At 39.8% G+C, this 139,470-nt stretch overlaps 4 protein-coding genes and 2 pseudogenes across 6 annotated transcripts; 3 read left to right on the top strand and 3 right to left on the bottom strand.

Moving 5' to 3' along the window:
- Positions 1 to 567: 567 nt before the first annotated feature.
- Positions 568 to 20,320, bottom strand: LOC127645723 (DIS3-like exonuclease 2; annotated as a pseudogene).
- Positions 20,321 to 27,881: 7,561 nt separating this feature from the next.
- mier1b (mesoderm induction early response 1b, transcriptional regulator) lies at positions 27,882 to 56,526 on the top strand. 2 transcript variants are annotated; one of them, XM_052128689.1, is made up of 13 exons: positions 27,882 to 27,904; positions 32,881 to 32,905; positions 34,212 to 34,357; positions 35,153 to 35,353; positions 37,046 to 37,172; positions 42,662 to 42,726; positions 42,814 to 42,886; positions 42,974 to 43,125; positions 43,211 to 43,292; positions 43,532 to 43,626; positions 50,721 to 50,848; positions 51,148 to 51,275; positions 54,079 to 56,526. In XM_052128689.1, exons 1-13 carry the CDS (start codon positions 27,896 to 27,898, stop codon positions 54,360 to 54,362), a joined length of 1,515 nt encoding a protein of 504 aa, XP_051984649.1. In that variant the 5' UTR covers positions 27,882 to 27,895; the 3' UTR covers positions 54,363 to 56,526. The 2 variants fall into 2 exon arrangements, with proteins under 2 accessions (XP_051984649.1, XP_051984650.1); XM_052128690.1 differs by lacking the exon at positions 27,882 to 27,904 and adding an exon at positions 32,746 to 32,766.
- A 267-nt stretch (positions 56,527 to 56,793) lies between these two features.
- Positions 56,794 to 67,920, bottom strand: LOC127644512 (UDP-glucuronic acid/UDP-N-acetylgalactosamine transporter-like). 2 transcript variants are annotated; one of them, XM_052127702.1, is made up of 13 exons: positions 67,481 to 67,920; positions 67,096 to 67,129; positions 66,221 to 66,307; positions 64,605 to 64,672; positions 64,410 to 64,481; positions 64,258 to 64,326; positions 63,918 to 64,020; positions 61,662 to 61,754; positions 61,398 to 61,465; positions 59,499 to 59,577; positions 58,712 to 58,794; positions 57,877 to 57,929; positions 56,794 to 57,775 (listed from the first exon to the last, which is right to left on the bottom strand). In XM_052127702.1, the coding sequence occupies exons 1-13, from the start codon at positions 67,630 to 67,632 to the stop codon at positions 57,765 to 57,767; spliced, it is 972 nt and encodes a 323-aa protein (XP_051983662.1). In that variant the 5' UTR covers positions 67,633 to 67,920; the 3' UTR covers positions 56,794 to 57,764. The 2 variants fall into 2 exon arrangements, with proteins under 2 accessions (XP_051983662.1, XP_051983663.1); XM_052127703.1 differs by lacking the exon at positions 67,096 to 67,129 and having other exon boundaries at positions 57,878 to 57,929; positions 67,481 to 67,627.
- Positions 67,921 to 72,320: 4,400 nt separating this feature from the next.
- Positions 72,321 to 89,411, bottom strand: LOC127645188 (plasminogen activator inhibitor 1 RNA-binding protein-like). Its single transcript, XM_052128728.1, has 9 exons — positions 89,029 to 89,411; positions 78,766 to 78,943; positions 77,185 to 77,325; positions 77,024 to 77,095; positions 76,766 to 76,840; positions 76,488 to 76,674; positions 75,857 to 75,913; positions 73,931 to 74,134; positions 72,321 to 73,816 (listed from the first exon to the last, which is right to left on the bottom strand). The coding sequence occupies exons 1-9, from the start codon at positions 89,282 to 89,284 to the stop codon at positions 73,757 to 73,759; spliced, it is 1,230 nt and encodes a 409-aa protein (XP_051984688.1). The 5' UTR covers positions 89,285 to 89,411; the 3' UTR covers positions 72,321 to 73,756.
- Positions 82,404 to 85,069, top strand: LOC127644697 (calpain-1 catalytic subunit-like; annotated as a pseudogene).
- A 37,131-nt stretch (positions 89,412 to 126,542) lies between the features above and the next one.
- On the top strand, positions 126,543 to 133,833 carry pik3r3a (phosphoinositide-3-kinase, regulatory subunit 3a (gamma)). The gene is made up of 8 exons (XM_052128779.1): positions 126,543 to 126,999; positions 128,116 to 128,206; positions 128,669 to 128,767; positions 128,864 to 129,044; positions 129,161 to 129,283; positions 129,985 to 130,106; positions 131,721 to 131,897; positions 132,427 to 133,833. The coding sequence occupies exons 1-8, from the start codon at positions 126,936 to 126,938 to the stop codon at positions 132,626 to 132,628; spliced, it is 1,059 nt and encodes a 352-aa protein (XP_051984739.1). The 5' UTR covers positions 126,543 to 126,935; the 3' UTR covers positions 132,629 to 133,833.
- Positions 133,834 to 139,470: the final 5,637 nt, after the last annotated feature.

Here is a 139,470-nt window from a genome sequence, read left to right as displayed (position 1 = left end):
AGGTGATGAAACCTACCCATCACAAAACAAAAGATCGACAAACTATTTCATATTTTTTGTGAAATAACAGAACATAGTATCAAAAAGTAACTGCCTGGGGTATAATGGTTCCAAAAACATTTTATGTTAATGTTCCCAGTTTTGGAATTTGGTTGTGTAGGAGACCTGACTGGAGTCACTCACCCCCCCAGAAGTATATATTTGTAATACTTCTGGAGTTAAAGGCACTCCAACTTTGTAAAAACAACACACAAAAAACTTGATTTGACATGGAATAACCCTAACTGCTAAACTTTTAAACAGAAAGAAATGAATCATATTTTTGAAAAATATGTTTACAATGATGTACTGTACATTCACATGAGATGAAAAGTAGTCAACACATGTCAAGGACTTTGTGTACAATAGGACTGCACATTTGCAATACATTGGCAAAGAATTTTGTAACTTATTTTTTTAATTAGAACAGCATGGAAAGAAGATTCGAACCCTCAAGTTTGCAACAACCAAAATGCTTTATTTAAACTGCAAATTAACAGGAAAATGATAGAACAGAAAAAGGCACAAGCTCTGGAGTGAAGATGTAGGAGGGAAACCTACACACTCTACACACTCTCACGGCGGAATCAGGATTCGTACAACTTTTCTAAATTTGGCTAATTCGTTTGATATCATACGGCTGCACTCGTCTGAATTCCTACGAATTTCACTGCAGCCAACGACATCGCTGGACATCGTTTCCATCAAATACGTGACAATAACTTGCTTCTTTCGGCCTCTTCTGCAGCATGAATATGATACAGTATGAATGTGATGCTCTTTCAGTGTATTGAAACATTAGTTAATGTTCCTAACTGATATCCCTTTCGTCATATCAGTTCATTCAAAGCGACTTCACTCCGATAAAAAACACTTTCTCCAGCTCAGAAATGAGAGAAACCCTGAGGAAATTGTCCCTCAAACAGCTCCCTAATATATTGCTTACACAGACACCTGAAGACTCTGTATGTACTGTACAAATGGTAAGTCCTTATGTAAGTTCCTTCTCTTACGAGAAGTCGTGATCGCATTGAGATGGGCTTTCCAGTGATATCACTATGAAAATGAACACATTGGGCAATTTCATGCTTATGGAAAAGTTCCCAACTGGGAATTACAACACTGAGTGTGTTTACATACACGCCATAAACGGTTTTCTTTAATCTGGGTATGGCCATAAATGGTTTAAGCATAAACCAATTGACATTTTTGCCCATTACACTGATTTCCCATGCAAGGCAATTTATTTATAAAGCACAAATAAAAAGAACGGACTGTTGTACAATAAAATATGTTAAGTAGAGGAGAGAGAGAAAAAACAATAACAAACATAAGTATAAATACATCAAATAAGCACACTAAACAATGGGAATCTCAGCACATGGTTAATTAAAAGAGTGTTTAATTGTACATTTTAGCTTGCTGTTTATATTTGACATTTCACTTGTTTTGCACTTTCCTCAATTTTACTAAATTCTTCCTGTATAAAATGAATTTAAATGAATGTTTAGTTTAATGACTGTGATGAAAATTTCAGAAAAATGACTACAACTGCAAAGAAGTGTAAATAAAACAGTCTAGAACACACAAAGAAACTGGACAGTGTTAATGCATTGGTGTAATTGATTTGTATTAGTTTTGCAGTCAGTGTATCACAGTTCATTTAGCCTTATTTGTTGTCAAGCTGACAACGACAGCTGCATTTACTTGTTCTGAATGTATTGCTGGTTATATAGTAAGTGACATTTCAAAGCATACTGTAGATGAGACATTTTTTGCTATAGCAGGAAGCACAGAATTAATTAGTCAATGTATCCGACATGATCCAATCATTGGCAATATCACTAATATTGAGTGTAGAATATAGAGTTGGTAATATTATCATTCCATGTGCAAAAAATCATCTAAACAAAATACCATTGAACAAACTGTAAAATACTACAAATTACCTTAAAACATAATGGAAGTTAATTATATATGAAACAGTACGCAAGCGGTTGAATTTGGGGCTATGCCTTTACATTAACTACAATCACTGCTGCCAACGGTTTTCTGACAGTTGAAAAAACTATTAAAATAATTAAAAAGCATCTTCAGTAAACAAAGGATTTACCATGCTTAAAAAAAGAAAAAGAAAAAAGTCTTAAAATAAGAGATCTAGTATGTGCAAACAAAACTAGGCAACCTCTCAGCCAAACTAATGTATTAGTCCAAAATGACTTCTTAAAATATCATCTTGTGCAACTAATCGTCGAGAGGAATAATCACAGGTCATTTCTGTTGGTTAAGAATATTAATAAAAAGAACATTGAAACCAGCGGAAACAATAAAATATTTTTGGGCTAATTCATAAGAGTGTGTGTTCATGAATGCGTGTTGTCCGAGGGTCTCTTGAGCACAGCGCTGTATTTACTAGGAGCTCCGTCAGCCTTCAGCTGAACATTCAACAGGGTAAAAATGGAGATCTCCTGCAGAAGAGGAAAAAACAACATTAGCCACTGCAGGAATAATTCAGAAAGGAGCAAATCTTACCAAACTGACGAGGGAAACAGAAGAAGAAAATAAAAGGGGCTTCGACATATTTCTTGTAAAAGAAATTGGGTTCAAACATATTTCTTAAGATCTGGATTTGGAACCTGTTGTATGAAGTCTTTTCTCGGGACATCTGTTTCACAAACAAGCGTCATCTCTGGTCTGTTCCTCACTTTACGGAAGTGGAATGACTTTAGTCCCTCTAATGCCTTCATGAGAGAGACAGCACATTATGTATTATTCATTATGTCATGCGATGTTCATAAGTAACAGAAAGTCTCTGATGTCATTACCATTTATGGTGCTGATTTCCTGCCTGAGCCCAGTATCATACCATGTTACATTCAGTTAAAGGTGCGCGCTGTAATTTTATCCCAATTAAAAAAGTTGCTGAATTACCATAAACAATTTAGTCTCGAACCTTAGTTTGTAAAATATGTTGACAGCACTTATCAATGGAAATCTATGGCACAAGCATAAAGTTGCCCCTTAGGCTACGTCTACATTAATTCGGATACATTTGAAAATGGCGTTTTCGCTCCGTACACACTAACGTTTTCACGCATTTTTCAAAAGTTGCTCGTCCACACTAAAACGTATGAAACCGCTTAAATCATGTTACTGTGCATGCAGTACGGTCTGAAATGCAATTGTCCTCGTGTTCCGTCGCCGGACACCAATTCAGAGTAAACTTCCTGTCGCCTTTGAAGGAATGCAATGTGAAGGTTTTACAAAGTGACATACATTTTTTAACAATGCTATCGAAGTGAGTATCAGGCACAACAGCACCACTATGAACACAGGCAGTCATCTTGATTGTTTTCTTTGGATAGATCACATGACTAAAGGAGGAGGTCCAGTGGAGGCGTGCGTCCTCTAGACTCGTCACAACAATCTTGCCATTAAAAGACTGTCTATACAGTAATCGCCCACTAGAGAGCGCACTATTGCTTGCACACCACATGTCATGTCTTGTCCGCATCACAGAATAAGAAACACAGATGCGCATCCTTCACTTCCTCTCTTGTAAAGATGAAGTTGGCTCAATTTATCCAATCATGGAGCATTTCTCTATAGATGTATGAACATTGTGTTTAACAATTACGTCAGTGATCGTCGGTATAGCATGGAGGCAATTAACTTGTCATCTCATCTTCAGCAGAGAAGCGGTATGTCATTTAGTGTGTTTGTACGCAGTGTTATTTGAAATCTCAAATAAAAAATACATGTCCAAAGTTCCGAAATATCCCTATATATTACTTCAAATATGTATCTTTGAAGTTATTATTGACCATATTTCATAAACAGTCATTAAACAATTCACAAATTCGTACTAAACATAAGCTTAAACGTATTAAAATACAATGAAGTTGTACTTCATTGACACGTAGAGGACAATACTCATACTTGCATTTCTTAAAAAGTGTATTAATTTAAATTATATTTAAAATGTAGGCTACATGCACATGTTTGAGTCCTCTACGTGGGTTTTGTGGTACTAGCGCCAACGTTTTATTGATTAACTGATCGTGAATCTCCATAACAATCGATTATAATTATGTCTGAAAATTGACATTCCTGCAACATGTTTAGAAAACATACCTTTAAAACTATTTTCACGAGGATACGTTGTACACATACAATGCCATTGTTAAACGGATTTAGCATATTAAAGAATGCAAATGCAGCTTAAACAAATACCTAGAAACAAGTGGTACGTACTTTGCAGTAGATTCGTTTCTGCACTCCATAGCGAAGCACCAGCACATCAAAGGACTGATCCAAGACTCCCATGACCATAGCCTCAGAGTCCAGAGGACCACACTCCTACAAACAACAGCATCCACACTCATCAATACACACTGACTCTGATGTAGACTACGATATGTTTGACCTCTTCAACATCTAGAGTTACCTTCACAAAGACACCAAAGTAAAGCTCAGAGCTCAGCTCTTGAACTCTCTTTGAAGCAGTCTTCCTATCGTTGCAGTTCGACGCCTGTTTGTGAACCTCCTCCCCTGAGAAATCTAAACACGGGCCACAATCTGCAACAACACACAAATGCACAAATGAGGCTTCAGATGAAACTATTACTATGCACTGTCACCAATGAAATACAGCACAAACAACTAGTAAGAGACAAATGTGTTCTCACGGCCGAAGAGTTCGTCGATATTTGGTTATTTTGACATTACTGGGCCATACCCACTCAATAAACAATAGTGGTTGCTCCCGCTAACACTGTGGTCACTCAACACTAGAGTAACTCACTGAGGGAGGCGGCAAGCAGACGGTGCACCATGACATCTGCGTAGCATCGTATAGGGGAGGTGAAGTGTGTGTAGAGAGGCACGTTCAGAGCGTAGTGACGGAAGAGTTTCTCATCCTTTAGCGCTCCAGTGCAGAAATACACTGCCATCTAAACACAACAACAAAAACAACAACTATTGCCTCAGTTCTAATAATGCGACATAAAATGATCTGTACACGCAAGATAAGAGCGCGTAGATTAAATAGGAGGAGAATATTTTTACCTGCATCGGCCTGGAGCACATATGAGTGAGAACTTCCTTCCTGGCTGCTGTGTACTCATCATCACAGAGATTTTGATGCAGAGTCCTCTGTAGAAAATAATGTTTCATGACAATCAAACATGGTTGACTTCAGCCAATCATTAGTTTTTTTAAAAATGACATGTGAATGAATGAAAGAATATCATGAACAGCATATACTTAAAACAAAGATGACAACCAACTCTAAAACAAAACGGAGGACATATTTTAAACAATGTCCTTATAATTTCTTTCCATGTTAAAGTACAAAGAATTGGGACTAGAGCTTTCAAGCTTCAGAAAGGATGCAAAAGCACAATAAAAATATACCCAAGTATAACAAAAATGGTTCATAGGATTCTTAGATAACTCTTGAAGTCATAAGTCTTCAGAAGCCATTCGATAGCTTTGTGCGAGACCGAAATGTACATAATTATTCAAAAAATTTTAACATTCGCCCCAGCTCTCCTTGGCTCATTCATGAGCGTTCAATGGGAGTTCATGAGAGCAGTATTGATGTCAGATGTGTGAACAAATTGTTCGTTTTCAATTAATCGGATGATCTGGTCCTCTACTTCAGCTCACAGACTCAATGATCTAGCTGCTGCAGTTATATATCTCTGGACCGTTCAATTATCCGTAAATAACAACTTTCAACATTTTTGTCTGTTCTAGAGGTCGACCGATAGTGGATTTTGTAGTGAAGTAAGGAGGCAGAGAAGGCCCATACCCAATTAATCACCCAATAGTTTTTAAAATCAATTTATGTAAAAAAATAAATTAAAATCCCAGATGCAGGTTATCATGCAACCAAATTGGATGGTGGATAAAACAGGACTTTTAAATAAAAACAAGCCCAAAATACACCAGGGACTCTTATTTTGAAATGGAGACTTGGCTCAGTTACAATGCTCTATATGTATTTAAGAAATTAAGCTTTTTTAATTCACCAGAAGGGTTTTGTGTATATAAATTGTCTGGTCTTGTCTTATATAGCGCTTTTTTTATGTTAGAGGTTACCAAAGCGCTTTACACTGTGTCCCAATCACTCATACATTCGCACTCACACTCATACACCAATGGCGGCAGAGCTGCCATGCAAGGCGCTAGCCTGCCATTGGGAGCAATTTGGGGTTCAGTGTCTTGCCCAAGGACACTTCGGCATGTGGAGTCAAGTGGGCCGGGAATCGAACCACCAACCCTGCGATTGGCAGCCAACCCGCTCTACCATAGTATATTTCAACAGATGAGGTTTAACGAGGTATGAGGTTTATTATTATAAAAAAAATATGAAGTTGTTGACAAAATGTGTGTGCTGACTTCCACATTTCTGTATATTAAAGAACGTTCGAACACTTGATTATCAAATCAAACTAACAAAACATACATTGAAATGATGATAAACATATGGAAGAATATTGTCGACGATGAATGATTTAGTGCAAATCCCTACGATGTGTCAGTGATTGTTTCATACTGCAGAAGCAAGCCCTTTTAATTGTAGCCATAGAGGAATTTCTTCAATTCTCCTTTTATGTTCTACGAAAGAAAGTCATTTACTGCTTTGCAGCAACATGAGGTTGTGAAAATAAAGACAGAATATTTGGGTGAAGTAGTGTTAGACCCACATGCAGTGCACCAGATGAGGAGAAGTCAATGTCGAGGCCCATCTGATCACAGAATTCTTGCAGATCATCCACCATCTTGCTCTGAGGTTGTGGGTGTCTCCTCAGCAGTGCCAGCTCTGGGTACGAGCGGTAGATCTGATGAGCCACCGCAATGTTTGCCAGCAACATGAACTCCTCCACCAGTCTGTGTGAAACAGAGCATGGGATTCACAGCTCAGAAGCTCAATTTGGAAGTGGTCAGTACCACATGTTATGCAATACTGGCACAGGAGGAGAGAACATACTAAGAGAAAGAGGACAGAGCCGAACAAAGCTGGCTGTAGATGAGAAAGCACGTGTCCCCTCTCATAGCACAAGAAGAGATCACTAAGAAGTGAGTATTTTATGACAAAACCCACAGTAGGAGGCATTGAATTTGGGCTTACTTGTTGCTGTCACGATACTGATAGACATGATAACAATGAATGAAATGAACATTACTATAACCACAGTCAAACCATCTGTAAATCGATTATTCATCACAAAGTACGTGGCAAACATTTAATTAACAAACACATGAAGCTTAAAGTCACTTTGGTTTTCCGTGTACCGCTCTATCTAGGGTCCTTTTCATTTTGTGGTCCGTTCTGCATAACGCGGCGGCTCATTTGTGCATATCGCGGCCCATTCAGCACGTTTCGCGGCTGACTCACCGGCCCGTTCGGTTCTCCCGATGGCCAGTCTGCCACTGATCGGCCCCAAAGTGTGTCGGCCCACCGGGAAAATGCCCGGTATGCCAGATTACCAGTCAAGCCCTGCCCTAGCACTTAAGAACATCTACACTATGTGAGTAAATCTCACAAAGCCTGTGAAGAACATGTCCAGGTTCATAGTTTGACACAAATATAAAAAAAGGAAGTGTTTCCTATTGCAAATGAAAAACTAATAAAATATTATTTAATCTGTGAAGTATTTATTAGGGCTGTCAATTGATTCTTTTTTTAATCACATTTATTAAATAATATGCCATTTAATTAATTGAAATTAATCGCATATCAATATTTCCCCAAATAAAGATACTGTAATTCAGTCTATAATAATCAACATATTCTAAATATAATATATTGATGAAATATGATGAAAAACATTCAGGTTATTAAAATACTTCAGGCAGACGAGTAAAGCACTGATTACACAATACAAAAAGTGGCTTTAGAAGTCAATCAATTTTAGTTTATTTTAAAGATTATTTTAGTTTTATTATAAAGTTTATTTTACATTTCATTGAACATAAGCCCATCAATGGCCTTCAGTCCACTGCAATATATTTTGTAATTTAATTTTTATATCTGTTGACTTACAGGACACATTCTTGCATTCTGTCTGTACAAATGCATCAGACGGACGCTTGTGGAGCGTCTCATTGTGGCTGTGTTGCGTTTCACTGGTTTACTCCGTGTTTTTAGGATGCCGTGTAAATTGACATGTAGTTTGAAACTTTAGAAAGAGCAACTAGAGACCCCTGCACTCTACTCCGTCCAGATGTCTTTTAACAGCTGTCAGTTTAGAGCCTGTAAAGATGGAGTTGTGGTGATTGCCCCCTGCTGACTGCGACTCGTAAAAAACATGAAGGTAGTATTTCAAGCTTGAAGTGCTAAATTGATGGGAAAATTCCTCATTATGGAAATGATGTACAAGTCAGGGGGCATGATAAATTGCGTAAAAAATTTTTTAACACATTTTTATTATAATTTGTTATTTTGTTTTATAAATAGCATTCATTTTAAACAAAAATAATTTATTTTAATTTTTATTTTAATTAATCTTACTAAATTGACACATTCAACAGCCTTAGTATTTATACGCCACAGTAAAATGTATTTTACTACATTTAGCAGCATCATTTATTACTGTATTAAAAAAATTAGGATAAGATTTCCTTTTGCATTATAGTAATGAAAATTTGGGAAAATTGTCATGAATATAATAATAAAGTTCTTGGAACAAAAGTGTAAATGTATAGTCAACTACAGAACAGCAAATTGTGACTACAGGGATGAGACTGAGAACTTGAACAGAGAGGATATTAATATTTCGCTAAAATGAGACACACCTGGTCAAGCCTCAGAGTGTTTTGCGATGTTGTGTAAGTTAAGGACGGCCTCCTGTATCTCAGGGATGGAGTGGTCTGGGGAGCAGGGCGGCAGCTCTTCAGCACTGAAGCTCTTGTCAGGCGCTTCAATCATGTTCTGAGCATGATCATAACTCAACTTAATGCAGGAACAGATGACAGAGCGGCCAAACCACTCACTTAGGATCTACAGGATATACAGAAAATAACACTATAGATAACACTTTGCAATAGAGATTATTATTCTGAGAGCACTTTAAGACATTTGCTCTAAATAAGAGTCAAAGATCCATCTGACAGATACCATTACCTTCCCATCTGGCGAAAGCTTCCAAATGACGGAGAACGTCAAGTCGATCTGTCAGAGGATTCAAGCTGCACAGCTCCTCACACAGGAGACGAGGCAACATGGGGATCACCTGCATCAGAACATACATGTATCAAAATTCCAACCTATAAAAAGATAAACATATCCGTATGCATCCACAACTTTTCTTTCAAACTTTACAAAATTACTTAAAACTGCCCTTTAGAAGAGATCCGTAAAAAACATCCAATGAGCGGCAGTTCTGTGGACAGAAATGCCTTGTTGAGGAAAGAGGTCAACAGAGAATGGCCAGACTGGTTTGAACTGACAAAGTCAGTGTGCTTCTTCAGCAGAACAAAAACGAAGATTTTTAGAACAATATTTCAGCTCTGTTTATGCCTTTTTTACTCTAAATCTCCACTTTCACTTTCATATGCAAAAGTGAAACTAAACAGGCACCACATGTGACTTTCACAGTAAAAGTAAAAGTGGAGATTTAGGGTAAAAAAAGGATTTACATTTTGATGTTTCTCACCCACACCTATATATATATATATAGCTTCTGAAGATATTAATTTAACCACTGGGGTCTTATGGATTACTTTTATGCTGATTTATGTGATTTTTGGAGCTACAAAAAGGTCTGGTCACCATTCACTTGCATTGTAAGGACCTACAGAGCTGAGATATGTGTGATGAGTCCAATCAGTGCTTTCTCATTTCAGATTACAGATCAAACATCTTCCAAATCTGCAGCAATTTAAACTGTATGTCCAAAAAAATGCCACTCTGTCAAACGCCGGTGCCTAAAACAACGTTTAATTCAGTCTAAAATGACCTTTGTTTAGCACTGCAAGATGAGCAATTTAATAGGCTTTAATTAAGAAACTACTGTGAATCGGTTTGGTTTGTCAGTTTAAAATGAGAAGGCTTTGTACCTTTTGAACCAGATACACACTTGTGGCTCTTCGGCTGGCGATTTGATCCAAGGCATTTCCTTCCGCCACAAAATAACTCACATCAGCTATATGAACACCAACCTCAAAATTACCTACATCAGGAGAGAGGAACAATAGGAAGTCACTTTTAAATGAACTGTAATCCAAAACGTAGTGCACACAATAGCAAAACAGCCAACAGTGTCAACAGCAGGAAACATACCATCCGAGAGCTGCTTGCAGGACAGAGCATCATCCAGATCTCTGGCTGTAGCTGGGTCGAGCGTAAAGATGCAGTCTTTTCTTTAAATAAATAAATGCATTTAAACTGGAGCATGTTGTTTTTATTCAAATTGAGTCCCATTTATTGAAAGATTAAATTAACTGAATTAACTCTGTGGCGAGTCACCTATACTTTCAGCCTCCCCCTGGAAAAAAACGCCTAAACCACATCTCTCGGGAGGAGCGCCAGGATTGGATACAGCTGAAACCACTCTGCTCATCACCCCAACAGGGATTTAAGCTGCATGCTCACAGAAGGCAGATGAGCACGTCTCGGAACAGATATTTAATGCTTTCTTCTGTCTCCTCTCAGGCTCAGAGTAACCAGAAGAATGTGGCTTTCCTGTCCCGAACCTGGTGATCATCCCCGAACCCTACAGACACCACCTTTGCACCTCACCCAAGCGGCTACCAGCTCCACACTCTCCAGTTCATCGGAAAGAAGCTCACTTCCGCACACCAGGAAAACCACCACTCACACCCACCTGGGCTCTCCACTACACTCCCCACACTCCTTTATCTAATACAAGCCTCTCTGGGGTAACCACCCCAGTCTGTTGTTCACTGCATTCTGAGTAGAGTTGCAACAGTATGTGATTTTTAAACTTCAGATAATATATTTTAACAGGCAGTCGAGAAGGAAAGGAGTTACGCACACGCAGGAGAGATTCTCCATCCTGTTCCATTTTTTTCTCAATACCGTAGAAAAGCAGATGAAAACCGTCGATTTACATACAGGTGGAAAAATGAAAAGCTCTAATATCAAGCCTAGCAAAATTGGGACAGGGTAGCAGTTACCTGAGATCTCTTCTTCTTGAGAGCTCATGAGCAGGGATGCTCCAGGGCAGATCTCGAGGAAGACATCCAAACACCTCCTCTGCAAACTCGGAGAAGTCCACATCATATTCAGTCAGCATGCCATCTGTTTCTGGCTCTATATCACCTGCTTGCCCTAATGTTTTCGCAAGCCGCCTTAAACCATAGAATAATAATTATGAGTAAGATCTAAAAGATCAAGTTTGTTCAGAAAATGTCCAAGATCAAAAACACTGAAATAAAATATGTTTGCGGAGAACTCACCCTTCAGCAAAGTTGCTGTCTGCGGGCCAGTGTGTTATGTGACAGATGAAGAGAGTGTTTTCATAGTCTCCAGGTCTGGTGATAAAGTCTACAGGACAGTCTACTAGAGGCACGTTGACTCTCGGTACTCGATGGTCCACAGGAGAGAACATGGCAAAATTCTTGTTTGGGAGAAATTTGAGGCAGTCTGATGCTGCTCTGGAATGCTTCTGCTCAACAATGAACACAACCTGAAATACACAACATCCCTGTACAATTATAAACAAAGCAATGAACTCATACATAAAAAGTCACTGTAATGGGATGTTTTCATGTTGTTCGAAAATCACTTTTTTTAGGACGCATCGAAATAACTCAACCCATTTTTAACCTATTACATGTCTCTTTTAATGAAGACTGACCATGATTATTTATTTATGCATATTAAAAAAGTAATGCACAAACTAGAACACAAATAGAGCCCCAGATGATACATAAAATCTTTATAAAAATATGTTCTTGGTCTGAATATTTTTTTATATATATCTAATGACATGAATAAGGCAATGACTAAATTAATGAATATATTAATGAATAATGGTGTATAACTAAAAGTTAAGAATCATGGATATTGTTTCAAACCAGCACTAACCTTTCCAGTCCTTTGCACTGCTTTCTCTGAACTTGTTCCAGAAGTGTTGGACACATTTACATGTTTGGCAGCGGCTACGATAAATGAAAGAAAAATGTCAATCTGATTGGTAAAATACAATTTTCCTTGTATTACCTCAATTGGATTTACTAAGAGAGAACTCTTCTACAAGTGGTAAAAACCCTATGGCTGGTTCATTCGTCCTCATTCTGCTGCCTTCAACACCGTAATTAACAAGATTTGTCCATCTAACCTATGTAATTCACTACATAGCTACAGCTAACCACCGGTGTACTCCAAGGTTCGGTATTCGGCCCTCTCCTTTTTGCAATATTCAGAACATCACTGGGATCATCAATTAGACACAAAGCTTCTCCAACCACCACAAGACTAATGAAACACCGCTCTAACATTAGACAACCCCACAATGTCTTAATGAATCAGTTTGCTTTATGGACATTTCAGCCTGGATGAAAGTGTCTCCTAAATGTATCCATTTATTTATTATTCTGAAAGCCACTGAATGCAACATTGTTATGCAACTATTGTGCCACTCAAACCCTTTCATTTCAACAAAATCTGATTGTTATACAGCAACACAAGGGTCATTTAAGTACATAACAATGAGTCATGACAATCCGGGTGTTGGAAAAAGTGAGGTGAATAGCCCATTCATCCTGTCAAAACAATCATGTCTTTCATTGCCTGCTCACTTCAGTCGCCACACACCCTGCATAACACTTGACACTCTGGAATCTGATGCAGTGTTTTGAGCTATGGATGTTTAAAGATTTAATATGTAGATGTCTTTGGGAGGCATGTGTATACAAAGAAATCTGGGCTCGTTAAAGAGCAAAATGATTTCAGCTCTTGGCACTTTAGTCATCAATGAGTGACTCAACAATTTTGATTCCAGACCTGTAAGATGGCACAGAAGTGACCAAAGCAAATGGGATAATTCATTTATTGACATGCAAACCAGTTAAAACAATAAAATTTGATTATACAGTTGCAAACTTTTATTACATTTAAGTCACCTGAGAATACTTCATACACAATACATTTATTAAATACTTTTAATCAATTAGAAACAGAGACAATTATGCTTGATAGACTTGAGCTTACACCCAGTCTACACCAGGCGTGTCCGTTGACGTGACAAAACGGCTTGGGGCTGTCTACAATGGACATGTCAACACGAACATTCTAAACCATTTATGTGTTGAAGCCAGTAGTGGCGCATGCGCGTGCAGCGCAAAATGGAACGGGACACTCGTTTACTGTCGGCGATGATTTACTATCATTGGGGCGAGTACATAATGAATTTTCCTTTTTGGGTGAACTATTACTTAAAGTAATGGGTCTATTAGAACTACACTTATCACAGAAACTGCAAGAACAGCTCATTACCTTTAACATGAAGACTGACATTCTCCATTTTACTGATCACCTCATCATTAAAATGGTCCTCCACTATGACATCATGAGCCTTTGCTATATTCTGATTGGCTGGACTGCTCTCATTAAGATCTCCATTGATTGCCTGTGGAAGAGAAAGCACTAAAGAAATACATTTCGGATTCAAAAACAACTTTTCATCTTTTGGCACTAGTGTATCCTGTACTAGGTGTGGAAATCACAGTATGATTCCTGCAATATGCTGTAATGATGAAACATGGGTCACGATGATATGACACATTGTGTAGCCGAGCTTTTTAACAATAAAAATTTAAATCGGGCTACTATTTATTATTTGACAGCCATGTGAGTTTGTTTTTTAAATATGTTTGTGATCGATAAGGCCAAATGGCCATGGGTGAAAATACACTCAAAATATTTTAGCCTATATTTTAAGATTTTGTTGCACTCCATCTCTGGTTCTACAATTTCACACTCTTTGCTTTGAAATGAGCTGTGAAAAGCCAGAATGGGGTCAGGTTCAAAAGTTCTTATTTTTTACCAATTCTAATTGGATTTCAGATGATACTAAATCACCTACATGACTCTGCAGATCTAAAAATAAATACATTTGTGCTTGTAGGTTGTAAAGCTACATTTCTCTGTTTAATTGCTTTCCTGTGCTGCAGATTATTTACAATATATCTTCTTGACATAACTAGCCTCATAGCATTTTAAATTTCCTGACGCAAACTGCCCACACATGCGCACACCAAAGAGGTGTACTTAGCATTAAAAGCTTTAGTTTTGTTGCTGATTCTGATGTACAAAACATTTATTATTCAAAAGGTTCAATGATCTTAAGATCTGGTATTTGGAAGTCTATAATTCAGATGAAATTTTTGGCAACTGACATTATTAAAATAAAATGAACTAGTGGCAGAATTGCCTTCAAAAACATGTTGAAACATGATGCTGAAACTTTTCTGGAAATAATCGTTGCCATGTGTCATTTAGCCATAAGCTAGTGCCTTTCTATTTGTTTCAGAAACTGCAAGTCATGAATTGATGATCCACGCTGAACTCACCACACGCCCCACCGAGAACGAACCACATTATAGCGACCACGAGGAGGTTACCCCATGTGACTCTACCCTCCCTAGCAACCGGGCCAATTTGGTTGCTTAGGAGACCTGGCTGGAGTCATCCCTAGGATTCAAACTCGCGACTCCAGGGGTGCTACTCAGCGTCTTTACCACTAAGCTACCCAGGCCCCCAAATTCAAATAATTTAGTCAGAAATCTAGCTCCATAGTAAACTAATGTTAACAAATGGAAACTTATCGTAAAGTGTTACCTTTCATTTTTACAGTTGATATTGATTTGGTAAAGTTTCTCAATGATCACAAAGCAAGCTGGCCTGAGAAGTCAATAAAATATCAGCACATCTTTCCATTAAATTTCATAAATGAGTCAATTTATGTAAAGTACCTTCCACTGTTCAGGGGGGAGAACTTTCACCACAACAATGTCTCCATTCAGCGCCCTGTTACGAGCTGGAATCCCATCCAGAAAGATATCAGCAGATCCATCCTGCAGCACAACATCAAAACAGGATCTCACATTTAAACTCAGAGGAGTTGTGTAGTTATATAAATAGAAAAAGGTTCAACAGCTAACTTTTTACCCCCAAAATATGTTGCGTTGTAGTTACCTTCATTGTTCTAGCACTCATACAAGTGCAAGAATATGTTTAATTGGTTTTAAGATGAAAATATGAAATGCTTACAGAAGAAGGGACAAAAGCTTCCTTATACTTCTTGGGGTTTATTCTCAGTACTCCCTTGAAAAGAATGATATGTAAATGTTTCAGTTAAAATGAATGTTTTGAACATTTTACAATTTGAAGTCTTGTTTAAATAAGTGTACATTTGTATGAAATGTACCTGAATGAGCTGTCCTCTCTTTAGGCCTGCAGACACATCCTCTGTGCACATGTATTGCTCGAACAGTTGCTTCCGTGACACTCTGCCACTTTTACTCTTTTTATTCTTCTCACTTGGGCGTAAACTTTCTTTTGAAACTGTGAAAGCAAGGATGATATTTCGCTCACCAGCTTTAAGTTGAAACACATGTGTCATTTGAAGTGCAAAAGAATGAGAGGCATACATACAGTATATTAGAGTCTGTTTATAGTTTCGAAAATAAACTTTGTTTTTAAGGGGTAATATCTGCCAGCTCAAACTCATGTTCAAGTCAGTGGGGATTTCTTTAAGACTGCAAGGGAAGCTCAGCTTCCCCTATAATGTCAAAAAAATAATGGTCAAATATGTACTATTGTGTGAACAATTTATTGACTAAAAATGCGTTAGAACACGTTCATCTCGAAGACGAGTTCGTTCAGAATCAGCTACATTACATATAGCAGGTCGGCTGACTCGATTTACTTGTCATACATTCCCGTAGCGTCAGTGCATTTCCCTGTTGAAGCTGAGCGTCCATTGACTTCAATGGGGCTGCTCTGAACAGTTTTTTTCAGTGCTCCGAAAATAGACGGTCATTGGATAAATGCTGCGATTATGTCCCGCCCACGGACGCTCAGCGTCTCTGGGGGTGAATGAGGAGTGGGCTGGCCCGGACTCCGGGCTTCCGCGTGATGATTGGAGGATCTGTCGAAAGACTGCATCTCCTTTTGATTGACAGCGAATCTGTACTATAAGAAGTCACTGAAGCTATTTCGCGCTCAGTCCCATCGCGGATTTCTCAAGTGTAGTCGAAAGACAAACTGCTGCAACCTATTTCTTTATATTTGTTTGGCGAAATTGCTAGTCAATTTGCATAATACATTTCACACAATTATACACCACATTCCTTGTTTCAGTTTTACCAAGTTTAATATATTTTGTTTTAGAGCGTTCGTTTGTTCGTTCGTTCATTCATTCATTCATACAGTAGGCTAGGCTAGCGTCGTACGGGTGAAACTGCGCACGATGGCAGATGGTGCTAATATTGTCGACCTGATTTTGGCGAAGCCCTTTGAAAGTCTTCCTTACGAGGAAAAAATTTGAATTAAACAGCAGGGCAGATCAACACCTAAGATTGATTTAGTGCAAAAAATAGGGAAAAATAACAGGTCTTTTCAGCTCTGCTGGTATGACAAAGTTAGCTGGCTGACTGGAAGTGCTGTGACAAATAAAATGTACTGCTGGCCATGCCTCTTGATGAAACCATCTCACGGATGTGTTGTTTGGTCAAAAGTGGGGTTTGGAGATCTGTCTAACTTTGACAGGGCATATAAAAGACATGAAAAGAGCAATGAACATGTGAGTGCATCTGCAAGATTAAGTTGCATGGGCAGGATCAGGGTTGAGCATGCAATCAATGAAGGTGCTCGCATTCAAGTGACTAAACATAATGAAACAGTCAAACAAATAGGGCAGAATTTACTTTTAAATAAGTTTATAATGTAGGCCGAAAATGAGCTTCCCCTCTTTGAGAGACCAGCAGCCGCCACTGGTTCAAGTGCATTTTTCACATTAATGGGTAGTACTCATTTTGCATTACCTCACAATACCTTTATTCATCCCTGATGGAAATTAACCATGGTTTTACAATATTAGTGATCTTTCACCATGATATTCGTAGTATTAATATGAGAAACCCAAAACTATGGTATTAGGAATCAATCATTCTGCCAAAAAAACATGGTTAGCTTTAGTATAGTAACACCATGGTTAATTTGTGATACAAGTATGCTTTTTAAAACCATGGTTTCCACCCCCCCAAAAAAACATGCCCTTACAAAAATGAACCAGGGTTTTACTATAGTAAACCTGCAGTAACTGCATAAAAAAAAATTTGTAGCAAGAACAGTACAGATACTACTGTAACCCTGATAGGTGGAGATATGGGAATGCTCTGCCCAGGAGTGACTATCTCTGGATCCCTTTAGAATCACGCCAATTTCATCAAACCCCAAATGCGCACGTCATCAACAGCATATAAGGAGGAGCATGGCGTTTATATGATCAGGATTTATGACTGAAGAGAGCACATATCTCAAAAACCCTTTACAGCAAGAAATCAGTATAGCAGCCACCGTACACATCATCTTGTTCCCACACTTCAGGGAACCAGGATTGCAGTCGTAACTGTACCGTTCTCTTTCAAGTCATTCACTTCGACACTGTGTCAGTTGCTGACACTATGGGAATCGTATACCACCATGCCGTGCTACTGATGTGCTCACACTAGTCATGCCAACTAGCCAGTAGGGTAGTTGAAGGCTCAGATGGCCCTCTTGAAAAATATGCTTTTAATCAAATGGTTCTTTTATGTGCTTTTGTTCAGTAAAACAACACTATCACAACTAGCATTTCAAACGTGTAGTAATAAAGGAGACAATTTCTGTTGGAGCAAAACAGGGAAGTAGAAAATAATCTACTCGCTGAAGCTGCACAGTATCAACGGCAAAGAGAGGTGCATGGATCCATCTAAACACCAAGAAGGAGTTAATCCTCTCACTGATAATGTGCAGTAACATCGCAGCACAAGAGGGAAGTAGTAAAAAAATCCTCTCGCATTAAAGGTGTGCAGAATTATAAGACAAAATGAAGACTCCGTTCAAAGTACAAGAAATGATATCACGACCCTGAATGAGAAAATTCTGATCAGATAAGTGCCATGCTCCACCTTATAAGCTTGCATTGATGCACACATTGGGAGTGGAGTGTCAAGCGCTGTCTGTCAATTCAATTTCCATGTTTCTTCTTCAGAGATCATCACTCCTGGGTGGAGCATTCCATAGCGTCAGTAACTGACGCAGCGTCGAATTGACCAACTTAAAAATCCATGGCGTTACTAGCATAAAACGAATTATGATTAACAAAATATGATTTTAATACTATTGTTTTGGTTTCTGTCTTATTACTCTAGTTTAACCATGAATAGCATGGTTACAATACAGTTACTATAGTAAAAATAAAATGGCACATTTTGCGGTAATGGCTTTACCATAGATATAGTTCAACTATGGTTACTGTAGTAAAACTATGATTTACATTTGTAAGGGATAGATAAGGATATAACAACGGAACACAAAATAATTGCGAGGGAATGCAGAACTATTTCAGAAAAAACATTGTTTGATCTCCCTGTCCTATAAGAGGCTCTGTATGTAAAGCATGTCATGCTTTTATGTAAATACTTACCGGTAAATTGAACACATTAATTTCAATTAGCAATCTGAACATTTATGGCTGTTACTTACAAAATCTAAATGCCTAGAATAGCAGACAGTCTAATGAGAAACATTCAGACCTTGATCACCCAGTACACCTTATAAGTGAAAATAAGACCAAGACCACTAAAACATCAAGGTTTTGAAACATAAGCTTTTTACTTGAATAAATACCTGGAGCTTGAGCTTTTTTATTTGGTGTATTCCCAGCAGCAATGGCTTCAACTTCAGAAAAACAAGCCTCATTCAGTTTTTGTCCAAATTCCCTTTTGATTTCTTCTTCTTTGATTGTTTCTTTGCTTGTTCATCCCCACATGAACTGCTCAACTGCTGACCGTCACCTTCTTCAGATCCCACCAGAATTGTGCTGCCTTTCATGTCATTTTCACTTCTCTTCTGTTGCTGTTTGGAGGGTAACATTTTGGGCAGAGCAGCCTTATGTAACTCTGTTTTGGTATGCTTCTCCAGCACGGCTGATTTCATCTCCCGGTCCTCAGTGCATGTGACTGGATGGGCCGATTTGTCCACATACAAACAGTTAGAAGAGTCGGCCATCTGCCAACTCTGTGGAGAGGGTAAGCTATCACTGTAGTAAGACGTCTCAGAATTGGCTTTTCTTCTTCAGTTCACATAATTTACAGGCCTGATAACTGATGGTTCTCCTCTGTCTGCACCTGCTGCTTCGCAAACTCTAGCAAGTAAGATGGAAACTTGCTGTTCTGATGCGGATTCAGAAGAAAGGCGTACACATCTTTCTGCAATCTGGGAAGAATTTGTCCACCTTTTCCATCTTTGGGTTTAGTTGTTCTCTTTTCTTTGAGAGAAGACTCCATAATCTCTACTAGGATACATACTGTCTGTAAGCAAAGAACGACCATGTCAGTAGTTTCAAGCAGAAATCGAGCAGCTCTGTCATGTTTAAAGGGTCAATAAATGTATCCATTATGTTCTACAGCTTGTTTACAATATAATAAATGCGTTTTCTTCAAATAAGGGCACTTATCACCTTAATAAAATAATTTCCATTACATCTCTAATCATGTATTTTGTTTGAAGTAACATTCTGTGGTGGCAATGACAGTCTAAAAGATTTTTTAAATAAAAATCAACCCCTGGAACATACAAGTGTCCGAAAACACCCTTTTATTTCTATATTTAACCAGAAAGAGATCTGGTGGCCATGTGGAAAATTCATGTTGTCACTTCCACAGGCTGTATTCATGGAGTGACTTCACAATAATGTCATACTCAAATCATCATTCACTGAGGTAAATTAAGAAACAAGTGAGCTTTAAAGAGTGAAAGAGTTTCGTTTACATTGTAATTTACAAATTATCAAGGCTTTCTACAACAGTCTGTCTCACACTGTTGTTGCTTTACAACGAGCAAAACAGCTAGATATTCTTACTTGCTAGCTTATCTTTCAAAAGAATAGATCTGTATCCTTCAAAGCAAAAATATGTATATGTGTTTACAAACATAAATAGGAGACACACAACAACAATATGATTTTAAAGTAATGTTTTTTTTTTTTCCTCACCGTTGACCCTCGAACTACTGCGCTTCTCTATCGGAACCTTTATATCAAGCGCTACAGTTGCATTGTGGGAGTTGTAGTTTAGTTGCTTCAAAACGTACAGGCTAATTATGTTTAGTATATGTGAAAAGGTACAGAAGGATAAAGAAGAATAGGCTATATAAAATTCGACTTATTCAGGTTATTTATTGCTCACTTGAACACGTGAAAAGGTCTATTTATTTATTTAGGATATGTATTGCTCACTTTAGCACGTGAATAGGTCTTATTCACGTGCTAAAGTGAATAAGACCTATTCACGTGCTAAAGTGAATAGGTCTTATTAATTAATTAATTAATTAATTGATTTATTTATTTAGGCTATAAGTTTCTCACATTCACAAGCGAATAGGTCCTATTTATTTATTTATTTATTTATTTAGGTGCACTAATGGTGCAAAACTGGACTAAATGCCCCATGCAGAGAAAATGGACATATGCGGGACAGATACAGCAAGTGCTGGGACCACCTACACATTTAAAAAGAAAGTTTCCTCAGTGCTTCTTATAACCATTGAATATATTATAACCCTTCTTTGGGGTTCTTGAGCTGACTATTTTTACAGATTATTACACTGTTGGTTTTTCAGATCAATTTATTGGTTTCGCACCATACTGGATTTCTAAAGATTTTATGATGCTATTTATTTTTTAATGCAAACAGCACTGGCATGTTTGTGATCCAAGATGGCGGCGCGGTAGCACGCAGCGGCCACTCCGGATCCACAATGGTGCTATTTTTGTTAAAAAAGCCCGACTTTTGCAACACATGGACATCGGAGCAACCAGTGTTCGTGTCTACCATCGCCAGACACTACTCAAATATAAGACTCATGCAAAAACCAAGCTGCATGATGACCTGCAGGAGGCGCTACGCGTACTCGGCTTGCTGCGGAGACCAGGCCTCCAGCCCTCGGCGTCGCCTGATGCCGGTGGCCGGGGAGAGGACGTCGTAAGCGGTGTGCGAGAAGCGGAAGCGCGGAAAGAGGGCGGGGGTCCATGCTAGGCTAAAACAAACCCTAGCCGGCCGGCTCTCCCATCTATCCTGCTCTCAAATGTTTGCTCCCTGGACAATAAACTGGACTATATCCGACTCCAGCAGGCTACGCAGCGTGAGTTTAGAGACTGCTGCATCTTTGTTTTCACGGAGACGTGGCTCAGCGACAGAGTTCCGGATGCCGCCATTCAGCTAGACGGGCTCGCCTCGTTTCGTGCCGACAGAAATACAGCTCTCTGCGGTAAGACTCGCGGTGGTGGCTTGTGTGTTTACATCAACACGGAATGGTGCAAGAACTCTATGCTAGTCTCTAGTTACTGTTCATCGCTGTTGGAGCTTGTGACTGTTAGATGCAGACCTTTTTATCTACCACGGGAATTCACCACTGTTTGCATAACCGAGTTTACATTCCCCCAGCGCTAACGCTAAGGAAGCGCTCTGTGAACTGTATGGGGCTATGAGCGAACTGCAGAACGCTCACCCCGACGGACTGTTTATTGTCGCCGGAGATTTCAACCATGCAAATCTCAAGACAGTGCTCCCTAAATTCCATCAGTATGTGGACTTTGCAACGAGAGGGGCTGAACACGCTTGATCTTGTTTACACAAACATCCCAGGCGCGCATCGGGCGGAGCCCCACCCCCACCTCGGCTACTCAGACCACATCTCTGTTATGTTAATTCCAGCATACAGACCGCTCGTCAGACGCACAAAACCGCTTCAGAAGCAGGTGAAAACCTGGCCAGCAGGAGCCATCTCTGCTCTTCAGGACTGTTTTGAGTGTACTGACTGGCACATGTTCAGGGAGGCTGCAACATATGGCGATTCTACCAACTTGGAGGAATACACAGCATCAGTGACCAGCTACATCAGCAAGTGCATTGATGATGTCACTTTCTCCAAGACCATCACCACACGCTCCAACCAGAAGCCGTGGATGACTGCGGAGGTGCGCACGCTGCTGAGGTCCCGAGACTCCGCCTTCAGAGCAGGCGATAAGGCAGCCCTAAGAACAGCTAGGGCCAAACTGTCACGGGCAATCAGAGAGGCAAAGCGCGCACACGCCCAGAGAATCCACAGTCACTTCCAGGACAGCGGTGACACGCGGCGCATGTGGCAGGGCATCCAGGCCATCACCAACTACAGGACAACATCAGTTGCCTGTGACAAAGATGCCTCCCTTCCAGATGCGCTGAACGACTTCTACGCTCGGTTTGAAGTGCAGAACGACGTGATGGCGAGGAAGTCCACCCCTCCTCCCAACGACCAGGTGCTCTGTCTTACCACGGCAGATGTGAGGAAAACTCTACGTAGAGTCAACCCACGGAAGGCTGCTGGACCAGACAACATTCCTGGCAGAGTGCTCAGAGGATGTGCAGACCAGCTAGCAGATGTTCTTACCGACATCTTCAACATCTCTCTGAGCAGCGCCGTTGTTCCAACGTGCTTCAAGGCCACCACCATCATCCCCATGCCAAAGAAGTCTTCAGTGTCCTGCCTCAACGACTACCGTCCCGTCGCACTTACACCCATCATCATGAAGTGCTTCGAGAGGCTCGTCATGAGGCAGATTAAGACCCAGCTGCCCCCTCACTAGACCCACTGCAGTTTGCGTATCGTTCAAACCGTTCAACGGACGATGCCATCACCACAACCCTCCATCTGGCCCTCACCCACCTAGACAATAAGGACTCATACGTTCGAATGCTGTTCATAGATTTCAGCTCAGCATTCAACACAATCATTCCCCAGCACCTGATTGGAAAGCTGAACCTGCTGGGCCTGGACACCTCCCTCTGCAACTGGATCCTGGACTTCCTGACTGGGAGACCTCAGTCAGTCCGGATCGGGAACAGCATCTCCACCACCACCACACTGAGCACTGGGGCCCCCCAGGGCTGTGTGCTCAGTCCACTGTTGTTCACTCTGCTGACTCACGACTGTGCAGCAATGCACAGCACGAATCACATCATCAAGTTCGCCGATGACACGACCGTGGTGGGTCTCATCAGCAAGAACAACGAGTCAGCATATAGAGAGAAGGTGCAGCGGCTGACGAACTGGTGTAGAGCCAACAACCTGTCCCTGAATGTCGACAAAACAAAAGAGATGGTTGTTGACTTTAGGAGAGCACAAGGTGAACACACTCCGCTGAACATCGACGGCTCCTCTGTGGAGATCGTCAAGAGCACCAAATTCCTTGGTGTTCACCTGGCGGAGAACCTCACCTGGTCCCTCAACACCAGCTCTATCACCAAGAAAGCCCAGCAGCGTCTCTACTTTCTTCGAAGGCTGAGGAAAGCACATCTCCCAACCCCCATCCTCACTACATTCTATAGAGGGACTATTGAGAGCATCCTGAGCAGCTGCATCACTGCCTGGTTTGGGACTTGCACCGCTTCGGACCGCAAAGCCCTGCAGAGGATAGTGAGGACAGCTGAGAAGATCATTGGGGTCTCTCTTCCCTCCATCAAAGACATTTACAAAAAACACTGTATCCAAGAAAGCAACCAGCATTGTGGACGACCCCACACACCCCTCACACAAACTCTTTACCCTCCTCCCGTCTGGCAAGAGGTACCGAAGCATTCGGGCCCTCACGGCCAGACTGTGTAACAGCTTCTTCCCCAAGCCATCAGACTCCTCAATACTCAGAGACTGGTTTGACACACACGTGTCCTGAGTTGCACTTTAATAACTGTCACTTTATTACTGTCTGCTACCTCAATAACTGCTATGTGCATAGAACATTATCTCATAGTATGTTATGTTTACATTTTTAGAAACTGTCATCTTTTTGCACTACTGAGTACTGGTCGGCGCTGCACAGTCTATTGTCCTGTTCATTGTCAGAAATTTGTTGTACTGTCCTGTACTTTTTGCACATGTTTGCACGTGCACTTTATATAGGTATATATAGGTAGTTTATATAGGTATTTTATTTCGTTGTGTAGTCTCATGTGGTCCTATGTTGGTCCTTTGTTGTTTTTATGTAGCACCATGGTCCTGGAGGAACGTTGTCTCGTTTTGCTGTGTACTGTACTAACTGTATATGGTTGAAACGACAATAAAAACCACTTGACTTGACTTGACTTGAGTTGGATCAGATTTAAACAAAATTGTGAATCTTGACTGCTATAGTCATAACTGAGTTTATGAGTGATTTCTATATGAATATTGACAATTGACTGAAAGGATTGGCAAGTTATCTTGTTACCAAACTGACATGGTACTCAGAATTAGAGAATTGGTACCCTGTCTTAAATATGTCATGATATGAATGTTGTTTTGAAATGTTTGAAAGACTTCTAAATTGATATTTCCTGAAAACAACTTTATTTCCTCTTGGTCAAATGCCAGCTGTAATTCTGTAATAAAATAGCAGGACATTGATTTCATGAGTGAAAAGAACAACAGCAGACAACTTTGAAATATTTTCTAATAATTCTTCCATATAGTCACATTAACCACTTATTAACCGTAAACACATTTTTGTTCATTTTGCTGGGAATCAATGTCCCACACACATACCAAGTCGTGTCACTTTAAAGCATGCACTTTCAACAGACACCAGATTAAATGTTATATATTTGAATTCTGAAATTATTACCCTTTGTTTAAAAGTGAGTTTGCATAAAAGCCAGGTAAAAGAGTGAATAAAGCCCTGCACTGATTCAGTTCATTCTTACATGAAGCATCTTCACTTATTTAATATTTTGGAACATGACATCTGCATTTACTCATCTGATTGTTCAGTGTTCCTTCCAGACTTTTTATCATAGAGTTGAATCACATTACAGTTTTTGGTCTTTCTCAGCAACAGACACCCTCTCCCAGGCGACCCAGCCAGGGTTGATTAGGCTTGCATCCTAGTATCACTCATCCACGGATTTGCCCTCTTCACTCAGAGCCGCCTAGTGGCCTTCTCTGCGGCTCCAGTTATGGATGTAATTTTCCTTCTCTTTGCTGCCACTGTGATGCCCAGTAGTATAAAGCCTCTGGAGAGTGACCGCCATGCAAATCCCCTGCAACTCACCTGTACGGGCTCGTACTGAGTCTTCCAGCCTTTCCTCTGGCACTGCTCCACAAGCTCCTGTTAACTAGCATGCTTCATCTCATTGGCCTCCTCCATATGCTCCCCCAAGGGCACTGTCAGCTCCAGTATGAAAACCTGTTTGGTGGCTTCTGAAAGGATGACCATTTCTGGGCATAGCCTTGTGGATGCAATGTGCTCTGGGAACTTCAGTTGCTTACCCAGGTCAACTTTCAACTGCCAGTCTGAGGCTGTAGAAAAGAGACCTGTCCTTGCTCTTGATTGCGGGTGGCACTTCGCTCCAGTCTTCATAAAGGCAACATACTTCTTTGTGGGGCGGTGGTTCTTGCTGGTGTTGATATATGGGGCTACACTGTCCGCTGTTGCTCTGAGGACATGGTCGTGCCTCCAGTGGTATCATACTTCTCCAAGGCTTTTGGGCAACTGCCAAGGAGATGTTCTAATGATACCCTTCCAGATCAATGAAGACAGTATTGTGCGCCAGATGTGTATGTTAACAGGGCTTGGTAGGGAGTCATTCACTGATTGAATCAGGAATATGACACTGTGAAAATCTGCTTGCCAGATGTTGGATCAGGTGATCTTCCGCTGCAAGTTGCCCTCTGTCCATGCTCCTTCCGGTTTAAGCCTACTGGCTCGCTTAACCTACACACCATTCTTGCACTTCTCCCTAGACTATATGGCATCTCTTTTTGCCTTGGGCCTTACCCACCTGGATCCCTGGTTCAAATCCTAGGCCAGTTTGACTGGCAGCCACAGTTCCCTCTAGAACCATTATCCTAAAGCGAGATTCCGCCACTACCATCTCTTCAATAGCCCTCCACCTCCTACCTCTCTGGACTACGATGCCAGTGGATGCCACCTTGGGGTCCCTGGAGTCTCTGTACTGAAGAGACTCTCTTGTGCGAGACACCACAAACTCCTCAGTGAGACCACTGAGTGGGGGGGCTGCAGGAAAACAAGATCTGTGGTAAACATTACTAAATCAATAACACACTTGCAATCATGTTGTATGGCCCTGCATCAACATGGTTGTGATTCATCCATTGGTAATCACAGCTGTGATGATTAAGGGCCATACAACACGACTGTGAGTGTGATATTGCTTTTATAAAACAGTTCAAAGAACAAATCATTTAAAAAGTTAGAAAATCGAAGGACTGTCACAAAAAATGCACTACTTTCTTACGCAACGGATCAGGATCTGTTGTTGCTAGTTCAAAAGATGAGCACAATCCTCCATTACTAAATAAAAAACATCCCTTTAGGACTAGAAACGATGGCTTGGGCTGTTTGTAATAAGTCATTGGGGAAATAAGGATGTGTGTTTGAGAGAGAGAGAACGATTGAGTGTGTGAAAATACCTGCTTCTGTTGTGACTACCAAGCAGCAATTAACATAAAAGCTGTAGCCATCTTTGATTTTTAATGGTAATGACAATGAGGCTGTGAGGGATAGACGTACCATCTCTTCAATAGGCTGTATTGCAGTTTAAAGTGTTTTTGGATCGTTCCGCAGACAAAACATTGAAAAAATATCTTTCTAAGAACATTCAGTGTACGAAGAAATCCAGACAACATTAGCTGTGGAAAATCCGATGTGATCAAGGAGCTTTTTACAGCTTTATACCATTCGTGCCATTGAGGAGACTGTAAGTCTATCCCTCATAGCCTTGTTGTCGTTCCCATTCAAAATCAAAGATGGTGCTACTGTGAATAAGGTCTTATTTCCCAGCTGTGATGTAATAGAGGTAATCCGAAGGATCATGATAATGCCCATGACTTTAAAGAAACCGCTGGCTGACTGATGTGCGCTGATTCAATGCACGTCAAATTTAAATGGCTCATAACACATAACGATGGTCTTTTGTCGCCACACAGTCATATCTCAAACGTAAATTTTGGAGCTGCCATGTTTAAAATAAAAATCATGTTGCCAACAAGTTTCTAGATAAGGACTACAAACAGCACAAGCATGTGAGTGAACGTGCCTGAAGAAAAAAATATTGTTGTAGTTCTTTTCTTGCAACATGTTAGCAACATAATTTTTTTTAAAACATGGTGGCTTCCAAATTCACATTTGAGGTAAGACTGTGTGTAATTTCTGCTGTAGAACAATACGCTCAAGTATCTTCAAGTGATGTTTACCACAGACCTTATTTTACTTGTAAATCCCAAACTGCCATTATAAGACACCCATAGGAAACTTCAGAGGAAGCCAATGGCTCTAAAATACCTGTTTTCTTCTAGGTTTTGGACTACAACCTGAACAGCTCTATTGACCTCTATGAAACACTTTGGGAAAGAGAAAATTTTCACTTAAGAAATCAATTTGTTTTTGTATTTAGTCTTACTTTTCATATCAATCAGTTTATTTTATATATATATATATATAATATAAATATTATACATACATAGTATAAGCACACTAACTTGTAAAACTCTAAAGAGTTAGAAAAAGAGTCTATTGGAACATCCGGGGATTTCACTGGCTCCGCCCACATTCCGCTGACCCTCATCAGCGCTGTAAATATGGCGGAGGTAAGAAGGAAATTCTCATTATTTTCCCTAAAATAAATAAGAATTATTTTACAATTAAATTAAAATGTACCTTCACGAATGCCTATAATAATTACGTATCGTATATATTTATCATGGATACATTCTGCGGAATTTTATGTCGTAATACGCGTTGTATTATTTAAATTTTATTTTTGCAAAGTTAACAGCAGCTAGCTCGCCTGCAGTTAGCCTGTTCTCATTTATAATCATATCCACATGATGAATAATCTTTAAAATATTTACACAAACTCCGTCGAGTGAACTGGTCATTTATGCAAAATCACGAATTTATGGGCTGTTGTTTTACACGCTGATTTGTCTTTGTAAGAGTGTTTCTAATAAATGCTAGGCAAAGTATTAGCTAGAAATCAACCTCAACTTCTAAAGACACTCACTCACACACACACACACACACACACACACATATACAAAAAAGTACTCAAACATACACAGCATCTCAGATTCCTCTGGTATTATCAAGCGTTCTTCACCATTGGGTTAATTTACAGTATGGAAAAACAGAAGGTGGTTAGTGAATAAATTAAATTAAGATCCAATTTGAAGAATTGGAAGTTCTTCAGGTTACTGATGCAAAGATCTTGTCAATCACATCCACTTTGGATCACTGTGAAACTGGTGTAGAGCTTTTCTTGTTGGGCTGTTTTGCCTGAATGCCTGATTTACACAGATGTGTTTATGATTAAGTGGAGTCTGAGTCTTTAAACAATCCAGTTCATGTCCAAAAGGGGCCGAGTTGGACTCAAAACTGAGTCCATTACAGGCTGAGTCCGAATGAATCTGAATTGAAATTGTAACTATTAACTCAACATCAATACACATACTCTGTCATCGAATAATACATTTATTTTATAGTCTATAATTAAATTATAAACAAAACATTTCACTGCCCACAATATCCCAATATTTTATTGTGCATGGATGAATGATGTGAATGGTGGACAAATGCTGTAAAAGATTGTATTTAAAGCGGCTCGTCAATAATTTGAAACTACTCAATCAATAATAAATAGGTGCTGTTTATCTGTTTAGAGTTGCTGTCCGCTTTAGCAATAACACTTTTATCCCTATTTCTAAAGTTACACAGTTAATTCTTCAAGTTATTATAGACTACAGAAGCCTACATGTGTAGATAATATATGGCTAAAAGACTTTATATTAAATATTAATACTATTTTTATGTATTTTTATTTTGGTATGCTGTTTTTAGTAAACTGTGAGACATGATGTGGTTGACATGACTCAATGAAGTTCTTGATTTTAAGTTTTTAACCGCAATACACAAATGCCACATGCAATTTGACCAGTTGTCAGGTCCTGTGTCATCTGAAACTGCCTTTTTTAGTTTCTATTACACTGGTCACATACCCATCTTTATATTTTAATTGTGCCAGTCATCTCAGTAGTCGATGTTATACAGTAGTCTCTGTAGTAACATTCAAGTGAATTGGTGGGCTGATGAGTGTGACTGTACACGTGCATCCGGAAAGTATTCACAGCGCTTATTCCAAAATGGATTAAATTCATTATTTTCCTCAAAATTCTACAAACAATACCCCATAATGTCAACGTGAAAGAAATTTGTTTGAAATCTTTGCAAATTTATTAAAAATAAAAAACAAAAATATCACATGTTCATAAGTATTCACAGCCTTTGCCATGACACTCAAAATTGAGCTCAGGTGCCTCCTGTTTCCACTGATCATCCTTGAGATGTTTCTACAACTTGATTGGAGTCCACCTGTGGTAAATTCAGATGATTGGACATGATTTGGAAAGGCACACACCTGTCTATATAAGGTCCCACAGTTAACAGTGCATGTCAGAGCACAAACCAAGCCATGAAGTCCAAGGAATTGTCTGTAGACCTCCGAGACAGGATTGTATCGAGGCACAGATCTGGGGAAGGGTACAGACACATTTCTGCAGCATTGAAGGTCCCAATGAGCACAGTGGCCTCCATCATGTGTAAATGGAAGAAGTTTGGAACAACCAGGACTCTTCCTAGAGCTGGCCGCCCGGCCAAACTGAGCAATCGGGGGAGAAGGGCCTTAGTCAGGGAGGTGACCAAGAACCCGATGGTCACTTTGACAGAGCTCCAGCGTTTCTCTGTGGAGAGAGGAGAACCTTCCAGAAGAACAACCATCTCTGCAGCACTCCACCAATCTGGCCTGTATGGTAGAGTGGCCAGACGGAAGCCACTCCTCAGTAAACGGCACATGACAGCCCGCCTTGAGTTTGCCAAAAGGCACCTGTAGGACTCTCTGACCATGAGAAAAAAAATTCTCTGGTCTGATGAAAGAAAGATTGAAATCTTTGGCCTGAATGGCAAGCATCATGTCTGGAGGAAACCAGGCACTGATCATCACCTGGCCAATACCTTCCCTACAGTGAAGCATGGTGGTGGCAGCATCATGCTGTGGGGATGTTTTTCAGCGGCAGGATCTGGGAGACTAGTCAGGATAAAGGGAATGATTAATGCAGCAATGTACAGAGACATCCTTGATGAAAACCTGCTCCAGAGCGCTCTGGACCTCAGACTGGAGTGAAGGTTCATCTTCCAACAGGACAACGACCCTAAGCACACAGCCAAGATAACAAAGGAGTGGCTTCAGGACAATTCTGTGAATGTTCTTGAGTGGCCCAGACTTCAACCCTATTGAACATCTCTGGAGAGATCTGAAAATGGCTGTGCACCGACGCTCCCCATCCAGAAGAATGGGAGAAACTGCCCAAAAATAGGTGTGCCAAGCTTGTAGCATCATACACAAAAAGACTTGAGGCTGTAATTGGTGCCAAAGGTGCTTCAACAAAGTATTGAGCAAAGACTGTGAATACTTATGTACATGTGATTTAAAAAAAAATATATTTTCTTTATGCATTTGCAAAGATTTCAAACAAACTTCTTTCACATTGTCATTATGGGGTATTGTTTGTAGATTTTTGAGGAAAATAATGAATTTAATCCATTTTGGAATAAGCCTGTAACATAACAAAATGTGGAAAAATTGAAGCGCTGTGAATACTTTCCGGACGCACTGTAGGTGTGTGTGCGTGTGTTTGCTTAAATACGGTGAAACAACTTTGGCTACTCTATGACTTCAGGGGCTAATACAGCTGAATGCAGAGAGAGATGCGTTCATTCATTTCTGTTTTGCTATTTATTTATTTTTCATTGCATCACAAATGTCATGACTCGGCTGGACTATAAAAAAATGGTATATTAATCAATTGTAATATTGTTAATGTACAATCTTGACTTTGCCCGATTCATCTTAAAATAAGAACTTTTGTCTTCATAATGTTTTCAGGACTCTCACAGAACCTGTCAAGAAAATATCCTGGTCATATAAAACCACAAATCAATACAAAAATATATATATATATAATGATAATTTGCATAAAGAAAACAAAGCCTGTTTAGGACCATTAAAAGTTTTTTTTATTGTGACTACTTTTAGTATTCACATTATTTTTAATAAGTACTCTCATTACAGTAACACAGTCACTTTTTACTGTATTATAGTAAAAAACGATGCTGTTGTACAAATATTTTCTTTAAATAAAATCATTACAAACTTGAAAGGGAGTACCGAGGGAGTACGGCTGTGAAATATAAATACTTTACAATTTAGTTTTCACATTGCAGTAATGAGAATATCACAATTTTGTGTTGGGGTAATCAGAATTGGGGGGATAAAATGTGCGAAATTGTCATGAAAATAATGTCACAATGTAACATTTCTTAACTTCCCTAAAAGTAGGCTTTGTTTTCTATATGCAACATATACTGTGTCATTTGTTTCTTTTGATTTTGGAGTAAAATAGGACAAGGACATTTTTCCTGACAGGTTCTGCGAGAATCAACCAATCCAATATTATTTTACCCCTCTCCTCCTGTTGTATAGAGAGCACTTTTTCTGATACAATCAATTCCTGACAGGTAAAATCAAGCCCCGCACTAATCCTCGTTTAATGTCCCGTTTCACACGGAAATAATAACTCCAATTATGGAGTTAAAATGGGTTGCAAATTGTTTGCCAAACATTATTACATACTTGGGTCTTTAGTGACCCACCACAAATTTCTATCTATCACAAGTGGATCAACAACATGCTCAAATATAGATATTGATGTTTTATTTTTCATTAATGAAAGAGATGATGCAAAAAATTTAGAACAGGATTCATTATTCCCATACTGAAACTGAATGAGACACAACTGGCTGTTGAACACATATTGAGCTACATATAACACATAAGCTAGGCATACTGTAAGCTTCACATATGTTTGTTCTCATGCAAATTGATGCTCAACTTGCATTATTTCAGTAGTACACCCAAATGGCAATAGCCATATCATACTGTTCATGTGTTACACTTGCTATAGTTTACTTCCATGTTGCTTGTTCATCAAATAGCAATGTCAAATAACTGAATCAACAGCGCCACATTGAGTAACAAATAGCATGTGTAATATGTACTGGTACTGTGTGTGCTCTCGCATATGGGAACTGATAATTCAACATTATTGTGCAGAAAATCAACAGGATATAGTAGTAATTTGTATGAATATAGTACTCATTTATCTTGTAATAAACAAAGAAATAGATATCATGTGATAGTAAACTTATGTAGATATGAAATAATCATAAAAATATGATTTATGGAAGCAAAACATTTTTTTTTTAAATGTTTTTGTTACATTTAGAAGAGAAAGGTTGAGGAATACTAAAGAGTTGGAGGCATAACTCCAAAAAATGGATGAGGTACATGGGGTGGATTGAGGTCCTTCATCACTAAAGTATGCATTAAAGGGTTAAGGTGAAAACTGTTATAATGCAGTATATTGCATCATTGCCATTTTCAGTTTGTTATTTCAGATTTATGATGTATGTTTTCAGTTGAATTGATTTGTTTGTTTGTCTCATTTTATAGCCCTCCTTGGGGAGTTCAAGCCCAGGTAAGACAGTTTCCTGTCATTGTAAAACATATGTTACCAGGTATGGTACCTGTGGTGGGCCGTGCATTTAAAGTCTTGACCTTCAGTGTGATTCATGCCATTAAGAAAACACAGTTTCACAATGAATAAGACACCCTAAGCCTTTGGGCATCATACATTATGTCACAGGTAACTAATAATACCAATAGACATTTTAAAAACACGTCCACGCATGAAAGCCAGAACTTGAAACAACACTTAATGCTCAAAAATCATAATTTTTCATATGAATCTACAAAGGAGGTCTATAATACTTGGAAAAATGTATCTAATAATATTTGCGATTTAAATGTTGCTTGCAATAAATTTAGTTTCATCAGGGTACACGGTTATGCTGCGTTCCATTCAAGTTGGATTTGAGATATTCCTAATTGATTTCTCCGACCATAAATGCATTCCATTCCCCGATATTCGGAACTGCCATGCTCCCGTTAGCTTAGCAGTGGTTTGACTCTCATTAGAGAAGTCTCCTAGCAACACAACATGCTGCAGCGCTAACATTTGTGCTTCAGGTGTTTGATTATCAAAAGAGATTATAATGTTTTATACACCTGTTTCTGCAGGCATTTGTTAAACAAGCTTTAATATCATGTAATGTGGAAACAAACTCATTTATCGATATTAATAAAGTGAATGTTTATCACTTACTTTGTAAATCTCCCTGAGTGTCGACATGTTTTTGTGACATCATGCACCTGCATCTCAGCGAAATTGTTGATAATTTCTGGATGAGGCTACAAGTTGTAATTCTGACTTCAAGATGCATTTCATTGCACTTTTATTAGTAGGATGTTGTCAAATCCGACTTTCCGAGTTGAACGGAACGCAGCACTACTTTTCAAAACTTGATGTGACACTGAATGCTCAAGCAGCCTAATTTACACTCAGAATACTCCTAATGTTGCTGTAACACTGCAAAAAACACTTACCAATTTACTTGAAGAGAAAATCAGTCCTCTTTTCCTGTTTAATAAATTAAGCAACTAAAGTAACACACTGTCATGCAGAACATCTTGTGTTTTTAAATCCATAAGGATCTTTTTCTCAACAGCAAATACATTTGAGTTTTTCTCTATTTGTTTGTCGGTTAATAAAGAGTGGAAAGCGATTAAAAATACATAGGCAAAAAGGTGATTGAGAATAAAAGGATGAAAAAAAGTTATTTGTTTGGCTTGTTAGGCCAGCAGAGATGGCTTTGCTGGCCCAGCGAATTCGCCACTGGTTAATACACACATCTGCTCTGATGGCCTCTTTCCTATCTCTTCAGGAATTTCGGTTGGTTCTGAAAACGTTGACTTTGAGCCATCAGCAGGGATGCTGTTACCTGATTATGAAGATAATCAGACCCCTGAAGACGAGGAGGTGCCGGAGGGGGACGCTAACTTCAGCAATGAGATTGAAGACCTCGCAAAGGTTTGTTTGTTTACTGATTCTAATATTATAAAATTATTCTTTTGTTTCAAAGACATATGAAGGTGGGCTCTTCACCTGTCTCAAATATCTGTAATATCTCCATTCTGATGCTAAAATGAAGGTTCAGATGAAAATCCTGCAACTAACCCTAACCAGCATGATTTCATTCAAACATTTTAAACCGTGTTGATTTTGAGGTTTTGCAAACTATTTATCTTTTCAAACCCACCTGAAGTCTTGATATTTATGTGTTTTATTGTATTGGCCTCTTCAGGTCTTGTCACTGTCTTGTCATTTGAATTATTGCTTACAGTGACACCTAGTGTCCTGGATGCTGCATCATTTAAACACAGTAGTTTCCAGTTACCAGTGCCATTGTAAAAATTCACTATGCACAGTTAACCAGGATTTATTTAATCCATGAATGAAAGTGTCCAACAGCAGAGCAGTTACTCAGATTAAGCGAGTAGTATTCAGATGGTCATGTGATCCTAACATGGTTTCCCCCATGAGTGGATCCTCTCCATGTAGAATAAAAGATCTTTTATAAGATTACTGATCATGATTTAATACATATGTTTCAAAATGAATTTCTTTAGAAGAAAAACTTTTTAAATGAGGAAAAGCATTACTGAGTGCACCTTTAAGTTATGGCTGTAACTTTGAGTTTCTTAAAACTTGACATTTCTCTTACTTTAGCCAGGATCATTGTGGTGCTGCATTAATTTTTTTAATTTTTTATTCTTGTTTGTATGTGGATGACACACCAAAGATTTTGATTATTTTGATGGACAGGAGGGGGAAATGCCCATCCAGGAGCTTTTGAATCTCTATGGCTACAGTGGCAGTGGGTCACCTGAGGAAGATGATGAAGATGAAGAGGAAGATGAGGAGGATGCTGATGGAGATGAGGAGGAGGAGGAGGATGATGAAGAAGGAGAGGATATGGATAATGATGAGAGCAGCAGAAGCACCGGAGAACTAAAGAAGAGCAAGGTTTGTCCCAGCAGAAGCCATAATGAATACATTTAATTGAATGTGTGCATAGGATACATTAATGACAAAAAAAAAACTAAAAGTTAAGGAAGCCGGACAAAATAAAGACTTCTGCCAACATCTTTATCACAAAAACATATTACAATTATCTAAAAATTACTTTTTATTAACTTAAAAGCAGTGTATAAATTTACAAATAGATGCAGGGGGATTTTTATACTCCTATTATTGATAGAGAATTTCTCTAGTTTTATACAGTCTCACAAAAGTGAGTACACCCCTCACATTTTGGTGGATGTTAGAGACCTCGTGCTCCTCTACCTTCCGTTTGAGGATGCCCCACAGATGCTCAATAGGGTTTAGGTCTGGGGACATGCTTGGCCAGTCCATCACTTTCACCCTCAGCTTCTTTAGCAAGGCAGTGGTTGTCTTGTAGGTGTGTTTGGGGTGTTTATCATGCTGGAATACTGCCCTGTGGCCCAGTCTCCGAAGGGAGGAGATCATGCTCTGCTTCAGTATGTCACAGTACATGTTGGCATTCATGGTTCCCTCAATGAACTGTAGTCTCCAGTGCCGGCAGCACTCATGCAGCCCCAGACCATGACACTCCCACCACCATGCTTGACTGTAAGCAAGACACACTTGTCTTTGTACTCCTCACCTGGTTTCCGCCACACACGCTTGACACCATCTGAACCAATTACGTTTATCTTGGTCTCATCAGACCACAGGACATTGTTCCAGTAATCCATGTCCTTAGTCTGCTTGTCTTCAGCAAACTGTTTGTGGGCATTCTTGTGCATCATCTTTAGAAGAGGCTTCCTTCTGGGACGACAGCCATGCAGACCAATTTGATGCAGGCGTATGGTCTGAGCACTGACAGGCTGACCCCCCCACCCCTTCAACCTCTGCAGCAATGCTGGCAGCACTCATACATCTATTTCCCAAAGACAACCTCTGGATATGACACTGAGCATGTTCACTCAACTTCTTTGGTCCACCAATGCCGAGGCCTGTTCTGTGTGGAACCTGTCCTGTTATAAACCGCTGTATGGTCTTGGCCACCGTGCTGCAGCTCAGTGTCTAGGCCATCTTTATGTAGATCAACAATAATTTTTTTTCAGATCCTCAGAGAGTTCTTCGCCATGAGATGCCATGTTGAACTTCCAGTGACCAGTATGAGGGAGTGTGAGAGCAATGACACCAAATTTAACACACCTGAGACATTGTAACACTAACGAGTCACATGACACCAGGGAGGGAAAATGGCTAATTGGGCCCAATTTGGACATTTTCACTTAGGGGTGTACTCACTTTTGTTGCCAGCGGTTTAGACATTCATGGCTGTGTGTTGAGTTGTTTTGAGGGGACAGCAAATTTACACTGTTATACAAGCTGTACATTCACTACTTTACATTGTAGCAAAGTGTAATTTCTTCAGTGTTGTCACATCAAAAGATATAATCAAATATTTACAAAAATGTGAGGGGTGTACTCACTTTTGTGAGATACTGTATGTTTCATATGCTGCTTTGTCTGATATTGAGATTGAAACTTTCATTCAAATTAATGCTATATATAGGCAATAGATGTCAATAATCATATTTGGTTGAATTAATCTTATGAGTGTTTTTGTTATACAGCATCTATATATTCATGGCAGATCCAAAAAGCTTGAGGTTTTTGTTTCAGGAGGATGGAGGAAAGATATGCAAGGGTTTGGTGAATGAGAACCGCTCCACTGACAGTCGAGCTTGGGCGGTGAAAACCTGTAACACAACTGAACTCAAACGATCACAGAACTGCAGCTACTTTCAGAGTAAGAAACAACCTGTTTATCTCTCTTCCAATAAAACACCAATTCCAAAAAGTTAGGACAGTATGGAAAATGCTTTTAAAAACATTTGATGATTTGACATTTGATGATCAATTCACACTGTTTTACATTGAAAGCGCTAAAAGAAACCTATTATGAATTTTTTTTGACAGATCAGGACTGCTTGCAGTAGTGTTGTCACGGTACCAAAATTTCAGTAGTCGATACCAATACCATTGAAATTTCACGGTTCTCGATACCATTATCGATACCAAAGCAAAACACAACAACAGGTTACTGAACACTCTATTATTAACAAAGTCTACAAAACATTAGCAGCAGAACTAAGAACAAAAATATACACCATTGAGCAACACTTCAAGTTAAATATATTATATTTGAATTATAACAAATCTGTACAATGTATGCTTTTATTTTTGAACTCTTATATAAGATTTGCTTCAACTTTTGCAACTTTTACTTTTAAGTTTTTACCAAGTACAAAAAAAACCCTGAAATAAACAAGCATACAATAGAATTAATAAAAAAACAATTTCCAAACTAATGTGCAAAGTGCTCTCGTATAAATAAAGCTGCATATTGCCATTTTTCTTCAGGATAAGAAATGCACAGTTACATATATTATGATTAAATAAGTTGTGAGTCATCGCGTTCTAATCTAGCTGCATTGAGCGTCCCCGAGGCAGAGTCTCTCAGCCGGGAGCAGTTTCAATCTCTCCCCCTTAGATCGGGACATTCGCGCAACTCATTGAAGAGGCACCGACCACACAGAAAAATGCCAGTTTCGGAGTTTATAGTTATTAACATGATCTGCTTCTGTATTATTTGAACTTTAATAAAGCTATAATGCATTAAATATAACTGCATTTAAGCTGTAATGCCGGGATGTTTCGCTGGGATGTTATTCCACAACGAGAGTGCTTCTGATTGTACTTTTTTTTAAATAATAATTCCCTAATACTTTGGGGTCTACGTAAGATGAAGCTGTGAAAGTTTAGAGTGCATCTGGACTGATCTGTGTAATTCTTCCTCCATCAGGCGTGAATTGCTGCTCTCACGCTTCATCATTACAGTTTAATGTGATTTCATGTTACGTTAAATTTTCTTCTCGTCAATTTTTTATTTTTGACGTTGTCGATAATGTCGACTAATCGTTTCAGCCCTAATGCAAATGATAATATGCTTTTAAACTCACCTGCTTTAGTTGCTTGAATTAACCCGGGTGTCTGTCTTTCATGTGATTTATTAAGTTTGATGTGTTTTCTCCTTTCATCAGAAAATTGTGAAAGCAGCGTTTACAAATAGGTGCTGATCTATGATGTTTCCCTTTTCATCAGCCTCAAATCCAAATAATTTCCAAACCTGGCTTTTTCCACTTTTCGACAAGATTCAGTTGAGACTCCGCAGCAGAAAGTTCCCGACTCTGCATGGGTACCTACCGGGTACATATCTTTCTATATTAGTCAGATTACCCATGCCATGGGCACTGACACACCCCTGGCCCATACATACACTGGCTTTTGGACTTGATGCTAATAACAGCTTGGATAGTCCTTTTCCTCTTTGGCCTCGAAAACACAATGTTTTTTCCCAAAATCTATTTGAAATGTGGACACGTCGGACCAAAAAACATGGTTCAACTGTTTTACTTTCCATGTAAGATGAGACAGAGCCCAGAGAGGTCAGCAGTGCATCTGGACAGTGTTGATGTACGGCTTCTGCTTTGCATAGTAAAGTCTGGACTTGCATCTGTGGATGCAGTGGTGAGTGATGTTGACTAACAAAGGTTTACTGAAGTTATCCCAAGTCCATGTTCATGATATCCATTACAGATGAATGATGTTTTATAAGACAGTGACATCTGAGGGATCAGAGATCACGTGCATTCAGAAGTGGTTTTTGTCTTACCCTTTTGTGCACCGAGATTTGACAAGATTCATTTAACTATATTGTGCACTGGAGGCTCCTTACATATTTCAACAGGATTGCCCCACTTGTTTAATATCACCTGTTTCATATCACAGTGTTATTTCAACTCATAAGACTGTAAATAGTCCTAAATTGCCCCTGTAGCTCATTTTGAAGGCTGCGTCCTCTGGAGGTCGCATTTGTCGTCCGCATACGTCATCGAGGCTGTCTTGTTCCAGAAAAAAAGAGCAGGACACTCTGAATGAAGCCTTCAAATGTGACCTTTCATGGGAATTCTGAGGATACATGAGGTGTTTCCTTTGTGGGCACTCACAACCCACAATTCTTTGCTTCAACAGAAATTAACATTATTTGTCTGAAAATAATAACAGTGGCGCCAATTTGCCAAATATGAACGCAAGTAATGATAATTCCCAAGTTGAAGTACCTCAGTAGACGGGTGCAAAGGATAAACTCAGCAAAAAAAGAAACAGCCTCTCACTTTCAACTGCTTTTATTTTCAGTAAACTTAACATGTGTAAATATTTGTATGAATATAAAAAGATTCAACAACTAAGACAGAAGCTGAACAAGTTTCACAAACATGTGACTAACAGAAATGGAATAATGTGTCCCTGAACAAATGGGGGGGTCAAAATCAAAAGTAATAGTCAGTATCTGGTGTGGCCACCAGCTGCATTAAGTACTGCAGTGCATCTCCTCCTCATGGACTGCACCGGATTTGCCAGTTCTTGCTGTAAGATGTTACCCCAGTCTTCCACCAAGGCACTTGCAAGTTCCTGGACATTTCTTGGGCGAATGGCCCTAGCCCTCACCCTCCGATCCAACATGTCCCAGACATGCTCAATGGGATTAACATTCCTGTCACACAAAGAACGAGCAGTATGGCTGGTGGCATTGTCATGCTGGAGGGTCATGTCAGGATGAGACTGCAGGAAGGGTACCACATGAGGGAGGAGGATGTCTTCCCTGTAACGCACAGCGTTGAGATTGCCTGCAATGACAACAAGCTCAGTCCGATGATGCTGTGACGCACCGCCCCAGACATGACGGACTTTCCACCTCCAAATAGATCTTGCTCCAGAGTACAGGCCTTGGTGTAACGCTCATTATTTTGACGATAAACGCGAGTCAGACCATCATCCCTGTTGAGACAAAACCAAGACCCGTCAGTGAAGAGCACGTAATGCCAATCATCTAGTCCAGCGAAGATGGGATTGTGCCCATAGGCGACATTGTTGCCGGTGGTGTCTGATAAATACCTGCCTTACAACAGGGCCTACAAGCCCTCAGTCCAGCCTCTCGTAGCCTATTGCAGACAGTCTGAGCACTGATGGTGAAACAAGGGCAGTTGTTGTTGCCATCCTGTACCTGTCCCGCAGGTGTGATATTTGGATGTACCAATCCTGTGCAGGTGTTGTTACACATGGTCTGCCACTGTGAGGATAATCAGCTGTCCTTCCTGTCTCCCTGTATCGCTCTCTTAGGAGTCTCATAGTATGGACATTGCCATTTATTGCCCTGGCCACATCTGCAGTCCTCATGGCTCCATGCAGCATGCCTAAGGCACATTCACACAGATGAGCAGGGACCCTGGGCATCTTTCTTTTGGTGTTTTTTTAGAGTCAGTAGAAAGGTCTCTTTAGTGTCCTAAATGTTTATAACTGTGACCTTACGTCTGTAAGCTGTTAGTGTCTTAATGACCGTTCCACAGGTGCACTTTCATTAATTGTTTATGGTTCACTGAACAAGCATGGAAAACATTGTTTAAACCCATTACAGTAAAGATCTGTAAAGTTATTTTGATTTTTACAAAATTATATTTAACATACATTGTCCTGAAAAAGGGATGTTTCTTTTTTTGCTTGGTTTATAATATGTATAATTATAGTAAAATATAATTAAAATAAAGTATCATAGACTAAAAGTGCACATGTAAAATCAAATTTCTTTTCTCTCTGCATCATTAGAACTCTCCTAAAATGTACCTCGTACATTCCTTTCCAAAGGGACTTTGTTCCCTTCTCACTCAAAGCACTCGTGCTTGTCATAGCAACCATGATAAGTTCAGTTTCCATTTGTTGTAAGAAGGCCATCTCGTTTCAACAAGGCTTATTTACAGTATACCGCTGCCTTCAAAGGATGCGTCCTAGTTAGCACGCAGCCGTCAAACGAGACACAGCTTGTGCCAACCTTTTGGAGCGTGTTGCAATCATGTGATATAAAATGAGTGTATATTTAAAAACATTCATAAGATAAAATATAAAATAATGTGTTGTTGTATTGCTTTCAATATAGCACTGGGTGAATCGAACGTACAAATCACTCCTTTTTGTTTTTATTAGCATTTTCCATACTGCCCCAAATTTTTCTGAATTTGGCTTGTATAATGTTTGCAGTTCCTTTTGACTTAATGCACAACCTCTCATAACTGATTGCTTGTATACAACATTGGCAACAGCAATGTGATAAATGACACTAATGGTCAATAAAATAATCAAATTAATTGATGATGATCATAATATTAAAGTCCCCAGTCCCTTCCACTGAAACCCCCCCTCAGTGTGATGCTACCACCACCATGCTTCACCACTGGGATGGTATTGTGCAGGTGATGAGTGCTGCCTGGTTTCCTCCAGACACGACACTTGGAATTGTTTAGGTGCTTTTTCGCAAATTCCAAGCGGTCTTTCATGTGTCTTGCACTGAGGAGAGGCTTCTTTCTGGCTACTCTGCCATTAAGCCCAGATCAGTGGAGTGTTGCAGTGATGGTTGTCCTTCTACAAGTTTCTCCCATCTCCACACATGATCTTTTGAGCTCAACCAGAGTGACCATCAGGTTCTTGGTCACCTCTCTTACCAAGGCCCTACTCCCCCGATTGCTCACTTTAGCCGGGCGGCCAGCTCTAGGAAATGGCCTGATTGTTCCAAACTTCCATTTAAGAATCATGGAGGCCACTGTGTACTTGGGAACCTTCAATGCAGCTGAAATTTTTATGTAGCCTTCCCCAGATATGTGTCTCAACACAATCCTGTCTCTGAGCTCAGGCATTTCCTTTAACCTCATGGCTTTGTTTTTGCTCTGATATGCATTTTCAGCTGCAAGACCTTATATAGACAGGTGTGTGCCTTTCCAAATCATGTCCAGTCAATTGAATTTGCCACAGGTGGACTCCAAACAAAGTGTAGAAACATCTTAAAGATGATCCAGAGAAATGGGATGCACCTGAGCTAAATTTCAAGTGTCATAGCAAAAGGTCTGAATACTTATGTCAATGTGATATTTCAGTTTTTTCTTTTTTAATACATTTTCAATGTTATCAAAAATCTGGTTTTTGCTTTGTCATTATGGGGTATGGAGTGCAGATTGATGTGAAAACAAAATAATTGAAAGCATTTTAGCATAAGGCTGCAACATAGCAAAACGTGAAAAAAATGAAGGGGTCTGAATACTTTATGAATGCACTGTATATGTGCCTAATAAAATGAATTTCGAGACTGGTAAAATGTCTGATTAAGAACTGTTTGTATTTATTTTTTAGATAATGAAGTAGAGGAGGAATCAGAGGAGGATGAGGACTATATTCCCTCTGAAGACTGGAAGAAAGTAAACACTTTTTCATCATCGTGATTTTCTTTATGGTTGTCTCTTTAAATATCCATGAAATGTGACATATGAATGTCTCTTGAACAGGAGATTATGGTGGGCTCCATGTATCAGGCTGAAACACCGTCTGGGCTGTGCAAGTACAAAGAAAACGAGAAAGGTCTGATCAATTAAAGCTGATCAATTAAAACACTGTCATTACGAGGTCTAGGGAGATGTTCTGAATCTTTGACTCCATCGCTGACAGTGTATGAGAATGCTGACCAGCTGCTGTGGAATCCGGAAATCCTTCCTGAAAACAATGTGGTGGAGTTTCTAACGGAAGCGTGTCGACGGACGGGAGAGGAGACGGGAGTAGATGCTATTCCTGAAGGATCTCATATCAAAGACAATGAGCAGGTAATCAATGATTATCCTCAATTATTTATTAGTTGTAAAATACACTTATGTTTATGCAATTCAAACAGTGTTTGTCTCCCCACAGGCTTTATATGAGCTGGTGAAGTGTAACTTTGACACTGCAGAGGCTTTACGAAGATTAAGATTTAACGTTAAAGCAGCCAGAGGTGAGACTTCTAGTCAAAGTTGATTTATTTGCCATTTCTCTCCATCTTTCATCATGATGCTTGAGGCAGTAGAAAACTTAAATGAACTGAATTCATTTCACTATCAAGCCTAAATGTAATATTCACGTTTTGTTTCATTAGTTGTGTACATTTTAAGTATGTGAGTCTGGATTGGATTTGTCACTGTATAGTGTCTTTGCTTGGTGCAGAATGTGTTCTTATGTTTGTGTTTCTTACAGAGGAACTGTCTATCTGGACAGAGGAAGAGTGCAGGAATTTTGAACAAGGTTTAAAGGCGTATGGGAAAGACTTTAATTTCATCCAGGCCAACAAGGTATTGATTGTCTTCCTCTATTCACGCACAACATTTTTATTTATAATGTATTTGTAATTTCTGTCAAACAAGATCCAGCTCTTTCCTGTAGCGTTTCTGCTCTTGGGACGTTATTCTAGCTGCTTTAAGGAAACGACAAGAGTTCTTAAACATCCTTAACATTTACTTCTACTTAAATGTCTTCTTCAATCAGGAAATAAAGAAACTGAGTTTGCTTTACTGGCAGTATGTTTATACAAACCTACTAGGTGAAACTAGTTGATTAGTCTAGATTATCTAGATTCTTTCAGCTTAATAATTTTAGCAGCTGTGCTTTAAACAAAATGAATTTAAAGACACAGAGAGGGTTTTAGTGTGCTTACAGTCAATCATCCTTGACTGTATTTTGCACATGGAATTTCGCTGTGCAAAGGTATGTGTGACTGCACCTTAACAGTAAATGTTGGGGCCATTCATGCAGTGTTTTTTTTTTTGCATCCGCCTTCACTGGTTTTCATTTGTAAATATGTGTTAGATGGACATTTTTGACCGTTGCTCCACATGTCGCTGTTTTTCAATGTCTTGCACAGGAACACGTTTTTTTAGGTGCCGTGTGAAGTTTAAAATTATTTCATCTTTAAAAACACATCTCGAGACACCTGTGTTCTGCCCTTCAATGCGCACTGCGTCTAGCTTTTTGTAGCAGAAGAACGCGTTTTGTTTAAACATCTCTCTGAGAAGTCTCCAGAAATCATTCTGTTAAAAGCACTGCTGCTGTAGTCATCAAAACACTGCTTTTGTAAAACATACAATACAGTCCATTTTAGGTATCTCAGCGAGTATTGACACTGAATATCACCCCTGTAGTCGCAAGTTCAAATCCAGGGTGTGCTGAGTGACTTCAGCCAGGTCTCCTAAGCAACCAGGGTAGAGTCACTTAGGGTAACTTCATCGTGGTCGCAATTAGTGGTTCTTGCTCTCAGTGGGGGCGTGTGGTAAGTTGTGCGTGGATCACAGAGATTAGCATGAGCCTCCACATGCTGTGAATCTCTGCGGTGTCATGCACAACAAGCCACTTGATAAGGTGTGGATTGACTGTCTCAGAAGTGTAGGCAACTGAGACTTGTCCTCCACAACCCGGATTGAGGTGAGTAACTGCACCACCACGAGGACCTACTAATTAGTGGGAATTGGGCATTCCAAATTGGGATAAAAAAATATACAATCCATTTCAAGACATTTGCTGAGCAATGTTCCCCTTCTTTTGCATGTTTGTTTTATGAGTAACAGATCTGTGCAGCTCTGGGTTATAGTTATGTAACTCATTTATTTGTTGGATCTTTTAGTTACCCTATTGAAGGGCTGTTGGATATTTTACTGTTTTGCATTGTTCATTTTAAATTGATGGTCTGTGTACACATGCAGACTTCTTTTGTTATTGTTCATGTTCAAACTGGAATACCGGACAATTGACAAGCTGATGATCTACTACTGATGAATTATAATCTACTGTTGATAATAGAGCTTGACCAATAGTGGATTTTGCAGATACCGATAACTAAGTTTTTGGAAAAGGCTGATAACCGATTAAATGACCGATATTTTTATATATATATATTAAAAAAATATCGGCCGATTAATTGTTTGTGTGTGTGTATATATATATATATATATACACTCACCTAAAGGATTATTAGGAACACCATACTAATACTATGTTTGACCCCCTTTCGCCTTCAGAACTGCCTTAATTCTACGTGGCATTGATTCAACAAGGTGCTGAAAGCATTCTTTAGAAATGTTGGCCCATATTGATAGGATAGCATCTTGCAGTTGATGGAGATTTGTGGGATGCACATCCAGGGCACGAAGCTCCCGTTCCACCACATCCCAAAGAAGCTCTATTGGGTTGAGATCTGGTGACTGTGGGGGCCATTTTAGTACAGTGAACTCATTGTCATGTTCAAGAAACCAATTTGAAATGATTCGAGCTTTGTGACATGGTGCATTATCCTGCTGGAAGTAGCAATCAGAGGATGGGTACATGGTGGCCATAAAGGGATGGACATGGTCAGAAACAATGCTCAGGTAGACCGTGGCATTTAAACAATGCCCAATTGGCACTAAGGGGCCTAAAGTGTGCCAAGAAAACATCCCCCACACTATTACACCACCACCACCAGCCTGCACAGTGGTAACAAGGCATGATGGATCCATGTTCTCATTCTGTTTACGCCAAATTCTGACTCTACCATGTGAATGTCTCAAAAGAAATCGAGACTCATCAGACCAGGCAACATTTTTCCAGTCTTCAACTGTCCAATTTTGGTGAGCTCTTGCAAATTGTAGCCTCTTTTTCCTATTTGTAGTGGAGATGAGTGGTACCCGGTGGAGTCTTCTGCTGTTGTAGCCCATCCGCCTCAAGGTTGTGCGTGTTGTGGCTTCACAAATGCTTTGCTGCATACCTCGGTTGTAACGAGTGGTTATTTCAGGCAAAGTTGCTCTTCTATCAGCTTGAATCAGTCGGCCCATTCTCCTCTGACCTCTAGCATCAACAAGGCATTTTCGCCCACAGGACTGCCGCATACTGGATGTTTTTCCCTTTTCACACCATTCTTTGTAAACCCTAGAAATGGTTGTGCGTGAAAATCCCAGTAACTGAGCAGATTGTGAAATACTCAGACCGTATATATATATACACTCACCTAAAGGATTATTAGGAACACCTGTTCAATTTCTCATTAATGCAATTATCTAATCAACCAATCACATGGCAGTTGCTTCAATGCATTTAGGGGTGTGGTCCTGGTCAAGACAATCTCCTGAACTCCAAACTGAATGTCAGAATGGGGAAAGAAAGGTGATTTAAGCAATTTTGAGCGTGGCATGGTTTTTGGTGCCAGACAGGCCGGTCTGAGTATTTCACAATCTGCTCAGTTACTGGGATTTTCATGCACAACCATTTCTAGGGTTTACAAAGAATGGTGTGAAAAGGGAAAAACATCCAGTATGCGGCAGTCCAGTGGGCGAAAATGCCTTGTTGATGCTAGAGGTCAGAGGAGAATAGGCCGACTGATTCAAGCTGATAGAAGAGCAACTTTGCCTGAAATAAACACTCGTTACAACCGAGGTATGCAGCAAAGCATTTGGGAAGCCACAACACGCACAACCTTGAGGCGGATGGGCTACAACAGCAGAAGACCCCACCGGGTACCACTCATCTCCACTACAAATAGGAAAAAGAGGCTACAATTTGCAAGAGCTCACCAAAATTGGACAGTTGAAGACTGGAAAAATGTTGCCTGGTCTGATGAGTCTCGATTTCTTTTGAGACATTCACATGGTAGAGTCAGAATTTGGCGTAAACAGAATGAGAACATGGATCCATCATGCCTTGTTACCACTGTGCAGGCTGGTGGTGGTGGTGTAATAGTGTGGGGGATGTTTTCTTGGCACACTTTAGGCCCCTTAGTGCCAATTGGGCATTGTTTAAATGCCACGGTCTACCTGAGCATTGTTTCTGACCATGTCCATCCCTTTATGGCCACCATGTACCCATCCTCTGATGGCTACTTCCAGCAGGATAATGCACCATGTCACAAAGCTCGAATCATTTCAAATTGGTTTCTTGAACGTGACAATGAGTTCACTGTACTAAAATGGCCCCCACAGTCACCAGATCTCAACCCAATAGAGCTTCTTTGGGATGTGGTGGAACGGGAGCTTCGTGCCCTGGATGTGCATCCCACAAATCTCCATCAACTGCAAGATGCTAGCCTATCAATATGGGCCAACGTTTCTAAAGAATGCTTTCAGCACCTTGTTGAATCAATGTCACGTAGAATTAAGGCAGTTCTGAAGGCGAAAGGGGGTCAAACACAGTATTAGTATGGTGTTCCTAATAATCCTTTAGGTGAGTGTGTATATATATATATATATATATATATATATATACACACATTTATAGAATGATAAAAAAAAAATCTTATTCTTATTGTGAGGGGCACAAACATTGAGGCTACAAGAGTTTAAAATTAATAAAATCCCAAAATTACATTTATTGTGCAACAAAAAAATCCCAATATTAACCAGAAAAACCAAGACATGGTGTACAACATGGGACTTAACTAACTATGAACACATATATTACCAGATAAGGTTTAACATTTTTATTAAAACACAGAAAAACAAAACATAAATACACAATCAACTTTTAACATCCACTACCACCCCTCTTCTTCCCCATCCACAACCCCACCCGAACCTCAACAGACACACCTGTGGTCTTGCATGAACACATACAAAAGAAAACAAAAACCAAACAACTAATAAAGAGAGGAAAAAATACATTAATATAAAAATCACACACACCGACAATTACCCCTCTCTCTCTCCACTATTCCACCTGAGAACCATCCAAGAATGCTAAATATCTGCCCCATTTGCCAACAAACAAATCCAGATCCCCTAAACTTCTATAAGACCCCTCCTGTAAGGCTGCCACTCTCCCCATCTCTGAGCACCACTCATGAAACGGGGCACTCCAACCTACTTCCAAACCCTTAAAATCACCTGTCTGTCGACCATAACACAGATTAGGACCAACTCCTCCTGTTTATTCTCCACATTGATTACCGCCCCACTCTGTACCAAAATACAGATTCTGGGGGAAAACAAAACCTGAGTGCCCAAGACGTCACAATTCTGAACCCTCACCCAAAACCCTCGGATCTTAACGCACCCCCAAAAAACTTGGGTTGTGTCTCCATCCTCCGATTGGCACCACCAGCAGGTAGGTGTGTCTTAAGACCAAGCCTATACAATCTATAGGGGGTCCAATAGAATCGTAATAAGGTACAGACTCAGATACAGAATCCTAGCCCACACTCACTCCTCCAATACCAAGTTTAAATCTTTCTCCCATAAACTCTTGATAGAAGTTAGAGCCATGTCCCCAGACACTGAATTAACAGGAAGTAATACACTGATGACTCATAACCTTTTCTAAAGCGGTAATCACCTCTCCCAGAGTATCTGTCGCTTTAGGGGGGTGTATGCTACTCCCAAAAAACAATTCAGAGCAGGTGGCGCAGCTGAAATACCTATAGAACTGAGATTTGGGAATCCCAAAATGTTTAACCAAATTTTCAAACGATCTCAACACTCCACTCTCATATAGATCACAGAGTGTAGCAATCCCCCCTCAAAATCCACTCTGTCCAGCATGAATCAAGAGATTTTTTTTTGCTTAGTCATCAGTTTAGGGAGATCGAATGGTTCCACAAATGTTCTAATATCCTCATCATTAGACAACGGCGTGGAACTATAGCGATCAAGATTTAATTCTTTAAAAGCGTTATTAATATCAATGGCTGAGGTAAATATTTCACCACCAGCAGATTTCACTTAGGAAATGGTAGAAAAAGACTCTCTGCTTTATATATCTAGTCAAAAGCTTCCCTGCTTTGTCCCCCGACTGTATGACTGTCTTGCCCTGAATAACCAAAACTCCACCTTCCGTGACAAAATACTATTATATCTGTATTTCAATCGGGTCAATTCTCTGAGGCCATCAGGAGACATTCTGCACTTCAGCTCTGCCTCGGCACTTTTAATATTCCCTTCCAACTCCACAAGTTCTCATGCTTTGGATTTTTGGATCAATGAGGCATCCTTTATGATCCAAACCCTAAGAACTGCCGTAAGTGCCTCCCAAAGCCACGCCCACAGAGGATACTGAGGACCAGTTGGTCTCCATATAAACATTTGATTTCAGCCTTTATTATTTGTTGGAAATCAGAATTATGGAAAAGCGATACATTAAAGCATAAACTAAATGATTTATTTTTCTCCATATGTGGCAACACCTCTAAACTCACCAGGGTGTGATACAAGACTAAAATGTTTCCAATTGAGAAATTGGTGAAATGAGGGATATAAAAACAAATCTATTCTAGAATAAATCTTATGACTGATGAAACAAACATATCGTCCCTACCAGATGGGTTCAAATGTCTCCAAATATCTGTAAGACCAAGATATTTACACATCCTTTGAAGTGTCAGTGTTTCTCTAGGGGGCTTACACATTTTTGCTTCTCTATGATCAAGGACTGAGTCCATCAAATGATTAAAGTCTCCTCCCAATATTATATCATGAGGGGTGCCAGCGGTTTGCAACATCCCTTCAAGATCTATAAAAAAAGCCCTGATCATCAGTGTTAAGTGCGTACATATTAGACAAAAATCAACCTTTGCCCCTGAATTTCTGCTAAAGCAATAATGACTGTTCCTACTTTATCTTTTATCTGTTTGAGACATTTGAATTGCAGATGTTTACTTCTCAATGTAATGACTCCCCTGCTCTTACTTGAGCCAGTACTAAAGAAATATGCCCACCCCATATCTTCCCAAAATATTCAGCTTCCTGCAGGGAAAGATGCGTTTCTTGAAGAAACACTACATCAAATTTCTTACGTTTAAGAGAAGAAATAACCTTCCTTCTTTTTATGGGGTGCCCCAACCAATTCACATTCCACGTGGAGAGAGACAATCCACTCATATTAACTTTTGGCATATTAGAAAAAATTTATTGTGTGTCAAAAATAAAATTATAAAGACCACATTCCTTATTAGTGCAAAGAAAAATAGAAGAATAAACACAAAGAACGAAGAACGTGTAGATTAATTCACAAAATTGTATCGAAGGTGTGTTCCCCCACAAAACAAGCTTCAGCTGCTAGTGGAACCAGCACAAAAAAAGCCATTCAGTTTCCTCTGAGTTCAGCAGATGACATAATCGTTCCAATGTCCTGCAAAAAATACTCCACAAAACAAACTCAAGCCAATAGGAGGCATAAGCACAAAGAACTAGAATGTTCATCCACAAACTGTCCCAAAGGAGTGTTATTCAATAAAACATCGTCGTTTAAACATCCGTTCCTCGCATGACATCACGTGACTCCTGGCCTCTGTGTCTGTGCCCGTCACAATAAGAAAATACTTATTTAAAATTCAATAAATTCATTGGTTATCTGCCTTTTCCACCAGCTTAAGAGGGTCTGGTGGACATGCAGCTTGATTTATTTTTTGCTATTGTTCATTCAAATGTTTCAGGTCAGAACACGGTCTGTCGGAGATTGTGTGGCTTTTTATTACATGTGGAAAAAGTCAGAACGATATGATTTCTTTGCACAACAAACTAGACTTGGAAAAAGGAAATACAACCTTCACCCGGGAGTGACGTAAGTATCTCTTTATAAATTATTCCTGTCTTGATGAAATGACATAAGAAGTGTGATTGTGTCTGAGAAGTGGCAATGGTGACTGGTATCATTTCCCAATCCTACACTCCCCCCAGCCCGCTCTTCTCCCTATTGCTGCCTGTCATCTCTCCACTGTCTTTTAATTGTAGTGACAAAAACCCCAAAATCAACACAAATAATAATTACATTTAAACTGATGGCCAGATTCACTGTTGACTAAAGGTTAGTGAGGTACATTTCTTGCATATAAGTGTGTATCCTGTGCTTTACTTGTGTAGGGATTACATGGACAGATTGCTGGATGAGACAGAAAGCACAGCCTCTAGTCGAGCAACCACGCCCCTTCCCGCCCCCTCCAGCAGCAGCACCAGCCAATCAGAGAGAGAGGAGACCAGCGCTCACAACGGTGAGTACAGAAGAGGTTTGAAACTTTGGGATGACAGTGAATTAGTTCCTTTCACAATCATTCTCATAAGATTCTGCAATGCTGCACAAAAATTCTTAATCAGAATTGTACATGGTTACTAATTCAGAGTTTCTGCAGGCCTGACAAAGTCTTCAAAAGGTATAAATTGGCCATTTGCTAATTAAAGCTAGAGTATGCAATTTATACCAGAAGCATTTATTGTTATACTGGTTGAAAGCCTCATTGCATCCTGACAGCAATCAATAAATCAAGTGCTCCGTTACAAAAAAAAAAAGATCCATTATCTGTGACAGTCACAGGCCTTCATTCGGCCGAATGCAATGATTGGATAGCCTCAATGCCGTGAGTTGGGGGCGGGACTACCTGACTGTTTGAACAACTGCAGGCAAGGGATGTATTCAGACAGCTATTTTAAAAACAACGTTTAATTTTGCAATTCCGTTCGGTGGCACTAGTGTCGCAGAAATTACATACTCTAGCTTTAAGGTCTTAAAAGGTCTTAAATCAGAGCAATATGTCTTGAATTCAAAAGCTCATGGTATTACATTTTAGAGCTGTTGGAAAAAATTGTTTCAGCGATGCATCGCCATACATACTCAAACGATTCTGAATCGATTCTCAAAAGTAACGGAATCAATACTGAGTTCAGTTTTAATCACGGCAGAGCAGTGGCACGTGCCAAAGACAGATGTAGAAACAAAGATGGTGAGTTAAGTGCATACACTAAAGTCAAGTGCACAAACACGACTGTTTGCAGACCAGCTATATTAAAGGCATGAACATTTGTGCCTGAATGAAACTACAATTCCGACATTCTTTACACACTATAGCGCCACCACCAGTTAAAGAAATAACTTTGGTTTGCACATTTTGAACCATTTGTCCTAAAAAATATTTTCTGCATGTTTCAAGTGGACTGCTTAAATTAAAGGAATAGTTCACCCAAAAATGAAAATTCTCTCATCATTTACTCACCCTCATGACATCCCAGATATGGATGACTTTCTTTCATCTGCTGAAAAGAATCAAAGTGAAAATATTTCAGATCTGTAGGTCCATACAATGTAAGTGGATGGCTCCAAAATCCACATAAGGGCAAAATAAAAGTACTTCAGATGGTTAAATCCATATATTCTGAAGTGATTTGATAGGTGTGAGTGAGAAACGGATCAATATTGATGTCCTTTTTTTACTATAAATGATCCCCCCTGCTCAGTCAAGCTCCACTTCAGTTTCACTTTCCAATTCTTCATTTGTTTTTGGTGACTCAGTCTTACTGGATATCGCCCCCTACTGGGCAGGGAAGAGAATTTGACAAAAAAGTATTTAATTATTGACCTGTTTCTCATCCACACCAATTTTATCATGTCTGAAGACATGGATTAACCACTGGAGTTTTATGGATTACTTCCTTTTTATTGGCTGCTCCCTTCTAGTGGATTTTGGTGCTTCAAAGTTTTGGTCACCATTTACTTGCATTGTATGGACCAGCAGAGCTGAAATATTCTTCTAAAAATCTTCACTTTTGTTCTGCAGAAGAAAGTATGTCACACATCTGGGATGGCATGAGGGTGAGTAAATGAGGAAAGAATTTTATTTTTGGGTGAACTATTCCTTTAAATTCTACCCATTACTGTGGCCCCATCACGGTTCATGATGTTTAGCGTTTTATTTGCTAATTTTTCTCCAAACATTGCCCACTTTGTCTAGAAATAAATGGCTCAAAATAATCGCCAGATTAATCCAGTTTTGATTTTGTTGAAAAGTTACATTAACAAAAATGTATCGATGTCTATGTAAAACAGGAAGTGAGGGTATATATTGGCAATGGTTTGTCAAATTAAAACAAAACTTGGTATGCTTCATCAGGACCATGATCTAAAGGGAAATGCAAAGTTTGGTGACTGCGCCACCTATAGGTCAAGCTATTTTTGCCCATAACTTTTGAACCCCATGTCCTAAAATCATGAGTTTGGTGCCTATTCCTTCGATCACAATGATTTCAAGGATTCCCATATAAAACATATATAATATTTCACATATCTGGCACATTGATTTTGATCAAAAAAGTGAAATATCTTTTGAATGCATTGACAGATTTATAAGAAATTTGGTATGCATCATTGATATCATGTCCTGAACGTACCAGCAGTTCGGAGAAAGCGCCACCTATAGATCAAAAGATCATCCTCACGTGTGTACTGACTCCAACCATGGCATGTCTTTTTGCCATTCGTGAATCATGTCAACTGAGAGGCACAGTGTGTACATTTCTGAACATTTCTGTATTATTGGCTAATCTAGGACAAGGGATTTAGATGGCAGATCAAAGGGAGGTTCTTATAGAAATGAAAAGGAAATCATAAATGCTCCTTTTGTTTGGTGGTGATCACTTATATTTTATTCCAGAGCTTTGAGGTATATTTTTGGATGTTGTTTAAACACTATTCAAGTGAAACAGCAGTGTCGTAGAGGAATATAGCTGATACAGTGGGTCTGATCAGAAAGTTAAAGGTTATTTCCACATTCTGCTGGTTAGGGGCAGAGGTATTCAAGCCATATTGTGTTACTTTTTGTTAAACATATATATATATATATTCTTGTGCTCTCTAGTCATTTACATTTAGAGAACGATGCAATGACACTGTGATTCTTGAATATATTACTTAAATATCCTTTAGTTGGTCTTAAAAAGGTCTGTAATTGAATTACTTGTATATGGATCAGTGTTTGTTAGTGTTACAGTTATTTATTCTAGTCATCTGTGTGGTTTCTAATGCAGGACTCCACAGTCACAGCTCCAGTGCAGACTCCACGCAAACATCGAGCAGTGTGAACGAGATGAAGAGTGAATCTGTCCAATCAAATGGAGCAGACAGTATATCAACAGATCTTCAGGACTCTAATGGGTGTAAACTCACAGACACTCCCAAAACAGACACAAACGGCTCTGTGAAGCACCAACAGGACTGCCAGAGTCTCGACAGGCCGACAAAAAAGTGCCGGACAGAATCAGACTCGCTGACCCAAGCCGAGACTGACGCTTCCAGGGCGAAGGAAGACTGAATAAGTGGGGATGGGACAGTGCTGTGACATCTCTTGCCCCATCCACACTAAATCCAAAGCCAAGCTGCTCCAAAAACGCCACCCTCCAACTCGAACTACAGCCAATTAATGCTCCTTTTTCACGAAACCATTTACAGAGAAATGTATATTCTATTTGTAACGGAATTTGCCTGATATTTTTTTACCAACAAGATATTTATATTTTTATTGAGACATTTTGACAATGGGTGAATATGCTGTGTAAGCCATTATACATGATTGTTGGTGGGCGTGGCCTCGTGTGAATGGGGCGTGGTCAGTGTATCTCCAGGTACACCAAGCTGTATTTTAGTCCTGTGTGTGTGTGTGTTGGTTTATGTAACATACGGTGCAGTGCTCGGCTTGTTTGTGTCGATGGAGTCCTACTGCGAGCTCCCAACTTTCCTTCAACAGATGTAGTCAACAATAAATAAGCCAATGGAATGACTCCTCGGTTTGTTTTTATAAAGTGTTCGACATCAGTGATGTCTGCTCTGAAACTCACTCATCGGTTTGCTTGCGGTATGTTTGTAGTAACTAGGTGAAATGTCTGGATCGTATTTCATGCCAAAATCAAAAGAAAAAAATATCAAAATATATTTTGCATAAAGAAAATTAAGCGTTTTTTATTTTATTTTCTTTTTTTACTGTAATGCTTCTACTGTAATTATGAATATGTTACTGTAATCTCATCCTTATTATCATAATGTGTTCAGATGTTTACTTTGTATAAGCTTATAATTCTCATTATTATCATTGATGATTTCCATTAGAATCTCAATGATTGCTGTAATACAACAATGAAAACCATCCTGTCCAGACACAATGTTTTTTTAGTTGTTTAAATCAGCGTATATCAAATTCAGGACAAAAAATACTATCATGATGTATATTGACTATTGCATTTTAAAATGAACATTATAATATACATAGAATATAATGTTTTGCTTTACTATAGTGACTGTGAGATTTAAAAACAAATCTTAACCGTACTAGTAGCGTTTTCTTTAAGCAAAATATGTCTTTTTAAATGCATTTTGGGCTGACATAGAACCTTTTCATTCATTGCATATGCGTTTTTGTACCTGAGATGCACATAACTAATTATTCAGAAACCTAAATTCTTATAAGGTTAGCAAACAAATAGAATAAATACTGCTAGTTTCTGTGAGTAACAGGTTTTAAAGGTAGGCAGAATTAATATTGTGATATGTCCCAAATCAATTCAAATGTATTGCCTCCAATGTTATAAAACAACCCTATAATACACCTCTCTTGCCAAAACAAGCACCTGGTCAGTTATAGAAGTTAATTTTCTCCACTTCAGGTGCATCAATTGTCCAACAGGTCCTGCATTTAGATCTTTCAGAGTCATTGGTGCTTTATCTCCACTGAATGATTGGTGATATTGACCCTCCCATTGGCTTATTTATTGTCATTTCTGTTGTTTGCTGCCTGGAGTTGTATTAAGACTTCTGTTTGGCCTCATGTGATTTAAGCATTGATCGTATTTTAAATGGTCTTGTGTGGGATGTAGCCACACTGATCAAAGCTTATGCATAAATCCATGTTAAATAGTAAAGCCATCTGTATCCACACTGGCCCACTGCAGATGATGGTATGCTTTCTGAAATCACTCGCTGCATTTTGGAGTAGCGCAGAGAGTGTTTATTTAAACCATGATTGTAAGAATTAAGTTGGTCCTCTGATGTTTAGCTAATAAATAATATGAATGTACTTACAGAACTGAAATTCTTTGCTTCCTGAATAGATTAAAAAACGACATCACACATGCAAGAGTGATGTTGTACTGAATATCAGCACACACACACAAAAAACTGTTTTGTTTGTCGCCAAATGACACCGAGACAGCTCGTGTGGAAAGCCACAAACACACAAAAGCAGACATGTACAAAAAAGTGAAACATCCCAGTGCTGTTATACTAAATATCAGAACACTTGGAATGCTGCTTGTGTATTCAAATTAGAGGACCAGAACTAATCACTTCATAACTGTTTGTTTCAAGAAATGCTAAGTGTTCAGTTCAAGGGTGTAGCCAGGACATTACTTTTGGGTGGGCCAAATTTTTGCCCATGTTTTTTAACCAAATGTTCCTTAACAACAGAAAGGAGGCACGTTCAAACAGTTCTTTCACAAATCCGAACATTATAGAAAACTATTTTCTAAATATATATTTGAAGTCAAAGAATAATCTGTAATATTCTGGGTGGGCCTGGGTTTAATTTGGGGGGGGGCATACCCTTCGCTACACCACTGGTTCAAGTTGTGTCAACTGCATTTGTGGGTTACAGTCCCTTACCAATTTTTTAAGTAAAAATTGGACAAAAGGAAATTCTTATCTTTAAACAATCCACTCTAAATCAATGTTGTGATACATTCAGCATCTACAAAAAATGTTTTTTTTAATTCAATAGATCATATTCAATTTCATTACAAATACTTCATTTAAAAATGTATTAAAATAATTACATTAACTATATAAACACCACACAATTAATATAGAAAAAAAATAATAGCAAAGAGTCAACAATCTGGCATCTTAAAGGTCAAGTGTTATGGAATGATAACAACAGAGCACAACAGTCTGGATCCAGAAGTAAATATCCCAATCATTTTCTCCATAAAGAAATGTATTTTTTACAAAAACAATAATCCTGTACGACAGACTTGAACGCCGCGGTAAAGCGATGGTAAATACTTCTGTAAAAGTTTGATATCAATAACGTATTTTTTTTTTAATTGTGTTTACTGACCAAACTCCTGCTGAGGAACTACACTACCCATAATCCTCAACAGAGACCCACCAATCGGAGGGGAAGCTGTTACCAGAGAAATTGGAATCACGTTAAAAGAGCTCTGCAGTGATCGCCTACTCCCATAAAGCACCGCGATTGACGTAATCGAGTCTACCTAAACGCTCAGCTACTTGTATATCTGTATATGTCTAAAAGTTTTGCAATAAGCATGAAATAATATCTATGTCGCGCTATTGTTTTTTTTTAATGAAATTACGCCAACAATTAATTCATGGGACGAGTAGTTCATTCAATACAGTCTTGTACTTTGTCTATTTTTCAATTTTCACATACTTTTTTGTTTCTGTTTTTAGAGAGATGCATTTCGGAGCTAGTTGGTGTGATTCATGCCTTACAACTCTTTTTTTTAATAATATTTTGGAATGCTAATGGAGAAAATAAATGGGACATATACTTAGAAAACAAAACAGCTGAAATAGTGGCTGGTCAATGCTGTGCTCTATAGCAAGACCCTGTGAAATGTGTTCGCTCGTGTTCTCCACTGACGAGGTTCTTGATGTCCAACATCAATTATCATTCTTCTATTGATGCTATAGTTTTTTCCCATCAACTTTTTTCTATAGAAAAAAATTACATTTCACCATGTCATATTTAATACATCTTACATAGTATTAAAGGAAGAAAACTCAACGGCATCGAGGTTTGATGTATGACTTACTTTTTTGTTCTTTAGTGAAAGTGATGTACGAGTACACCAGACTGCCAGCAATGCTGTTGTGGAAAAAAAAAAACAGTTTAAAAAATTGAGCAGGAAAGCGGTTTGTGGAAGTACTTTGGAAGTATGGATAGGTCTTTTTGAAGAAAAAAGTGCCATTTGTGTATTATGTGCATCCATATGACTTCTACTAATATAGTTAATAGGATACTGAACTTAGTCATACTATTTGATAAATGTACCTTGTTTAGTGTCAAAATTTTTACATTAGAATATCACCAAATTTGCATTAATATACTATTATTTTATGCATAAAATAATGGTTTGATTTTTCTGATATCATATTTGTGTCTCAGTATTTTATTAGTATTTATTGTTTATACTTATATTACAATTAGCTCTATTATGCAGAAAAATACATTTCCGTTTTCTACGTAACAGACTATTGTTTCTGGCACAAAGAACAGTAACTTTAGCTATATCATTTGGTGTGCTGCAATGAAATTTGCCGTAACAGCTGGTATAAAATATGTTTTGAAAGAGTAATGCTACTACTGAAATTTACCCAAAATAATTGCTGTATTCCAATGATAAAAACATACATTTTAAACTTAAAATAAATAACTATTGTTATATGTTGCTAGGCTGTAACTACATGTTTAGGATGAACCCATACTGGATATTATTATGATCTGTGGTGGTCCAAATAAAAACATATGAAATATGAATGACCGTCTCTTGAGAATGACCCTCATACTGAGGGGGGATTTGATTTCTTTGTCATATTTACTCGCATGAAGCAAGTAATAATCGGCAGTCTCCCAAACATCATATTTACCTGATGTTTAGGCCGATAAAATTCAGCCAAGTAAAGATATAATCTCCACCAAACACCATCCCGATGTATGTCACAAAGATATTCTGTTGGGTTGGTTAAAAAACATAATGAACACGTTTACAGTGTAGTACACCTCTTAAATCTTAAAGGAATATTCCGGGTTCAATACAAGTTAAGCTCACTCGACAGTATTTGTGACATAATGTTGAATACCACAAAAATGTATTTCGGATTTGTCCCTCCTTTTCTTAAAAAAAAAAGCAAAGATCTGGTTTCCAGTGAGGCACTTACAATGGAAGTGAATGGGGGCCAAACGTTAAAATACGAACTTTTCCAAAACTATATCCAAAAGACATGAACAACACGTGTGTCAACATGATTTTAGGGTGATAAAATCACTTACTAAACTTTTTAGTGTAAAGTTTTAGCCAATTTTATAACTTTCGTTGCCATGACGATGTAATGCCAACAAACCCTAAAATTAACTAAATTAACTTTATAGCTAAAAAAAAACATGAGTTTTAACAGAATTAATGCAAGTGCTTTTATAAAATTAAAAGCTTAATATTTCTGACTTTAAACCCTCCAAACATTGGCCGCATTCACTTCCATTTTAAGTGCCTCACTGTGACCTCGATTTGTGAATTTTTTAAAGAAAAAGAGGGAGTCGAAATAAATTTATTGTGGTAAACAATATTATGCCACAAATGCTGTCGATTGAGATTAACTTGTATTGAACCGGGAATATTCCTTTAAATATATGTTTGTAAATTTGTTCATTACAAACCTTGATACAGCCAACAATGGAAGTCGTCAAAGCAGAGTTGTAATGGGTACATAACATAATCGAGTACATGAGAATGAACCTGCCAATATAACATTAATATTATCATCTTGGAAACATTTTAAATAATATGAAACAGAAAAAAACCCACTGCAAAATAATGTCAAATGTTTGTAAATCTTTAAAGTAATCAGTTGTCCAATATGTATCAGCTGTTTTATAGTCACAAATAGGGCTGTCACGATTATTAAATTTGGCTGACGAATAATGGTCAGACAAATAATTGCGATTATGCTGATTGATTGTCAGACGAATGCTTGCGATTATGTCGATTACTTTTAAAACAAATAATTTTGATTATGCCGACTGATTGTCAACCGAATGCTTGCGATTATGACGATTGATTGTCGAACGAATGCTTGCGATTGTGTCGATTGATTGTCGAACGAATGCTTGCGATTGTGTCGATTGATTGTCAAACGAATGCTTGCGATTGTGTCGATTGATTGTCAAACGAATGCTTGCGATTGTGTCGACTGATTGCCGAACGAATGCTTGCGATTGTGTCGATTGATTGTCGAACGAATGCTTGCGATTGTGTCGATTGATTGTCGAACGAATGCTTGCGATTGTGTCGATTGATTGTCGAACGAATGCTTGCGATTGTGCCGATTATTGTCGAACGAATGCTTGCGATTGTGTCGACTGATTGTCGAACGAATGCTTGCGATTGTGTCGATTTATTGTCGAACGAATGCTTGCAATTGTGTCGATTATTGTCGAACTAATAATTGCGATTGTGTCGATTATTGTCAAACTAATAATTGCGATCGTGTCGATTATTGTCAAACTAATAATTGCGATTGTGTCGATTGCTTGTCAAACTAATAATTGCGATTGTGTCGATTGCTTGTCAAACTAATAATTGCGATTATGTCGATTATTGTCAAACTAATAATTGCGATTGTGTCGATCATTGTCAAACTAATAATTGCGATTGTGTCGATCATTGTCAAACTAATAATTGCGATTATGTCGATTATTGTCAAACTAATAATTGCGATTATGTCGATTATTGTCAAACTAATAATTGCGATTGTGTCAATTATTGTCAAACTAATAATTGCGATTATGTCGATTATTGTCAAACAAATAATTGCAATTATGCCGATTAATTGTCAAGAAAATTATTCTGATTATTACAATTGTCGCAAAATAATTGTGATTATTACGATTAATTGCCAAAAGCATTATTGCGATTATGCCGGTTAATTAACTGTTTTAGGGCTGTGACGATGAATTGTCTTGTTAAGTGCACGATTAATTGTCAAACATGTAATTGCGATTATGATGATTAATTATCTGTTCTATTGCTATGATGACTAATTTTCTCGTTAAGGGCTTTCACGATTGTCATATAAATTGTCATTTTTTAAGGTGTGCTGTTTTATGCATGTGAGCTTCATACACATTTGCGTTCACTATAACAGTTTATACTTGTTTTCTCAGGAGTTTGGCGTGAGCCTCTGCTGACAGCGCGCATCAGAACACTTCAAGCGCTCTTCAGGACAGGAGCTGGTTGACCTCCGCAGTGCGGCTCAGCGACGCACGGACTACAAGTTCAACTGAATAACACACAAAAGCGCCGTGCATGGGATTTATATAGTATATTCGCTTACAATTCCCTTATTTGAGCATTCTCAGATGGTTATTTAATAATCGCGACAGGCCTAATCACAAACTAAATTCACAAAGTTTAAAAGTCAAAGAAATATCCTATAATGACCCAAAAACTATTCAAATTGGATAAACATAATACAATCATAAAGAGTCTCAGATGTAGCAGTCTTAACAAACACAGCTTAAGTTCATTTATTAAAATAATTGAAATATCAGACTTACCCCATAACACATGATAACACAAACTGAATCACAAAAAAAAGGTCGGCCCAACCATCATATTCTAAAGCCTGAAAAGCAATAAGAGAGATGTTGATGCTGTAGTGTGCATTTTTCTTTAAATGTACACATTAGGCCAAATTCAAATTCAGATTTGTACGTCCATTTAAATCGAGAAAAACTTCAGATCATATGTTATCCTAACTGATTTAATGTTATTAAGCTGCAAGAGAGGAACAACTGATGAGAAGTTTATTTAACTCTTACTTTCTGTATGTCTCCAGTGAAGTATGCTAAAACCATAGTGGGAATAATCATGAATAAAGCATTATAATACAGCAGCCCGTATTTTCCCAGCTCCTGAAATGAGAGAAAAGTTGACGAAACTCATTTTAGCCATTGAAATACAAATGGTGCTATATTTTAAGGACACATTTTAACCAACTTAAGCAAAATTACAACACATGATTAAAGCAATACAGTAATACCCATGTGGGTTAAAGCTACAGGTGAAACTCGAAAAATTAGAATATCGTGCAAAAGTTCATTAATTTCAGTAATTCAACTTAAAAGGTGAAACTAATATATTATATAGACTCATTACAAGCAAAGTAAGATATTTCAAGCCTTTATTTGATATAATTTTGATGATTATGGCTTACAGCTTATGAAAACCCCAAATTCAGAATCTCAGAAAATTAGAATATTACATGAAATCAATAAAAAAAAGGATTTTAAATACAGAAATGTCGGCCCTCTGAAAAGTATAATCATGCATATGTACTCAGTACTTGGTTTGGGCCTCTTTTGCATTAATTACTGCCTCAATGCGGCGTGGCATGGATGCTATCAGCCTGTGGCACTGCTGAGGTGTTATGGAAGACCAAGATGCTTCAATAGCGGCCTTCAGCTCTTCTGCATTGTTTGGTCTCATGTCTCTCATCTTTCTCTTAGCAATGCCCCATAGATTCTCTATGGGGTTCAGGTCAGGCGAGTTTGCTGGCCAATCAAGCACAGTAATACCATGGTCACTGAACCAGGTTTTGGTACTTTTGGCAGTGTGGGCAGGTGCCAAGTCCTGCTGGAAAATGAAGTCAGCATCTCCATAAAGCTTGTCTGCCGAAGGAAGCATGAAGTGCTCTAAAATGTCCCGGTAGACGGCTGCGTTGACTCTGGACTTAATAAAGCACAGTGGACCAACACCAGCCGATGACATGGCTCCCCAAACCAACACAGACTGTGGAAACTTCACACTGGACTTCAAGCATCTTGGATTGTGTGCCTCTCCATTCTTCCTCCAGACTCTGGGACCTTGGTTTCCAAATGAGATGCAAAATTTGCTCTCATCAGAAAAGAGGACTTTGGACCACTGAGCAACAGACCAGTTCTTTTTTCTTTAGCCCAGGTAAGACGTTTGACATTTGAAGCCCATGTCCAGGACCCGTCTGTGTGTGGTGGCTCTTGATGCAGTAACTCCAGCCTCAGTCCACTCCTTGTGAAGCTCCCCACACATTTGAATGGCCTTTTCCTGACAATCCTCTCCAGGCTACGGTCATCCCTGCTGCTTGTGCACCTTTTTCTTCCACACTTTTCCCTTCCACTTAACTTTCTATTAATGTGCTTTGATACAGCACTTTGAGAACATCCAACTTCTTTTGCAATTACCTTTTGAGGCTTTCCCTCCTTGTGGAGGGTGTCAATGATGGTTTTCTGCACAACTGTCAGGTCAGCAGTCTTCCCCATGATTGTGAATTCAACTGAACCAGACTGAGAGAACATTTAAAGGCTCAGGAACCCTTTGCAGGTGTTTAGCTGATTAGAGTGTGACACTTTGAGCCTACAATACTGAACCTTTTCACAATATTCGAATTTTCTGAGATTCTGAATTTGGGGTTTTCATAAGCTGTAAGCCATAATCATCAAAATGATATCAAATAAAGGCTTGAAATATCTTACTTTGCTTGTAATGAGTCTATATAATATATTAGTTTCACCTTTTAAGTTGAATTACTGAAATTAATGAACTTTTGCATGATATTCAAATTTTTTGAGTTTCACCTGTACATAAAACAACAGCACACATTCTGAAGCTTCAAACTTCTACCTTACCAGGAAGGCCAAACTAAATGCAGTCAGCCGCATGCATTTCCAGTATACTTTAAATGGTGTTAAAGTCAATACGTTTACATGCGCAGTTATAATCGAGCTATCGCAGGTTTTTATGGAGTTGAGCTACAGCTCTACAGCTTTGGCTCTATCTTTCAGAGCATGCATGTGCACAGTGTTGTGGTCCGATTACCAATACTCGCCTGACCAAGCCAAGCTACAATCTCATCATCTAGGTCTGTTAGCCCGAATGCAAAAATCAGACCGGTGCGATTTCAGTAGTTATTTGTCGTTTAAAAAGACAAGTCATGGTTTTAGTCCAACTGAAATTTTAAAGTGTACTTTTAAAATACAGTAAACGCACTGACTGATGAGGTGACGCAATATCTCAGGATCATGAAACATTCCAGAAATTACCTTGGAGTCCAGTTTTTGTTTCATATAAGCTCCATTAGCAGCAGTCAGAATGTTGTTTAGAGTAATGAACACATATCCATGGAGGTCAAAAGTGAAATCTGTACTGTAAAAGTCAAATCAAATCAATTTCATTAAAGTAACAAACCATTTCTAACAGATGTCAGAATCAAACTACATTAAAATAGCTTGCGCCCACATTTCAAACAGCACAGCGAAACGTTGTCCTTTCATGAATACATGGACAATGGAGTTAAAATGACGTTTTTGTATAAACATGTAAACAGGAATGTGTTATCTGACTTGGAATGAACTTTAGCTACCCAGTTTGCAGTTTGCTTACCTTGCAGCGATAAATGCTCCCAAGATCATGGTAAACACAGTTGCTTTAATGGACCATGAAAACTTCTTTCTACATGAAGGCAAAATATACATCTATTTAAACTCTACTGCAGCTGTTCTGGGTCAACTGTAAACACAAGTATATAGACACACTTCAGCAGGTAACCCTCAAACATCATCGTGAACAAGATGGAGAATCTTCTGAGCACAGTAAACATTGGCAGGCTGCAAAAGAGAACATACAGTACAGAGTATTATATTATAACTGTATGCTTGATATAAAATAACAACATCAACAATAATATACAATAATAATAATATATATTTTCCTGTATATTAAACACATACTTGAGTTGTTTTGTTCCAAACAGGCCAGTTAATTGATTTCCCACATACAGAAAAGGGAGTGGAAATACCTGAGCAGACGAGATTTAGAGAATTTAATAACAAAACAAATAAAGTGGAGGACAGACAGCCAGACAGACAGACAGATAGACAGACAGTTAGATAGATGACAGACAGTTAGATAGACGACAGACAGTTAGATAGACAGACAGAGAGACAGACGACAGACAGACAGATAGTTAGATAGACGACAGACAGTTAGACAGACAGTTAGATAGACGACAGACAGACAGTTAGACAGACAGACAGATGACAGACAGACAAATAGATAGACAGACAGATAGATAGATGACAGACTGACAGACAGTTAGATAGATGACAGACAGATAGACAGACAGTTAGATAGACAACAGACAGACAGTTAGACAGATGACAGACAGACAGACAGTTAGATAGACGACAGACAGACAGATAGTTAGATAGACAGACAGACAGATAGATGACAGACAGACAGACAGTTAGATAGACAGACAGACAGATAGATAGATGACAGACAGACAGATAGACGACAGACAGACAGTTAGATAGACGACAGACAGTTAGATAGACAGACAGATAGACAGACAGTTAGATAGACGACAGACAGAAAGACGACAGACAGACAGATAGATAGACAGACAGTTAGATAGACGACAGACAGACGACAGACAGAGAGATAGACGACAGACAGACAGATAGTTAGATAGAGCGACAGACAGACAGATAGTTAGATAGACGACAGACAGACAGATAGTTAGATAGACAGACAGATAGTTAGATAGACGACAGACAGACAGATAGTTAGATAGACAGACAGACAGATAGATAGATGACAAGACAGACAGATAGTTATATAGACAGACAGACAGATAGATAGATGACAAGACAGACAGATAGTTATAGACAGACAGACAGATAGATAGATGACAGACAGACAGATAGATAGACAGACAGACAGATAGATAGACGACAGACAGACAGTTAGACAGACAGACAGTTAGATAGACGACAGACAGACAGTTAGATAGACGACAGACAGACAGATAGATAGACAGACAGTTAGATAGACGACAGACAGACAGTTAGACAGACGACAGACAGACAGTTAGATAGACGACAGACAGACAGTTAAATAGACGACAGACAAACAGACAGACAGTTAGATAGACAGACAGACAGATAGACAGACAGTTAGATAGACGACAGACAGATAGACAGACAGTTAGATAGACGACAGACAGACAGACAGATAGATAGACAGACAGTTAGATAGACAACAGACAGACAGTTAGACAGACGACAGACAGTTAGACAGACAGTTAGATAGACGACAGACAGACAGACAGTTAGACAGCCAGATGACAGACAGACAGATAGATAGACAGACAGATAGATAGATGACAGACTGACAGACAGACAGACAGTTAGATAGATGACAGACAGATAGACAGACAGTTAGATAGACAACAGACAGACAGTTAGACAGATGACAGACAGACGGACAGTTAGATAGACGACAGACAGCCAGACAGTTAGATAGACGACAGACAGATAGATGGCAGACAGACAGATAGATATACCTTATGGGGTACATTACTGTCAAAAGCTGGGAAATCTATCACATTCAATGATTTTGCCCCTCGCAACACAACAACCGTTGCAAACATCTGAAAACAGAATAAAAGCTGCTGGAATCAGTACTGAAGCTGTGTAAGATATCGGTTTAATTAGTAGAATGTAATAAATCTTTACTTTTGAAAGCCATCTGTCATTCTGGTGCAATTCTAGGCACGATTATTGTATTATTGTGATGCTGACACTCTTAAAAACTAGCAAACTTAGAATTTAAAGGGATAGTTCACCCAAAAATGAAAATTCTCTCATAATTTACTCACCCCATGCCATTCCAGATGTGTGACTTTCTTTGTTCTGAAGAACACAAACAAAGATATTTAGAGGAAATATCTCAGCTCTGTAGGTGCTTACTATGCAAGTGAATGGTGACCAGAATTTATAAGCTCCAAAAAGCACATAAAAACAGCATAAAGGTAATCCATAAGATTCTAGTGGTTTAATCCATGTCTTCAGAATTGATGTAGGTGTGGGTGAGAAACAGATCAAGATTTAAGTCCTTTTTCACTATAAATGTCCAATTTCACATTCTTCATCTTTTTTTTTTTTTTTTTTGGAAAATCACATCCTTCGTGCATATCGCCACCTATTGGGCAGGGAGGAGAATTTATAGTAAAAAAGGACTAAAAGTATGGATTACTTTTATGCTGCCTTTATGTAATTTTTTGAGATACAAAGTTCTGGTCACCATTCACTTGCATTGTATTCAGCAGAAGAAAGAATGTCATACACATCTGGGATGGCATGAGGGTGAATAAATGGGTGAACTATCCCTTTAAATGCTCAGAAAAGTGACAGTTTGGGTAATAATATTTCCTCTTACTTGCCCAATTCCCACTGATAAAGATGACGGGAATCTAAAAAGAAACACACACTAGATATGAATTATGATGGAGTGCCAAAAATATCCATCTTAATTATTTATCATGTGTTTACATGGATGAAGAGTCAGAATAATAATATGGATATTAGATTAAATTAACAACGGCTTTTCCTCCACCCGTTTGCAGGAGTGGTATCATGACCAAACTGTTTAATTCATGCCAAAGGTGATTATGTACCTAGCTAAAGACTCACTTTAAGAGATTTATTTTCATAAGCGATCTACCACAACAATTATTATTATAACCAATCAATATTTGGTTATAATAACAGCAACTATATAATCTGAATATGGAAACATTAAATAATGCAATAAGATGGATTACCTGTAATTAGTGAGAACACTCTTGTTAACAACAACAATGAAGAAAGAAGCGAGTCCGTAGAAAGCTGCAGCGAATAACTGTGAAGATAACGTTGATGTGCCGCTGTTATTCTCTGTATAGCTCTTATGAGGACGCTTTCGTGTGACCGCCATGCTTCAGTTCATCGAGGTCCAACTGTACACGACAACAACAACAAGAGTATTCCCCCTTTCCTGAAGCTTTAAAGCGACAGCGCTCCGTAAATCATCTCACACAACTGAAAGCTATTGTAGCATACGGCAAGCCGTTATAACTATCCGTAATTATATTTTCAATTCAATATCTACAATTGCATTTTGACGAGTCACAAGTTATAATTTGACTAGTAAGAAAGAACATTAAAGATATCTGTTCATATATTTTGCCCAGTTCAAATACAATTTTAGTTCTCTGCTGTGACGTTTCAGATTTCGTCACTTGTCACGTCACATATCCACAAAGTTGATTTCTGTAATCCAGTTTTGATTAGTCAAAATTATATTTTTAGATATCTAAATTGCCTTTAGCCCTAGTCGATCTGCTGTGTTGTGACCCGCAATGACTCTGCAATACGTAGTGTTATGGAAGCTGTTAAAGTAACCAGCTGCTAACATAAAGATCACAACGATATCTTGATGCATTTAAGTTAAAATGTCTCAACTTAACAAACAGATAACAAGCACTTTGTGTAGCAAGTGCTTGCAGCATGGACCAATTTAAGTGTAAACGATTGATAAAGACAGTCAACCACTAACGGTTCCTGTATTTATTACGCAATCAATAAAAATTTGAAATTGGGCAAATAAATTTACGATGTAGTGGTTTAATGCTGCAATAATTAAGGCACCCATGTTTTTAATCTGGAAAATTTTTTATACACAGTTAAAAATGAAAGTCAATTCAAAAAAGAGCCTCATTCCACAAGTTAAATAATCGATGTGCAATTAACCTTTGGGCTAATGTAGGGGTCCCTTTATTTGCTGATACATATAATTTTTTACAAATGCTCCATTATCATTGTTTCTTATTATTGGATTTTTATTTATTTTTTAATTGCAAAATTCTGTTTAAAATAAACCAGACATGCAAGACTAACATTAAAAGTTAAATTCTTTATCAGACAAAATGGCAGACGCAAAAATCTCGTTTTTGTTTTGTTTTTAAGGCGGGGCACAGCAGAGAGGCAATTTCCATAAGCTTTTCAGATATCTGTAAAGGAATTTTAACTAGTAAGGATGTTGATTCAGTGTGGGCAGCATGCGAGGAGCGGATGTGTGAACGACGAGCTCTGCGTGCTTTGCTAATTTTATTATTATTTGTGTCATAAACTGGTGAGATTCGATACACCCTGATTCTGAACTGTTCTAGGAAAATGATATTTAAAAAAAACTCTAAATCCTCGGGCTCTGGAGACATTAAAAGACTCTTATGTGCTCAAACTGACGCCCCTGAAAAACAGGCCGAAGCCCTGGTTTCAATCCAGATGGTGAACTGAAAGAAATCCAGCTTGAACTGATGAATGTGCCTGTTCTTCTTCAAGAAACGCACGCATCTTTCCCCGCAGGAAAATAAAAAATTTGGGAAGATATGGGGTGGACATGTTTCCTTTAGTGCTGGCTCGAGTAAGATCAGGGGAGTCATTACATTGATAAGTAAACATCTACAGTTCAAATGTCTTAAACGGATTAACAATAAATTAGGAAGAGGCATTATAGTTTTAGCTGAAATTCAGGGGAAAAGGTTGATTTTGACTAATATTTATGCACCTAACGTTGATGATCAGGGCTTTTTATAGATCTTGAAGGGATGTTGCAAACCGCTGGCACCCCTCATGATATAATATTGGGAGGAGACTTTAATCTTTTGATGGACTCAGTCCTTATAATGTGTATGCCCCTTAGAGCAACACTGATGCTTCACAGGATGTGTAAAAAATGTTGGTCTTACAGATATTTAGAGACTTTTGAATCCATCTGATAGGGACTATAATTTTTTTTCATCAGTCTATAAGATTTATTCGAGAATAGATTTGTTTTTATATCCCTCATTTCATCTGTTGTTGATTTCTCAGTTGGAAATATTTTAGTCTTAGCTCACACTCTGGTGTGTTTAGAGGTGTTGCCACATACGGAGAAAAATAAATCATATAGTTGCCGCTTTAATGTATCCCTTTTGCAAAATCCTCAATTCCAACAAATGTTAAAGGCTGAAATAAATGTTTATATGGAGACCAACTACATTATAGACACCCGGTAGCAATGGTACAAACAAATGGATTCATTTCAGATTATTTTACTCTGGATAGTGTTGCCCCCTTTCCCCATTATTGTTCTGTCTTGCCCTGGAAACATTAGCAGCCGCAATAAGAAAGGAGGATGATTTTCCAGGGATGGTGGCGGGAGGTGTGATGCATACATTTTTGCTCTATGCAGATTACATTTTATTATTTGTCTCCGAATGTACTAGATCTAGAAAAATCTAGAATTTGGGAATATCTGTATAATTTGTAAATAATAATCTGTAAATAATTTGCCATTAACAATGTCACATTAGCTATATATTCTATGCTATGATCTTAACTATCTACATTACATAACGTTAAAGCAAACTTGTCCAGTTTTTAAGGAAAGAAATCTCGGTGGATAGCACTGTTGCCTCACATCAAGAAGGTCCTGGGTTCGAGTCCGGGCTCAACTAGGGCCTTTCTGTGTGGAGTTTGCATGTTCTCCCCGTGTTTGCGTGGGTTTCCTCCGGGTGCTCCGGTTTCCCCCACAAGTTTATAAAACATGCAGGTTAAGTGAATTGGAGACTCAAAATTGCCCCGTGTGAGTGAGAGTCCCCCAGCCACTGTGGGTTGTGTCAGGATGGGCATCTGGTGTAAAAATTGTGCCAAATCAAATATGTACAGTATATGTAGACAATCAAGAAGTGGACCCTGCACCTACGTGGGACAAATGCTTGGAAAGAGATAGTCCAACTAAATATTTAATTTAGAAAAGTTGCAATTTAAATTATCATTACAAATTTTAGAGATGATAGTAGGATATATTTTATGTAAGAGATCTGATATTATTGGGTATAGAGAACTTTTTCCAATTAATATTTTTTTTATTAGAGAATCGCTCTCCCCCACCCACCCCACCAAAAACAACAACAACAAACAAACCTAGGGTGATTTGTTTCCTTGAAAGAAAAACATTTCTAGTTACCTTGTTGCTACATTTTGGGTCATCGATACTTACCTTCACTGAAAAACTCACGTTCAGTCTTCATAAACTCATCAAATGATAAATGATTTGTCATAAATGGAATAGTTCCCCTAAATATGATTAGTCAATGAAAATGGCGTGGATCTCATCTTTGAACACTCATTCACTAAACTGCACTAAATTAAAACCCTTTTGCAGTAACTTATAAATTACTCTACGACAACAAGAAAAACACCGAATGACATCATACATAGATTGTAAATACAGCAGGGTTTCTGCAGGTTTTATGAAGCTAAATTTAAGACTTTTATAAGACCTTTTTAAGATCAACTAAAGGAAATTTAAGACATACATTTAAGGGAACACAATGTCATTGCATCGTATTCCTCTACGACACCAAATTTCTTAAAAATCTGTCAATGCATTCAAAAGATATTTCACTTTTTAATCAAAATCAATGTGCCAGAGAGGCAGTATGGCTGATATGGGAAATATATTATATATGGCTTATATGGTAATCCTTGAAATCATTGTGATTGAAGGAATCCATAGACACCAAACTCATGATTGTAGGGCATACGGTTCAAAGCAAAAAGCAAAAGCAAAGCAAAAATAGCCATTTTCACATTTCTTGATCCATAGGTGATGCATTCACCAAACTTTGCATGTACCCTCAGATCATGGTCCTGATGAAGCATACCAAGTTTCGTTTCAATACGACAAACCATTGGTAAGATATAGCCTAACCAGAATTTTTAACTGAAGCACCAAAAATCACATAAATGCGTCGTAAAAGTAACCCATAAGACTCCAGTGGTTAAATCCATGTCTTCAGAAGTGAAATGACAGGTGTGGGTGAAAAAAAAAAAATCTCTACATTCACTTTTTGGCAATTTGTATTCTTCAGGTATATCACCATCTACTGGGCAGTGAGTAGAATTTATAGAACAAAAAGTACTTAAATATAGACCCGTTTCTCACCCACACCTATATCACTTATGAAGACATGGATTCAACCACTAGAGTACCAACATTTTGGTCACCATTCACTTGCATTTTATAGACTTACAGGGCTAAAATATTCTTCTAAAAATCTCGTGTTCAGCAGAAGAAAGTCAGTCAAACGTCTGGGATGGCATGAGGGTGAGTAAATGACGAGGGAATTTTCATTTTCGTTGAACTATCCCTTTAAGTCTGAATATGAAAATGGGATCAGATATTGTTTTTTTCATAAACAACTGGCCATTTAACATCGGTTTATTTGACCTCTAACATCAGTTTGCACTATCAACTTCAATAGTTACCAATAATATTAAATTATTAGTGATTGAACTTATATATTCAGTTTGAATACAATTAGAAGGATGTTGAACTAAGAAAGTCAAGTTTCCTTAAAAAGAAATTAGCCACAGCATTAAAACCACCTGCCAAATATTGTGTAGGCCTCTCATTCACGCTAGATTGGCGTTTCCTCCACCGACAATCCTTCATAATCACATACTTTGGAAAACGCTAACTTTAAGAACCTGAAAATTGAGTTTTCAAACAAAATCAGGTTAGTGTGGATGTGGCCTCAGTTTGGCTTCTAGGAAATGCATGAAAAGTACTCACTGCTCACTTCTAGCAATTTATTGAACAGGAATATTTGCAGACATGTTTGTCATAGAAACAATGAAGTCACAGAGAGTAAGATGAGGAAGTCATCATGACTGGAAGAGTCCCAGAGCTATCCAGTACAGCAATGACAAATCAGAAGCTTGGGCTCAACCTTGTGTCATCTTCCACTTTACTGTCCCTCCTCCTATGAATAGAGTACATCGCCCATCACACTTGGGCTTGCTAATTCACATCGATAAGAGGCTGGATCCAAACGTTCCTTCGCAGCACAACGTTGTCCCACCCTGAATTACACATTTATAAGAAAACGCAAACAGTAGTGCTGTCCTTGTAATAATTCAAAATAAAAATCACAGCAAAGATCACAGAAGGAAAAAAATAAACTGTACTGATGCGAACAGACCATGTGCTTATTAGCTATAGTTCAAACGTCACCATAAATCTAAGTGCAAGATATGCCAAGAAACCTTAGCTAGAGAAAACTCACTAAAAAGCCAATAAAACTTCATGTTAAGAACATGACTTGCCAAAACTTACAATCTAAGCTCAGGAAAACTATATTTATGGCAGGTGAGTATTTAAAACAATTAATATTTCTCGCACACTCGGCACACACACACACACACACACACACACTCACACATACAGTTCAGACAGTAGTCCTAAGTTTTCTAAGAGACAAACTTATATGACTTACAAGGACCAGCCTGGATCTACGCTGAACCCTGGTGCTTGAACAAGAGGAGGAAGACAGACAAGTATGTATACTAATTTCACTGGTGCACCAGAGGACGTCACGAAACATCAACCAAAGCAAAATCAAGACGATGCATTCGCTTCTTGCTACAGGCCAAGAAAAAAAAAATAACCCAAAGGGTAACTTGACCTTAGAGCTTTCTTTCAAAACATTTAAAATAGTCAATAAACATTACTCATGTATATATTATTAACAGTAAAATATCCAAGTGATGTTGTATCTCACTTGGAAATAAAACCCAACATTCTGCTTTTGGTAGAGCCATTGAGAGAACAGTACTCAAAACACATATGGTGGACACCACACTGTCTCAAGGGAAGCATAAGCGTTCACAACACACTTCAAATTCTATCTTGAAAACGCATACATTCAAGCAGCATTAAAAAAATATTTATGGCGAATGCATAATCTCTGGAGAAAAGAAAGGGGAAAAAAAAATACTGTATGAACATCCCTGCTATCAAGTCTCTAAATACAAAACCTCTACCAATAATTTGCTTCAGTGTAACAAGAAGTCCATTTGTGTGTTTCTCCGCAGGTAAAAGTCAGTACTCAGTGTAGGTACGGATGACAGTCTCTCGTGTTTGATTTTTTTTCTTCTCTTTTCTGCTTTTCGAAGAATCCATAAGCATGCAAGCGTCGAAGAGGAGTGGGCCCGGAGGAAGTTTAGGAGGTTTAAGCCAGTGCTGGAAAAGCCTCAGGATCATCCACATTAGGGACAGAAACTCCTCCACCCTGTTAAAAATAACAAGTTAATCTCCAAGACTTCATGTAAGCATCCTTGGTTAATTTTAGAAGCAAAATGAAGCAGGAAAAGCTGCAAACACGGAGTACATGCATGTTATTTACCTTCTCAGATCTGCCTCCACCTCGGCTTGGCCGCCCACCTCCACCACTGCCGCCGCCACCGGGACCACCACGACCCCCACGGCCTCCACGAGAGCCCCCGCGGCCACGTCCTGGTCGACCCAAGTCTCCGAAGTTAATCTCCAGCTGGGAGGTGATGTCATTGGCTGGTTTACGTAAGTGATGATCTCCGGTACCTTCTTCTGCCTTTAAGAAAATGTTAAGGGATCATCTTTACGTACTTAATCTACCATTCCTGATTCCACATAATGCCTTTCTAGTGGCTTGTAGGAATTTCAGTAAGAAAACTATGACCACACAGCCCAATTTGCTTCTCCAATTTGTTAAAAGCTTCTGAATTAGGGTTGTAACACTTGAAAAAGGGAAACGGCAAAGGTGTCTAATGGCCTATGTTCTGAATTTTGGAGACATGTTGTGTAATGTCATTGTTACAGGAAATGTAACATATTTAAATTTAGGGGCATGAGACAATTCGAAGGTAGTAATATACCGATATATCAGCTAATACATGGCCATTTTTCGATTATTGGCATCAGCAAGTGTTAACTGCAGTTACTGTAAAAAAACTTAAATGTTTGTTAAATCTACTCACTCTAATCAATATTATGCCATGAATTAGATTTTACTTATTTTTAAACCATGAAAATGTATTCAGAAAATATTTTTTCCCCCAGCACGGGTAAGTTAATCAATGTAATCCAATACAAATTACTATTTGTGAACAGAAAAAGTAATCATAATACCAATTACTTTTAACTAACTTTAAAAAAAAACACTTCCACGATGACTTCCACAAAGTAAAATAATAGGCCTGGGTAGCTCAGCAAGAGGCTGACTACCACGCCTGGAGTCGTGAGTTCAAATCCAGGGCGTGCTGAGTGACTCCAGTCAGACCTAAGCAACTAATTTGGCCCGGTTGCTAGGGAGGGTAGAGTCACATCGGGTAACCTCCTCGTGGACACTATAATGTGGTTCTCGCTCTCGGGAATTCGTTTTTCCAAATTTGGAATGCCCAATTCCCAAAGCGCTCTAGGTCCTCATAGTGGTGTAGTGACTCATCTCAATCTGGGTGGAGGAGAATTAATTTTCGCCCGAGACAGACAATCCGCACATCATCACGTTGAGCATGTTACCGCAGAGACATAGCGCGTGTGGAGGCTCCACACTATTCTCCGCGGCATCCACGTACAAACTCAACAAGTGATAGTGACCACAAGGAGGTTACACCAAAGGACTCTACCCTCCCTAGCAACCGGGCCAATTTGGTTGCTTTGGAGACGTGGCTGGATTCACTCAGCACACCCTGGATTCAAACTAGTGTCTCCAGGGGTAGTAGTCAGCGTCAATACTCCCTGAGCTACCCAGGCCTCCTCAGCTTTTTCCCTTTAGTAGATAGGTTAGTGGAGAGATAGACAGGAAATGACTGGGAGAAGAAAGGTTGTTCAGGATCAGGAAAGGACCTCGAGCCAGAGTCGAATTCAGGTCAACCGTGATGCTACTGCACCATATGTCAGATCACTAACCAACAGCTCTGACTACTCAATGTTTTTTAAATGCCTTATATCTATATGAGATTAATCAGCTAGATCAACAACATATTACAACTTGCATCTGTACAAATAATAAAGTGAATAAACAACTATAACTGAATTTGAGGGTAAAATGCATAACTTGCGTAGTGAATTGGCCATTGCCGTAACAATGCGCTATATAGTGCAAAATCCTAAAGTCTCTTAAAAGATGGAAAATGTGTCAAGCATGAAGAATGACAGACGACTGATGAATCTAGCAGAAACACAGTAACTAAAGATCCAATACTCCACTGTTCTCATTATATGCTAATATTTCATGAACTTATTTCCGTTTTTGCAAGGTCTGACATAAGTGCACATCACTAGTAGCAGATACCTTGTGAAATGAGTCAGGATCAACATCTCCAGCTTCTATCACAGCTCCAGCGTGCCGCTGAAAGCACACAAAGAAAAAAACATGACATTAGTCTAAACAGCATTGAAGTAAAACTGATAAAAATATATAGAGGTCTGCACGGGTCTTAAAATGAAACCCGAACCATACCAGAGACTGTATGGCCCGACCCGATCGTGTGTGTCTGAGTGAAAGTGCGTGCATGAAACAAGTTTGATAAGCCCGTTTATTTTTTAACTCATTACAAACCCCAACCGAACCCGAAGCCTTTCTTGAAAAACTGACACATATCCGGCCCATATCCCATTGGGTTCTTGGATCCCGTCTGGCCTGGGTTGGGTTGCAGACATCTATAAAAATATTAACTGGCTTTTAGTCTAAGGCCATTAAAATTGAGGCCATCTATATGTTAGCGTACTTTTAGAAGTTGACAAAAATAACCTTTCGCAAATATGCACCTCTCTCATCTGTTAATATGGACAGAAAATATGAAGATGAGCGATGGGGGGAAAAAACACTACTTGTTAAGTCTCCCATGGGGTCTTTATAAATGACATATTACATGTTTAACTTCACAGACTTACAAGAAATCTTGTACAATCATGAAACCTACAGTGCCGACTTCCTCGCTCTTTGACTTGTGCAGTACGTAACCCTTCTTCCACTGACCGTCGTTCCCCTCGTTGGGCTTGCGAATGTTGAATTCAGCTTTGGCGCGTTCTTTATCCTGCATGGCCTTCCACTCGTCCAGTGTCATCTCCTTCGGGCCTTCCTCCTTCACCTCCTCCACTTCATTTTCCCTACACAGACACAATATTCAAACCATGATGCTCTTTTAAACACGCAGGTGCTTTCATCAGCAACGGTTATTGTGAACAGAACTGTACTCACTTGTTTTCAGAGTCGGCAGGGGCGTTCTCCTCTCCTTCAGGAACGGGTTCAGGTGCAGTTGACTGATCAAGTTCACTGTCAAATCACACACTACAATTACATCTAAGGAACAGCCAATTCACACATACATCACACCTTTCAAACAATACTAAATGCTGAAACATAAATTTTTTTATGCATGACATATTGGGAAAATGTCATGTCAACCACCCAAATAAGCTGCTACAAGACTAAAAGACTAAACATTTATAATTGTACCTGGTTTCTTCCTTTACGTTGCCCCAGTTGTGCAAGCCACTTCCGCCACGCTTCTCATCTCCTTTCGGTCGACTACAAAGTGAAAGAACATAATTCCGGTGAGATCCATGCAACAAGACACCTCAACCATCTGTGCTATCAACTGGCTTCAACACACTCACGATTTGTCATTGCCGCTGTGTCTGTCAAAGTCACGTTTCCCCCGGGAATCAAAGCCATCTCCACGTCCCATACCTCGTCCACGGGCACCTCTGCCCCCACGGCCGACACCACGCCCTCTAGACGGCTTGTCTCCAGCTGGCCTGAGGAAGTAGTCACATTGTATGACAAACTGATTATCAAATTAACTAAACCAAATCAATGGTAAAATTAAATATAGCTGCAAACAACGATACCGGGGTCAAGCCAATTATCGGAACCATGAGCAGCATAGCATTTTTAGAAATGGCATTATAATTTGACCACAAGGTGGCACTGTCCCAAAACTTTGAGTCCCTTCAGAGCAAGGTGCCAAAGACACATACAGAGTTTCGTAATGATACGCCAAGTCCTTCAATAATTCAGGCCAATTTATGTGCAAATAGGACAAACAGTCTAGGAGTTCTAAAAAGTAGGTTTTTCAGAAAATTCAAAATGGCGGAAAAAATGTAATGACGAGAAATGATGTCATAGAGTGCAATAGAAGAATCACCTTGAGGAAAGGAATCATAATTTTGTTTCTAGGACTTCAAAGATTCAAAGGTTATTAACATAAACGTGAGTGCAAATTTGGGCAGTTGGTGGTGCTGGAGGGTTTGAAGTAGAGACGCTTAATTTGCTGTGGTAACAGATCAGACAGTCCTCTAGCTGTGTGCAAAATTTCATAACTTTCCCGCAAGCGGTTTTATGGGCTGCCATAGAGTCAAGAGCAGAAGAAGAATGGTAATAAGAAAACTAACGAAAACAGTAGGGGTCTTTCGCCCCTTCAGGGCTTCTCCCTTAATAATCATTATCAGTAACTTTCCCATGGTGATCCAGTAGATTTATTTCAATTTAACACAATAGCTCATTCTATAAATGACCTGAGACATAACTGGAGTTTAATGGATGAGGAAAAAAAGAAGATTGTTGCATTCTATTCATTCATTAACTTTAGCACGGTCTATCTGTTGATATATCTGATATTTGTAAATATCTTTACTGTGCTTTAATTTTCCATATCACTGACTGAATATTTTTACGACGAGTGTAATAAAACATTTGTTTGAAAATGCCACTTTTGCGAGTGGTATTTCAGCCATGTTTTTTTTCACTATACACCCAATACAGCGTTATGCCTTGAGTATTTCATTTAAGCCAGTGTTATTACATTTCAATGCAAAGTAGGCTAATTATAGCGTGCACCTTATACACAAAAGTAAGCTATATTGTGGTAGTATGCTGTATCTTTTACAGACTAGCACTCATAACCAGCCTGCGAGATCGGGAATTGCATTCAGCATAGATTTTGAGTGTGTAATTTTTAGTGAATTGGGTTCTAAAAGAATGTAGACAGCATGTGAAAATAAAAACGCTATTAGTGGGCACAAATCAATCTTCGTGAACTCCCTCTAAAATGGTGTTTGTTGGAGAACAACGCCCCAACATTAAATGTAAGTGCAAGGTAGTTTACACTCAACTATACTCTGAAGACTTGTCTATTTGGCGAATAATAAGCACTGTATGCGGTCAGTCACATTGTTTGGATTATGACAATAACTCACTTGTCTGCAGTAAAATCGCCACCCTCTGGTTTGTCGTCAGCTGGTTTGTCGAAGCGCCGTTCACGAGGTGGTCGTCTGTCAGGCCTCCTGTCGGTGAGACGTCCCTCTCCTTGACCTCCTTGGTGTTGAGTACCGGCTTGACCTTGCTGCTCCGGCCTTCGGCCAACCCTCCTTATACCTTAAAACATATTCAAATCTTAAACTCAGGGAACAAGGTATAATCCTGAAGACTTCAACAAACCTCTGGATTTAAACCTACTGAATCAATTACATTTGCAATTAAATCTATTAAATATCTACCGTCTACTGACAGTCTACTTTTTCATCCATATTGGTTCCTGAAGTATTTTCCCCCATTGGGTTTTCACAAAATCCTTCATAAAAGGGTTCTAAGCCATGAACCAAACCAACCAGCACTGAGGTGAATCACAACACTGCAAACGTTTATTTGAAGCAAAAACGTATTTGAAAATCTGACAAAAAGACTGTACTCAATGTCTATCTTTTGGAAAATTAATCAAATTAAAACCTAAGGAAAAATAAGCTAAAACTATTGATTTAAAGGTACACCAAATAAGAATTTAGCAGGCTCTTTCTTGCCCCAACAGTCCCAGTAGTATTTGTGATTTTGGTCTCTATACGGACACCCATCGTCATGCATTCTGGAACTTCCTAAAGTGTTGCCGCTTTACACCGAATATGTTTATTTTCTGTTTTGTTACTTTCAGTCTGTGTGTTTCTCCATCTCATACTACACACATCCCTATTATGGACATTCTTGGATTTAATCCAAACAAATGATCTATTGTTGCATGGCGGACTGTGACCAGACACCCACGACTTCATCGCAAGCTCTCTGCCAGCTGTACTCTCTTGTGTCTGGCGTTTGATATGGTGCCGTATATCTATTATCACCGTGTGAGTTGCAGAACATAGTGGCTTGCTTCATGACTTCATGTAAAACAGCTTTTATTTCATTACTGATATGACCAGAGTCCTTCATCTCATTTGAGTGTACATTTACACAAAAAAAAAAAATGGTATTCATGTCTGTGTAAAACCTTTTTAATAAGCAAAAACTTAAATGCACCATTTAAAGATGTTGATTATACAATTTGAAATCAATTCAAATTATATACCACGGTTTGAAAATTGACGGTTATCATACCATGTACATTTTCTTATCTACGGTATTGAGAAAAAAATGCAACTGGACGGAGGATCTCATATGTGCGTGCGCATCTCCTTTCCTCCTTGTCTGCCTGTCAGACTAGTCAACTTGCGACACACACACACACACACACACACACACACACACACACACAAGCGCGCGCAGCGGAGAAAATGTCAGAGAGAAGTGAGGCGATGGGATCTGACATGAGTGTGTGTATGTATGTGTGTGTGAGTTAAAGCAGTGTTTCTCAACTGGTTTATTTGGACTGGTCGCTCGCGGACAGCAGGGAAAGAACAACGTAATGGTTCTCCCATTGAAGATATTTCGGTGGCTGCCCAAGTGATAGACTATTTAAGACTGGCGAGGCAGATTTAATGATGATCTCGCAAACAGCTAAATCAGACATGGGCAATTTACGGCCCGTTTTACATGCTCAGGGTTGCCAGATAAGAGACGCAACACCCCCAGATTGAGATTTATACTTGCACAAATTGGAAATATTCCGCCTAATGTTATACTTATTTTGTGCAATCTGGCAACCATGCACGTCTCAAATTTAGCGATCTGTAGTGCAATATTATGCTCAAGGAAAAGTGTTATATGGCTACTCTGTGTCCTTTCTTGAGGCTGCTTGTGATGTTTGGTGCTACTATTTTTGCAGGTAAAACTTCTCAGTGATTAAAATTAATTTAGAAGCAGATCTCAGCATCATTGACACACGGAGGGGTAATCATTGACATGCAAAACCATCCAGGAGACCGGCATCAAGACACTTTTAGCACGTAAACGGGTAAAGTTTTAGAAAAAAACAAGTAAACTCGCCTGCTTTGTGACAAACATGAAAAGTTCTATAATTTTTTTATTAAAACAGACCCCTGATGTAGAGATTGTTAAATTGAATAATAAATTAACAGGGAAGTAGAGATGGTAAAATATATTTATAAGCTCAGCTTTATTCAGTTTTTTTATGCCTGATAGGAAAGTATCTACATATGTAGAGTAATACAATACTTTAGGCAATTGCAGAATAGTCCCATTAGTCACAGATACACTTCAGAAAATTGAGTACACAACTATTTCTGGGCTTAAAAGATACAAAAACCAAATCAATGCAGAACATTGTATCTCAAAATTAATACAATGTGGCCCCCCATGCACTACTTAAAGCCTGATGTGGCCCCTTAAACAAAATAGTTAAAAATATTAATAATTACACACATCACCTTTACAAATTTGTTTCAGGATTTTACATGAGTAAAAGTAACTGTTATATTTTGACAAAAGTTTCAGTTTCATATGAAATCATCTAAAAGGTAGAATCTATTAGACCTCATTTTATATCAACAGTGGCAGTTGTAGTTAAAGTTTCAAGATGTGTTTCAGCTAGTATTTATTTTTCATAAATACATTAATTTATTATTATAAGACTATCACACTGACCTAACCATGGTAATGTTTCCTTCTGCGTAATATGTGTATAAATATGTAATATTAAGTAACAAACGGGATAATACTGGGTTCATATATGTAAATATGTTCTTCAATTTTTAAAAGGGGGAGAGAAAACTTCCTGTAGATTTTGTTGTTGACATCAACAACAAAAATAATGTCACTTGATGCATGTCCTTGTACTGGAAAACCATGAACAAAACTATACAACATAAAAGGAAATGCAACCCAGGATACATTAAATACAGGTTATGTTTAATCTATGGCAGGTCGACACTTGATGTCCAATGTAAAATCTGTCCTGAAGCAAAACCAGTTGAGAACCACTGAGATAAAGGTACAGACAGGAGAAGTCTGGCCTCGCTGTCGCGCACCTATGTTAACTGTTAATTATAGGACATTACTTTAAAAGCTCACACGGCTGATGTTATTTTTCATTTAGTAGTTCATTTAACATATAAACTAACATGCTTTAGTTATATAAAATGTTAAAGTTACATTATATTTTTTATCATGTTTATATTTCTGTTTATTATAATTCTGTTTGCTTTCTTATTTTTTCTATTTATTTTATTTTCAAAAGGGAGACTTTTTTTGGTTTTGTTTTCACTAATAATAGTAAATACAGTGAAACGTGACATTTTCTGAGACTGTTATACCGTGAAAATCTCATACCGTTGCAACCCTATGCTGAAGTATCATTGGGCAAGACACTGAACCCCAAGTAGCTCCAAATGGCAGGTTAGCGCCTTGCATGGTAGCTCTGCCCTCATTGGTGTGCGAATGTGTGTTAATGGGTGAATGAGACGTAGTGTAAAGTGCTTTGAATACCGCTAAATTTTACCATTTACGAGCATCCCCGCGCCACAGTGTGCCTCAGCCTGTTGCAGTTTAAATCTCTCCCCCTTCACGCAGCGCTGACCGCACAGAGAAATGCCATTTTCGGAGTTTGTTTATGACCCACTTCCTTATTACAACTGAGTGCTGCTCAGATTGCATAGTTTGTGTAAGAACGATGACGAAAGGTAATTCTTTCAGGCGAGATCTCATGTAAACAATGGAGAATATATCAATATTTCTCAGATTTATCACTTTTATGGACAAAAAGTGCTATTGGATGTTTTTCAATGAACGCTTGTCACGGACAATTGACCCAAGTGTGGCAAACCTGATTCATCTGGCGATCGCGTTTTCATAACTAAGGTATGAAGTCCCGTTTTGATACTGCATGTTTTCATTTGTACTCCTGTCACAAATAACTAAATTGCTGTTTCTGGAGCATTGCTATCGTGAAACAGAGATTGGATATCAATGTTGAACCCTTAGACCTTTGAAAAGATGTATAATTTTTTAACATTAATTACATTTATAGACGGTAAATTATATATTAAATGTAAACAGAGAGACGTCACTACCGATTGCGGGGGGATTGCGTATCAACAAGTTAATACTGTGATATGCTGTATTCACTGAAAACACTCCACTCCACTGCAGCTCTCAAAAATCGAATTCCTGTTGGAGTATAGAGTTGAAGACAGATGTTTACATACACCTTAACCAAATACATTTAAACTCAGTTTTTCATAGAGAAGTTATTCAATCATAGAAAAGGTTGTCAGTCTTAGGACAGTTAGGATCACTATATTTTAAGAATGTGAAATGTTGACACACACACAAACACACACACACAGGAGAGCCTCTGTAAAACACGCCTGTGGATCGCTGATAGCCTATACTTCCAGTATAACATATCGATCTGGCAGAAGAGACACTACCGCATTTAAAAGCCTGTTCCCATATGGAGGGATCTCAGCACATATCAGTGCTAACAGGCTGAAGGCAGAAGGCATGGGTCCTTTTGAGCAGGCCATGCACTTCCTGCACCAGGACTTCAAGGCCCTCAGACAGGAGTATTTGGAAGGTTTGAAGATCTCTGCTTTCCGGCTGAGCCACCTTCTCTTGGCTTCAGAAAACTCACCCCATATTCCTCCAAAACCCACCATGTCGAGTGGATGCACCCTACGGAACACTGTGATGATCTGCAGTTCATTCTGGGTGGAGCCACAAGGACAGACATCTGTCAAGGCGCCTTGGGTGATTGCTGGCTCCTCGCTGCTATAGCTTCGCTGACTTTAAATGAAAAACTTCTCCACAGGGTCGTACCTCATGGACAGAGCTTTCAGCATGGCCATGCTGGAATTTTCCAATTTCAGTTCTGGCAGTTTGGTGAGTGGGTGGACATTGTGATTGGCTCCTGGTCAAAGATGGAGAGAGCTCATGTTTGTCCACTCAGCTGAGGGGAATGAGTTCTGGAGTGCCTTGGTCAAAAAAGCCTATGCTAAGCTAAATGGCTCCTATGAAGCTCTGTCAGGAGGTTCCACCACTGAGGGTTTTGAGGATTTCACCGGAAGAGTCTCGGAGATGTACAAGCTCCAGAAGCCTCCCATAGACCTATACCGCATCATCAGCAAAGTTTTAGAGAGAGGTCCCCTGCTTGGATGCTCGATTGATATTACCAGTGCCTTTGACATGAAGCCTGTGACATTTTAGAAGTTGGTTAAGGGTCATGCTTACTCTGTGACCGGTCTCAAACAGGTGGAATTTAGGGGCAGTTTGGAGAGGCTGATCCGTATCCGTAACCTGTATGGTCAGGTAGAATGGACCACATGGAATTGATGACATTTGAGTCACTGGAACACCACCGAGTTTCACGGTGCCTGGAGGAGAGGCAGCACTGCTGGAGCCTGCTGGAACCATCCCAACACATTTATGGATCAATCGATAGAATAAGATCACTCTGCTGGAGGAAAATGATCACCTGGAGGATAAAGAGGTGGCCTGCAACTTCCTTGTGGCTTTAATGCTGAAAGTCTGTAGACTGCACCGGCGCCATAGACAGGACATGCACACCATCAGCTTTGCGGTCTAGGAGATTCCTGAAGAGTACTCAGGCTGTCAGAACGTGCACCTTAAAAATCTTCACACACTCAACGTGCGCTTCGCTCTGAGCCCTTCATCCACCTGCAGGAGGCGAGTACCAGCCTCCGCCTGGCCCCCAGGGAATACATCATCCCCTCCAAATTTGAACCCGGCAAGGAGGCTGATTTTGTCCTAAGGGTTTTCACTGAGAATCAGTCACAGACAGAAGGGTTGGATGATGAGACTTCAGAAGACTTTGAGGATGAGGATGAAATCACAAAGGATTATATAGATGACTCTTTTAAATCCATGTTTGCCCAGCTGGCAGGAGAGGATATGGAGATATATTTTCAGGAGCTCAGGACCATTCTCAACCGAGTAGTGTCCAAAAACAAGGACCTCAAGACAGATGGCTTAAGCACAGAGTCCTGTAGAACTATGGTCAACCTCTTGGATAAAGATGGTAGTGTATGTTTGGGCTTAGTAGAGTTTCAGATCCTCTGGAACAAAATCAGAAAGTTGCTGGTGATCTTTAGAGAATTTGACATAAGTCTGGGACTAGGTGTTCTTATGAGATGCGTCTTGCATTTGAATCAGCAGGATTCAAGCTCAAAAACAGACTGAACCAGATCCTTGTAGCCAGATAGGCTGACAAGGTCATTGATTTTGACCTTTTGTTTGATCAAATTGGAGGCCGTGTTCAGATCTTTTCAGCAACTGGACAAAGATGGAACAGGAGAGGCTGAGATGAACATAAATTAAAGTCCAGTGCAAGAATGTTCTGCAAAGTGCCTCAATACTGAACTATTCATGCAACAATCCCATTTCTGTGACCTACAGAAATACTATAACCTCTTTAGAAAAAATGTATTATATAGTTGCCGCTTTAATGTATCCCTTTTGCAAAATCCTGATTTCCAACAAATGTTTAAGACTGAAATTAATGTTTATATGGAGGCCAACTGGTCCTCAGTATCTACTGTGTGCTTGGCTTGGGAGTTAAAGCGGTTCTTAGGGGTCAAATCATACAGTATGCCTCATTCATAAAAAAATCCAAAGCACGAGAACTCGTGGAGTTGGAAGGGAATATTAAAAGTGCTGAGGCAGAAATGAAGTGCCGAATATCATCTGATGGCCTCAGAGAATTAACCCGGTTGAAATACAGATATAATACTATTTTGTCCCTGAAATTGGAGTTTTGGTTATTCAGGGCAGAGTCAGGAGGCAAAGCAGGGAAGCTTTTGACTAGATATATAAAGCAGAGAGTCTTTTTCTACCATTCCCTCAGTGAAATCTGCTGGTGGTGAAATTTTACCTCAGCCATTAATATTAATAATGCCTTCAAAGAGTTCTATCTTGATCTCTATAGTTCCACGTCTTCATCTACTGATGAAGATAGTAGAAACTTTGTGGAACCACTAGAACTTCCTAAACTGACGACTGAGCAAAACAATTCTCTTGATTCTGAGATGAACTTGGAGGAGCTTGATGAGGTAATTAAGGCCTTGCCTACAATCAAGGCTCTGAGGACAGATGGCTTTGCAACTGAATTTTTAGATCTTATGCTACAGAATTGGCTCTGCTTTTGTTAGAAGTTTTTACGAATCATTAAAGAATGGAAAGCTTCCGGCAACCATGACACAAGCCCGGATCAGTCTGATTCTTAAAAAGGACAAAGAGCCAAGCGAGTGTTCAAGTTATCATCCAAGGTGGACTTCAAAGACATTAGTCATTACTCTTACAGTTCAAACAATATCTTTGTTTAAACACTGACCCTTAACACTTAGTTCATTTTAAACCATGACTTGCACTATACATAAGTAATATTGTCATTATATTCATCATGTTACCCATAGGGGAACTGGCTCCCACAGTGAGTCTGGTTCTTCCAAGGTTATTTTTCTCCAATAAACATCTTATGGAGTTTTGTGTTCCTTGCCAGTCGCCTTCGGCTTGCTCACTGGGGTTATAAATACAATTATTATTTAATTACTTCTTTTTAAACAATTCACAGTCGTATTTTATCAAACAACACAATGACGACTCAAAGACATTATAGATATTACGGTTTTATCTTCTGATAATGCCTGATCATCTGTAAAGCTGTGTGTTGTGAAAGGCGCTATACAAATAAAAATGACAACTTTTTTTAATGACTTCAACCTAAGTGTATGTAAACTTCTGACTTCAACTGTATATTCAAGTAGGAATGCAACAATTCTGAAATTCTGGGCCGATACCGATGTTTAAAGTAACAATTTGGCCGATTTATTTTGTTTGTTTGTTTATTTTTCCTGTTATTTAATCCCCCTTTTGTGCCAGTGAAACAACATAATCTTCATTATAAAAAAATAAATGAGCTGTTTCTGTGTCTTTCTGCCCTGCATCACACTATCTTTGAATGAGCACTAATTAAATCATACAAATTTATGAAACAACGTTTCATATAACCTTCTTTCTAATAACAAAGATTATTTTTGTGAAAAATAACTTTTTCAAGAGCCTTTTAGCCTGCTATACAGCAGAATTTTTCACTAAATCACAGACCAGACAGTAAAATACTCCCACACCACCGACATTTTCTTGCACTTATTTGAAAACAAACCACACGTGCACACGGCATCCATTGCCCTCTTACGTCATTCCAGAGTCGTGTCTAGCCAGTGGCTGTTATTATAGTACCACCTGTTGGATCTCCTCCGAAACTGCAGCTAGGTAGGCAACTGTTGTCCAAGTCGACCGCAAATAACCAAGACATATAAACAGATAAACATCGGCCACTGCCATCAGTGAATGACATAGTATTTGCTGATAAGCCGATGTCAGTCAACAAGGCGAATATCGGCCGATACCGATGTTTGGCAGATACATCCCCATATTTAAGATATATTCTCTTAATGCAAGTCTATATATCTTGTATGTTGCTTCTCAAGTCAATTTATCTTGTTTATAGGATTTTTAGACTATTCATAACTAAAAATACTTGATAACAATAGGATTTTTGCAGTTAATTTCTTTACCGAATTAAGCTTGCTAAACATATTTTTTCTCTTTAATTCAATGAACTTTTAAGTCAGGACATGAGCTAAATAATTGGTTAAGAGCTAATGATTAATTGTTGCAATAATAGTTGAATAATCATTCTAATAATCGTTAGACAAATCCATTATCAAAATAATCGTTAGTTGCAGCACTAACCTCTACTAATTAAACATTTTGTTTTCTTTCCTAAGAAGGAACTAAATGCATTTGACAGGAAAATAAGTATATATAGTCAAAGATATATAGTCACATTTGAAATCTGCAATTAACTATATAAATTATGCAATTAAATATTGGAACACATATGTAAAAGGTTCTCACTCTCCTTGTTTCAGTGTTCTGAAATTTTTTTGCAAGAATAGTATCATCTATGAGAATGCAGCAAATTACTTCAGACATCTCAGCTCAAGAGGAGCTCCGAGTTTAGTTTACTTTATTTCCACAGAGCAGTTCATTGTGAGCGCAACTCTGCAGGGTCACTCTATACATACACACACACACTCACACACCTGTGATTAAATCATAAAATAATACAAAAGCATTTATATTTCAGTGATTATTATGTTTACATTCATCATTGTTTTTATATCTTAATTTGTATTAGTAATTTTCCATCTGTTGTCATAGACGGATACTTGCATGACCGTAAATGGAAAGATGTTATCTGTTTTTTTTTACCACTTCGTTATATTAATTGCTTTTCCGTTTAGTTTCAAATGCAATTTGAATTTAGAAATGTCTTTGTTTTAAGTTGTTTAAAATACATTCATTTTAAATGCAAAATCACTAAAGCAAGAATATTCACTGGTCCCTCAGCTGGGGAGTTGACAAAGTAATTATATATTGATATATAATCAACATATATAATTATATATAACGAAAATGTCCCCACTTTGCGTCCAACCAGTGGTAATACCGGTGTGAAAATGATGATATCATGGCAAGTTTTTTCATGAATCTACACCCTTTCAATTGCCATAACACACATTTAAGCTATTGACACCAACAGGTAGTTTATGGTCACAATGAAACATAATTGAAATCTACCTTCCCAACACTGATCTGACCTAAAAGATGCCCTATGAAATTAAAGCAAAACTATCCCCATGCATATTTGCATGTCTATTATTTGCATAGTCTACATTGTCATATAAGTCACCGCAGACAAATGTGTGATGATAATCACATTACTCACATACAGCTAGCAGACATGCATGTGGCTAAACCAGCTACGCAGTTAAAAACGAAATGTATCGGATGATGATCATATAATGATGTTGACATGTATCTCCAACAGAACAGCTTGATAAAACGCTTAATGCTTAGAGTGCTCAGAGTGTCACGATGTCAACAAACATTATGTGGTCGTCAACGACGACAAAACAACAACAACAGTAGCGACAGCTCCGGCTCCATGTTGCTGTGTTTATATGCACACGAGCGAGCAGTCAGTTGTTGCGACTCAAAATCAAGCGAACTGTCTGCATGTTTTCGAGCATCGCAGACGCGTTCGGAATGCGTTTTAGACGCGTTTGCGACGTTCGAGACAACCGTTTTTCGACGCGTTCCGAATCAACAGCACTTTCAGGGTTTTGAACGCGTCTATAAATGATGTCTATAAAGGCAACTCAATAGATTTTGAGACGCAACCGACATTCAATGCTAAAACTTCTACATACCCTCTTTCTTCAGAGGAACAGGGGCCTGGACTTCTTCTTTCTTATCCTGTGCTGTATTTTTCCTGTCTTTCTGAGACTCTTTCTTCGGCTGTTTGGCGGCTTGCGCTGCCGTCTTCGAGCCTCCTGACGCGGCCGCATCTTTCTTCTTGTTCTCGGCCGCCTTCAATATCTCGAACGGGTCGGACTCGTCGTCTAAAAGCTGGTCGAACCGATTAGTAACGACGCAGCCGAAGCCTTCTTGCAGATGCCCGGGCATGATGGCGCCCCAACAGCGGGATTCTCCTCGGATTATTCGAGGCTTCGAGCGAACTGCTCACGGTGGACAACCACAAGATGGCCAAGGCAGACACCTGCTTCTCTTCCGGCGCTCTCAATATCCGGGACACTGCAGGGTTGGCGCCATATGGGGGGTGTAGTTTTACTGAAGCAAACTATATAGTATTTTTGAGATTTTTTTTTTAGCTTTATTGTTTGTAAGCTTTGAGGTCACCTATATGTTATTAACTCATGAAACTTGACCAAATTATCTTTTGCAAATTCAGGCTTTTAAAATGTTCAGTTGCTCTCTTCCAAGAAAACAGACCAAAAGTTTTAAAGGTATAGCTCACTAAAAAAGGACAATTCTCTCGTCATTTACTCACCCTCATGATATCACAAGTGTACATGGCTTAATTTCTTCACCAGAACACATTTAAAGAAAATAAGGAAAAAAGAAAATACCTCAGCTCAGTAGGTGCTTATAATGCAAGTGGATGGTGATCAGGCTTTTGAGGCTCCAAAAAGTATATATAGTACAGTCAGCAAAAATGTCATCCATACGCCGTTAAATTATCGTCTTTTAAAGCGACACAGTCGCTTTTGGTGTGAAAAGGATCAATATTTATGTACTTTTTAAACTCTAAATCATTGCTTTCCGGTCAGCAACAGCATGCGCGTGTGACGTGATCGCGTAGGCACTTGAGACATGTGAGAACTGAGGCACGTGCGTCGCAGCCGGAAGAGCAGCGCTGTTTACAAGTGAGAAGGAGGAACGCTGTACAGAAGCTTGGTTGGTTTGGTATATCTGTATTTATCTGTTTCTTTACTCATACTGGTGAGTTTGTGTGCTTATCCTGGATGTCTCAACCGAGTGGAAAACGTGAGATTACGTCCGTAACATTCCAACGCTAATACGTCACACGAGAGACCGCGTGATGTCCACCCACTCGTGAAGCTTACTGGAAGCATTGGTTTATAGTTAAAAAGGAATTAAACATTGATCTTTTTTGCACCAAAAGCGGTCGTATCACTTAGAAGACATTCATTTAACCGCTGGAGTCGTATTGATGACGTTTATGCTGATTGTCTGTGATTTGTGGAGCTTCAAAATTTGTTTCACAGCATTTTAAGGTCCTACGGAACAGAGATATTTTTCTATTTTTCTTCAAATGTGTTCTAGTGAAGAAAGAAAGTCATACACATCTGGGAAATCATGAGGGTGTGTAAACGATGAGAAAATTTCATTTTTAGGTCAGTGATCCCTTTAATGATGCATTTTGCACTCATGGGTATATCACTTACAGTTGATAAGTGCTGCCTGACTCGTGGTTCACTGCCGTTCTTTTAAATCCAGCATATGAACGTGATGTCGCCTTAGCTCCTGAGGGATTATGGAATTATAAAGTGTCCAGTCAAACTTCAGAAACTTGCCAGAAATAATAGATCATCCAGGTATTCTCGCTTACAGTTATATGAATAGCCTACTGACACCGTGCGTTCGTTGATGCGACGCAAGGCAATGGCTCGAGGCTGTCCACACTGGAAAATGAACAAGCTGTGTTAAAGATACAACTAAAATTATACACAAACCTGTTTGTTAAAATACTGTAACTCTAGTGAATATGTGGATTATAGTTTGCAGCACATCCTTTACTCCTCATTTTAGAAAGATACTTTCTTATCTTTGATAAATGTAAAAATGTAAGACACTTTTGTGTTGAAGACAAAATGAAAAGAAAGACATTATTGTGTTTTAGTCAAATAAACCTGTTTGTTAAGCTAATGTTAAATTTAGTTTATTTTAACCCATTTGTTCATCTTCGGTATAGTGACTATGAAAGTAAATGTTGTTGCACATCATCACATTTTGTTTTGCATCATTGTTACTTTGTATGATCGAGAGAGAGAGACAGCAAATAATGTATTGCAGACATTGCAGAAAACCTCTGTTGACAGCACCGCTCTGACCCATAGACCTATTATTATTCATTAATGGACCAGACACTAAAATTAAATACAAATCGTAAAATAACATCTACACACTTCTAATAACAAATATCTAAATACAAGAAAATTATCTTACGTAAGTTTACATTATCTTATGTAAACTTACACAGGTGATCAATGCAGTCCAAGTTTTCGGGGGTGGTAGTCAGCGTCTTTACTCGCTGATCTACCCAGGCCCTGAAAACATATTATTTTTAATCCCTGGTTACAATCTTTGTCATAAAGCAAATCAATGTAGGTACAGTGCAACTTTAGTCCTTACATTATGAGTTCAATAAAGACAGATAGGTGGATGGATGGCATTGAAAGTTATGGCCTTTTGTCTTCATTTAGAGTCTCATGTACTGTACTGTACTGTACTGTATACAGCATTCATCTCCATTATTTCAAGCTTTTAATTGGCCCAGATGTATTCCTCTGAGTGCAGCCGATTATTTTGCTCTACAAGCAAATATTCACACTACAATGCAAGATCAAATGGCAAAAAAATCCCCCATCTGCTAAGCTGCACTAGTCCAATTTGTGCTGTCCTATTTCTTTTTTTTCTTTCACAGGCTTTGTAGGGACATATTTGGACCAGAGCCCTGACTGTGCTGACATAAAAAATGTTTGATGCATTGTGAATACCTAAATAAGTTAATTAAGTATTTTGTGTGCCTGAAGGGGTTTATTTAGCAATAACAACCAGCTGTCTGACTGTACATTAGCATGCTTATTACACAGCTACTTATCAAATAAATAAATAAATGAACATGAAATATTGATTTTAGTTGAATTATGTGAGAAAAAAGCGACTGTGGAGTGATATGAGAGAAACAAAACTAGCACAGCTATATGCAGGAAATTGGTTGACTAGGACAACAGTCAATTATACAGTTTAGCAGTTATTTTTCACAAATATTTGACTATGAAACTCTATGATTGACCAATCAGAATCCAGCCTTCCCAAGAGCCATGTGATAATAGTTTGTAATCACAAAAAGTAATCACATTTACGGTGTATATAGCTCAATATAGGTTGTTTTGTTATATAGCTGTCATGTGCATATTGTTGTTAAATACAGAATCAATACTGAGCCTTTGTTGCAGACTGATTTTCAGTAGGTTGACTTTTCTATAGCTAAAATCGGTCTTTGCTTACCAAATTCGAAACAATGCCCCCATTGGCTAAAGTGGTAAATGCTGTTGGGCGTATGGGCATGTGTGATTTTCTGGGTGAAAAGTCCATGGAGGGGTGAGTTGTACAGTGATTTGTTTTCAGCTTTACAGGCTATAATACTGTAAATAGGAATAGATATACTAAATTGAATCCCCCAACCCAAATCCCAAACCTAACCATCAGTGGAGTAAATATTTAATGCTAGAGAGACAAATGCAACCTCCGAATCTTGCTCGTCATTGATTATGCAAACGCGATTACTTTCTGGTTTCAGCGCTGGTTCTGAACCTGGGTCACTCACACTGCTGACTCAATAGGTTTCTGCTTTACCCTAGAAGATAAACATGCTAAAGCCGATACAAAAATGTCTGAAAGGAGACGGCGCTTGTCAATAAGTCGCCATAATATGGCCGATCCTTGGGCACTGGAACTCTCGGAAACAACATGCAGACTTCCCATGTGATCATGGTGTTTGTTGATGAATATGCAAGCAAAAATAATAGTAAAGTGTTCTCTCTATTATCATATCAGCTTTGATGCCAATTTCAAAGAGTGGTGATGAGAAAAGTGAAAATAGGGGCTTGATGAATGAATGGAAGGAAAAGGAAAAGGCAGACCAGACCAGACATTGTTTGAGTTCTGGGTATTTAGTGTCTCAAGTAGGGAGAAAGTGATTAGAGAAATTGACACAGTGGAAAATTGTGACATACCTGCAATGTATTTAATACCTCCTTGATTCATTCAGTAAAAATCATAGGTTCCTAATGCAAAACACAGTTATGGTGTTTGCTAAAGCAAGCATCACAATCACTACTGGTTTTACTATTGGAATTTTGGTTAAGGGATTTGAACAAACCCCTAACCCTTAGTATTAAACCTCAGTGTGTAACTTGTCTTGTACTGTTTGAGAGGAAATAACTGGATGATTTTCACCTGACAAACAATAAAATGAGCAAAGGAATATCATACAGACTTTTAGAGTCATAGAGACATAGCACTAGAGGCTCTTCAAAACCTCCAAGGACACCCTAGCAGTGGCGGCTCCTGAAAAAATTCTCAGGGGGGGCAATTATTCTGATAATGATTAAGGTGACCGATTCAATGGGTACAGATTTCCCCTCTAGCTACATAAGTTACAGGTGGAAAGCTATGTAAGAAATTAGCATCCAGGAGCCTTCATAAGCAAAAATGACATGGCTCCGCAATTAATTATTCCACTTATTCATTACTTACATTAATCCAATGTTGTGTGATGTAAAATAGCTAAACAGGACACATTTTTAAAAAGATATGTCCAGCAACAACATAAAGACGGGGGCAGCATATAAGTCAATACCAGATGCATTTATTGACTGATCTCAAAATTATTGCCTTACAAAAGCAAAATAAGTTATCACAGTACAAATGATCATGGGTGTTCTTTCACATTCCTCAACACTGTATAAACAATCTGCATTTCCATAAACAAATAAAATATCAGCTTAAAATACAAGTAGACAAATTGTTGAGAGAAGTGGATCTTTAGAACTACATTTTCTGGAATGTAGGATATCACCAAATTGCTACTTAATAAAAGCAAAGTAACTTCTGCCCTCTTGTATAGATTTGTGAAAATGTACATGAACAGTGATAGACATTTTGCCTGAAAACAGCATTTGAAAATAATTTCTAGAAAGGTAATCACAGCTATTTGGCTTTGTAAATATGAACAACCATATTCTGGCCATTTGTATAGATTTGTAAAAATGAACATGAATAGATTTTCTTTAACTTTTTTTTGAATGAATGAAAAATAACTATTTAAAACAACATCAACTGTGAACTGATTTGGTGTGTGTGTGTTAAAGAGACAGAGAGAGAGAGAGAGAGAGAGAGAGAGAGAGAGGCTACATTATTTGTACTGAAACTGTGTTCTTCTCTCTTTCAATGCAGCAAAGCGGTCAATTACTTGCTCATTGAAATCAGGCATGTTGAGGACGAGTTCCCTCTCCATGGAAAGCATGGCCAGTGCATTCAGACGTTCCTGGCCCATTGAATTTCACAGGAATGTTTTAACTCGTGTCAAAGTTGAGAAACATCTCTCAGCTTCAGCTGTTGTCATGGGAGTAGTTATGAGGATGTTCAACAGAGTCTCAGAGAATGTCTCCTGGAGGTTGTAGCTCATGAGAACCTGGTACAGTGCTAGTGCACCACAGCAGCCCTTGAATTCAGGATTCTCATAGAACAGAGAGAGTTCTGTCTTGAGCTTTGCCTTGTTCAGCATGGGGTATGCATTCACAGTGGCATTCAGAGCCTCATCAAGAAATGAATGGCAGTACCTTTCAAACATATCTGCTTGCAGTAAGGTAGCACTCACAAGGTGGCCAATGAAAGAGAACCTTGCTTTGGTGTGATCCAGGATGGTGTCACAGACCTCTTCAGACAGCCTCTGCTTCTCTTCTCTCAAAGCCGTTCTGGGTCTTTTGGCTCCTGTTGCTACTTGCAGCTGCTGTTGAGAGGAGTCCCTGAAGGCAAACAGACCAATGTGTTTGTTAGGCTATGTACAGTACTGTAGTCTATGTGATGCACAGGTATATGCAATTTATCCACGTATAGTACAAAGATTTCAGTTCCACTTAAAATGAGCAGGGATGCATAAAGTCTTTAGTGTTTAAGTTAGCCTTTGTGTCTCACCTAAACTGGATGTTCAGCACAGTATACAATATATAAAGTAAGCTAGATTACACCACTGGCCATATATAATGAGAATAATGTAATTTCTAACACAAATGCAGTCTCCTTTCATGCATACATTTTCAAATGACAAAGCTCTGCTTTGAGAACGATCGAAAGATATTGTTTAATCTTACCTTATGGCCTGCACACTGCTTGTGAAGCTGTCGAGGGCACGTTTGATGAAGACAGCATCAATGTCCTTCTTCTGGAGCTTCTGATACAGAGTATCGACGTGGGGCATGATTTTGTGAAAAAGCCACAGGAAAAAAATTTAATCTTCATCATGTAGCATCCTCACGTAGCCATATGCCTCTCTCACGGTGGGCTGGTCAAATGAACCCAATGAAGCCGTCCTGATGACTTCAAAACATTGTATGAGGTCGTCTCGATTCTCGTAGACAGTGTTCACGACTCTGCTGTTGAAGTTCCACCGTGTGGATGAAGTTCTGGGCAGTCTTAGTGCAACAGTCTTGTCAAGAATGCTGGTCCGTTTGGGTGACCGGGAAAAAAAAGTTGCAATCCTGCTCAGATCGGAAACTTTTTTGATGCGAGAAGTAGCTTGCTGCATGATGAAATTCAGCTGATGTGCATAGCAATGCACATAATGGGCATTCTTAAAATGCTCACGCACTATTTGCTGCACGCCAGCCTTCTCTCCCCTCATCACACTGGCTCCATCGTAAGCTTACGCAATGAGTTTAACTTTTTCGTGGTCGGCAAAAATAACGTTCAGTCTCTCCAAACGCACACTGGCAACTGAGATTGAGGTTGATTCCGAGATGGGAAGAAACTCAAAAAAGCGTTCCTGCACTTTATGGTTGCTATCGATGTACCTCAGCACAAGCACCGGCTGTGTCTGTGTAGAAACATCCGTGGTCTCGTCAGCTTGGATGGCTACGAAGTTCGCCAACTTCACATCCTCCACAATATGTTCCCTCACGACCACTAGCATACACTCCAGTAGCTCGATTTGAATTGTCTTTGATGTGCCCTTGAAAACTTTAGCATTTTTAAGATGCTCATCAAACACCTCATCTAACTGTGCCACAAAGTTGACCAGTCCAAGAAAAATACCAGGGTTGGTGGAGCCCTCAGTTTCATCTTGGCCTCGCAAAGCTAACTCAAACACTCAAGTGGTGCTGTCTGCCGTGCCACCTTCAGGATGAAAGAGTAGGCAGGGGTAGCAGAAGACTGCATACGTCGCAGCCTGCTAGCCAGGTTTTTCGTTCGTACCAATTTTTGGAAAATCCTTGGGTGTAGAACTTTCCCCCTTTAGTAGAAACCTGTTGAATGATTAAATTTGGTCTGGGAGGTCCTAATTGTTTCCTTGACAATTTATCTTGATTTGTTCGCAGACTAAAAGAAACTTCTTTCAAAGAGACAATCGAGTTGCACTGAACGATAGCCATCTTGACAGTAGTATGTGAATTGATTGACGTTGCTACCCGCTCTTTTCTTAGTTACGCTCATGGTTACGTTACGTATGAAGAAAGCGCATAAGTGCAAGCCCTCCCAGAACCCATAGAGATTGTATTGAAAGCTCTGATATTTGAAAAAAATTTTTTTTACATGAGAGTCTATGAGAGACTTCTGGGGCGATTTTCAACCTTACTGAAATCGCCTCAAAAGGGGCGGGGCCATTTTAAGATCAGATCAGATGTCTAGATTAGAACACTGATAACGACTTTTGCCGTGATAGAATTGGTTAGAAAAAAATCCCTTCCTTTTCCCGTTTGGCAGTGCGTCGCCCATATCGCCCTAATGAACACACTGCCCCTAGAAACCCCATAGCAACCAACACCAAACCCAAGCAACCGCGAAGTAACATCTTAGTAATCACTATGCAACATAGCATAGTCGCAATGAGTTTTGCCAGACAGATCGCACTGTGAATTTGACAACAGGAGGTTGAAAGTTCTGTTGCTAAAATCGGTCTGTGATTCCCAAAGTGTTAACCACTGTCCCCAGTGGCTGAAGCTGGAAGGCTAAATGTCCACAGGGTGGTTTGAAATGATCCAATCAACAGGAATGCATTTTTATTAACCATGCTCCTAAACACAAACCCCAACCCTAAACCTTACCCTCAGTGAAGTAAAAATGTAATTTAGAGTGAAAATGCAGCTTCATTTTTAATCATGCTCACCATTGTTTATGGGAACACTATTACTTCCTGGTTTCCATGGGACCAGAACCTGAGTCTCGGAGGTTGCACGCACATCGTCATATCAGTAGTGCTACATGGAAATGGTTCAATTTGAACCTGTTAAAATTGAACCAGAAATGTCTGATGGACGATGGCGCTTGTCAGTAATTCCCACCAACAGGGATGTAGATTCAAGGGGGGGATGGGGGGACAAAACAATAATCAAAACAAGCAAGTACAACCACTGCCATTTAAACCATTGCCAAATCTACGCCTTTGGCTTCCAATGTGTTGATTTCAGTGTAAATTAACATTTGGAAGCAGCATGTCGATTTCCTGTATGATCATGTTGATTTACAAATTCCACAAAAAAATCTAGTTTTAGACTGAACTACCAGTTTTGGGTTATCTTCGAAACATCAATTACCTCTGATCAACTCAATAATCACTTATTATCGAAATATCTCTTTTGTGTGCACGACAACATCCCAAAAAGATGTAATGTGAATTATATAACATGAAAACTAACAGTAACGATCATAAATCCATGATTAAATGCCTTCTCTGAATGACAATCCCTGTTTAGAGAAGACTTCGACCAAAAAGACAAAGGGAATTAGAGCGGCAGTTGAAGTGTCTCCTTACAGAAGCATAAACACAAAGACAAAATGACTCAGTCGGGGCAGAGGGAACCATGTTTTGAATTATTCAACGTGGCAGTGTGTAAGGCAATATAATATCCATATGTGGCAAGAATGCCAAAGGGCACTGCTTTAATTTACACCACTAAATCAGTAATGCCCATTTCCATAACTTTTCATGAAGCTACCTTAAAGGAAGCTTTTCATGACATTTACACTTGAGGATAGCACAGGAAGTCACTGAATGTTTTTGGAATGAACTAGCTTATTGATTACTGCAGAGTGTATACGCTATAAATAGTATGCAAAGATAAATGTTTTAAACAGTATTATGTAGTTATATTCTTTATTGTAAGACTTTGTTTGCAAATTCTAAAAAACAAATCTTTAAGGAATTTTATTCTTGTGATTTGAGGGCTAGAAGTGGGCCAGACGGTGTGTAAGGTCCTCCCTACGTCTTTCTGAATTGGGCCTTTGGCTGAGAAGGTCATCAAGATTACCTGTTCCTTGTGTCCACTGGTTTTGTCATCTTTGCGGCAGGAACCATACTGGCATGGACAGCCAGGATGTTGATAGTGCTTTGCCAACACTGTGTCAGATGGAGGAAGAATGGCGTAAACATTGATGCGGCAGAAGAGGAAATTAAAAGTGGGAAAAAATGACACAGCGGTGAGGTGAATTATGACAAAGTAAGGTGATACTCATCTTAGCAGGATGACAGAAAGACATGATAAAAAGAGGGGGAAATGATCTTGATTGATAATAGACAATCATCCTTGACATTGGTGCAGTAAGAATAGTTCGACTTCGTTCTTGAATACAATGTCCTCAAACTGACATTGCCAGCAGGTAGGTGTGTCTTTTAAACCAAGCCTAAACAATCTAGACAGAGTCCAGTAGTACTAATAATGTGTACCCTTGCATCCCTAGACATCGTTTAAATTTTTATTTTTTTAATTCTTTCCCACTCCCGTCCTCCAATACCAAGTTCAAATATCTCTCCTATATCCTCTTAAGAGATGTTAAGGCCCCGTCACCCAGACTCTGAATCAACGAGGAATAATACCCTGATAATTCATGCCCCTTTTCAAAGGCTGTGAGCACCATACAGAGGGTGTCTGTAGCTTTAGGGGGCTGTGTACTACCCCAAGAAATAGTACAAAGTAGATGGCGCAACTGTAAATACCTGAAAAATTGAGACCTAGAAATCCCTAATTGCTGTGTTAGATTTTTAAATGATCTCAAAGCTCCATTTTCATAAAGGCCACCAAGTGTAGCAAATCCCCTCTTGATCCATTCTTTCCAGAAAAAGGTGGACTTGTTAATACACTTGTTAATAGGGGGATGCATTTTTACTTGAGATTGGCGCAAGGACAGTACTGTGACATAAGATCTAAAAAGTTCTGCGGCAAAACCATCTGGCCCAAGTGCCTTAACTGTTGGAAAGCCTTTAACTACCTCAACAAGCTTCTCCAAAGTAATATCTGAGTCAACAAAGACTTTTTGATTACTCGTCAATTCAGGGAGCATCCCATCATCATCAGTAAAGAACCAGAATTCAATTGAAACAAATTGTTGTCAGAGCAAATATTTGCACCCCATGAATCTTTCTGCTCAAGGAGTAGATTGAAATTGCAGCCTCGATTGTATTGTAATTCTCAAAATACACATACTTCTACATGAGGGTTGATGTAAACAAAGTCAGTGTCTGATATAGTCTGCCAACGAAACATCTAAATGTCATATGTATTTATGGAGGAGACTTTGAATGCAAATAGTGGCATGCATTAACCAAGTGTTGACATTGTCCTAATACATCTCTAATATACTGACATTGTGTAACGAACCCCGCTCCTCTAGTTCTCCCCGCTTCATCGAGCTCACAGGCTTGCTCCCCGAGTTCACACGCTCACTCCCAATCACCCCCCTCTGGCTCTCATGCACGCTCCCAATCACCAGAGTATTAGTTTCACCTGTACTCGTCCCAATCACCTGGTTATTCGTTTCACCTGCGCCGCTCGTTTTCTCCCCTATATATATCACAACCCTTTCGTTTCACTCTTGTTGGTTATTGTTTAGTTTACCCCTTTGCTTTGCCAGCTCTAGTGTTCCCCTAGCTCCCCTGTCTATTCAACTTGCTTGTTTACCCGTTCTGCTATTCTGACTTCCCCGGCTTCGACCTTACGCTTTCCTCGACCACTCTTTTATAGTTTTGCCCCATTGCCATATCCTGATTCCCCGGCTTCGACCTTACGCTCCCCTCGACCACTCTCTTCTGGATTTGCCCTATTTGTACTTTTGCTTTGCCTGCAATAAACGCAGTTTGACTATACATTGTGACTGTCTCTTCTTGTGCGGGTTACAGAATAACCAACCATACAGAAGACAGTCACAATAGAATCCATTGAGGATCTCCGCAGCTCGCTAGAGCGGATTTGCACGGCGCTTTCTGCCCAAGGATCTACGGTTGGGAAACACGACCAAGCGCTCACGGCTCAGGGACAGCAAATACAGGAAATATTGCAAACGGTACGTACCATTTCCGATCAGTTTCAACCTGTTCCACCTGTGTCTGTCCCTGTACCCGTTGATGTTCCCACCGCATTTCCCAGCGCCGCGAGCTTTCAACCCCCCGAGCAGTTTGATGGTTCGTCGGAAGCTTGTCAGGGTTTTTTAATGCAATGTACTGTTTATATGACGTATCACCCCCTTTTAAGCACTGACAGTGAGAGAGTACATTTTTTAATCTCACTGCTCTCGGGTAAGGCACGGCAATGGGCCACTGCATTGTGGACTGCCGAGAGCCCCCTTTTGACGTCATATGATCAGTTTTGTCACCAGATTGCCGTGGTTTTTAATCACCCGGCAGCTGGTAGGGATGTAGGCAGCCGCCTAGTGTCTTTGAAACAGGCGTCACGCACAGCCGCTGCCTACGCACTTGATTTCCGCACCCTTGCCGCGGGTAGCGGGTGGAGCAACCCCGCTTTGTTGACTGTGTACCGCCTGGGTTTGAATGACCAGCTCCAAATGGAATTGGCATGTCGAGGAGAATCACTGTCGCTGGAGAACTATATTCAGCTCTCCATCACAGTGGATAACCTGCTTCGCGACCGTGCTTGTCGGAGCCCCTTTGTCGTCCAAGAGCCTGCTACGGGTCTCAACTTGCCTAAACTCGTTTCTCCCGAGTGCTCTTCCAAATCCGAACCCATGCAACTTGGTTGCGCTCCACTAACCCGGGCAGAACGAGCTAGACGGTTGACACAGAACCTCTGCCTATACTGTGGCACCCCGGGTCACCGAATTGACTCATGCCCAGCCGGTCCCCGGCGTTCCCTCTCCAAAAGCCAGGTGAGAACGTCTGTCTTTCTCAATGTTACCCAGAAACAAGTCTGCCTCCCGGTAATGTTGAGTTTTAACAATGTCTCTTTTTCTACCCCAGCCCTAGTGGATTCTGGGGCAGCGGGAAATTTTTTAGACGATGGCTTGGTCCAGAAACTATCCATCCCACTCAGTCCGGTCGTGCCACCTCCCAGAGTTAACTCTCTAGATGGGGCACCCCTCGGTTCGGGTCTCATTTCCTTCCGGACCATGCCATTGTCCCTCCAGGTGGGCTTGTTTCACACAGAGCTCATCCAGTTTTTTATAGTGCACTCACCTAGAGACCCTGCGGTTTTAGGCCACCCCTGGTTAGCGCTTCATGACCCCCACATTTCCTGGCGCACGGGGGAGCTGTTGCGCTGGACCGACCACTGTTTGTCACATTGTATTTCCCTTCCAGTGTCCTCCACCTCCGTAGAGAGCCCCGAAGTGAAGTCTCCTGTCTCCATCCCTCCTGAGTACTCCTCCTACGCTGATGTGTTCGAGAAGACCCAGGTTAGTCTCCCCCCACATCGCAGTGTGGACTGCGCCATCGATCTCCTTCCGGGGTCCCCACTCCCTAAGAGCCGAGTGTACCCCTTAACGCTACCCGAAACCAAAGCCATGGAGGACTACATCGACGAGGCGCTTAGTCTAGGCATCATTCGGCCGTCCACCTCCCCGGTGGCGTCCGGCTTCTTTTGCGTGGGCAAGAAGGATGGCGGGCTTCGCCCCTGCATCGATTACCGGGCCCTAAATAAGGCTACGGTGAAGTTCGCCTAACCCCTGCCTCTCATCCAACCGTCCCTCGAGCAGGTCAGTAAGGCTAAGATCTTGACTAAGCTCGACCTCAAGAGCGCGTACAACCTTGTACGCATCCGCAAGGGAGACGAGTGGAAGACTGCGTTCATCACCACCAGGGGGCACTACGAGTACTTGGTGATGCCGTACGGCCTCGCCAACTCCCCCTCGGTGTTCCAGTCATTCATGAACGACGTCTTCCGGGACATGCTAGACCTCTTCCTCGTCGTCTCCATCGACGACCTTTTAATTTACTCCTCCACACTCTCTGAACACACCGTTCACGTCTCGAGAATGTTACAGAGACTGCGAGAACACAACCTGTTCGTGAAGGCAGAGAAGTGTGCCTTTCACCGCCCCTCCGTCTCCTTCTTATCTGCTGGAACTATGGAGATGGAGACCGACAAGGTTGCCGCAGTCCTGTCCTGGCCCGTGCCCAGCACGCTCAAAGAACTCCAACGATTCCTGGGTTTCGCCAACTACTACCGGCGTTTTATTAGAAACTTCGGCAAGATCGCCGCACCCCTCATGTCCCTGACCCGAGGCAACCCGAAGTTCCTCACTTGGAACACACCTGCCCAGCAGGCCTTCCAGGCCCTAAAGGAGGCCTTTACAACCTCCCCAGTTCTCCAACAACCCGACCCCACTCTGCCGTTCGTGGTAGAGGTGGATGCCTCAGAGGTGGGGGTGGGAGCTGTACTCTCCCAACCACACGGGACTCCCGCCAAGCTATACCCTTGCGCTTTCTATTCCAATAAACTGTCCTCCCCCGAACAGAACTACGGCGTTGGGAATAGAGAGCTGCTGGCCATCAAGCTAGCCCTGGAGGAGTGGCGTCACTGGTTGGAGGGCTCTAGGTTCCCTTTCGTCGTTTTCACCGACCATAAGAACCTGGAGTACCTCCGCTCAGCCAAGAGGTTGAACCCTCGACAGGCCAGGTGGGCGATGTCCTTTACCCGCTTTAACTTTTCTGTCACTTTTCGCCCGGGCTCCCAGAACATCAAGGCTGACGCCCTCTCTCGTCTCTTCGACCATGGCTCAGAACCCCCGGGGTCGGAGACAATCCTCCCCACGTCGTGCGTCGTCGCACCCGTTAGGTGGGAACTGACGGAGGCCATCCTGCAGGCTCAAGGCGACGAGCCTGCGCCTCCTCAAACACCCCCCAACAGGATGTATGTACCCACCATTATTCGCCCCCAGCTCATGCAATGGTTTCACACTTCCCTCTGTTCTGGCCACCCGGGGATTACCCGTACTACCGAGCTCCTTGCTAGGAGATTTTGGTGGCCCTCGCTCAAGGACGACGTCCACGACTACGTCCTCTCGTGTCCGGTCTGTGCCCAGTCCAAAACACCTCGTCACCTTCCCGCAGGACTCCTCCAACCGTTACCTATCCCTGACCGACCATGGTCCCACATCGCCATGGACTTTATTACCGACTTGCCCCCCTCCGATGGCCGGACCGAGATCCTTGTGGTAATAGACCGTTTCTCCAAAATGTGCCGCCTGATTCCCCTACCCGGGTTACCCAACGCGACACAACTGGCCGACCACATGATCACCCACATCTTCCGAAACTTCGGGGTACCCAGTTCACGTCTCGCTTCTGGTGGGCCTTCAGTGACAGACTGGGTATCCAACTCAACTTCTCCTCGGGATACCACCCCCAGACCAATGGCCAGACCGAGCGTCTCAACCAGGAGATTGGCAGGTACCTGCGAGCCTACTGCGCCCAGACCCAAGGCAGCTGGCACACCTATCTCCCCTGGGCCGAATACGCCCAGAACAGCCTGGTCAGCTCTTCTACTGGTCTTACCCCTTTCCAGTGCGTCCTGGGCTACCGACCACCCCTTTTCCCGTGGGAAGCAGATCCCAGTGACGTTCCGGCGGTGGATGCCTGGGCCCGAAGATGTGCCCAGGTCTGGAGAGCCACCCATGACCGGATTCAACGCTCCACCCAGACCCAGAAGGCTAAGGCAGACCGCCGACGCCGTCCTGCACCCCTGTTCCATCCGGGCCAAAGGGTATGGCTCTCGACCCGAGACATCCACCTCCGTCTCCCGTGTAAGAAGCTAAGCCCCAAGTATGTCGGCCCTTTTAAAATTATTAAACGTATTAACCCAGTCACTTACCAATTACTTTTGCCACCCCGCTACAAAATTTGTCCTGTGTTTCATGTTTCCCTTTTGAAGCCCGTGTTCTATAGCCCCATGTTCTCGCCCACGGCAGCCCAAACACCCCCTCCACCACTCGATGTCGGTGGTCAACCCGCCTATACGGTCCGGGCCTTGCTAGACTCCCGACGTCGGGGTGGCGAGTTGCAGTATCTGGTCGACTGGGAGGGCCATGGACCTGAGGAACAGTCGTGGGTACGATCGAGAGATGTCCTGGACCAGACTCTCAAGCTAGACTACCATCGCCAACATCCCGATCGTCCCGCACTGCTTCCCAGAGGTCGCGCTCCTCGCAACCGAGCGCGGCCGTCCGGAGCCGTCCGTAGCAGAGGGGGGAGTACTGTAACGAACCCCGCTCCTCTAGTTCTTCCCGCTTCATCGAGCTCACAGGCTCGCTCCCCGAGCTCACACGCTCACTCCCAATCACCCCCCTCTGGCTCTCATGCACGCTCCCAATCACCAGAGTATTAGTTTCACCTGTACTCGTCCCAATCACCTGGTTATTCGTTTCACCTGCACCGCTCGTTTTCTCCCCTATATTTATCACAACCCTTTCGTTTCACTCTTGTTGGTTATTGTTTAGTTTACCCCTTCGCTTTGCCAGCTCTAGTGTTCCCCTAGCTCCCCTGTCTATTCAACTTGCTTGTTTACCCGTTCTGCTATTCTGACTTCCCAGGCTTCGACCTTACGCTTTCCTCGACCACTATTTTGTAGTTTTGCCCCGTTGCCATATCCTGATTCCCCGGCTTCGACCTTACGCTCCCCTCGACCACTCTCTTCTGGATTTGCCCTATTTGTACTTTTGCTTTGCCTGCAATAAACGCAGTTTGACTATACGTTGTGACTGTCTCTTCTTGTGCGGGTTACACATTGATCTAGCAGTAAATTGTTTAAGATAATAGTTCTAAAATAATTTGCCATCTCTGATTCAATAAAACTAATGTTATGATATAAAGTTTCTTCTATTCACTCAAAAGGGCAATGCTTTTCTGACTGTAGTCTGTAAACACATATAATTAATGAGACTTTGATTTCAACGCAGCTTTGAGGCTGTGAGTGTGTGCATGTGTATGTGTATGTGAGGTATAGTGCTGATCAAATTACTTCTACTGTGGAAAAACAAAGCCCTCTTCTCTCAGCCCTATTTATACTCCAGTCTTTCATTATGGAGGGTAATAACTCCAACTCCTGTCACTGAGATATGGACACAGACACAAAACACAGGGATTTACCAGCTAAAAACATACCCAGAGTGAAATCCAGAGTGTATTCATCCAACTGTATAACATATAAAAAAAGACCATGATTCAAAGCCCTTTTACACTGGTTGCAGAAATATATTGTCAATTGTTATCATCTTACTTTGACTTTATATACGATTCTATAGATATGATAAAAAATTGCATGTTTTACTCTAAAAGACTAGAAAGAAATGTCCATCGAAATGCCTTCTTTATGCCTCAATTGAAGTGCTGTTTAACAAAATACATAAAGAGTTTAATATTGTGGCTCCTGAAAAAAGCAAACTTCTATTCAGATGTTTAAGACCTTCACAAATGTGCTTTAACACTGTACAACACTCAATTCTATATATATATATATATATATATATATATATATATATATATATATATATATATACACAGTTCTATTATATACATAATTCCTCAGTTTCAATCTCTGGTTAGCATGGACATAATGGAAAAGTTCCCTCTAGTGGATACTTAGAGCCTTGACAGTTGTAATAACCAATGTTTACTTTGAATTCGACATGTTATTCCTTAAGATATAGACAAGCTTTTGAACTGTACTTTTTACTTTAATGTGGGTCCAACATAATTAAGACAACTCAACAGGAGGGAGTCACATGACGTCGTGCAAGGATCGGACATTTGAATGACGAGCTCTGCGCACTTTGCTGGTTTTAAAACTTTTTATGACATAACCCAGTGAGATTCTATACACTCTGTTTCATAACTGTTTTAGGAGGACAATATATCAAAGAATTAAAAATAAAAAACACTTATGTTCTCAAGCTGAAGCCTCCGAGCAGCAGGCCAAAAGCCCAGGAGTCAATTTGGACGGTGAAGTGAAGGAAATTCGGCGTCAATTGATGAACTTGTTGGAAATGCTGACAAAGGTCATTGCTTACTTGGAGGATCTTGCTGTAATACATCGATTGATCACTGCCATGGAGATGAAACTCACAGAGATGGTTACAAGAGTGGTGAATGTTGATTATCTGGAGTCATTGGAGAGGGAATTAGCTGCTAACCCGCTGGCGACCAAGGCAGATCTGGAGTGCATCTGGGAAAGGTTGGAAAGCTTGGAGAATCATAACCAGCAAAACAATGTCCGAATTGTTGGACTTCCTGAGGACGAAGAAGGCCGAGATATGGTGAAATTCCTAGACGGGCTGTTCCCGAGTCTGCTCAACATAACAGGCCATAAGCTGGAAATCAAGTGAGCTCTTAGAGTTCCAGCTCGGAGATCCAGGGAGGGAGACAGGCCCTAATCAATTCTAGCCAAATATCTGAGATCACCTGATAAAGATCTTGTGTTATGCAAGGAGTAAAGTAAGGCTTCTTGGAATAACCACAGAATTTTCTTGTTCTCAAACTTTGCGAATTCGCAAGAGAGAAATGTGATCGATTCAAGGAATGCAAGAAACTCTTACATCAACGGAAGGTCGGTTTTGCGCTGATGTTCCTGGCCAAATTGAGAATAGATGCTAAGGATGGCCGCAAAGTATTTACATGTCTCTAACTAGCATTGTCCTGGAGTGAGTCAATGGAGTGAGTAAATCATTGTGTGATACTCATGTTGCAGCCGAGTGGGCCTGATTCACTGAACATTCACTTGACTGTCCGAGGAACTGAGTGCCTTTTTTGTTTCTTTTTCTGCTGGTTCAGCCTAAAGGCTGGAGTTTGTTTTATAGATTTTTTCTGTAATGTAATTCTGTCACACAAAATTTGTATAGAAGCACCAGACTTCAGCAATTCGAAGGCAAAGTTGTCGCGGGGGCTCTCGTAGGTGTACGTGGACCGTTTGAGTTTAGAGTGATGGACGACGGTTGGCGCTGTCGTGCGTGGGGTTAATGGTTAAAAATCTTGGTCTTACAGATATTTGGAGAATTTTGACCCATCTGGTAGGGACTATACATTCTTTGGATATTCAGGGAAAGACAGGGCAAGACAGTCATACTTTGATTCAGGAGACAAAGCAGGGAAGATTTTGGCTAGATATATAAAACAGAGAGAGTCTTTTTCTACCATTCCCTCAGTGAAATCTGCTGGTGATTAAATTTTTACCTCTGCCATTGATATTAATAATGCATATAAAGTAAAATTCTCTTGATTCTGAGATAACCTTGGAGGAGCTTGGTGAGCTCCGAGGCCAGATGGCTTTGCCGCTGAGTTTTTTAGCGTTTTTTTTAGAGTTCTTATGCTACAGAATTGACTCCACTTTTGCTAGAAGTTTATACAGAATCATTAAAGAATGGAAAGCTTCTGGCAACCATGACACAAGCCCGGATCAGTCTGATTCTGAAATAGGACAAAGATCCAAGTGAGCTTAATATTTACAATCCAATTTCCTTGATCCAGCTAGACGTTAGAATGTTGTCAAAAAGTTTGGCTAATCGAAGTTATGACATCTCTTATACATTGTGGAGCGGGACGTGGTCATGTGTCTGTCGCTGAGAAGAGAAGCGGTAAGGGCCATTAACTTGGGATTTAATTATACATAACACCTGTGTCTCGTTACAGTGACGACAGAGACAGGCTTGAAAAGCCACCAAGAAAGCCAGTGAGGGAGAGAGAGAGAACGACATGAGAAACCAGAGGTTGCCGTGACCTAGTGAACATTTTATTTAGTCTAGCTGAAAAGCCTGGTCTTGATTTGTGTTGCTGGAAAGCCTGTGTTTTTATTTGTGAAGCTGAACGCTTTAATACAAATCTGTAGTACCTGGACTGCTGTCCCGCACCCTTCTTGCTCAAACCTGTTACATACATATAGATCAGGTGGGGTTTATTCTGGGCCGCAGCTCTTCTGATAAAATTAGGCATTTCATCAGTATCGTGTGGTCAGTGGCGAATGATCAGACTTTGGTCACTGCCATCTCACTTGACCCCAAAAAGGCATTTGAAATGGTGGAATGGGATTATCTTTTTAAGATTTTGGAAATGTACAGGTTTGGAAGTACATTTATTGTATGGATTACGTTAACTAACCCTTCTAGTTCTATGCCTTGCCTCCACAGAATTAATAATTCGTTTTCTAAGTTCTCGAAATACAGAGTTAATTTGATCTATATTTGACGCTCTGGCTCTGACAGCGTACTGTCCGATAACTGCTTTTCAGCCGGTTGCCTTTCATTGGCCCAAACAGGGCATTAGGAAAATTTGTCTGATTTAGTTAAGAGTTAATTTTGACCTTTTAATAAAAAGGTTTTCGAGCAATGTGGGCAGGTGGGCTTCATTATCGACGACTGGGAAGTTTACTGTTATTAAAATGAATTGTATTCCAAAATTCAACTACCTGCTACAATCTCTCCCCAATCTCTGGCTGTGAGCAGTTGTTGAACCACAGTTCCCAGTAGGTGTAAAGGAATTCCTAGCACCAGATCCATTTTGCCCCGTCATCGATATTGAGAATAGACACATAAAGAGTTGGGTCCTTAACAGTGCCATGATCACCAGACAGATACTTTTAAGGGGATGGAGGTCGGCTGGAGAGCCCTCATTTCAGAAGTGGTGCTCAGAGATGGGGAGGGTGGTGGCCTTTGAAGAAGTGTCATTTAGAAGACTGGGGAAATTGAACTTGTTTGTGGAGAGATGGGGCAGATATCTGATGTTGTTGAATGTGTGATTATTATTATAATTATTATTATTTTTTGTGTCTGTGTGTGTGTGTGTCTATAATTATGTACGACCACTCTGATGTTGTTGGGTGCCGGGTTGGGGATTGGGAGGGGTGATGGGGGGTTAATTGTTGATACTGTGTGTAAATGTTTTGTTTTTCTATGTTCAATAAGTAAACTCCCAAAAGAGTTGTTTCAATGAAAAAAGTGTTGTGTCAGCTTTAGTTAATCCATTTGTGTTGGGACAACGTGAATATTTTTGTTGGCTTTAACTGAAACTGCTGGGATTTCTTGTTCCCAGCATGCTTTGTACGGAACTTGATGAAGGGAGTAAATATTGAAATTAAGGGTGTTTTTATGTGTTTTTGTGCAAGATGAATACAGGGGGATACGATTTAGTATTTAATGTTTGTTATGTTGAGATTTAGAAGCGTAAATGTAATGTTGGAATTTTGGGGGTTGCCATTGTGATGAAAAATGCAGCTTGATTTCAATTAAAAGTTTGGCTAAACTAAATTGAGCATCAACTGCGTATCTTGCTAATTTTGCCAGTTAGCCTTGACTGTACAACGTGACTATACTAGTGAGCAGGGGCAAACTGGGAAGAGAAATCGGCCTGGGATTTTACATATAAACTAGGCCAAAAGTTGTTACAATTCCTTTTCTGCATATCGCTGTCCATTCGGCCCTGTTTTCCGGCCGGCCCTTCAGGAAAAGTCACGGTTCTCCTGATGGCCAGTCTGCCCCTGCTAGTGAGTGTGTGTACCTGCTGCTGGTTTGGGAAAATCTTCATGGCTGTGAGCAGTTGTTGAACCACAGTTCCCAGCAGGTGTAAAGGAATTCCTAGCACCAGATCCAGTGCGGTCAGGTCAACCACACATGCAGTGGCCACAAGCTGCACATGCAGAGACTTGCTGTGGTGTCGCATTGCAGCAGATACCAGCAGCGACAGGAAGAACCACATTCACATTAAATTCAAATGTCAATGACAGCAGAGTACAACAATACAATTCAGAATAGGAGGTGAGCTGTACAGTATTAGGGAAGTTTTAAGGGGCTTTTTCTTTTAAAAAACACAATCTTCTGTAATTACATACAAACTAAAGAGGATTTGTGGTCTTGAAAACTGACCTTACAGTCATAACACAAACAAACAAATGATCATGTGTTTAACATCTCACAAACCTTTATAATTTTCAATACAAAAGTACAAATACAAAGTTTGTCCACCCTTACAGATTCGATCATAAAAGATACATATCTAATGTTCTTTCTGGTCCAATTTAAACATTTAAAGAATAATTATTTAAGACAAATTTAGGAACATTGAGGCAAACAACAGTTTCAAAGAGAAACTATGTTCAATAGACATGCAGAGATGTCACCTTACTCACAGCTGATTGGTTCAGTATCTGTTACACAGAACAAAATCTGCTACAGAGCAGGTTAGCGTGTAGCATAAGTTGCTATAGCAGACCTTAATGGTACCTAAACCCAAGGTTGATGCAAACTAAACTGAAACTTACCTGGCCAGCCACCGAAACGGCTTTATGGTACAAGCCCCTGATCTTCAACCACTCAGCTACCCTCACTTACTCTTAATAAAGTATTAATTATGTACGGATATATAGACATGTTGACTCTCACATATTGTTTTTATGTGATTAACTAAAGGTAAATTTCTAGTTTGAACATTATTTGTACAGTGATGTGAAAAAGTTTTTGCCCCCATCCTGATTTCTTCTGTTTTTGTGTATATCATACAAAAAAATAAATAAATCACAAGTCATAAAACAAAGGCAATCGGAGTAAACAAAAAAGTTTTTAAATTATAATGTTAGTTATTGAAGCAAAAGAGTTATCCAATACCAATTGGGCCTATTTGAATCAGTATTACTAAGTAGTTACTAAATCCCCAATTCAACAGCCTGATAACTGCCAGCCCTGTTCAATCAAATCAAAACATAAAAATAACTTTTTCAGCAGCATGAAGTTGGATAGGTCTCACCCAGTAGGACACTTTGAAATGATGAGGAAAAAGGTGATTGTAATACATCAGTCTGGGAAGCTATTTCAACAGCTTTCGGACTCCAATGAACCACAGTGAGAGGCATTATCTCCAAATGGAGGAAACTTGGCACAGTAGTGAACCTTCCCAGAAGTGGCCGACCTTCCAAAATTTCTCCAAGAGCACAGTGACGACTCATTAATTTTGTACATTTGTATGTGCACAGTAGGATACATTTGCAACAAATATCAAATTGAAGGATAAGGGTGCACGCATTTGTTAATAAAATGGAGACTAATTTCATCCCATACATTTCATCGCATAAATAAAATAGCTAAATAGCTCTCTCCATTCTGGAACATAATGCAGACTTTTCACAATCCTATAAATTCCTGATCAGTAAAATCAATTCCAGCCCAACATTTTTTTTTTCTCTTAAAATATCTTCTATGTCAGATCACACAATTTAAGCACTGTTTCATGTTGACTAAGGAATACAGTCTGATTTATTTAGATTTCAGTTTAAATGTAGCCTACACACTTGCCAAACCAACATAGAAAGTTAAAATAATTTAAAAAATAATATATATTGTTTCCATAAGTAGTTTAAGATTTTAATAAAAGAAAGTTTAAGCATTTAAAAAATTCTCTAATCAACAAGTGTTGCTGGTTTATATGGTCTACCATGCCACTGTTGTTGTTTGATAGTTTCACCAGAAAGACTATATTTGTTTAAGCATAGTCAAATACTGAAAATGTATTCTTGCAAATATTGCTTATGCTTTTGCTCTTACCACATCTAATAACATTATGCAAAAATGTGTTCTGCAAACACTCAATAGTCACTTTCCCCCAAAGGAGCCGCTTTTATCATTTTTATTCCAGCTCATTCAGAGATCACACTTGCACAAAGTAAAGTTACTTTTCACTTACACATCATTTGAGACAACATATGGAAACGTAGCTCACCATTAAAGAATCAATAGTTGACAGTTTCCAGTTAAGTTCTTCTCTTAACCATATGGGCCGGGATTTCTCCTCTAGAGGAATAATCTTATTACAGCTAATGTCTTCACATATATGCTCTTGAGCGGTTATTTTGGGCTTAAAAGCGGTTACAGTGCGGATAGTCAAGTTTACATAAAGCTGAAGAGTCTCTTTCTGTTTGTTACAGTTCCCCTTCTGTCGCTCTCTCCACGTTGTGTCAGAGAAGCGACACTAGGGGTCTCTCGAGTGCCGATATTCACCTCTGATCTATGAAAAAAGGCCAATGAGAGATGGCAGCCAGTATTTGCATGTCCCGCCCCCGGACATACGGGTATTTAAGCGGCGCAAATACGGGAGTTCATTCAGAAAATTTCTTCGGAGCCGATGGTCGTGTCTGCAATTGCTGCGTGTTACACACCGAGTTCCTGTCATTCCTCTGCTGCATGCTGTTGGACTCTACGGCGCACAACAGCGGCTTTCTCCTGTTTGCATGGCTGTGCATTTCCTGCCCCTGAGCGCTTCGACAGTGCAGATTATAAAGAACTCTCACGAGTCCTTTCCTTTCAAAAAAGAGTGATTTTATTTAAAAGAGTAATTTCCTCTAAAAGAGCAAAACACAGCGGCGTTGAACGTCCTTTTAAGGACGCATCTTTTTAAAGATGCCTTTCCGCCCCTGTGTTGTTCCTGGATGCGGTAGAGTACTCTCCGCTTCCGACGGCCACAGGCGTTGTCTCGTGTGTCTGGGTAGTGATCACACTGAGGCTGCGTTTGTGGATGGTTCATGTTCTCACTGCGAGAACATGACCATGACAACGTTGCGGTCGCGACTTGCTTACAACCGTAAGCAAGCCACTCCAACCGCCCCCCATGTCGCTCCTTCTTCCCACGGGATTGAGGACGATGTGGCTGGCGATGGAAGCGATTCGGGGATGGTAGTGGGTGCAGCTCCGCCGGGTATGCCCCCTCGGACCACCCGCGCCCCGACACGCTCGTTGACTCCCGTCCCCGCTCGAGGTGGCGGCGACTCGCCTTACAGCCAGTCTGCCTACCCTCTTGCGATGGAAGCAGACGAGTTCACCGCGGCATCGGAGGGCGTGGTCTCTGATGCTGAGGACTCCTCTGGGCTGCCTCCTTCGGGGCTGCATGCCCAGGAAGAGGCCGACGCACAGATGTCCGATATGCTTTCCCGGGCAGCCAACAGTGTGGGCTTGGACTGGAACCCTCCATCCTCCCCACAACCATCACGGCTGGACGACTGGTTCCTGGGTGCCGGGCGCCGCTCACAGCCTCGCCCCCCCCCGGTCCCGTTCTTCCCGGAGGTGCATGATGAGCTGACGTCTTCGTGGAGAGCACCCCTCTTCACTCGTCGCACCGCCACCTGCTCATCCGCCCTCGCCACCCTCGACGGCGGAACGCGCCACGGGTACACGCCGATTCCCCAGGTGGATAGGGCTGTTGCGCTCCATCTATGCCCCGGAAGGCCTACCACCTGGTGGGGCCACCCTGTACTCCCTTCCTGGACCTGTAGAGCAACATCCTCACTGACCACGAAGGCCTACAGCGCCACCGGACGCACCGCTTCCGCCCTGCATGCCATGGCTCTCCTGCAGGTCCACCAAGCCAAGGCACTGCGGAACATGCACGGGGTGGCCCTGATCCCGACACGCTGCAGGAACTGCGCTCAGCGACCGACCTCGCCCTGAGAGCGACAAAGGTCACAGCGCAAGCGCTCGGGCAGGCGATGGCCACGCTGGTGGTCCAGGAACGCCAGCAATGGCTGAACTTAGTCGAGATGCGTGAAGCTGACAAGACTCGCTTTCTCAACGCCCCTGTCTCCCAGTTTGGCCTCTTCGGTGACACCGTCGAGGACTTCGCCCAGCAGTTCTCCATGGTGAAGAAGCAGATAGCTTAGAGGCGTGGCTATCACCGTCCAACCCGTCGCGATGGCTGCACCGGACCATTTGACTCTGTTACGCAATTCAGTTTGCCAGGTCTCCGCCCCCCTTCGTGGGCGTTCATTTTTCCGCAGTGCACGACAAACACGCTCAGTACCTGCGCGAAGAAATCGCCTCCCTTTTAATCAAGGACGCGATAGAACCTGTCCCTCCAACTGAAACGAAGAAGGGTTTCTACAGCCCTTACATCATTGTACCCAAGAAAGTCGGCGGCTTACGTCCAATCTTGGACCTGCGAGTTTTCAATCGGACCTTGTCCAAACTCCCGTTCAAAATGCTCACCCAGAAACAAATTCTATCTGGCGTCCGGCATCTAGATTGGTTCACAGCGATAGACCTGAGGGATGCGTACTTCCACGTCTCGATTCTCCCTCGACATCGACCCTTTCTGCGGTTCATGTTCGACGGCCAGGCGTATCAGTACAAAGTCCTCCCCTTCGGCCTGTCTCTGTCCCCTCGCGTCTTCACGAAAGTCGCAGAGGCAGCTCTTGCCCCGCTCCGAGGAGCTGGCATACGCATACTCAATTACCTCGACGACTGGCTCATTCTGGCCTCCTCGCGAGAGTTACTATGCGCGCACAGAGACCAGGTGCTCAAGCACCTCGGCCATTTGGGGTTTCAGGTCAACTGGGAGAAGAGCAAGCTAACCCCAGTCCAGTGCATCTCTTTTCTCGGTTTGGAGTTAGACTCAGTCTCAATGACAGCACGTCTCTCCAACGAGCTTGCTCAGTCAGTGCTGAAATGGCTCGCTTCCTTCAAGCCAGGCGCCGTGGTCCCTCTAAAACGTTTCCAACAGCTCCTGGGGCATATGGCATCCTCCATATGCATATGAGACCACTTCAGCACTGGCTCCAGACTCGAGTTCCGAGACGAGCAGGGCACCGTGGCACGCACAACGTGAAAGTTACCACTGCCTGCCGCCAAGCCTTCAAACCCTGGACAGACCTCTGCTTTCTAAGGGCAGGAGTACCCTGGTTACGACTGACGCCTCCAAACTGGGTTGGGGCACCGTGTGCAACGGGCGCGCAGCCGCAGGCCTGTGGAACCGAGGCCCGCTGCGCTGGCACATCAACTGCCTAGAGCTGCTGGCTGTTTTTCTTGCCCTGAAGAGGTTTCTCCCGTCATAGATACTATCAACCAAGCCAGAGCCCCTTCGACCAGGCATCTTTACGCCCTAAAGTGGCGTCTGTTCGCAGACTGGTGTTCTTCCCGAGACGAAGACCCACAGAAGTGCGCGGTTAGGTCAGTGCTCGTGTTTCTACAGGATGGCTGGAGATGAGGCTGTCCCCCTCCACCCTCAAGGTGTATGTCGCCGCCATCGCGGCTCACCATGACACAGTAGACGGCAAGTCTCTTGGTAAGCACGACTTAATTGTCAGGTTCCTAAAAGGTGCCCGGAGGCTGACTGCCTCCCGGCCTAACCTGTTCCCCTCCTGGGTTCTCTCGGTCGTCCTCACGGGCCTCCAGAGACCCCCCTTCGAGCCGCTAGATTCAGCTGGACTCAGGGCCCTCTCTCTCAAGACCGCCCTGCTGATCGCGCTCGCCTCCATCAAGAGGGTCGGGGACCTGCAAGCGTTCTCTGTTAGCGACACTTGCCTAGAGTTCGGTCTGGCAGACACTTTTGTGATCCTAAGACCGCGACCGGGCTATGTGCCCAAGGTTCCTACCACACCCTTCGGGGATCAGGTAGTGAACTTGCAAGCGCTGACCCGGGAGGAGGCAGACCCAGCCCTTCCATTGCTGTGTCCAGTACGTGCTTTACGTATCTATCTGGACCGCACACAGAGCACTACACGGTCTGAGCAGCTCTTTGTCTGCTTCGGGGGACAGCGGAAAGGGAACGCTGTCTCCAAACAGAGACTCGCCCACTGGGTTGTCAACGCCATTTCATTGGCTTATCACACCTAGGCTGTGCCCCCCCCCTTGCGGGTTCGAACTCACTCCACCAGGAGTGTTGCATCCTCATGGGCACTGGGCAGGGGCACCTCCCTAACAGACATCTGTAGAGCAGCGGGCTGGGCAACACCTAACACTTTTGCGAGATTCTATAATCTCCGAGTTGAGTCAGTATCGTCCCGTGTTTTCTCAGGTCCGAGCCCGTAGAACTCGGTAGCACGCTGACGATCTGGTGAATCCCAAGCCACTGCGGGTACCTCAAGCTACCCTGTACTGGTATAGGTGCTCCACAGGTAAGGCCTCCTGTTCGGACTCCCCCTGTGTGTAATGCTATGGTACTGTCACCTCACGAGCAGCCCCCGTGTCTCCCTTAGGCAGTTACAGCTGCCTCGGTCGCCGGGCTGTTCGCCCCCCCCCTACGGGGTTGGGTCTACCACCGCACCAACTTTTCCACATAGGTCCTAAGTTAGGCCATCCGATGTATTTGCCACTAAAACTTTGCCTCCCCTGCTGGGTAGGTGTGGCCTCCGCAGGGTCTTCTCCACCCTGAAAGAAGGGCTAAGACCCCCTTCCCTCAATGCGTGTAAGGACCCCGACCGTAGTCGCTCTATGCGAGAAACATAGAGAGAAAAGAGGCCCAGCCAGGCTGGCCCGTTCCCCCCTCCAGGGTAACGATAAGGAGTCTGATGGCTTGAATGGGGCATTGGGGAAGGGTACGTGCAGCCTGATACAGTTGGTCGTCCTGCACGTAAGAATACCTGCTCGCTCCTGTATCAGCAGTTCACGTACATGGCTCAGCGCATGGCACTTTTTAAGTGGACCCCTAGTGTCGCTTCTCTGACACAACGTGGAGAGAGCGACAGAAGGGGAACATCTAGGTTACGTATGTAACCTCCGTTCCCTGATGGAGGGAACGAGACGTTGTGTCTCCCCTGCCACGTCGCTGAGCCAAGCCACTGTTGTGGCCGGACCATTTCCGGCTCCTCAGAAAAATCCTGAATGATATATTGATATATTTTTACATTTTGTAATATTTACTTTTCATGGTTGTCCATGAATGATTCCACATTATTATTAGGTCATGACACAATAAATCACCAGTAGTCACTGATATAAAAATCGAAATATAAAAAACATCATAAAATAAAAAAAAAGTCACATATTTTTACATAAACGCAAACATAGGTATTTTAAAATATTTGTAATTTTTTTTTTAATATGATATACTGTATATGAATAAATATATAGTATTATATATAGTATTATATAGACTTGTTATGAAATGTTTATACATTTCAAGTTATGTTGATTTGCATCACGATCAGTTTTGCAGTGTCCGAACCAAGTAAAGATTTGTGCAGAAAATTACTCCCAGATGCAGAGCAGTAAACACATATAGATAGACAGGAACACATATCCACACTAGAATAGCAGTTGATCACTGTGGGTTTTCAATGACTGATTCATAAACCTTTACATTTAGTCCCCCCAGTTTAGAATATTTGGTTACATCTTTACTCATCTATCTGTAGCAAAACGTGGCTCGCCTAGTAGTGACTACGCCACCCCGAATTACCGGGGAAAATACTCTAATAAACAGGACACAAGTCCGTTTGCTCAGGAGAGGCAGGAGGCGTGAGTTCACGTTTAAACAAACAATTTTTATTAAAGAAAACCATTAAACAAAACAATAAATTCTTGCTCCACAAATGAAAACAAAACCAAAATACAGAATGTAGATCACTGCCGGAGCTGAGACCCCCGAAAAAGCAGGCTAGCTATAGCTGTATACGGCAAACAACACACAAGTTTAAAATCACACTCACTACAAATAGTGATCAAAGATAACACAATACTACTAACCCCTAATTAAATTGAAGCCTGTGCAGCTACAACCACCAACCCACTTCCAGGGACACTCAGCTCCTGTGAAATACAAAAAAAAGAAAACAAAGAAAAGAACAAAACCAAACAATAACGACAGAATCAATTTATAGAATAACAATCATCAATTAGAACAAAGACAAAGAAAATAACCATTGATACCAAAGCAATTACACATTCAAGACAACTGTCAATTGTCACATCACACAAGTTACACGATCGGTCATAAAACTACACCAATGACCGATTCATTTGGCGGCGATCAAACCACGCATTACATCACCGTCATAAAACAGCGACGGTCATGCCGCTAAGGACTAGTGACGAAACCAACCAAATTCGTACAGAAACACATAAACAGAAACCAAATCATAAAACAGAGTGACCTTTTAAACCCACTCGAGTCGCCGAACAGCAGACGAAATGGGATCACTACAGTGGTTAAAGTTCTAATTCCCTTAAAGCAGCAGACGTGGCTCACAGAGCGAGGGATGCGGACAGCAAGTTGTTAAAGTAGCTGCTCAACCTTGCTTTAATGCAAGCAGAGAGAACTCCTAAATGCAAATATTTATTAACAATCTAATTAAAAACGTTTAATAAAAAGTTACAAAAAAACAATAGACAATGTACTCACCCTGATTTAGTATCGGCGCACACACGTAACCACAGGCACACCAAAAGTCATACGATAAGTCCTTTAGTGAATCAAATCACAACAGCTGGTACCCCGACACGGCTATTAGAAGGTGCCTCACCGATGGAAGCCCTGCCAGACTAAAAACGTATTGCAGATCACTCAAACAAACTTCCCGAAAGGTTACAACGATACCACATTAAAACTTACCTAAATGTGGATATCACTCCGAAAACACACACAGCCTCAATGGCCTAGGGTCACACTAAACACAAAGAAATAATGCAACATCACTTAATGCTACAATCAAAACAACCAGCTGCATAGCTGAAACACATACCTCTGCGGTCTCTTGGAATGAAAACAAAGGGGCGGGCTTTCGACAATGACGCATCCCAGGAGGCACAAACAACGAGTCTATATACGCTAAGGGTGGTACCCCATTGGCCCTATACGTGATTAGGATGACGTCACTCACTTCGCCACATCTCCCATCTACACTGCACTGCAAACCTCATACTTTCCCCATCACCACAAACCACAAATGTTACACATCATCCAGTAACTCAGCAGTGTTTTGAAACACTGATAAAACTTCAATGCTGCCAAAACAAGTTTGTCTGGAGTGTGTTCATAAATTTAGCTTCAGTGTCAGCGGCCAGGGTCACAGGTGTGTTTAGGATCCTTGAGTAATTATCAGTAGAGTGCAAGTCACATGCTTTCCTTACAAAAGACCCTTAAAAGACTCAACTTACGTCAGTATGAACCACAAACAAACATAAGTCCTCCGTAGAGTTTTTTTTTTTTTAGCATTGTTTGTATTGGAATAGCATGTCGATCCTTGTTTTCAGACTGCATGACCTGTTTTAGAGATGTCAAATACAACTGCAAATGCCTTTTCCCATCTCAGATTGCAGTACTCAAGTTTTTAAGAGCAGATGCAAATATACAAGAAATGATATCTGGTTTCGGTGTGTAAATTGACAAGTCAAGGGGCAGCTTGACTTCTTGGCTGAGAATAAATGTATGTAATTCTGTCAACGAGGCAAAATGTACACTGTAAAAAATTGCTGTAAATGTACAGCCAAATTCTTACAGCAATCTACTGTGATTCTTAATTACAGTAGTTTGCTGTTAAAACTTTTACATTCTGCGAGATCAAGAGCAGGCTCACTGTTAACTAACTAGTTTTACAGTAAATAAGGCATTAGGGGAAAATGTAAAACATTTAAAATCATGATATCATCTTGGTGAAAGCTCCTCTATTCTTTATCGTCTCACATCAGCCTTCACTTGTCTGTCTAATGAGAAGATAAATAATACAAAACAATTAAGCTTTGAAGCAATGTACATATTAAATGCACAATGTTGCCAGGATTGAACAGTGTAAACAACAACCTGTACACAGTAAAATAACACCCCTAAGAAAAATACCCATAAGCCTTTGCACTTGAATAAATATTCTTTGGTAATGCATTGGGGCTACAAAAAAAATAAAACATGTACAAAAGTTTTTATTCAGACTTCATAGAAGTCTTAGTTTAATTAGTGTTGTTGTTTTGTTATCAGTAGTTGTGTTTTGTTTGAAGTCACCATTATGGTGATTAGTGATCTCTTGAGCTGGAACCTTGGACCTGCTTTATTATTAAGCCTATATTATATTCTTCCAGCCAGTCAATTTATGTTTAAGAAAAACACACCTTTTTGCACTGTGTTACTTTGAAGACAAAATCTAAGGTCAGACTGAATATATGATCTTACCTTGCAAATGGCACTAAATGTGGCAATTGTGATACGTTACACATACAAACAAATACATTAAGGGAAATTACAGCAAAATGATATCAGTAAGTTGAGAGATGTTTTTGAACTTACGTCTTAACACGTTGATGACACCGCTATCAACTCTCGGCATACAAAACACAACAGTGGTGACAATTAACAAACTATTAAAAAAAAATGTCAGTAATTTTAACAGTAAAATACTGTAAACACGCAACAGAAATAAAATGTTAATTGATTAACAAACATGAACTGTAAAATATACAGTAAAATGTTAAAAAATATTTTAAAAGACAATACAGTAGTTTTTACAATAAAATGATGTAAAAATTTTATTATTTAAATGTAAAAAGTAAGATTTTCCTATATAATTAATGGTAAAAAGAACAAGAGAGTACATGTACTTTTTACAGTATATTATTGTTAAAATTACAGTAAAAAACAGTAATCGGCGTTCCCACAATTCCCTGCATGACCCATTACATTTAATTATATTTTATGGGAATAGTTATGTTTCATCATATTTGTAATATCAGTTATGTACACTGGGGTGTTCTGTGTTATATTTAATGTAATTTAGTTCATGTTTACTGCATTATTTAAATCTCATATGAGTCACCATGATGGTGTTTAGTGTTTGTGTGAGTGTCTGTATATGTTTATTGGTCATGGTTGCTGGGAGAGACACTTTTGATGAACTTTATGTCATCATGCATCCTACTGTATTTACTATGTTGATTAACAAATACCTCATGAAATAAACAACAGATTTTTTACAGTTTCAGAAGGCATTTTTATGATTTTTTTTTTACTGTCAATTAATCAGAATTTTTTATTTTTTTGCAGTGCCAGCGTGTAATTTAAAACCATTTTAAACGGTAAAATGTACAGGTTGTTATATAAAGTGGTTTAAGTTTAAACTGTATTTTTTACATAATTATTTTGGCAACCACAGCTGCCAGATTTGTTTTGTAAAAACAACAGGATTGTTTTTTACAGTGTACTTTTATGTAAAAAAGTAAAAGCTAAACATTAAAATACAAATAACTTAGACTGCAACAAAAACAATGTCAAAATTAACCAATAAACAGTACAAAATCTTCATGATGCAGTGCATGCTGGGAACTTAATTAATTTTAGCAACAGTAGATAGTAAATACGATAATCTAAAGCAAAACTCCTGAAATATTGGCCAATAAGGCTGAGTACTGGCGACTCTCTCAAGATATCCTGGTGAAACTCTTCTGATACACAATGAATGTCTCTGATAGAATCTCACAAAAACACGCATGTTGCACATTACCACAAAAGTCAAAAGAATAGAGATGAAACATTTGGGCAAAATTCACCCAATAAAACATGTCTTATTTGAATTGTAGGCCCTTGTGATGACCCTCTGTAATGTTTCTATAAAAACAGTATATGCTGTATTCTTGACTGTTGGCATTTGTAATAGCTGAAGCAAATCTTAAAGCTCATGTTATAATAATAATAATAATGATTATTATTGTAAAATGCTTTAAATAAAGCATCACACTTCTCAATACAGTTATTGTGAAATTACAGTAAATCTATTGCAGATGAACTGATGTCTGTCATAAAAATGTCACAGCTGGTTTTGGTTATGCTTGTTCGGCAGGTTACTCCTGGTTTGTCAGATGGCTTAAACTGAAAAAAGAGCAAAGAAATGATTATTACATTCCAAGGAACCAAGTTTAAATGTGTTTAGTGCCAGAGACAAGTACACTTTCTGAAAAGGGAAAAAGTATTTGTCTTGATCATAGTCCTCATACAGTATATGCAGACTCTACATTGTATCATGTTACTACTTTATCGGGGCTAGTTGTCACTCTTTTCCCCCCAGAATATTTCCTCTTGTAATGTTTTATTTTGACATATAATTGTTTAGGCACTTTACTTGATTACAAAAAGCTGACCTGTGACCATTAGAATAGGGCGCACCAGTGACTGGCAACAGTTTCAGACACCTTACTTCCCGGAAGTATTTTTCTAATTCATTTTTTTCCATAGCGATTTCATAAAAAACTTCAGAAGAAAGTTCTAAGCCATGAACTAAACCAACCAGCTCCGAGGCGAATCAAAACATTACAAACTTAAATTTGAAGCAAAAAAATTGGACGGAAGACAAAGCTACTAGATTGTGAACTTACCTTCTTTCATGAGGGCATGAAGTGTAGTCCCATTAAGCATTGTGAATGACATTCATTCTTAAAGACATAATATTTAGGTTTATTGCAAAATATTCAGAAACAAAAGTAGATTGAGAGTGTAGGGCGACTAATTTGATTGCATCTTTCACAGTGCATCATAGTTGTGGGCGGTCGCTGCAGAGCTCTTTTGGTGTGCTTTGTTGACCAAATGTTCTCTGATTGGTGGATCTTTGTGGAGGATCATGGGTAGTGTAGTTCTTCACCAGGAATACTGCAATTTAAAAAAAAATGTATTACGTTGAAATAACGCAGACTGATGGCTTTATAAGAAGCATTTATCATCAATTAACAATCTCAAGCTCATGGTAAGTCTATATTTACAGTTTGTTTTCCCCTTTTCTCCCCAATATGGAATGCCCAATTCCCAATGCACTCTAAGTCCTCGTGGTGGGGTAGTGACCTCAATCCGGGTGGCGGAGGATGAATCTCAGCGTCTGAGACGTCAATCCGTGCATCTTATCACGTGGCTTGTTGAGCGCGTTACCGTAGAGACACAGCGCGTATGGAGGCTTCGTGCTATTCTCCGCGGCATCCACGCACAATTCTCCACATGCCCCGCCAAGTGCAAGAACCACATTATAGCAACCACGAGCAGGTTACCCCATGTGACTCTACCCTCCCTAGAATTATGAAAGTGATTTTTACTTTCAGAACCAGACTGTTGCTTAATTGTTTATTCTACTTAAGAACTATTACAAAAATATGATGATCTTGGATTTTAGTATTTTAATCATAGACTGTAAAAAAAGATGGACGACGCCCCTTCGCTCTTTTCCATTGGTGAGAACTGAAGCCGCCAGTGTCCCGATATGGCGCTGACATCTTGGGACTTGAGTCTGCACAGTTGCGATTTCGGGACCAGACCTGCGCAGTAGTGAGCAGGAAGTAAAGCCGCGAAATCAAGGCCCCGCCCTCACTCTCGCTGAATCAATCGCAAGGACACGCCCCTGCACTTTTGACTTTTGACATGTGACGGTGTGAAATAATTAATTATAGAAATTTAGTCCTCAGTCCTCCGAAGATCCCGAAAAAAAGTCAGCTGGTGCTTCAGTGACTACTTCGCTCAGAGAACCTGTCAATCACAGCTGTCAATCATGATGTCACAGCACCGTTTTTATACCATCAAATAACGAACTAAAAACAAACTTATTTTGAAAACAAACACTTGAAATTACATCAACGTGATAGAAACGACAGTAAATGACAGAAACTATCTTTGGAAAAAAGATATGTGAAGTGTAATTTAATTGTTTAGTTGGTCTCACGTCCGGTTGAATAACATGGGGAGGCGGGGTTTATGACCTATACTAGGACCAGTCACCGGGGGGCGATCGAGATGTTTTGGCGTCACTTTTGAGGGCTTGTGCGGCACACTTGATTTTAATGTGTTATATACTGTAATTTAAGACTGTTTTGAACTAGATGTTTGAAACCAACATAATAAACCACTATTAGAGAAAACAGGCATTTGTGTAACTCGACTTTTGCCTTACAAAGTCTACAAAATCTTACAAAGTTCTGAGATTTAGCCCTTGAGACAACTTGCCCCTGTCTTCCTCTATGGGTGTGTGTGTGTGTGTGTGTGTGTATGTGTATGATTAAATAGTCAAAACAAATTCTGCTTAGAGCAAAGGTTATCTGTGTTCGTTTCTGATAGCCACATTTGACCAATGCAATGCAGTTGAAGTAATAGTCAGTCTTTGACTACAATCACGTGTCTATGAAGTCATTGAGGCACATTATGATGATTCATATGCTCTAATCTTCGTTTGTTTTCTAACAGAGGCATGAGGTAAATGGAGCAATGAGGCCGGAAACACAATGGCCATGGCAATGTATATGCAAGTCCTGATCTTGGCATAGTTTTTCTAAACATCACTTGAGCTTATGGAAAAGTGCATGGCAAAACAAACATATTTACATGATATTTTGTTCCATTTAAAGTGCGTAGTTTGTGTTATAGATCTTGAGATTTCACAATTTGTACCGAAAAGGAAATGTCTATTGACACACTGGCATATTTTGGAAAAAGCAATGCAATATGCCGCACATGAGAAAGTGCTGGGAAATTATGTTAGTTTCAGTCAGGATGTATTTTAATTTGTGGTTACAGAAATAAAAGTGTACCAACATATAGGCCTGTCTACTATATCTAAAGTATCTCAATATGTAAAAGTGTTGAAAATGGGAAATTTGGACATAAATTTCCAAACATATAAATGTCTTCACTCAAACATACAGATAGACATATCATCAACATATCATGATAAGCAGCTTTCATGATGGCTTGATGAGAAAATAGGTGAAATTTGGGAAAGTTTTTAAGTCGGCTGACCATCTGGTTGTCATTAAAGGTATTGCAACTGGTGCTTGGTGATTCATTTGTTTAAGTCTTATCGTCTATATGCATTCAGATTTTGTTTACTTGTATTGGAGTTTATTGTTTCTCCCCAAAGATTGACACTTGCATTTGTTTTGTAAAAGTAATATTGTTCAAAGTTTGTAAATTAATTTATACATTCACACAAAATAGGCACATACAGTAGATCTTGAAAATAACCTTTTTGATTAATTGTTATATAGTATTTTATTTATTCTTTTCAGTCAAATGAGATCCAAAAACACCCCTTTAAAAAAATGTTTGGTTTAACACAGTAATTTTGTAGTAACAGGAATATAGTAACAATGATTTTGTTTTTTGGTGGAACTTCTTTTCTTATTATATTATATTATATTATATAGCTAAAAATATAGCTAAATTAATTAAAGGAATATTTTGCCCAAAAATGAAAATTCTCTCATCATTTACTCATCATCATGCCATCCCAGACATGTGACTTTCTTTCTTCTGCAGAACACAGATGAATATTTCAGCTCTGTAGGTCCACATAATGCAAGTGGATGGTGCTCAAAAATCACATGAAGGCAGCATAAAAGTAATCCATAAGACTCCAGTGGTTTAATCCATGTCTTCAGAAGTGACATGATAAGTGTGGGTGAGAAACATCAATATTTAAGTCTTTTTTTACTAAAACAAAAATAATTAAAATAAATAAAAACTAAACTAAAACTAAAACTCTTTTTTTTTTTACTAAAATATTGTCCCCCCTGCCCAGTTGGTGGCGGTAAGCATGAAGGATGTGAATCGCCAAAAACAAAAGAAAAACTCTAAGGAGGGCTGTTTGAAAGTGGGGATTTATAGTAAAAAAGACTTAAATATTGATCTGTTTCTCATCCACAACTGTCATATCAATTCTGAAGATATGGATTAAACCATGAAAAAAATAAAACAAAAAAAATAATAAGCAGCTGGACAGGTCTGTGGTATCAACTAAGCTAAAAAACTAAAAAATCCATCCAACTGATCCTCATGTTAGGCTGCCTAAAACCAAATAGCATGAGCTTTACCATGACATTATCATGGAAACACACATGCCACACTGTCATAAACTCTTTCCCTTCATAGTAAACAAAGGATTGGTGAAGTATGCTGCTTTGCAAGCCCGTCCGAACCAAAGTTTGAACATTATTACAGAATAAAACTTTCACTCTGTCAGATGGCAGGCAATGCCAACAGTACACAATGTTCCCTTCACTGAAAGAACACCCCCTATTTGCAGCTGGCATGAAATGCACCATGACCTTTTAATAAGTTTAAAGTGGTTCGAAAGCTTCATGAAATGTTTTCTTAAATATCATAACAAATTACAAGTCAATGAGTGTTTAAAACACAAATTAGACTCTAAACTAACAAGTTGTTAAAGAATTGTAGCAGTAGCACAATGGAATCGGCTAGCAGGACAAGGAACGGGCCGTACCATGATTTCAGGAAGAAAGGGTGACGAATTCTTACATTATGAATACCTCAATGACTTTAAATAAGTACATATGATTAATAAACAACTTTAAAATATTCTGATTAATTACAATCTGATGAGTACAAAGGAAAAACTTTAATATAAATTAAATAATAATACAATTAATGTATTTCCTGTCGAAAAGTTGTCCCCTGAAAATTTATGGTTTCGTCCAGAGACACTTGCAACGGGCCGAACCTTATAAGAGTTTGATACATTCTCAACACTGTTCAGATGGAGAATTCGACCAATATTGATCGAATTTAGCAAGCGAAACTTTTGACAAGCGATCATGCGTGTTCTTCTAACACATGATTATTAGTTTTACTGATGAGCTTTCATTTTTATTGACTGTCTGCCAATTTTTTACGACTGGACACTTGGATTAAGACGAGATCTAAGGAGTTTTTCTGGGTTGTAAGCGTCCTACCGATGTTTTCTGCGTTGGTGTCGATAAAATTCGTCGGACGTTCGTTTATTTTTATCTTAGGTTTCGATTTACATTAATTAAAAGGTCGTAGTTTACTTCTACAACACGATCCATTGTTGTAGAAAGGATGTCATCGTCTGCAGAACGGGTTTCCTACATCGAAATGAGTCGAGCCAGCACGACTGGCACAGGTAACAAACTTTATTTCTTTTAACTTTCATACATTTTTATGAATTTACAATGAGTGTGTAGTCAGTTTAAGTTGCTCCGTCTTTGTTCTGGTTCAAACACTCTCTTATGCTATACGTCAGAAACCTTTAAACTAGGGAGCAATGCCATTACATTAATGTTTAGATATGGAAACATTTGTAAAAGTGAGTTGACTAAGTCTTGAGTTTTTCATTCGTTAACTTCTGCATGTCTCAACATGTCATCGTTGAGTTCATTGAGGTCACCAGTGCGGGAATACCGGGCCGCGAATTTACCAATCCTACTATAATGAATCCCTAGCTCATGAATATTAAAAAGGCAATTGTGACGTTACCTGGTAACAGACTTTGAGCGTCCAGTCACGTAGTTTGATTAATAATCATGAGCTATTCAATGTCTTTCTTTTAGCCAATTAGTAAGGACTGGTTGGGCTACGTCAGGTTATATTGTTTATATTCATGAGCTAGGGCTCTCCATAGTAGGATTCGTAATTCGCAAGCGGTAACACCGGGGGAAATCCTGAGCGCTGTCCACAGCTGTCACATAGCTCCAAGTCTAGACAGACCCGAGCTGTCTTTATAGAAACATATCATGTTAAGCAGTATTAATGATGGTTTGATGAGAGAACTGTGGGGAATTCAAGTTTCTGTGTGTGTTCTGGCCATCTGCTTTACATTAAAGGAATCGTGACTGGTGCTGGTTTCCCACTACATTTAGATATTTGTCCCATTAGATTTGTTGTGTGGTATTGTTGAATTTGTGCCCATGAATGCCAAATTCTACAAGGTACCACTTGTGCTTGGTTGTATTATGAAAGTGTTTTCAGATTATGAATTACATTTACAATGTAAACTGACATTGAGCCCATTAAAAATAATGGTTATGCTTCTTCATAATTCAGAAAGACATTTTCACAAAAGGGACATTTAGTGACATTTTAGTGTTTATTTTTCAAATACAAGTAAATATCGGTGCCTATTAGAACCTGAAAAAATGTAAACTACATTAATGTTTTTTTTTTTTTTTTGCTTTCATTTATTGTCTCTATTTATTTTCGATATATCTTGTAAATTTATAATTTTTTGTATTTTTATTAGACATCAATAATGATGATGATGATCTACTGGTAGAGATGGAGCCGAACACTTTATTACAGGAGGCGGAGTGGTACTGGGGCGACGTATCAAGGTGAGAAAAACATTTAAAAGTTAGATTTTACATTTAAATAAAAATAATATAAGGCACAACCAAAATCTCAGCCATATTAGTTAGGCCATTGACAAATAAAGTTGTCCAAGGTGTTAAAAATAAGAAATGTTTTAAAAATAGATTTATCAAGTCCTTGGAAATGTAATATTTGTGTCCAGTTTGGTTACATACATTTACAAGAAACCTTTATAGCATTTTCTACAAAAAAAATGTATTTAATTAAATGTCATGTGGTGTTACCATCAAGTAAAAAAGTATCACAATTCTTTCCATGCACATTTAATCAGTAGTTGTGAATCGTTTTATGTATTTATGAATAATTTAATAGATCTGTGCAAAAACATTGGCATCACGTCACTGACCCAGTTAAGTCTTAGGATTGTGTTATTGTTTTCACTCTAAATTTGCTTTGCAAAACTCCATGGTGTGTCTGTCCATCAGGGAGGAGGTGAATGAAATACTCCACGGGATGCCTGATGGTGCTTTCCTGGTCCGAAATGCCTCCAGCAAGGTGCAGGGAAACTATACATTAACAGTTAGGTAAGGACTGCTGTTTGGGTTTCAATAAAATCTGAATCCTAAAACATGTAATGTGTATTAATGAGAAATACTAACTAATCATTGACATCCTCATAGGAAAAATGGCACAAACAAACTCATCAGGATCCATCATCAAGATGGGAAGTTCGGATTCTCAGAGCCTCTGACCTTCAGCTCAGTGCCAGAGTTGATATTGTACTACAGGCACAGGAGCTTAGCCCAATATAACACTGCCCTGGATGTCACACTGGCGTATCCCGTGTCCCACCATAGCCCGGTTGGTATCTCCTCAATCAGTTTCATTGTGAATTGTGGAATCTCCGTGAAAAGGCACACTTGTTTGTTTTTTTTACATTTTGAACGTTGTTAGTCATTAAACTTTGTGATTTTCAGGATCTGCTGGTGAAGAATGAGGATTTGGGTGCATCCAGAGAGAAACTTCAAGAATATCTAAGACTTTTTCAAAAGGAAACGGATTATGACCAGCTGTATGATACTTACACCACAATATTACAGGTAAATCATGAAAAAGGATAAAAAATATGGCTAACTTAGATAATGAGAAACCCCAGATGGAATCTGGAGAAAAAGCAGAAGGGATTTAAACATGGTAAAATGTGTTAAACAAAGCTTGGAGTACCTTGGACGTCATTTGCTCACCCTCATGCCATCCCAGATGTGTGACTTTCTTTCTTCTGCAGAACACAAATGAAGATTCTTAGAAGAATATTTCAGCTCTGTAGGTCCATACAATGCAAGTGAAATCAGAAGGTCCAAAAATTACATAAAGGCAACATAAAAGTAATCCATATGACTCCAGTATCTTCTAAAGTGATGTGGTGGGTGTGGGTGAGAAACAGATATTATATACAATGTTTAAGTCCTTTTTTTATAGCAATCTCCACCTTTGAACAACCCCGACCAGTAGGTGGCTGAATGTGGAAGTGATAGTGTAGATTTAGAGCAAAAAAGGACTTAACTATTTATTTTTTTCTCACCCACATCTATCATATCACTTCTGAAGACATGGATTAAACCACTGTTTTATTTAGTCTTGTGGATTACTTTTATGCTAACTTTGTGCTTTTTTTACCTTCAAAGTTTCAGCCACTTGCATTGTATGGACCTACAGAGCTGAAATATTCTTCTAAAAATCTTGTTACACTATTCCACTAAACATGTTTTTCTTTTCTAAGAATTTCCATTTTACTTTACAGGAAATCCAAAAGAGAAGAGCTATTGAGGCTGTTAATATGACAGAGATTTCCAAAGAACAGTGTCATTCCCAAGAGAACGCATGTAAGGACTTTGAAGAGAGAATCCACAGTGACCTGAAAGAGTAAGTGCCCATATGATTTGCTACATGCTACACTTGTAATTACAGCAGTATTTGAATGAGCACTAGTATTTCTCAGTAAATTAAATTAGATAAGAACATTGTGTCTGTTTGGAAGCATAAGCATAATCAGTCGTATAACTGTATAGAAGTAGCATAGTCGATTTGTTTGATTTTCTGAAGATGATGTGAGTGATGCTTGCCAGTGCAAAACTTGCAGCTACAATGCTAGGCTGTTGTGTGTATACATTTTATCATCACATGAGTGTCTAATCAAGTGAATTCATATAGTTTAATCACATGAAAAGAAGTATTAATTGGAATTGAATTAGTATAAATGAACTTGTTAGGGTGCTTGGGTGGTCTGAGTGGTTGCTTAATGTTTGCTTACTGGCTCAAGTCAACAGAGGCCACCATCAAGTGTCTGTGATGGGCTCAGGTCGCTCCATCCATGATAATCTGTGGGATTTTTTCCCCACATCTGTTTTATAATCCACAAATTGCAAATCTTGTACAAACCAAGTTATGCCACCAAACACCACTTATGATTGTATGAAGCCAATTTTTTTTGATATATTTCTACTAGAGCTGTGAATCGATAACTTTTTTTAAAATGAATTAAAGTTTTCTGTGATTAATCACGATTAGCCACTGTACATAGTACATAAAACAGAAATTTTAATATAATCATAAATATATTTATGTGATATGTTGTCTCAAAAAGATGTATTTATAAATGTATTTATATTTATAAATGTGTACATTTCATAAAATCAGTGGACATGCTGTGATTAAAAGTTGGGCAAAATATTTTGCCGTTTTCCTTTTGCCGACTTTTTTAATAATGGGATCAAATGTCAGTTTCAGTTTAAATCAGGCAACTTAAGTTTACATTGTCAATGCATTATTAGACACTATCTTCATTCTCTGTACAGTAAATCCATTCCTGTATTTATTTAGCCTGGGACATGCATCACGCATAATTAATGAGCGTGCACTGCTCCACATTAGTGAAGTTTCAGGAAGTAAAAACAAATACTGCATTAAATGCATTCATTTTTTGCATTAACATGATATTAACATGTTACATTTCCCAGCTCAGATTTATGCAAATGATCTACCATTCACTGCTTTGTTGGGTTTACTTCTATACATTTTATTAATAATTAAAAAAATTTTTTTTTAACTATAATCAGTGGCAAATAAAGTAGGACGCTCCTCAAAATAATGGAGATTTCTTTTAACATCTTTTCTATTTTATAAGTCAAAGGCAGTAAATGTGGATTGACTGACTGCTTTGTCTGATGCAATAGCACTGTAAGGTCTGTAGAGACAAAGGGACAATTGCTGGTCATGTAAATGGGTCTTTAGAAGAACGGCTGAAAGCTGCACACAGACCTAGAACTGCTCTAAACTGCCACATTATGATTCTGACTTTCAATATCATGGAAAAGATACCTCTTTAGGTACAATATGTCAAACATACTATAGACTTTAATGAATAGATGATATTTACTTACCAGAACGACAGTTGTTTTGTTGTGCTGAGATGAAATTACACCAGAACCAATTCGTTTTTCAGCACATTTCGCTCATTATGAACGTTTGTTTTCTCAGGTGTCCCTGCAAGGTGAAAGAGGGGCGAGATAGGAGTGTAGAGCTTTTTGAGGAAGCCAGCTGGTTTGTGGGAGATCTTTGTCGGAGTCAAGCAGAGGAGCTGCTCCATGGAAAACCATCCGGAGCATTCCTTATCCGCAACAGCAGCACAAAAGATTGTTATGCCTGCTCTGTAATGTAAGTCAGTCAGTGTTTCATTACTTAATCATAATGGTTGAAATGCAAGTTATTCCTGTTTTTCATAAACTGCTCAGTTTGTTTTCCAGCATAGGAAAATGTCTGTTGCATAACTTAATTTCAGTCATGACTACTCTCGGAAAGGTTTAGCATGTTAATGTGAGTTTGACATATTGATGGGATTTTGGTCTTTGTGATCTAGATCTGCTGTGGACATGCTGATTCTGCAGCTCAATTAGACCAAATGCAAGAAATGCTGCATCAAGCATATAGGGCATGCTGCTGCACAGTTAGACATTACAAACGATTCATATGTAGCAGATCTAGACAAGTGGTGCTGGGGTGGAGGTGGGTTTCAGAAAAAAACTAAAGCAAGCGTGCTCCAGTGAAACAAGATTAATTGCAAATCTTTAAATGTTAGACAAAGAGAGATACACAAGTTGATTGGCTACCTGATTACACAAAGGGCCAATCAGCTTACACCATGTGAGCCCTTTGGCCCTAAACTTGTTCATCTCTTTATCCAAAGGGTCGACGACCAGGTGAGGCACTGTGTAATCCGCCATACCGAGCGTGGCTATGGTTTCGTTGAACCGTTTGATCTCCACAAGTCTTTGAAGGAGCTAGTTATGCACTACCATCACACCTCCTTGGCACAACACAACCAGGCCTTGGACGTTCGGCTTGCATATCCAGTCCACATGTCCGTTGCTCCTGCCGTTCACAGCTGAGTCCACTTGCCTCGCCTGCAACTGGCATCTTGATGAAGTGCACGAAGGCTGAGCTAGATTACGCCATAGTTGCCGTGTTCCTATGCTTTACAATGTGTACATTGTGCAAAGGGTGGAACCAACTGTCAAGGCTGTTGAATATTGCACTTTTCTAAGGAGACAGCATTCCTGATGGTCCTAATACTCCAGTACATGAAGTATTTGATGAGCCCATTGCACACTGTTTACGAACACTAACAATATTAACAACAGGATTTGAGTTTTGTAAAACAGTGAACCAGCGACCCATTTATAAATGACTTTTATAGTGACTCTCCTCCCCACTGATAGACGTTGTGTGGTAAGTATATTGCCGCACTATGGCTGCCGTTGCATCATTTAGGTGGATACTGCACACTGGTGGTCGTTGAGGAAAGTCCCTTGTTCTCAATGTAAAGTGCTTTGAGTGTAGTGTCAAATAAGCGCTACATAAGTGTAACGTTCATTAATTCATTCAGATTGATTTTTTGTAAAGGGTTTGCTTTTGTGGGGAGGAATGTAATATTATATAATATTTTTTACTTTGGATTCATTCATCAGTATGTGAATGTAGCACAGTGAGGTGCGTTTATTGGTTAATTGTTTCATTTTGGTTACAGGCAGTTCAGATAAGGTTTCTTTGCTATTATGAAAGAGTGGTCATGTTTTACATGCCCAAATAAGGATTTTTAAGTTGTTGACAAAAGTTATATTTGTTCCAAAGAAATCTGAAATGTTACTATTTTTTTTTTTTTACATTTTAAATGCAGCTTGAAATAAGAAAACTTGAATAGTGTCTGAACAGTACAGTATGTTTCTCATATTTTAAAGAGTAACAGAAAATGTATTGTATTTTTTGAATTTGAGTTTGTGGCTTACTTCTGTTTAATATTTTTACTATGCTTTTTTAGTAAATCCAAGGCAGTTTAAATGTCTTATGGGCTGAACAGCCCAGGCACTTCTTAGATTTCATGAATTCATTGGTTATGGTGACTGACAAGATGCCAAATCGCTCATCCCTAAAATGAGCAACTTTCTTTCAAATATTTTTATTTTTCATTTCTCAGCAGCAGACCGCATATGTTTTGATATGATGTTTTATCTTGCATGCTTCTTTAAAAAGGAAAAAAAAAAATTATTATGAGAATAAATTCAGAGCTTGTACCTGCTTTTGTTTCGTTTTTTTATTGAGCTCATAAAACATTTTAAAAGTATATCACAAACACTCAATTTTGATCACTTTGTGGTGTTCGGTTTTACATATGATTTGTTGAAGCAACATTTCTTGAAATTTTTAAATACCAAATAAGTTTACATATACAGTACAGCCGGAAAGTATTCACAGCGCTTCACTTTTCCACATTTTATGTTACAGCCTTATTCCAAAATGTATTAAATTCATGATTTCCCTTAAAATTCTACAAACAATACCCCATAATGACAATGTGAAAGAAGTTTGAAATCTTTGCAAATTTATTAAAAATAAAAAATCACATGTACATAAGTATTCACAGCCTTTTCCATGACACTCAAAATTGTGCTCCTGTGCATCCTGTTTCCACTGATCATCCTTGAGATGTTTCTACAACTTGATTGGAGTCCAGCTGTGGCACACACCTGTCTATATAAGGTCCCACAGTTAACAGTGCATGTCAAACCAAGCCATGAAGTCCAAAGAATGGTCTGGTCTGACCTGGGGAAGGGTACAGAAAAATTTCTGCAGCATTGAAGGTCCCAATGAGCACAGTGGCCTCCATCATCCGTAAATGGAAGTTTGGAACCACCAGGACTCTTCCTAGAGCTGAGCGATCGGGGGAGAAGGGCCTTAGTCAGGGAGGTGACCAAGAACCCGATGGTCACTCTGACAGAGCTCCAGCGTTTCTCAGGAGAACCTTCCAGAAGAACAACCATCTCTGCAGCACTCCACCAATCAGGCCTGTATGGTAGAGTGGCCAGACGGAAGCAACTCCTCAGTAAAAGGCACATGACAGACCATCTGGAGTTTGCCAAAAGGCACCTGAAGGACTCTCAGACCATGAGAAACAAAATTCTCTGGTCTGATGAAACAAAGATTGAACTCTGACCTGAATGGCAAACATCATGTCTGGAGGAAACCAGGCACTGCTCATCACCTGGCCAATAACATCCCTACAGTGAAGCATGGTGGTGGCAGCATCAGGCTGTGGGGATGTTTTTCAGCGGCAGGAACTGGGAGACTAGTCAGGATCGAGGGAAAGATGAATGCAGCAATGTACAGAGATATCCTTGATGAAAACCTGCTCCAGAGCACTCTGGACCTCAGAATGGGGCAAAGGTTCATCTTCCAACAGGACAACGACCCTAAGCACACAGCCAAGATAACAAAGGAGTGGCTACGGGACAACTCTGTGAATGTCCTTGAGTGGCCCAGCAAGAGCCCAGACTTGAACCCCATTGAACATCTCTGGAGAGATCTGAAAATGGCTGTGCACCGACTCTCCCATCCAACCTGATGGAGCTTGAGGTCCTGCAAAGAAGAATGGGAGAAACTGCCCAAAAATAGGTGTGCCAAGCTTGTAGCATCATAATAAAAAAGACTCGAGGCTGTAATTGGTGCCAAATGTGCTTCAACAAAGTATTGAGCAAAGGCTCTGAATACTTATGTACATGTGATTTTTTTATTTGTAATAAATTTGCAAAGATTTCAAACAAACTTCTTTCACGTTGTCATTATGGGGTATTGTTTGTAGAATTTTGATGAAAATAATGAATATATCCATTGTTGAATAAGGCTGTTACATAACAAAATGTGGAATACTTTCCAGATGCCCTGTATATATATTATAAAAGGTTTCAATCAGAATATCAGCCAATTTCCATGTGCCCATCATTTAAATGGGTTAAATATGATTACAGTTAATATAAAAATATAATTCAATGTGTATGTAATTTTTTCCAAGATGCTTTTATATGCTAAAACACAAAGTGTGTCTTTGTTGCTCAGTTTCTATTTAGCTCTGTTGTGCGTTTCCCAAACAACCCAATTTCTGACCATTTCTGTTCAGCCAATTTTGCGCTGACCAAAACATAATAATGTAAAAGAATTGTCAGAAAAACATGTTTTGAACGAAATATTTCAGTCTGATCTCACAGAGAAATCGGACACAGTCTGTTGACTTTTCTATAGCTAACATCGGTCTGTGCTTACCGAAATTCAAAACACTGCCCCCAGTGGCAAAAGTGCTAAGTGTTGTTGGGTTTATGTCCACAGAGGGGCACCAAAAGCGAGTTGTGAGGCAAGTTGTTTTCAGCTGTACAGTGAATGGAATACATACATTATAAGCTGGACCTCCCAAACCCCAATCCTAAACCTAACCATCAGTGGAGTAAAATGTAATGTTAGAGGGGAAAATGCAACCATCAAATCCCATTTGTCATGTGATTACTTCCTGGTTTCAACACAGGTTCCGAAGCCTGGTCTCCCACACTGCTGTTGCAGTGCACTTCCTGTCATTCCATAAGGGAAGGTAAACACACTGGAGCCAATGCAAATATTTCTTAAAGGAGTTGGCGCTTGTCAGTGAGTCAGCATAATGTGGCCGATCCTAGGGTTTTCTGTGTGATCATGATGCATTTCGTGGGTTAGTTCATTTTTCAATTATAATGTGTGATTTATAAAGACACTCGTACTACCTGCATTTCCTCAGTAATCGAAATCATAAGTATATGAATTCCAGTTAGAAATACTGATTTTTGAAAGCTCAACAGTAACCAAGTAATTATTATTTTATTTTAATAATCCTGAACTATTGAGGCACAAATGGCACAGTTGCCTGAGAATGACCCAGACTTAATGGGGCACTATTTGAAGGGATTTACTGTTGGACGGCTAGTAATTTTGATGAAGAGAATGTTGGGAAGAGAAATCTGTTTTGATTGTGTGCACAGGAAGACAGATGCTCAGGTTAGAGGCTGGTCCTGTGCCAACAGATGGCCTATCATATTACAGCTGATTTGTTACAATGTGGTATTAGGTGGGGATATAAGAACAAGGATGTTCTTGTAACAGGTTGGGGATGTTCCTCTGGAAGACCCTCTGGCCTCCATGAGACCCGTGTTAAGGATTAGTCCTCACTCTCTGTGTCTGCAGTGTGGATGTGCTTAAAAGATATGTGAGTGTGTGTGTGTCAGTCAGTGTGTGAAGAACAGGTTACAAGTTACATCATGCAAGGGCAGCTTGTATGAGTAAAACCCTGATTAACTCTATGTATTGTCTAAATGCTGTGATAAAAAAAAACCATGATATTTGAAGAGAAATCTGAAATCTTTTTTTTTTTTAACCTTTATGGTAAAGAAATGTGGCCTTTAAAAGGTCAAACATGTCAATTAATTTATATCCAAAACAGCCTAAATATTATTTATCTAATCTAAATTTTTGGGTTTTAGAAACGTGGATCCTGCTGTTATGTCAAATATTAAATATTGCTGACACAACAATAATGAGCTTAGCATTGCATGCAAATATGAATGGTTAGATTATTGTTATTAGTGGTGCTTGATAATGCAAGCATGGCTTTTGTAATTGCTCATGTTTACTGTTAAGATCATGTGTTTTGCAAAAGTGCTCAAAAGCACAATGTCTGAGGGTTAGCCTAAAGGAGCACAATGCCTGTTTATAAAATGCATTCCAAGTGTCTACCCCACTTAACCTGTTTTGTAGGAAAAAATTATGTTGGGTAAGGTTTGCAATCGTGCTTCTTTCCAATTTTTGAAGTTAAAACAGGTACACCCCTCCCAGCCTGGTTTATTATCATTGGACCATTCCTATTAGGTTGAGCAAAAGTCCAAAAATTCCATTCCAACACCAAACAAAAGTAATCACAATCTGAGGGGATGTCACTAAATACGATCACTGATCCATCATGTGGATTTCTTTTCATGGGCATCTCTCAGCAGTAAGCAACAAACAGATTTGTTACTGCTTAACTATTTCACGCCCTGGCCTGTGAAATGTGGTAGTGTGATGCACAATGCAAAGAAGTATTGAGGACCAAAAGTGATGTCAACGCAATATACCTAGTGCAAATAGTGACAGATTTGCACCCTAGCCTTGGTGCAAATAATGGTAGATAGTAGATATTAACTGCACCCATATTTAAATACCAACATACAGTATGGGCATCACTGCAGTGTGTTTATTGTTTTTATTTAGACTATATTAACCCCTAATCCTAACCTTAACCCTACCTTAGAAAAAAATAACCTTGGTTATACTGCAGTATCCATGGTTTCACACAGGAACGAGTGCGATCCATAGACCCCGCCTCCAGATCAAACCCTTCTCTGAACTCCCTGACATTAGCCATGACCAAATCACTGCGATGAAATCAACATTTATATTCATTTTTATCTATTATTTTAAGTAGTATTAAAGGAAATATTAAAGGGGTCATATAATGGTACATGCACTTTTTCAAGTTGATTGTACTGAAATGTGTGTTGGCTGTGCCTGTACACATCCATCCTATTATGATAAAAATCCATCCAGTGTTTTTGTTTTAATCTCCTTATTTATTTTCCCCTGCCTCAAATCGAGCCGTTCGACGTGACGTCACACGGTCGGACGCCCCTCCCAGGATTGTTGATTGACAGCAGTGTTTCAACACAGACCCGCCCTCGCTCGTGAGCGAGCTGTCAATCATAGTCCGTCATCATTGTTGATACACTGGAGCAGAATGGCGCCTAAGCGATTGTGGTGTTCTGTTCTTCGGTGTAATAACGAACACAGCAGTCATTTTGATTTTCCTAAATCTGAACCGCTGAAGACGCAGTGGCTGAGTTTTGTTTACGATGGGAATATTCCCCACGAGCAACGTCAATGCGTTCATGTTTGCACGAATCATTTTTCACCAGACTGCTTTATAAACGAGGGTCAGTATAAAGCTGGTTTTGCTAAGAAGGGGCGGGGTGACCAAAGCTCATTATCATTTAAAGTCAGATGCACTGAAACGGCGTGCTGAAAACAGAGCTGTTTTTGAGCAGGTAAAATTTGTGTTTTCTTAAAATACTAATGAGAATTTTTAATAAAAGTATATTACAAAGTTAGGGCGGCATGGTGGTGCAGAGGTTAGCACTGTCGCCTCACAGCAAGAAGGTCGTGGGTTCAAACCCTGGTTGCCCCGGCCTTTCTGTGTGGAGTTTGCATGTTCTCCCCGTGTCTGCGTGGGTTCTCTCCGGGTACTCTGGCTTCCTCCCACCATCCAAAAGACATGCAGGCTAGGTTAATTGGTGTCTCCAAAAAAATTGCCCTAGGTGTGGATGTGGAGGTGGAGGTGAGTGTGAGTGTATGTCTGTCTATGTGTGGCCCTGTGATGGACTGGCGACCTGTCCGGGGTGTCCCCCGCCTTTCGCCCAATGTTAGCTGGGATAGGCTCCAGCCCCCCGCGACCCTGTACACAGGATAAGCGGTTGACTGGATGGATGGATGGATATTACAAAGTTTTCATTTAGACCCTAAAGATTCATATTAACTTGTACAAAAATGGCAATATATGACCCCTTTAAGAGTGGAAACAGGAAATCAGATGGGAAAAAGAGTGGGACAAGAGGTTCACACACTGTCTTTACACCCAACACCACTGCAGTAACATCTATTGTTTAGTTTGTTGTATATCTGTGTGGTTCCACTAGACTATTGGGTGCAAATAGCTGCACTGTGTGGCAGATGCTATTTACACCGGGGTGTAAAAGTGAAGTCTTTAGTCATGTGCTCAAACAAAAAGACAAGACTAGACAAGTGCTGGTTTGGTTTTGTTTCTGCGTCGGGATGTGGACACTCATGCTCC

Source organism: Xyrauchen texanus, chromosome 6, assembly GCF_025860055.1.
Source record: "Xyrauchen texanus isolate HMW12.3.18 chromosome 6, RBS_HiC_50CHRs, whole genome shotgun sequence".
In the NCBI taxonomy this organism is placed as follows: domain Eukaryota; kingdom Metazoa; phylum Chordata; class Actinopteri; order Cypriniformes; family Catostomidae; genus Xyrauchen; species Xyrauchen texanus.
Note: the sequence above shows the minus strand (reverse complement) of the source record. Positions and strands in the feature narration are given on the sequence as shown.

Excerpts from the sequence above, each read along its gene's own strand:
- LOC127645188 (XM_052128728.1), bottom strand. The coding sequence starts at position 89,284 with ATGCCCGGGCATCTGCAAGAAGGCTTCGGCTGCGTCGTTACTAATCGG. Across the intron at positions 76,675-76,765 it reads CCTGCCGACTCTGAAAACAA|GGAAAATGAAGTGGAGGAGG; the intron begins GTGAGTACAGTT and ends GTGTCTGTGTAG. Across the intron at positions 75,914-76,487 it reads AGAGCGAGGAAGTCGGCACT|CGGCACGCTGGAGCTGTGAT; the intron begins GTAGGTTTCATG and ends GTGTGCTTTCAG.
- mier1b (XM_052128689.1), top strand. Across the intron at positions 43,627-50,720 it reads ATTTCATCCAGGCCAACAAG|GTCAGAACACGGTCTGTCGG; the intron begins GTATTGATTGTC and ends CAAATGTTTCAG. Across the intron at positions 51,276-54,078 it reads GGAGACCAGCGCTCACAACG|GACTCCACAGTCACAGCTCC; the intron begins GTGAGTACAGAA and ends TTTCTAATGCAG.
- LOC127644512 (XM_052127702.1), bottom strand. The coding sequence starts at position 67,632 with ATGGCGGTCACACGAAAGCGTCCTCATAAGAGCTATACAGAGAATAAC. Across the intron at positions 61,466-61,661 it reads TCACTGGAGACATACAGAAA|GCTTTAGAATATGATGGTTG; the intron begins GTAAGAGTTAAA and ends ATTGCTTTTCAG. Across the intron at positions 59,578-61,397 it reads GTGTTATCATGTGTTATGGG|GTTCATTCTCATGTACTCGA; the intron begins GTAAGTCTGATA and ends TTATATTGGCAG.
- pik3r3a (XM_052128779.1), top strand. The coding sequence starts at position 126,936 with ATGTCATCGTCTGCAGAACGGGTTTCCTACATCGAAATGAGTCGAGCC. Across the intron at positions 127,000-128,115 it reads AGCCAGCACGACTGGCACAG|ACATCAATAATGATGATGAT; the intron begins GTAACAAACTTT and ends TATTTTTATTAG. Across the intron at positions 129,045-129,160 it reads CCGTGTCCCACCATAGCCCG|GATCTGCTGGTGAAGAATGA; the intron begins GTTGGTATCTCC and ends TGTGATTTTCAG.